Source organism: Melospiza georgiana, chromosome 5 (genome assembly GCF_028018845.1).
Source record: "Melospiza georgiana isolate bMelGeo1 chromosome 5, bMelGeo1.pri, whole genome shotgun sequence".
NCBI classification, from domain to species: domain Eukaryota; kingdom Metazoa; phylum Chordata; class Aves; order Passeriformes; family Passerellidae; genus Melospiza; species Melospiza georgiana.
Window position 1 is genome coordinate 47,614,746 of NC_080434.1, and position 121,896 is coordinate 47,736,641.

General features: G+C 40.6%; 2 protein-coding genes across 4 annotated transcripts; one reads left to right on the forward strand and one right to left on the reverse strand.

Annotated features, from left to right (window-relative positions):
• The first annotated feature begins 22,610 nt into the window (after positions 1-22,610).
• On the forward strand, positions 22,611-83,222 carry LNX1 (ligand of numb-protein X 1). 2 transcript variants are annotated; one of them, XM_058023974.1, is made up of 10 exons: positions 22,611-23,099; positions 50,302-50,543; positions 52,091-52,246; positions 60,903-61,105; positions 62,686-63,057; positions 68,053-68,184; positions 73,423-73,600; positions 75,467-75,695; positions 81,349-81,507; positions 82,525-83,222. In XM_058023974.1, the coding sequence occupies exons 1-10, from the start codon at positions 23,008-23,010 to the stop codon at positions 82,658-82,660; spliced, it is 1,899 nt and encodes a 632-aa protein (XP_057879957.1). In that variant the 5' UTR covers positions 22,611-23,007; the 3' UTR covers positions 82,661-83,222. The 2 variants fall into 2 exon arrangements, with proteins under 2 accessions (XP_057879957.1, XP_057879958.1); XM_058023975.1 differs by lacking the exon at positions 68,053-68,184.
• An 881-nt stretch (positions 83,223-84,103) lies between these two features.
• Positions 84,104-121,630, reverse strand: FIP1L1 (factor interacting with PAPOLA and CPSF1). 2 transcript variants are annotated; one of them, XM_058023976.1, is made up of 17 exons: positions 121,516-121,630; positions 120,784-120,823; positions 118,397-118,454; positions 115,696-115,799; positions 113,382-113,443; positions 113,069-113,176; positions 111,777-111,907; positions 111,433-111,501; positions 109,074-109,183; positions 103,307-103,400; positions 102,183-102,336; positions 96,553-96,579; positions 95,943-95,997; positions 95,024-95,079; positions 89,537-89,762; positions 85,165-85,302; positions 84,104-84,431 (listed from the first exon to the last, which is right to left on the reverse strand). In XM_058023976.1, the coding sequence occupies exons 1-17, from the start codon at positions 121,595-121,597 to the stop codon at positions 84,284-84,286; spliced, it is 1,662 nt and encodes a 553-aa protein (XP_057879959.1). In that variant the 5' UTR covers positions 121,598-121,630; the 3' UTR covers positions 84,104-84,283. The 2 variants fall into 2 exon arrangements, with proteins under 2 accessions (XP_057879959.1, XP_057879961.1); XM_058023978.1 differs by lacking the exon at positions 111,433-111,501.
• Positions 121,631-121,896: the final 266 nt, after the last annotated feature.

A 121,896-nucleotide genomic window follows, 5' to 3' on the forward strand; every position in this document is an offset into this window, starting at 1 on the left:
GTAAGGTTACCCAGTTGGTTAAAAAAGTAACTATAAACCTAATGGAAACTAAAAGTCTTCAGATTGTTATCTACCATAATTTGATCAAAAATGTAGCATTTTGCATTCTTGTTTAAGAACATGTCAGGTGGCTAAGGGCTGGTGGATGAAAGGAATTGTTGCAAAATCACTCTAAAAAGAAATTTTTTAGTGAGATTCCATAGCCAGATCCAGACCTCTTCTGGCAATGTTCACTACTTAGTCTTGCAGGAAAAACTCTGAATTACTCACTGATTATGCATGGCACTAAAGAAAAGGGAATCTGAGTGGTCTCAAAAGTGGACTTCAAACTGAAAAAAGTGTGCCTTAACATAGTCAAGTGTAAAATTATAAACCTGGAAACTGAGAACATGAATCATATGGGGGAAACAGTTTCAGAAAAAAAATAGAGACCTTGGAAAGACTTTGTAGACCTCAATGGAGAGCCTTAGAATGTAATCATAGCTCAATGGGAGGGCAAACTATCTGGTGTGTTCCTTGAGTACATGTGCAAAGGCCTGATTTTGTCTGTGTTTATTGTATGTATGCATATGGACAGGCTCATGGAATAACATCAGTCCCATCACAGGCAGCATTTTAAAACAGGATTTTAAATTGGATGAGAATGCAAAAATCTTACATGAGGGCTAGCTAGTACACCTGCTATATTGGCAGGTGTCTACCACAGCTTTTTGTTCCATGTGAAAAATAGATGAGGATGTTAGTACAAATACAACACATGTAGAGGTGCAAAATACAGATACCAGCTCCTTCATCTTCCCAGGAAATGCATAACATTATTGCCAATTGATGGCAATAATCTGAGGTAATGTCATCAAATTAGCAATAAATTATCCACATGTTTTTACATGTATGCACAATTAATTCCCAGAATAAGATACCAAAGAGACCAGTGGACTCACCACCTTTTGGTTCTTCTCACCAAAGTAGACTGCCTTCCTAGAAAGATTCCTTATAGGATTAAACCCAGGCAGTGGGTTCCACAAAGGGATAGAGCAGGGTATGTGCAGCTGGTGACATGCAAGGAGTCAGATAAGATGACCTCCATCTCTCAACAAATATTGAACTCTTCAGGTATAAACCTGGAAAATTAATTCAAGAGTGGACTGAGCACACTGTGTATTTGCACATGCTTAAAGTACAGAAATTTCACTCCACCTTAAAACATTTCCTTTACTGGGTCTAACAAAGTATGGGAGAGTTCGTGAGATGCTCTTTATTCCAGAGACTTTGATAATTAGGAGCAAGTCACTTAATTTCTGTGCCTTGATTTGCCCACTTCTAGAGAATGAATCCCAGCTTTCCTCAATTCCTCTCTTCATGCTGGAGAGACCTCTGGGAGGAACTGCATAAATGTGTTCTTCCAAAAAGGCGCAAATAATCTGAAAACTCGGGTAAGGCACCACAGGACTGATGTTTCAAATAGATCAGAGAGCTTTCACCCTGCAGAAGGTATTCATGTTACCTTGGTTAGCAATCCATCTGTACTGTGAACCTTGATGAGATAAATATAATTGTCCTCGGGTTGGTTATGTAACGAGCTTGCTTTGCAATTTAACTAATGAATGTGTTGAGAGACAAGATTAATCTTCTGACTTCAAAAATTTCTCCCAATGGGAAACATATAGCCCCTGCCTATCTGTAACATTATCCTCTCCCTACAGCCAGAGTGATTTGACCACTTAAATGCTTGTTTTGCTTATGTATGTAAAGCTCATGTGTTCACAGATTTTTTTCTGGAAGAGGTGGAAGGACCCCAAGATTCCTTGAGGTTTTACAGCTGGGTCTGTGGGCTTTCCAAGTCAAGGCCATTTGGTGGGATGATTTTAGTTGCTGGTAGGGTACAAGTTGCTGCTTTGGGATTTTTCCCAGCAGGGCCATATTTCATCCTGTGCTCCCTTAGTCTCTGAAAGCAGTTCATTTCAGAAAAATAGTAGTCTGGTACTATTGTTGGCTCATTAGTTGAGGTCAAGATATTATTTTAATCTTGATATTTTAATTTCCTCATTATGCTCTTGTTTTCCTTCACAGGAGCCATCTAGAAAATGTAAAGATACTGGATACAGAAGATCCAGTAAATGCTTATGAGAAACGAAACATGACTTCCCAGAGTAACATACATTTTGTAAGAGCTTTGCCAACTGTAAATTATACCAAGTGGGTCAATTTTGGAAGTCAGCTTCTTAGTTAAACTGTCACACAGTACAGAATTGCTATTTAATATTGGTGATTAATGACTGCAGAGTCCAGTCTAATTTCCAAGCAGACTCAGTGGCACTCAGTAATCAGCAGAGTCCAGAGTACAAGGGCTTGGAAATCCTTTTATGCTTTGGGATCCAATTCAGGTTGCTCATTTTCCACAGAGAGGAAACAAGAGAGGGAACTGATATGAAAATCCTAGCCTGAATGCTGGAGTTGTGTCTACACCTGATTATTCCCCTCCTAGGGTTTTTTCCCATTCTTCTGTATGCCTCTACAAGCTGAGGTGTAATCCCATGGGAGAACATTGGATGTGCACATGTCCTGCCATTTGGAGGTCAGGAGAGACAGTTTCATCTGGGGGACTCCAAACTCCTCCTGTCTCATCGTCCCCACCACTCTGAGGGGTGACCCACAGCTCTTGCTGCTCCTTTCCTGGCATCATTCCTTCTCACTGCTGCTCCACTGAGTCAGAGTTCCAGCCAGGTCCACCTGTCCCCTTTGTCCTGGTCCCCATCCCATGTCCATCCACGGGGGTCAGGGACAAGGGAGTATTTTACCATGGGGGGTACATCATAGAAATCCCCAAGGAATCTCTAGTGCTGTTGAGTACTTGAAAGAGACAGTGTGGCTCAGGCCCCTGCCAGAGCTGTGTGGGCAGGAGTGTAACATGCACTGGAGAAAGCTCTTTCATTTCCTTCTTTGTAAGCAGTGTGCTGCCTAGCCTGGACCAGGGACTGGGAGAGAGTGGTCAGTGGCAGGCAAAGAGCTGACCTGACCCCTGCCTCTTCTGCCCTGGTTTCATGGGGCTCCACAGGAGGATGCACAGGCCTGTGTGTCTGCAGGACACAGTGATCTTTTCAACCCAACACAGATGGCATCATTTACAATATTATCAAATAGCATTGATTACTACAGTTTTCCCTAATGTGACATGACTAATCTTCTAATGTAGCTTGCGCTTGCACACTGTGTACTGCCAATACTTTCAATGTATGCTGAAATCATTTAGTTGAAGTAAATAAATAAGTCTAATGCAATAGAGTTTATGGCATATTGTCCTCCTGGAAATAATTTCAGTGGTAGTGAAGTATGGAATATCTTCAACTTGAAATGTCTGTCCTTATCCCTGTATCTGCACAGCTTGAGATACGTGTACAAATTTATTTTAAAATTAAACAGCTAAATATGTAACTTTTTCCTGTCTCCAATGTATGAATCTATACCAGGAAATTAGAAGTTTATCAAACAGGTGTCAATGCACCAGTCAGATCTATGATACCCTGTCATTTTGGTGCAAATTCATGAATTGTAGCAGGAAAGTGTTCTCACTTTTTGTGATGTTGGTGAAAAAAATCTGCTTTAGGCAAAGGAGGGAACTGATAAATAATACAGTGCACACACTGTAGTTTAAAGGAGGTTCTTCTATGCTCCTTCCCAGCAGATGAAAGACAGGTTCAGCTAGGATCTTCCATCAACAGGTACCAAAGAGCTCACCAACAATTTGGTTCAGAGCCAATAAATAACTCACCTTCTAGGAAAATAATTTGCCTGGTATATATAAAGAAGTATAAATGCCATTCCAGAGTGAAGAATTTGGACAGGAATGAGTGCCCAAGAGGGCTGTTTGTGTGAGCAGGAGAGCAGAGAGCCTTTTGTCTGAGCAGAGATGTAGAGAATTTGAGTGGAAAGGAAAACAGGAAAGCATATCATGAGATAGGAAAGGCAATTTAAGCAATTCAGTAACATTAGCGTGAGAACAAATGAGTTTGGGCTGGCCCTTAGTCTGGAAACTTAGAAAAGCCTCCCAGCAGTGGGAGGGAGGGCAAACTTGGCTAGTTGCTAGGATGGAAATTAGGTCTGTAACTGAGCATCTGATGTGGTCACTTGTGACAACAGGGCTCTGGGCTTCTAATCTGGGGCAAGCAGCCTCAGAGAGACCTCCCATGTGAGGAAGGATTTAAACACAGGCTTTGCTCTGTGGGGATGTATTTGCTAATGTTTAAGCTTCTGTAGCTTAAGCATGTTTTTAAAAGTACATTTCATATGCATAGTTCAATTTTGCAGACGGCTGACGCATGAGGCTTGCATATCTGGCCTTGTGACTGCCACAGACATCTGGTCCCGTGCGGGCTGTGTCTCTCCGTCCTGCACCCATCCTGGGGGAAGAGCAGCAGCTGCACAGTGCCCCAGATCCAGCACAGCACTGCCTGGCTTTGGAACAACTGTACACTGGCAGGCTGGCTTGGCAGGAACCCATCCCAGGTTTTCTTGAGCAACTTGGAGCTGAGGTGCTGTGCTGTCAGGGCAGAAAAGGCAAATACTACTGCAAGGAGGCATCCATCCAGCCAAGGGTATGGCTGTCACACTTGCTGGTAGGACTTGACGTGTCCCTTGATGATTTCTTAAAATAAATATTTAACGAGGGATTTTATAGTCACAAATAACAAGCATGCTTTTAAAATGTTAGAAGGGAAACAAACTTGTGTAAGAATAAATTGGAGGCCAAGACCTGGTAGCCATAGATGTTTATATTGAAGGCTGGGGATTTCCTCCTGCCTGTTTTCATGGTACACTGCAGTTGCTTGATTCAAGTCCATCTCCAAAGCTGCTTTGCTTCCTGAATAACACTTCCTTCCTTAGGAGCAAATGCTTAAGATGGCTGAAATCATTGCATTTATTAGTGATTCATATAGTTGTAAGATCAGGGTTTCTTTTCATCTATTGAAAATATTTTTTGAAAAGAAGGTCTTTTTTGCTGCTGCTGTTTTTTCATTCAGCTGTTGCATCACAGTGCAGCAGCATGACACCTCATCTTCAGTACAGCATTTTATCCCTTTCCTGGGTGCATTTTAAACTGAAAATTACTGGGTAAGAGGGTTTAATGCAGTCTTAATTTTGCAATATTCAGAAAATTAACAGAGCTTGTATTTTCAGACAGCTGATTCTGGAGTTTACAAATTCCTCTTACATGGTTCAAGTGCTCACCACCAAGTAACAGAACAGGAACAATACAGGAACAAGCTGAAGAATCAGATTCCAAACTATAGATTCTGGATTAGTACTTGTGGACCCCATCTTCCTTTTCGAAGGGGAGAGCCAACGTGAATCTTCTGTCTGGAAGCAATTTTTAGGATGGTCCACTTGTATTTGTTAGATTTGAGCCAGGTTGATTGTTAGGTTAAAAGAAGAAAAGAAATGCAAGGAAGAACCTGACTGAAAATGAACTTTGGTATATGCCGGAAAGAAAAGTAAAAGCTTCAAGTTACACTATTGTATGAGCAACCTGCACACGCTTATCTGCCTGCGGGAGACACGACCGGGAGGGTGTGGCCTTTTAAACCTTAAATTGCTCAGGTTTATGCAATTCAGCTTTTCTGTGCCTTCTGTCATGCCACAGGCCTCGCCGTGTGACGCGGGCAGCAGCGCTGTGTGCCCGCAGTGGGGGCTGAGCCCCGGCCCTGCCCAGCCATGCCAGCCCCTGCCTGCTGATTCTGCACCTGCACCTCGCCCTGCGGCGCGTGGGAGACACGGCAAGGCCACGCACGTGAGTTCACAGGCTTGCATCTTCCTTTGCCCTGCTCCTGCTTTTCCCTTTGAGCTTGCTGTGAGTTCTTCCCGAGGAGCAAAGGTGCAAAAAATGCTCTGGTAAACAATCCAGCCCTGTTTAGTGGTGGGGGAGTGGGTTCAGTCCTCAGCCTGCACACTCTAGAGTGCCATGCAGCCAGGCAGTGATAAATATCTACTGTGTCTGTCATTAATGATTCAGCTTCCCCGTAGCCTAATGTAGAGTTTGTCTTATATAACGTACCCGTAGGTTGCTGTTCTTCTTGGTAGGCACTGCTAAAATACTACTTACATACATACATGCTAATAGGCAAAACCACTGCTTAGTTTAGAGCCTTTTTGTTAGCTAGATGTGCTTGGGTTTCTGTCCTCCCCGTTGCTAAGAAGGTCAATTTCTTCAGTAAAGTGTGTTGAAATCCAAACAATTATCTGTGGAGAGGTGCCATTTGTACTGCAGCTGTTTTAGCCCATCGCTTTATTAATCCTCTGGAAACCCATTTCTTCCCCTCCCCCAGGTTAAAACCCACAAAGTCTCACTGCAGCTGTATGAGGTAAATTGAGGCTACATTCACCACTGCTGTATCTTCCAGCTTGATTTTATGCATAGAACTGCAGCTGAGGTGAGAAAAAGAAGAGAACTTGATTTCACTTTTATCTTTAGCTCATGCTCTTCACACTTAAGCTTACACTCAGTTCTTTATTCAAAACATCTTGTAATTCAGTACCAGTATATGCAGCAGTTGCAAACCTGTGAATATATATGAATAGGCATAACTTCTCATAAGTTTTATTTCTATCCATAAGACTGATTGTTCATGTGAGAACATGTAAATTCACAGTGCCAACTCAGAACCCAGAACAGCAATGCAGATGTGTGGACACCCTCACTCAGCAGAATGTATTCTAGAGTTCTCACATGTTTAAACTTCCTAATGCTTTGGGTTGTTTTCAATGATCAGGGATGGACTGCTTGCATCAAGCTCTTAGCCACTTTTATATCTGCCAAAGAAAAACACAAAAACCAGAAAAGGTGCATATTAGACTTGTATGTCACGTTCTTCTATGATGCCTGATAACTAGGAAAGGGTTCCTTCAACAGCAGGAAAAACAGGATAACCTTAGGTGACTGTACTGGGCACCATGCAAGGCACTTGCTTACCCACAAACTTTTGCAGAAATGGAGCTCCCACTGCCCAAAATAATTTTCATTTGCTCATTCAGGTTCACAAAGAACAACATCAAGGCAGTTCCATCACTTCATTGAAACAGCAGTGTCTCTTATCTGCTGTTGTTGGAAAAGCACAAATGCTGATCTGCAAATAAAAGCCAGAAATCACTGTCAGGAATTTGGAAAGCTGCTGATGTGTGAGGAGTTGTATCCTCAATACTCCCATCTACTTTCCTAAGACTGAAAATTCTTCCTAAGGAAGTGATCTGTTACTAATTTGCTATTTTATTCTTCCACCCCAAACCTCAGAGCCTACGTGTATTTTCCAAAGATATAAATTGATTCAGTCTGGGAAATCTTGTCTCATTGTTGTCTTATCCTTGCCCCCTGAAAATACTTTCCCACTGCTAATTTCTCTTCCTTGTTTGTGGTCCTGTAGAAGTGTCCTCCCCTTTGCTTACATGGGCTCTGCTTTTGTAAGGGTGTTCCAAGCCCATGTGTTTGAACATTAACTGCACCAGGACTTTGTTGTAGCCTAGAGTTGGAAAGAGGAATGTTCCTGGCTCTGAGTTGTGATCATCTACTAGAAAAGAAAATTGAATTGTCTTTTGGAAGAGGTTTGAATGTGCTGGCATCTTCCCTAGCATAGCTTTTCTGTAGTAAAATGGAAATAAATTTTGCACGCAGGATGAGATGATAGATTAGCTCCATTTCACTGCAAACCAGGAAATCAAGCAGCATTGTTTCCAGAAGGAAAGTAAATTAATACAGGCTTTCAAATGTAGAGAGTTTCCTCAAGGCTGGCTGCTGGAGGGAAGCAGTCTGGTGTTTCTGGAGATGTCAGCCTTGTCTGCAGGGCTGGGTGCTGCCACCTGGCTCCTCTCTCTGTCGGGACACAGGGAGGCCTGTGGCTGATTTGGAGGGACTCTGTGGCCAGAGCCTTTTGAGGGGGTAATGAGACCCCACTCCTGTTAAAGGGGGACGCTGGCGTCCTGCAATGCAGTCTGACTGAGCACTTGTTTGCAGTTCTTTCACAGAAATTAGAAGCTGGGATGGACATATATGCAGTTGATCTTTCCAAGGCTTTCCCTAAAGGCTCAACGTGAATCTGCAAAAGCAATCATTATCTGAATCATGGGATTCAAAAAGATTCAGCACAGAAGACAAACTTTCACCTTCAATACATGTCCAGGGAATGGTCAGTTGGCAGTTCCTTTTGTGTACAACTGCTTTCCACTGTGCACTGTTCTCATCCCACTGAGTAAAAATCAATTCCTTCTTTATAAGGAGCTAAATACTCAGACTTCCTACCTGTCTAGCTGCTCATGGAATCCTCTCATTGGTCCTCCAGTTTGACTTTAATACACCCACAACATTCTTACTGAAACAAAGATTCTTAATAAAATAAATGGGTTTTATCTGCCAGAAATTTCTTATTAAGGAATGCTTCCTATTTCTTTGTCTGGATTGGTATATCTTTCAGAAAATGGCTTGATTGAAAGCAGATAAATTTTGATTGATTTTAGATATAATTCCTGGCAACTTTTTGCTCGTCTTTTCCCTAATCTTTTGCTTTCCATGCTTACAGCTACATGGTATAGATTGTGTTGAAATGCTGATGTTAGAAAAAGTATAGGTGATGCTATTATCTTATTTTGTTTCCTACTACAAAGCTGATTTTGTACTATATATTTCGTAGTATCAGTTCTCACAGGACTTTACAGGTAGAACCCAGTGCTGGAAAGTGTAGCTTTGGGTTCTCATAGTTTCTGAGAACTCATCTAATCACACTACTGCTATTTAAAAGAATATCTCAGTTTAGATCCAGTCAAAAAGGGTCTGAGGCACTGAAATAAATATGACTTGTAGGAGGAATTTCAAAGAATTAAAAAGTCCCCTTGCCTGCCTGCACACAGCAGATAACATCTGATTGTGAGAAAGGATACAGGAAGCAGGACAATTTGAGCATGTAATTCCTAATTGGTTTCTCATCACGGGACTAGACAGCACACAATTGGTCTCCATACCCACAGAACCGGTTCTGGAAGCAGATATTAACTCAGCCACAGACCTAACTATCTTTCCCAGGCTGGTGTCACTCGTGTGTCCTGGCTGACAAAACCTTAGTAAGCCTCTTGTTGTTAAGGGGAATATTACAAGGCCATCAGCAACACATGCATGTTAATTAGCAATGGGCTTTGGGGGAGTTCCCATGAGGCCCCAATTAAAGCAGTGATTAATCAAGTCCAGTGAGTAGTACCACACTCAGGGATGTTGTTTCCCAGCACTGAGCAGATGAAGACAGAACCAGGCTTTACAGGATGTGTTTTGGTGGCTGAGGGTTTGGTCACTAAAATAAACAAAATTTACTTGCTGAGACTTTTGTTGGGCAGGGAGCTTAGTCATTATCCTGCTACAAAAAAAAAAAAAAAAAAAAAAAAACAAAAAAAAAAAAAAAAAAAAAAAAAACGATGCCCTGGAACAGAAACTATTGCACAGCTTCATCTAGAGAGATCTGCTTCCACTCCTGCTTGAATACTTTAGGTTTCCCCAGTCTTTTCCATTTCAAACAGAGCTATAAGCTGTACTGCACACCTGACTCCCAAATGAGCAATAGGGACTACCAGCAGATATAATGGGCACTGTCAGCATACTTTGTAAGAGAGGTCTGTTCAAGAGCCAAAACGTAATTTGTGTCAGCCCCAGAAAACTGACAGTCAGACCACAGTAACTGGGCTGCTGGGTTCAGCCTCTTCAGTGTCCAGTTTATCTCCCCCTTCCCAAGAGTACATTTTTCTTAAATGTGATATTCAGTACTCAGCAGTGTACAAAATTGTGAGGTCATCAAAGTTTCTTTCCCTTGTCCACCAAAATTTCTATTTATGGCTTCATACCATGTGTTTTCCCATCTTTTTGAAGGCTTCCCCTAGGCTGTACCACTCCCCTAAGTTGTTCAAGTTTACCTGCTGACCTCCTTACCAGGGCTTGTGCCCTCCTTTATCCAGGGTCCTGGGTGGGACTGGGCCCCAGCAGTTGTGACCCTGGGACTGAGTGGCAAGGAATGCTTTCAGATTGTGCTGTTTTAAACAGCAGAGTGTCACTGGGCCATGCAGTTCTTCAATAGGGACCGTTTTTTCTGCTTAAGATTTGTTTATTTAGTCATTTTTGTCGACCCAAGTAGCAGGAGGAAGAAAGAATAAGATACATGTATAATTTAAGTTATAGACATTTACAGACCTATAATTTTAATTGTATATATTGTATAATATTTAACAATAATTTTCATTATTTAATAATGTATAATATAATAATTACATCTAAATCATAGTACAGGAGTTAGGTGAAACATAAATAAACTTGAGATACAGATGATTAAATCCTTGTTCCACTGAATTTGCCTAATTTTTCCTTTGAGTGCAACGAGCCAGAGGTTTTAACCCAGGCATTTGCTTCTATTATTTAGACAAGTTACTCTGGGGAGCCAACTGCTGCAAGTTTCTGCTGTCTCCCCTGCAGGTGCATGTCTATAAAGCAGAGAACGCAATCCTAGAAGTCAGGAGTTTGTGGGGGCTTTCCCTCAGATCAGGTCTAAGAGCATCTCTGTGGCCACCTTGCTGCACAAGGATTCCTGTGACAGAATCTGGGCACTGGCCCCACTGGCATGGGGGCAGCCAACTCCCCTTCCCCTGCTCACCTACCCAAGTAGGTGCTTCTAACCATGTGGGTTGCTTCTAAAAAAAGGTCCCCACAGGGTGTTGTGAGAACTCATTAAGCAGTTTGCCAAGTATTAAGAAACTCCTGGATCAGAGAAGCAGTTGTAAAGGCACAGTGTAATTAAAGCACAGTTTACTTTATTATGTGTTATTAGCAGGGTTATCCATCACATGCTCCGTGCTTTGTAGTTATTAAATGTTATCTCGTGGTCACATGTGAGGAGATGCTGTGTGGTCTGAGGGTGGCAGGTACCATGGCGTGGGAGCCAGGCTGAGCTGTAAGGTTTCAGTGTCCTGAGGGGAAGAAGTCTTCCACTTCTCTTTTGCTCCCTCTTCATCTGCTCCCTCTTCCCTCCCCTCTCTGGGAGGGTGGTAGCATCACCCACCTTCCTTGCTGACCCACTTGGGGCCCTGGGAGAGGATTGCGAAAACAGATTAAGATTTACTGTGAAGCTGTATTAAGTTAAGATTTTCACAATCCCATGCAATTTACTCTGCCTATTGTATTTTTATTTTAAAGTTAAGTAGGGCAGCCTGCACAGAGCACACGTGGTCTGCGGTGCCCATCACAGAGACACAGCAGACACACCTGCAGCAGGGACCAGGGATGCTCTCCCTCATGCAGCTTGCATGCTGTACCTCTTCCTGGCTTACCAGCATCTTAGAAGGCAGTTGGGACACCTGGTTGTCCAGCCACAAAAATACAGTTCTGTCATCTGCTCAAATGGCTGAAAGTAGCTTGAGGTATTTGTGAGGCTGCCAGTGTTGGCAAAGCCAGCCAGAGCAATCAGCCAAATCGGAGTGGAGGTGCACCTTTTGTTACATAACTAGCCATGTCATTTTGTAATTCACTATGTGAAATGCCAGTGGCATTTATTATGTCAATTAGAATGAGCATATGTTTAGGAAGCCCTTGAGGAGTCAATCATAATTGCTCACATAGCCTTGCTTCCACCACATGATTGACTTCCTCTGAGCAGGTAGACTGTGTGCCTTTGGGAAGCAGTTACCCACAGCCTGCCCATTTTGCTACAACTCATCCTCGCACTTGGAGTCTGAGCTTTTAGTTCTGGCATAAGTCTGGGTTTACTGAGCTTTGAAAAGAGCAAGAAACAGAAGTTACTGCCTTAACCATCAGTATTTGACAACTAGAGGCATGCCAGCAACAAGTCTTCTTGGAAGTACCGCTTTCTACTGAGGTGAGTTCATTCCTAGGACATTTTCCTTATACTAAGGAATACTTAACCTGACAGATATGTACTGTCTTACTCAGATCTTCTCTTCACTCAGATCTTGTCCAGCTGTTCCTAATATTGTCAGTACTTCTGGGCTGCTTTTTTTTTTTTTTTCATTTTAACATGCTGAGTAAAATTTTGTATCCCTGAAATCACCAGAAAGAGCAATCCAGGTTTGCGTGGGCATGTGAGAGACAGACAAAACAGCCAAATATATTTCCATACATTCCTAACAGGCATTTCAGCTACATAATTCCACAACAAAAAACTTTTTCCAACATTGGTTAATTCTGTAAATTCCAGCATGAGCCACAGAGAAGAAAATTCTTTTCAAACAGTCTGGTTCTGGTTTTAGAAGTTACTTTGCGTGCAGGCACAGTATGACATTGCTGTTGGGTCTCACAGCTTGAGCTACAACTTAAAAAGCTGGGGTTATTCACCTACTGTACTGTAGCAATGGACTTTTCTATTCAGATGGAAATGCCTTTCATCACTAAAGGCTCTGCAAAGTACTTTGATTGTTATAAGCTCTGAGAAAGACTTTTTGACTATTAATAACTTTGGAAGAACAGCTGTCTTAAAACTGGGGCCAGGCAGAGGAGAGGTTTTGGAGCTCCTGTTTGTTGTCTCAGACACATTCTGTACTGATGTGCTGAACTTTTAAATACAATTCTTTTCCTCTAAGAGCCAGTTATAACAGTCTTTCCTATCATCTTAAAAGTCAAGATGAATTCTTACCTGCTAAAATGACATCTCCAGGATTCACAACTCTCCTCCAGCTACTGGCTTTTTACCTGAAGGTATGTGTCTTGCCTCTGCCTGTAACAAATCTCCATCTAATTACACATCAGGCAGAAAAAAATGTTGTGATTCTTCTTTAGTTGGACTAGATTTAAAAATAAGTGGAAAACCGGCGGAAAAAGAGAGAGTAGACTATACATAGAAGGAATTCTGGTCAGAAGGCATGATGATAAGATTTTGCGCACCTTAATGTTTTATAAACTTCCTTCAAATAAGGTTTCAAGTCTAGGCAAACTGATTCACCCCTTTGGCCTTTAGTGCAGTTATGCCAAGATTGGTGTAAATTATTCCATGATATTTTATAACCAGGTATTTGAAATGTGAATAATCACTGTCTTTTTTAATCTAAAATACTGTATAATAAATATAATTGAAGTGTGGATCACTCTATGATGTTTTCCACAACTGTTGTATAGTACCACCTTGAAAATTAAAGTCAATGTAATCTATAAAAAACTTCAGTTTGAACAAAGCAGTTGGTACAAGCCATGGTAATGGGAAACCTGGGAGGCTGTTACAAGGGAAGACACTTTGATGAAAGGTAGGAAGTCAAAACAGTTCCCATTTTACTAATGGCAAAGAGTTTTCTAGAAGCATTCAACCTCATACTTCATTATAAAACCCTGAATATTAAATAAGTGGTGTGATCTGGCAACCCAGATTCTGGCAGGAGCAGGAAGGTCACAGCTAACCCTGCATAACTGGAGGACTGTTGTGCTTTTGCTTGGGAGGGTGAGGAAGAACCTCTGCTCTGCTCCCTCCTAGCCATGAGCCACTCCCCTCCCCAGTGAGGGCGGGCCACTAGATGGGGACAATGCCCACATCTAACCTGCCCACATCTCGCCAGTGGCAGCTGGGCTGAGGCTTCATTAAAGAGCTAATTCTGTAACTGTGAGAGCTGTTCAGCCTCCTAGCAATTTGATGTGCATATTTTTTAACACGGACAAGATGGCAGTCTCCAAGCCTTCTGTCAAGGAAGGCAGGCATTGCTGCAGCATGCTCACAGCTAGTGTGGTGAAAGGAAGGCCAGGTAAAAGCATCTCTGGAAGAATAAGGAGCTCCTACCCTTACCTGGCAGCTGTGAATGCTGCTGTGGCAGGGTGGTTTCCTTACATGTCTGTGGGCCAGCCCCTTTGGCCATGCACTGCCTTACTGACCCACATAAATGTATGGCTGTGAGTCACTCAGAGATACCCATTTGTAGGAGATAAGAGCCCATGCTGGGACTGGGGGAAGGATGCAGAATGACTTTGCTATCATAATTTAGCTAAGAAGAGCACAACAGCTCTGTCAGTAGAGCCTCCATCTCCCACGGGTTGTACAGCAGAGAAACAGGGTGTGAAAAGTTATCTGTTTTAATCTGCAGATACAGGATTTGTTATACACATGCTCTGAGTGTGTATAAAACAGGAACATCAATAAAAGGTGTCCCTTAAACACAGAGAGAAAACGAAGCTACCAAACCAACTATTTGTCAATCTTACTCTGCTATTTAGAATCCATTTCCTTTATACATGCTGGCCACTCTTACCACTGACTGAAGATTTCATTACCACCAAGCTGTACACCTTCAGAATGAACTACTGGAGCTAAATTCCTCTTACTGCTCTGCAGCTCATCTGTTTCACTCCTCTGTTCTCCAGTGATGCCTGCTCACTGCCTTATCTTTCTCCATTTGTGATTTAAGCCGGTAGCTGCTCCTCCAGGCTGCATGTCACTGTTTCTCTGACCTTAAGGCACCTGTTTTGTTCTTTCTATGATAGCCATTTTCACAACATCTTTCATCACTTAACTGCTTTTCCCTTAGCTTTTGTTACTCATTTTTTGCTACCTGAAGTTTCTCCCATTTTGTGCCATGCTACTTCCAAGTTCAGCCTCCTGACCAGCTGGGTTAATATTTGACAGTGGCTGAGCAGAAGCAGTAGGGTTCTGCCACTCTGCTCTTGTGGCAAGCCCTCTTCTTGCTACACTGCTGCCAGTGTAGCTGTGGTGGTAAGTCAGAATTCAGCTTAAGATTGGTTAAATGCTTCACTGGGATGGGATAACTATGGATTTGTTATTGCAAAGAGATGAAAGGCATTCTCTCTACCTACTCTTTGTGTTTACTGTCCAGGCTTTTTGTGTGGGTTTGTTCTGTCATTCTCATGATTGCTTCTGGTGGCTGCAAATTCCTAAGCAGTGAAGACAAGTAAGATGCAAACTTCTTCAAATCATTACAGCCTGTGGGGTAACTTTTTAAAAAATATGTTATCATGACAGTGCTTTTCACTGTGCTCACGGCCCTGGGGTTATTTTATGCCCTGATGTGACCATTGTCATTACAGCTTGTGGCTGAAAACTTGGCAATATGGATATCCAGATAACAATGTTCTTCCTTCATCATTTGCACTGTATTCTTGTGCTTCAGGTCTCTGCCTTGGACTGAAGCTTGGTTCACCACAGTGTCACAGCACTGTGACATTCTTAGAAATCAGTACTTGATTTTCTTTATCCAAGCCAATCTGTGCTAGGTGCTGTAAAACTGTGCTAAATCTGGGACCTGAGTTGTTGAAAGCTTCCTGCACAGCAGGGAAGTGGCAAATGCTGGTGATGCCTGCTTAGGCATGGGCCCACACCGCCTCTAAAAGCCTCTCCTGCCAATGATCCTTGCAAGAACCACCCTCTGTCAGTATGGCTCTGACTGCAGGAAGCATGAGGTGACATCCATGTTCCACTGAGGCTGCCAGTGGTGGCTGACACCAACTCAAAGGAGCATAGGATTCCTTCCCTCTGGTTTCCCATCTCTTCCTCCCTCAAGGACAGGGCTTGAAGAATAGAGGTTCAGCCAGGAAATTATTACATTTCCTGTTTCACTGTAGTTTACCATCTACCTATGCAGGTTTTCTTGCTCAAAGTGTATTTTTGTTTTTTATTCATAGGTACTGGAAGAAGTAGAAAGATGCGCTAGCAACCAATAGCTCGAATTTAAATCCCTTCTCCCCTCTCTTCTACAATACTCAGGAGGAATTAAGACTTTAAGCTTCCTAAAAGGACGTGATACTAATTATGTAGCTATTATATGACAGCACATAAATGTTATAAATACAAGTGACTGCAAACATTGCAAAGAGCCTCTGACTGAATCTGTGTGACAGTTCCATCACATGCCCTCCATGCTAGCACTTTTGGTGGGATCACTTTTGGTGGGAATCACTTCCCAAAGACAGCAATCATTCCATTGCTTGATATGTCCAGCAGTTTATGAAGGTTCATGGGTGACTGTGGACCAAGTTAGCCAGAGTTTATGTAGTATGTAGTCAAAATTTTCTAAATAATAGACCTCATTGACTTGAATTTCATGTTCTAAAAACTCAGTGCCTGTTACTAATAAATGTGGATAGTTTTGTGTTTCCCTGTGCTGTAGCAAGTATTTGTAATTTATGTAAACATTGTAAAATTCAGGTACAACTCCTCATACCTGCCCTTTTCCACTAGCATTGTATTATTAGTATGTCAGATTGATAAAGTATATCTGTAATGTGGCCAGGACAGTCAGACTGACTCCTCTGGGGTTTCTCTCATCATTTTTGCTGCAGCAGAACATGACCTTAGGGCAGTGGTGCCTCTCTTTCTCTGTTGTCATTGCAAAAAATAATTGCAGTAGCTTTGGAACTGTAGTACTGTTTCCAGAGGTAGCTAATTGCTGTGTTGGACATGTGGAAGTGGAGGAGAGGTACTTCCAGGGTTAGGGCATGAGGCTGGGAAGGGGTGGCTCAGATGTTGCTGGGGGCTGCTCCTTCCTCAGAGCAGGGCTTTGGCTTTAGCTTTCAGGTTACCTGATGGGAGATGTGTGCTGGGTCTCCTGCCAGCAAGCAGCAAGAATTCTGTCCTTGAAAACATCCACGAGGCAAAAAATGCTGGAGTTTGCTGTATTCTGGTGTGTGGGGCATAGGGCAGGCCACACACCTGGTGTGTGATGGCGCAAGAGGACAGGACATGGTGGGGGAGTGGAGAAACAGCATGATGATGCTCACAGCACTGCTTGCCCCAGGTGCAAGGCATTCTGAAAATGTAAAAGATAACAAAGCTTATAGCCCAGTGCTATTTTTGTCATGCTTTATTGGTTTCTAATTCATTTTACATCTATTTTAAGAATCATGCAAGTTCCCAAGCCACGTGTTGCCATTCTTACAAGCAGTCCTGTTGACTTGAGATGGCTCCCTCCATGAATGAGGAATGTGGAGAGCATGGCCACCCACCACAGCCACCCCACTCCACCTAGAAGTAATCCAAGAGCTTCCTACAGAAGCCACTTACAGTGCCCAGATAATCTCCACCCCAGCCCCTGATAATTTTTTATCTCATTTTATTTTGCTGTGTGTCACCTTAGTAGAGTTAGATAATAATTCTTATATTAAGATAACAGGTGGAGCTGCTACCTGCACTATGGAAAGATGTTTGTTTCTTTACAAATAGCTTTTTGTAAAGCTCTGGTGAATATTTTTACAAAAGGAAACATTTGACCCAGTTTGGCGTATTTTAAATATTTGCAAGGGTTCTACCAGGCAATGATTTTAATTCCAGCGAAGCTACTGCTAATCAGGAGACAGAGCTTATGCAGAACTCTCTCTTGCAAGCAAAAACAGGCACTTAACATAATTGCTTCATAAGAATAAGATCTAGCAAAACATTGAAGAGAATGTTTGACGTTTAAACATCTGGTTAGTGTTAGTGGGGCTATTATTTTACCTTCATACCAGGAAAACCTGCCATGTTAAAGTTTAATTTCTCAGGTTTAGAACCCATGAGCTTTGCATAAAAATAAGGGTTTATTTATATGAAAATATGCTCTGTCATAGTCAGATTTTTCTTATTATTCTTTCCCTCATTTGCCCTCAGACATGGGTGTTTGAGGCTGACACATTGTCTCAGCAAATTAAGTCAAGCTGAAAGCAAGGGTACAGTGTTAAGGCAGAGCAGCAAGTAAGATTTACATTTTCAAGCAAGAGCAGTAATTAGGCCATTGCATATTTTATATCTTCATGTTTATTTTCGGAGTGATGTATCAAAATAAGCATAGAAGTAATGAAACATAAGTGCTCCAACAAGCAGTTGGGGTTCATCAAGTAAAAACTACAAATTACTCTTTGTTTTTACTGCCACCCACAGAGTTTACATCTTTAAAATACCAGCAGGCAGGTGTTGTGGCCAGAGCTAATTGGGTTTTTAGCTAGGGACATACTGAGTTTCTGTATGACAAATTATAAAGGGAATAGGCAATACAATACTTAGCATTGTGCTGTGGACTACAGTATACAAGATGTTAGGTTCTTTGCAGAGCGAATTAAGTTCTGAACTGATTATGCTGCTGCAGATGGTTATAACTGTTTGGCTGCAGGCAGGCAAACTTCAAATGCAGGAGTCCAGGTCCATTGCTGCTGTAGTATGAGAATGGTCTACAGGGCCCCAAGCTCTAAATTCTCATGACCCAAATTATCCTGCCTCTGGCTACAATACAGTGTTTGTATGCTTGTGTGTATTAGGTGAAGCTGCTGCTCTCCTTTGCTGTGCTGAACAGGCAATTTGGCCAGCAACCTTTATTCTTACCTGTATTTCTGCACACAGTCTTGCAGTGTTTGCCCACACACAATGCTACTTTTCTGGCAGAAGTAATGTGGCCACAAAGTCATCTGACTGGAACTGCAATTATATGCCAGTTTAAGGTTTTCAACAATTAAATGCCTGTAGTATTTCTCCCTATTTTGATATATTTCTTTACTACAAAAGTATCTGTGTAAATTAAGTTAGATTTATGAGAAAATATGTCCCTGGAGTTAATTATCTCTTTTTTTTCTGCCCCCTTCTTTGCTTCACTCTTCCATCCCAAAGACACAATCCTTTCCTAGTACCTGATATGTACTTCATATCCAGCTACATACTGCAAGTATGGTAAGGAAACACAACCCAGAGCATAACCCTTTGTCTTTCCTCCCCACAGATCTGACGGCATACCAGCCTTGCTACAGCTCTCATAAACAGAAAACGGGTTGGGTGTTCCCACTGCCCCCTTTTGAATTGCATCAATTCAGATTATGAGCCAGAAAGAAGAAGAAATGGAGGACAGCTCCCCGCCACTCTGTGTCACCTGCGGCCAAGCGCATTTACCGGAAGAAAACCACTTGTACAGCTACACCGAAGAAGTGGATGATGATCTGATATGCCACATTTGCCTGCAACCTTTGCTTCAGCCATTAGACACGCTCTGTGGTCACACCTTCTGCACAGCCTGCCTTACAAACTTCCTTGTGGAAAAAGACTTCTGTCCCATGGACCGCAAGCTTGTGATTCTCCAGACGTGCAGGAAGTCCAGCATACTAGTGAATAACCTCCTGGACAAGCTAATGGTTAGCTGCCCTTTCACAGAACACTGCTCAGAGGTCGTGCAACGTGGTCACCTTGAACAGCATTTCCAAACCCAGTAAGTTGTTGTTGATAGATGTTTTTTCACTCCTTTTATCTTGCAGGGGAAAAAAATATCTTCAATTAATACAGGTCAAAATAGACAGTTAATGTAAAGAAAGAGTTGTTTATTTCACTCCCAATGAACACAGCATCATTAATTTTGATCTGAATTTAGTCCATTTATAGTCCAAGATATAGGCTATATCTTACTCTTTTTTTAGAATGAAATGCATCAGTGCATGTAAGGTACTTCATCTATTGTTAGCAGTTCTGGGTGAATACTTTGTGGTTAGCTGCACAATGACAATGTGTATGTAGTCCAAAGAGGTCTGCATGTTTTGGGAAGCTGAACTATTATAAATATTTTAATAGCACGTTAAAGGTTTTATAATTGCCCTTTCTTCAAACATTTTTTGAATCACAAATGACCTATATGAGAAGTAGAGCAGAAAATATTCCAGTTTGGTATTGGTCTTTGAACCTGAGTGCTCCCTTTTTCCAGGTGAGCACTTACCCAGGGCACCATGGGGCTCACAGAGAGACAGAGTCTGGAAATCTGGCTGGACTCCCTCTCCAGCCTTATCCCTCCTGAGGTAGCCAGGAGCCCCTCCATCCTGCCTCTGGGAGAGACCTCCCCAGGGAGCGGTTTTGTTCCTCTGCAATGAGAGAATGGAATGATTCTCTGTTTTGCAGAGTAAAAGCATGTGCTGCTGCTTTTGTCTTGCATCTTCTGCCTTTTGTAAAGAAGGCAGAAAGGTAAAGAGGTACTTTCAGGGCTGTGATTTCTGATAGCGGACTAAGACTTTGGCATAGTCTGCGTAACAGCACCTCAGGTCTGAGGAGAGAGGGGGTCTAAGATGTGCCCTTTTCTGTGAGCTGTATCTATTACCCAAAATTAATTCCCCTGAAGTTTGTAGGTGTAAATTGCGTTGCTAGATGTGTACTTCTGCATGTGCAACATGAAGGAGGAGGCAGCACAGGGCTGCAGACTGTCCTGCACAGACATGGCAGTACTGAGGACCAGAGCATGGCTGGTGAGCAGGCTGATGAGCCAGAGGGTGGAGGTGTGCTCACACAGTGCACCCCTCACAGCCTGCAAGCCTACAACCAGAAATGGCTCTGCAGCCTGCCCTTCAACATGTCCTCATTTGCACTGGAGACCTCATTTCCTGGATTCCCACTAGGAACTTATTCACTTGAAGATACTCACTGAGTTATGGTATCCTAACCAACCAAAAATGTCATGATTTTGCAGTACTAAAACAAAAAAAAAAACTCCACAAAATTTAGCAATGGGTTTATTAATCCCTTGTGAAGGTCATGAGACCATTTTCACATGCTGGAGGTTTGGTGTTTGTGGATTTGGGTGCCCTTGTCCCCACATTTCTGGACCTGGCTTTCCCTGTGAGGGTGCTTGTGGCTCATGGTGCAAGAGGCAGTGGCAGCAGGCCCCAGCCCAGGCCAGCAGTGCTCTGGGAGTTCCACTGTGTGTGGCTAAAGGGACAAAATAACAGAGTTACTCATAATTTTATGCCTTAGGTCAGTACTTCTCTAACAGGCCTCAAATGTTCATTTCAACAGAAATGCGGGTAAGGGGACTATCAGTCTTCTGTGAGCTGCTGTCACTGAAATTATGTTTCTCTACATATTCCAGCCACAAAATCTTGAACCCCTAGTGCAAATGCCCTTTCCCTTTGCTATACCTATAGCTTAATTTAATGTGATTTAGACCTTCCTGCTTGTCTTCATTTTTTTGACATGATGATGTTGTGGCCGTAAAATGAGCAGGTCACCCATTCCCAATTTACCCCCAACCCCAATAAATAAGCAAATTGAAATATTGGGTTTTGCATGGAAGCCACACAGCTAGCACAACTTCTGATTTCTAGTGTTGATTTTCCTACGTGGATATGTGCAAGTCACTCCAGTGTCTTAGTTTCTTTTCCTTAAGGTGGTAGTAAAGGGACCATTCACTACATATCTTGCAGAATTGCATTGCTATAAACAATGATTTGGTCCTGTAAAGGCCTGGCAAATTTTATTCTAGCACTTCCTGTTGAATGTCAGTGGCTTGGCCTGGATCTTCCCCTCAGGATCCTCAAGATCCTGTGCTTCTGGCTTGCTTGGCCTGAGCCCAAGCAGAGATAGAAAGAATTGTCTCAGGAGTGTATTCCCAACATCTCTTGCAGTTGCCTCTTGCCTGTGTCAGGTTCCCTGCACCAGTCCCAGGTTTGCAAACCCCAGGAGCAGAAGGCTGGAGAGATGCAGTAGGGTCTTCCTACCCTAAGGCCTCTAATGTAGGGTAGTACAAAACATTGCTACATAGGCTGGACATTTTTTGTCTTTCTACTCATGACATGGCTTTTCTTTCCTCAGAATGGTTGGGAGTGCTGAGTTACCTTAAGGCCAAAGGGCAGAGTCAGGAGAACAGGAAACCACAGGGAACTTCTGCTGTGGGGGTTTCAGCTTTACAGGGGACAGGTACTGCAACGCCGCTAGCATTCCCACTTGAGGGAAGAAATAGGAAAGAACATTCTGAGTGATCCCTAAAGGTGGACTTCTACATCCTTGTTCTTGCAGATGCTGCACAGTACCTTTATTTTCTTTAAGCACAGCATTAATTAATTATCACCTAAGGTATGTTATGCCTCTGCCTAATTTAATTGTTGGAAATGCAGAAACCTCTCTTGCCACCCCATCTCCAATTAATGGCGAGGAGAAGAATGTTGTGCTCTGTCATGCCCAGGGACAGATTAAACAGACTGAGCTGATGCTGTTCTCTTTAACTCTTGTGAGTCAGTAGAGGGAAGGGAAAATGTGTGATTTTGCTAATTAAAAATACAATAATAATCATAAATATTTGGCGTCTGCAATAAGAACAGTTCAGAGCCCACCTGATATCTCCAGAGAACATTATTGTGTTCTCAGTGAATAAATTAAAGTAGACTCTGCTAGGGTCACCAGGGTGGTCAGCAGTCCTCACATTACTTGCATTATTCAGGTTCAGACCAGTCCTGGTTCTCAGAAAGAAAACAAAAGTTTGCCCTGATCAGAGATGAGGTCACTGATGGGACAAGGTGAGCTTGCTGTTTTATGCTTTGTAATTGATGAGAGAACTTTACCATTTTTTTAAAACACTGGTTACCATGGAGCAGTCAACTGAAAGCATCCTTATTTAAAATGTTTCCTCTTGCATCCTTCAAAAAAACCCCTGAGAAGCGACATGTCCTTGGATTATTACAAGATTTATGTTTGTACAAAAACATCTGACTGGATTTGGGGAATTCAGACTGAGATGCAAACAGCCAGCAGTTGGCTGTGATCTTTTGCAGCGTTTTACTTTAAAAAGGTGTGGTCTTCTGATATCGCCTGCTACAAAACTCCACAGGGGGCATTTTTTCCCCCTCCTTGTCAGACAGCTACACCCTTCTGTGATGCAGTTTAGCTCGTAACCCATCTGCTTGTGGGCAGTGATGTAAACATACCAGCTGCCTCTGAAGAACCACTCTGAATCCTGCAGGAGGCAGGTCTCTTCCCCGAGCATCGCTCTCCTCTGCAGCATAAGTCACTGTCTCGCCAACCACGCTGTGCTGTCCCTAAACCCTCACATCTACCCATCTGAGAGTCAGATCGAGTAATCCTCTTACAGGTCAATGATTTTTGCAGTGTAGCTTCGTTTAAGGGATTTAAGCTCGATTCATAATGTGCTACCATTGCGTTGAAATGGAAAGGCTTGCTTAGAAGGGGCTTGGCTGGCACGAAAGCTTCTCGTGGTGTGTCCCACCAGCACAGAGAGACGGTGGGAAGGAGGAAACCTAGCAGCAGTGCCAGCACTGCACTGAAAATGAAGGCTCTCCTGTTACTGGTCCTACCTTGGCTAAGTCCTGCAAACTACATAGACAATGTGGGCAACCTGCACTTCTTGTACTCTGAGCTGTGAGTACGCACAGTCGCGCTGGCATCGTGCTCTCTGTCTGTCTGTCTGACCCGAGTGGCGGGAAGGGGCTCACCATGAGTGTCAGGGGTCTGTCTGCCTGTGTGTCTGTGCCTGTGCATACGTGTGAAGAAAATCCTGCAACCTCTTGCCAACAGCTTCACACCGTGCTGCTTCCCATCCGGAGGGCTATTAATAGCAGTACATCCCCATTGCTTTCTGCCTTGGAAGCAGCTGAGACATACTGAGTGAAGCTGCTTTCTCCCTTATCAACTTGTTTTTCTGTACTGTTGTTTTAGGTGTTTGTTGGTTTGGGGTTTATTTCCATTTCCGAGTCCGTGTTTTTCCTTTATTCCTGTAAATAGCCTTGTGGGGATCTGGGTATAGGGGAGGGCATGAGGATAGACACCCCCAGTAGAGCACTGTCTGTGTACATGCATAATGTTCTGTGTGTAAAGCTGCATGCCTGTAGCAAAACGCTGAGAAGCCTTTCACCAGAAATAATTCACTTGAGACAGAAGAGAATTTTCCCGTATTTCTGTTTTTGCCTACAGCAGAATGTTATTTTTTCTGTAAAGCAAATTTAACTGTAGCAATCCGTTCATATATCTTCATGCTTTTAAAAATCCCACCTCAAACGACCCCATAGCTGGTCTTTCCAACCCATAAAACAAATATTCTATGGTATCTTCTGTAAATGTTACTACTTTAATTTGTGCTTGAATGTTATTGTACTAGTTAGTGGAGCTTTTATGACTAGAAATAGCTATTTGCTTCACTATGTTTTCATTAATTACGTGTTGTTTGTATTTTAACAAATTGTCAACTTTCAAGATTTTCATTGAGATAACGAGTGAAATGTCTAATTCTCTCAAAAATAAAAAATTACTGTATTATGCCTACAGTGGGAATATTTTAGTAACAGTTGTGATTAGTACCAAAGAGACTAATTTTCAAATTATTTTGTCTCTACTGTCAGACAAAAATAGCAGTGTTTTGCAGAAACACAAAGTCCCCTTTTGAAATCCTTGTGTGATGTGCATGGCAACTATTAATAATTTAGTCACACTGCGTACAACAGCTTAGGATTTCTGTATGCTGTAGGTGTTTTTAAACATTTAACAAATCTAGTGTTGAGGGTTGCAGCTATGTCATCATTTTAATTTACTGGCATTTTGTTTAAGAATGTTAATTTAAAAAAAAAAAAACAAAACCAAAAAACCACAAACAACAAACAAACAAAAAACAGTTAAGCCAAGCAGGCTACAGGAGCAATCAAGCTCAAAACAGGGCAGATGAACACTTATAATGGAAACAATGGCATCTGGGGCATCTAGTTTCCAGGAAAACAAACCAATGAGATTAATCAGAGCACAGGCACAGATGCAGTCTTCTTGCTTTTCTTGGGGAATTCAGGTTCACTGAGTCTCCCGGGATAAAGGGCTATGATGTACGTAGCTATTCATCTCTTATTTATTTAGCCTTCTAACCCACAGAGATGTTAGTTGTGCTGAATGTCTGCAGTTGTTCTAATGGAGTGGGTGTGGACTGGGGCTTGGACGTGCATCTTCAGTTGTCAGCAATGGGAGGTGCACATCCCCTCGCCAGCACCCAGCCCTGGATGCTATCTGGCATCCTGCTGCCAGGAGCCACTGCTCAGGGCCTGCCACACCATTCTGCCTCTGGCCAGGGCAGCAGAAAGTGGGATTTACTGGGGCTGACACAACCCAAATGGGCACCAGGCAGTTTGACCTCCTTTCAGGAATTTCTTCTCCTCCTCCACGTGTATGTAGAGGAAGAGTTATCTCATCATCTCTGGCTGCTGCTGGATGCTGTACAAGGCATTGATATACTAAGCAGTGGGATGGATTCAAGGTCCTTTCTAATAACAGCAGTTGAAAGAAAAAGAGAAATACTGTTTTCGGTCCTGTTTAATCAGTTTATACAAGTGTTATGACCTACAGGTTGCTTCTTCAGTTGGTTGGGCACTGCTCAGGCATTTTTAATGCAGTTTTATGAGTGAAACAGAAAAGCCACTGGTGTCCAGGACAGCCTGACAGTCAGGGGCATGGGTTAACTTTTGCATCCTAAACAAGCAGCTTTGTAAATTTTTCCCCACAGCTGACTGAAGAGTCCCTGCTGTGTGTACTGTGTCTGATGGCTTTCACCATGGTTACACCTGCTCGGTGTGCTGTGTCTGATGGCTTTCACCATGGTTACACCTGCTGTATGTAGTGTGTCTGATGGCTTTCACCATGGTTACACCTGCTCGGTGTGCTGTGTCTGATGGCTTGCACCATGGCTCAAAACTAGACCATAGTAGGCAGAAAGCATTTTTTTTCATTATCACACTATCTTTGGTTGCTGATGAGTACAAATGCTGGCCTCAGTCAGGACTCATTATTTTCTTGGCTGTCAGCCACCAGAAATACCAGCTGAGGAGGAAGAGTGGGATGATGGGTTTGCTAGCAACAAGGAAAGAGCTGGAGGACAGTGGGGGATGCAGTTACCATCACTGGTGCTGGCACAAGAGGAAGACTAAGAGTGCTGGGATTCACACTGCCCTCTCTCTCACACAATCCATCTCTTTCCTTCTACTCTGTTCAAAGGTTATGTTATTTGTATTGCATTGCTGAGGTTTGCTTTAGTTCTAGGGCATTTTTGTTCCTAAATGTGGAATAGGCTGCTTGGAGAATAGGGATTACAGCATAGCACAAAACCCATCTGGAGAGGCAGACCCTGGAATCCAGCTAAGAAATAAAGAGATTTTAGGAGATTTGAAGAGGAGAAATGAACTTGGGGAAAGGCTGTGCCAGACCTTTGCACTTCAGCTAGGTGCCACACAGATGGAAAAGGGAGGTGTGTGGACATGTTGTAGTGGCACTTTATGGAATAGATGTTGGGTGCCACTATTTTTAGTTTTCTGTTTGCAGTCTGATAATTACAGGTATTCACAGGAAGCAAATACATGTCCCCTGATGTTGTCACCTGCACTAAAACCACTTCCCTGGCTATTGTATGTTGTTCTTCCCTAAGCACAGATATTGACACGGATGTTGTTCCTGTCCTTGCTCTTTGCCAAATCATGAAGAGCAGCATGTGGTAAGCCAGGGTTCTCCCTTTTGAGGAGAAGCCCATGGAAACATCTGACAGAAGAACAAGAGAAACCTATGAGATCTACCTTGAGGGATCTCTGGGAGATGGGGGGATGTAGCCACACAATGTCTCGCACCATCATAAGGGTATGCTTGGGTGCTGAGGAAACCCTACCCCAGGATCCATGCCTTCTTCTTCATATACCTGTAAATACTTGGAAAGGCATCTGCTCTCTTTCTTTCTTATTTAACATATCTTTAGAGAGGAAATACTTGCCCCAGCATTCTTTTGGGTTGAGGTATGTTATTCCCTCCAGTTAAAAACATGGTGTGTGCAAGGAGAGGCAGCCTGTGGTCACTCTTAGGAGGCCTTCCTGCGTGTGATGACCTGGTGGCACTGCTCACACCATTGCTATCCCTCTCACTTCATAGGACAAGCTCTGCAGCAGGGTATTCCTCAATAGCAGGACTTTCTGCACCTTTAGCTCAAAGGGCACTTAGCAATAAAACTGACGGGAGGGAGGTTGCAAGACTGGGCAGTGAATAACCTCACCTTGTCTGCCTAAGGACATCAATGACGTGACAGCCTGGGGTGCTGTCCAGCCTTATCCCAGCTCAGTGAGTGCCCGTGTGGTGCCGGGCATTGCGTGTGCCCAGCACAAGGGGAGTCCTTGGCAGCCACTCCTGCTGGCACTCCTTCCCTCCTAGGATTAAACAGCTCCTGGCCTTGGTCCCTGCTGGTAATACATCAGCTACATCTACCCCACTAATCTCAATCAAGCCATTGTTTTTTAAAATCTTTTGTTTGTTAGGTGGAAATGCACAACCTACTCCCACGTGTGGAAAAAAGTACTTTATTTTTTTATTACCCTTCTTGAGTTTTGCATGAAACAGTCAAAGTAATCTCACCAAATTAACTGGATCCAGTTTCCCCATATAACTTATACAATAACTACTCTCTTAAATTTGAAATCAGCACTTTGGGCTGGAATAACCAGTAAAATTTAGTTTCTCTGTTTATTCAATTTAAAAAGAAGAGATGCAGGTGGCAGCTGTCTTCTAGTGCCATTGAGCACATCTTTTTTATGGTAAAAACAGTGAGATGCACTCTCCCAGCCCCCTTACAGCCCTGAACTCTGCAGCCAACTTTAATTCCTATTCAACTCAGTGGGGAAACTTGTGTCTGGCTTCAAGTCTATCCTTGTAAAATATCTTCCCCACAGAGAGGCTGGGGAACACAAGACTTGCAATACTCATGACAAAATTGATAAGCCTGGAGCACCTTTTGGGCTCATGTGTTAGTCCACTGCAATAACCACATGTTGACCTCCTTATTCTGTGCAAAGCTGTGTTTATAGAAATCTGTGTCAAAGATAAACATAAACTGAGGTTAATTAAAGCTGAAAGTGCTGGAAATCAAGGCTTGAATGGAAACATTCTTGAATAACAATATAAATGATATGTTTAGGATATCTACATTAAATAGCCAGGACAAAACACACTGAGATAAAATTCAGAGGGTCTTTTCCAAGATGTTAGAATTGGAGGTCTCTTGGAAAGCAAAGCTGAGGTGAATTAAAACCGAAAGGCACGAGTGTGTCATGGGCTACCATTAGTTCCATCCCTGTGCTACAACTTCACAAAGGGGCCAAACATAGAGTTGGTTTTCTTTCAGAATTCTGAGCTCTACCTCAAAATCTCCAGCAATGACCTATAGTGCGCCTTTCTCAGCCTAGTCCCTCACTGCAGTTAGTCTCACTCCTCTTCACCATCTCTCTCCCTTGCCCTTCTACTTCTCTCCTCTGCCTCATCCCTCTTCTGGTCCTTAGCTTTGTTTATTCCCCTCCTCTGTCTCTGCTGTGTTCCTTTGTACTTCCAGCCTTTAGATTTCCACAGGAAATCTTGAAATATTAGTGCAAATAAGGCCAGAAAGCCTCTAAGTAGAATCTCATGTAGGTGAACTGAAAATATGCTGTATTATTGTTAAAAGTACAAAAAGATTTGTAATCTAAACTCTTAGTATTGAAGTGCCCAAACAGAATTTTCTAAATACATTATGTTGCATTCAAGAGTGTTTTATGTTAGCGTAGGGGTGCAGCAGAAAGCTGTCATTTAATTGACTGTAAATATCTGGGTCTGGTCACTCTTCAGCCGAAGTGCAATTGCACCCCTTTGGCAGCACAGTGGGGTCTGGGTTCTGCCCTACCTTCTGCCACCCTCTCACAGAGATGGTACCTCTCCCCACCAGCACATCCCTCTTGGCTTCTCTGCACAGGTTAGAGAGGGCTGAGTTTTTGTATGATTAAGTGTTACTGGTTAGCATTTTTTCCCCAGCGCTGTGATTCTAGGTTCAGAAATAAATTTGTCTAAGACAGCTCCAGAAACCAAAAACCCCATTAGAGTATTAAGAATTTGTTGGTTCTGCCTGGGAATTTTGTGTATAAGGAAAATTGGCATTTTAGTTATAGACTGAGAAAGATCCTGCTTCATATCCTTCTATGCATGCAAAAAAGTTACCTTTACTCCAATCACAGCTACCTACACACACTTGAGATCAGAATTAGACCTTTTATTCCTCTGGGTTGTTTTCTCAAGGCTTCTCACACCTTTGGAAAACGCTGACGTTGGCCCGTGTCAATCTCAACAAACACATTCTGTTGCCAAAAGTAAAACCTCAGCCAGCCAAAAAACCACTAAAACCCTGCCAAGATGGAAAGGCAGTGCAACAATTATGGTTGGCAGAAAGGTTTCTTTTCATGAATGACTTATGTCTCAATTATATTTGATTTTTCTGTAAGTTGCTCAAAAAAAGGTGCTTACATGCAAAAGAAAGGTGCTTACAAGGCCCATGTAACAGGAGCACAGAGGGGTCAAACCTTTACCCCACTTGGAGGCCCCCTCACAACAGGCAATCCACTTTGGAATGGGGACCAAAGAGGGCAAAGCACTGAAGGTCTGGTGGGGAAGGAGGGAGGAATGAGGTGGTGGGAGTTGCAAGAGGCTGGTGCTCACTCACAAGCAGCAAACTCCCATTTCTTGCCCGACATTCAGCCGCACAGGCCGTATGCTGCAAGTTTGGCCGACCTCTGCATCTCTCTGACAATTAACCTAGTTTAACACTGGCACTGGCAGCATGACAAGGATATTTTTCCTTGAGCTATTTCTCTGACAAATCTGCCAGAACTGGGCTGTCCTGCAACGTGAGGATAAGCACTGCTCTTGCAGAGCTCTTATGCCTGTCGTGGCTTAAATCCTGCTCTGAATACTGGTTCTGAGATCAGCCCCAACGCAGCTTGTTACACTCTAGGGAAGCAGACTAGCAGGTCTGAGGGTCTTCTTGGATGTCTTTAACACTCTTGACCTTTTGGGGAAATCTGCCTTTAAGGTCCCCAGTCCACAGAGTAGCCAAGTGCATTTCATGACCTTCTCCATGATGGGAGCTATTTTTCAGGAACTAGAACTGATATTCTGCATCTTGGCATGTGACAGCATGTCTGAACTGCCTCCTGGAGCCATGCAGTAACTGGGTGCACAAGGATGCCAGAAGCACAGGACGCAAACCCAGAGGTTTTGTAATAACATCGCCAGCAATGTTGGACTAAGAACTGCCTGTGTTGCAGCGTGCAGGTGACTGCCTGGGGCTTCCCCTTTCAAAAGAGGGTCCAGGCTGGTCCCTCTATGTTGAGCTGGCACCTCAGTGGGGGTATCTGTTAGTCAATGACATGTCACATGTCATGACTAAACCTCCACTACCACCAAAGAATTCCTGGTTTGGATCCGAACTCTATTTTGGGATTAAGAAAGTGAATTGTTTTTACAGGGTCTTAAAAAGCTGAAGGAACCCCTTGGCCTCAGCCAAGTTGCAGCTGGTAAAGGCTGCATTTCACTAGTGAATCCTTGGGCTCTCCCTAGAACATGCTTTATCCATTCATTTAATTTATTGATTGACAACAGATTTTGAATACTGAGCAAGGCAAGTTCAGCAGCAGCCCAGTGAAACGGCTGGAAATTTCAACAGATGTACAACTTTTGCACAAAGAAAAAATTCTGTAAATCATCCATAACTTTTACATGGTGTACAATATTTCCTCCCCATATGAAAGAAAGTAGGCTGACTGTAACAGTGGACAAGTCAAGTCATACATTCAGAAAGTTTTTTTGTAATTTTGGTTGGATTTCTGCTGGCAGCATCCTCAAATTTTACTGATGAAGTCTTGTTGTTCTCAGCCGTGCAGGCAGACAACCAGATTTGTAACAATGACACATTGCCATTGGCTGTATCTGCTCCCATTCTCTCTTTTTATCAAGGCACTGGGCTTAGTGTAGAGGACACATGGGAGAGGAGTTAGAAATCACTCCTCTGTTTTAATGGAGTTGTCTTGTTCCATCAGGTTGCTGTGACACATGGTAAGAAGTAGGCTAAGACAAGATATTTGCAGTTTTTGGAGCTGTCTTAATTTTTATTTGCTCTTCTACTAACTTACAGTATGTTATTTACCTGAATAAGGTAAAATAAGTGAATAAAATGCCTTTAGAGCTATAAATTTCAGCTACAAAATTCAATCATTAGTGTGTTACTTTGTAACTTGTTTTTCTCTCCTCATCTCTCTTGAAATCATGTTGGCAGGAAGCAAGTGTTTTAGATCAGCAAGTCATTTCATGTGCATGTATTGTGAAGCTTACGCTCTGTATTACGCATTGCAGTCCCATCATTCACTAGACAGTCTACAATATATTTTTAATGTAGAATTTCAATAATTTAGCTACCTCTTAAATAGAAGGCAAGGGAAATCTGCTCCAAGGGTTGTATTCTCCTTTCTCCTCTGCAGAACTTAGTGAATGGATAAGATTAGTAGACTCATGGCCTGGGATTTTTGTGTTTTATTAAGAACAGACAGTACTAATTTTGAAAGCGTAATTCAGGTATTTTCTTTTCTTCTCCCATATGTGATAAGCATTACTGTTATATGTTATTTTTAACATCCAGTAAGTACTGGTGATATTCCACTGGTTTTAACTTTCCTTCCCATGTAAAAGGAGTAGTGGGATGGTTTCACAGAAACGTCCAGAGAGACCTCTTCACTTGTGGGTTTTAAAATTCAACAGTATCAAAGGTCAGAAAACATCCCTTGTGGAGCAGGCTTTTATGGAGAGGAGATGGGCCTGATTAACCAAATCTGTCCTGTGATCCATGGGAGACCATTGGAAGTAGAGTGTACTGTGCTGCTGCTATTATATGAGGATGTGTAGGTTGATATGGATGAGCAAGGCTGTTTCTCTTGATATGGATGAACATCTCCTGCCAAGAGACTAAATTACAGTCAAAAATAAGTGCTCTGTATGAAAAGCACATGTTGCAACTCAGCCCTTTGCCAGGCAGGTTTTGCTGTGGGAGCATAAATCCCAGGAGTTTGTTGTGGCTTGCCCTTGTCAGCTCCCAAAGGAGCATGACCTCTGGTTCTGATTTAAACAATTGGCACATCTCTCCTTCAATCATTACTTCCTGGTTTGTTTTACAGAGGGAAGATGGCACTGCTGGGGAAAGGATAAATAAGATTATTTTTCAAATGCAGTGTGTATATACTGGTGTTTCATTTTTTGTTCTTGGTGCTGCTGTGCCTGAGGTTGTCATTGGGATCTGTTGAGGCGATGCAGAATTGAAAGTGCCAGTGGCTGCTACATTGCTCCCACCCAGGCTGTGATGGAAATGTTGATACATTAGTAAATGTATTAGTAAATCAGTTTAGCTATGCTAAGAGGGTTCTGCTGTGGATGCCCATGGTATCTACTGCAGCCCATGCCCCGCTGCTGCAGCGTGGACCCTGCCATTAGATTGGCAGAATCTTGTGCATCCCACACGGCCCCCAGTGCTGGGAGCATGCTGTGTTCTCAGCAGCTGCTTTCCACCTGCATTGTGCTGTCATGGGTCACAGATATGGCCAAACAAATGTGTTTTCCATGGTGCCATGTCTGTCAATTTTCTCAGTGACCATTTTTAAGTGGCATTTAAATTTTGCATATCTTGACGAATTTTAGTTGATCGAATGTGCGCAGTTTCTAGCAAACGTGCTGCTTTCAGTTTCTTCCCTCAGAGGAGATTAAATTCCAGTACATTTTTTATTCTTCCAGGGCATGACTCTAATGAAGTTGGACAGTAATGGTTGCTGCATTTCACGTTTTTTCTGCTCTTTCCCCAGTAGCCTAAGTATCTGTAAGTTTGAAGGCACTTACAGTTATGGTTTTTGAGCTCAAAATAAATCAGAAGAGAACAGACCAAAACAGGACACAGCATCTAATAGGATATATTGTATAAATATAAACTTGCACTTAATATGTTGAGCTGAGAAAGCAAACAAATTAGCCTTGCAGATCTGCTTTTTCTATAATCTAGGTTCAAATAATAGTGAAGTGACCCAAGTGAACAAAAGAAATTCAGGAGGGGAGGCCAAGAACAAGTAACCTTCTTCTGGAGATGATGAACTGTAATCCATACCAGATACTTGAAAAAAACATTTTCTCCTGTTCTATTTACCTCACAACAAAATGTCCTGTCCTCTCGTCTCCTTTTCTCACCTCTTCTCGCCAGCAGATGCTAAGTTGAATCCTTCACATTTTTGCTAACTCAGTATTTGCAGAGAGGTTAACAGTCTCCTTCTCAGAGACAAAATGCATTTCACAGGTTTGCTTTTTTTTAAGGGCTGCTAATTGTTGCTCCGATCTTCCTGTGCTACATGTCTCCTCTGTTTTTCAAATCTCCAGCAAACAGACGTGTACTACCAACACAAAAAATACCATAGTGATATTATGCCCTGTGGTGCTTTACAGCACCAAGAAGACTCCCAGCTGACAGTAAAAAGGGTTTAGCCTGTGATGAAAGTGTTTGCATGAATTTGTTTGCATGTTGGGTAAAAATAACAGTTTACTCTTAAATAGGTGCTTATCTTTTTGCAGTACTACATAAACTCTCTGGACACTACCTGCAAAGTACAAATTGGCTGCTTCTGCCCTATTTATCTTTTAAGAAAAGATGCAGTTTTGAGCTTTAAATAGGTTCTTCTGTGGGTTCTCTTGACAAAACTTGTAAAGCTCATTTAGTCTCTGTCACCACCAGTACCAGGCTGTGTTTTGGTTTCTTTGGCCATTTTCCATGTGACCGCTCCTGGCTACACTAAATCTTTGTCTTTCTCTTGCTTCCTCTCAATTCCTATTATATTATCTTGACTCTTGCCTCTCCCACACTTCTGCCCCACTAGGCTGAACTATACCAAAGGATCAGGGAAGTGTGGCTTTGAACACTGAACAGCATGACAGCAACATGTTTCTTCTGTCTGGTAAAGGAGAATTGAACTGGTTTAAAAACATTAGATGCTCTTGGGTTGAACTGCAAATAGAGATCACCAAATGTAATTTCAAAACCTCTTGAAGTTAGTGGGTTCAATCAATCAATTGATAGACACTTCTGCTGGGGCTGCACAAGCCATGTCCTCACTGTTGTAGTGGTGGCAAGACCCTGTCTGCATCTTTCTCTCATCTGTGTAATAGTGAAAGAGTCAGTGAAAGGATGATGCACTTGAATGTCTTGTCTTGTTGAAAGAGAGGAAGAAGAAAAGAGAGAAACTGGCTGACTTGATCTGGCAAGGACCCTTGAGGTTGATTCCAGTTGTGCTGAAGACACCGAGCCATGTGCCCTCTATTACCTTGCACTGTTGCAGCACTGCGAAACTCTGACCTGATTATGTTTCTTACTTTGAATTTATGGATTAATGTATGAGTAATGTATTGTGAATTTAAGCTGTAGAACTTAACTTCAGCAAAACATGTGGAGCTGAAGGCTAAAAGCAAGGAAATCTTTATGGGTTGACCAGATTTGCTAAGACTCCTTTTATACTACTTTCACTTCAGCAGTCTTGGTGAATTCTAAACATTTGTCTGTTAGACTAAACATGGGTTAAGGCAGACCATGGAAATAGCTCAGTTGAAGAGCTGACATCTAATCAGAGTTTTATCAACTGATCCTCTGCCTAGTTAAATTACCATCTGGACTGAAGAGTTGCAAATTGTCCTACAAAACCCACTACGAATGGTGAGAATAAAACAAGCCAAAAAAAATAGGGGTCATAAGTTCTCTCCCTGTGTAATTCAATTCCTCTTGCTTAGTTGATTTTTTTAGTTCCAGAACCTTGCTCTAGTTGTTCTGTCTGCTATTCCAGTACTCAAACAGAGGATGCTATGGAAGAAGTTGCAAAAACAGCCAGATCAATGTGCTTGATTTTTGCCTCACTTAACTTAGTTCTATACAGGTATTACTCCACTGACTTCAACAAATTACTCTCTTGAATTTAATTTTAATTAATTTGGAAGAAGACAGGGGTTTTCATACACAGGAAAACTTCTGCTTTTCACACCTATAGAGCAGAGAGATAGAATAGTAGAGATCCAAAGAAATATTTTTGAGAAAGGAATGTCTAACTGCACTAATTTACACCGCGTGGTTTTTAGCAGAAACGGTAATTTAAAAAAACAGAACATCCCTTGAGGGCATGTGGGTGAATGAGTTGAAACAATATGAATAAAATGTCATGGACTCCAGCTTCTGCAATCTTTTTGACAACCTCTTCCTCCCTCAAAAAATACACACCCCTGTGTGGGAGATTTGTAAAACCTCAGACTTCACTTCTCCTGTCCCTTGTGACAATGGTAGTTGTATGACAACAGATCTTATAAAACAGTGACTTTTCTCATGGGTTTTTTGGGGTTTTTTTGGGGTTTTTTTTTTGCTTGTTTGTTTGTTTATTTTTTGGTGGTTTTTTAAATGAAATTTATCTCCCTGCATTGGCAAATGCAAATTCCATTACTTTAACACTGACCAGAAAGTCCCTTTGGAGAACATGTTTTCAGGAGAGTAGCAGGACTCAGGATAAAACAGTGACCCACTGCTGAATAGTCAGATCTGCTGCCGAAGGGCCATGGTACAGAAAGGTCCCTGTTTGTCTCCAGCTCCGAAGTCTGTTAGTCCTTGTAAGGCCCATGCATGCCACCACAGAAGGCTTCTAAGTGTTCAGGGGTGGACAGGCTCGCTGCCTGTCCTACAAATTACTGAGGAAGCTGTATGGCATAGCTATAGACTAAGGTTTAATCCTGGTCCCCTCTCACCACCTCTCATTGACCACAGTGATGGGGATGAAGTAGGAATCAGTTTGACACATCCATTTCACCTCAGTGTGCCAGACATAAGGAAGCAGAGAGTTCAGGTTTGGTGTTCTTTTTCTGTTGACTGAAGGGAAAGTCTGGGTTTATGGTTTCTTCGTTCAGAATCTTCTGTGTGATTTTTTTCCTGATCTCCTGGCGGTGTCTGAGGGTGAGGTGAGTGTGGTACCACATGGCACACCTTCCTCTGTCTGTCCTCCCTCCTGGGCAGGCTGTGGACACAAAGGAGGGCAGGAGACAGCTCATGTCCATCTGAGACCTGCTTTGGCTTGCTGCATGGGCATACACTGGCAGTACTTCAAAGCAACCTTGAGATCGTGTTTTGCCTCTGAAGGTGTGTGACTTCCTGCAGAACCCAGGAATAAACAGAATTTTGCTGCTTTCTCTGGGACAGCTGGCCCAAGGGGGCAGACACAAGAAGAGAGATAGAGTCATGGGTATTACCTGAAATCCTCCTGGGACATTCTGTATATTAGGACATGACTGAGCAGGAGAGGGCTCATATAGGGTTATCTCAGCTGCAGCATCTACACTGAGACACAGCTGTGCTCTCCTTTCTCTGAGAGAAACAGAGAAACTGGATGCTAAGTAATTTTATAATTTACGTATCTGTTTTTCAAGTAGTGTTCACTATTTGGAAAGTTAGTCAGCCTGGGCTTCCTGAGCAAAGTTTTCAAGAAAAGCTTGAAACCATGTGAACCATCATTCTGGAACCACCTATTGTGCTTTATGACAGTAACAACTCTCTTGGCACCTTTCTTCCCCCTCCCTGACATTTCCACAAAGAACAGCTGTGCTGCTTACGGTCCCCTGTGCCAGGGAAGCAGTTGCTGATGTAATCCTCCCCTCCCTTCTGGCTGCTTTGCAAAGAGTGCTTCTTCCAGGTCTTCTGAAACAGTCACATTGCAGAGAAATGTGGTCCTCACCCTTTGAAGCTGTTGCTGAGTTCTCAGGTCCAGGCCTGAGCACAGAAGTTCAGGTGACTCCTGATTCTTTAGAAACATGTGGGTGCAGTGACATATTTAGTAGCACATCTTACTAAAGTCCTGAATTCTTTTGTGCTTTTAGAAGGTAAATGGGTGTTACTCTCATCGCCCTCTCCCTTTTTTGATAGAGATGCTGAGGGGATAAAGTGCTGTTCCTACAGTTAGGACTTTGTGGCAGTGCTTTAACTCTTACTGCTTTTTGCGCTATGGTAGTTTAAAGAGACAAAGCCTGTGTTGTGGGAGACATTGAAAAAAAACCATAGTAAGCAAAAAGGACTTTTTATTACATATTAAACAAAGCAAACTTAGCAACTAGTTTTCAAGATGTGGCATACTGAGGGATAGACCCTGTCTCTCAAAGAGAGAGAGGCTTGACCAATGAGGCATTTGGTGTCCAGAAGAAAGGGTGGTGAAGAAAGGAAAGGACAACCACTTAAAAAGGTGGTTTGAACACACAGGGAAGCTAATCCCTAATAAAATTGGGTGTGAAGTGACAATACTGTTCTTATTCTAGGATAGCATCTCTGGTGAATACCCTTACTCTGGAATGGGGATTTCTCCAGGAAAGCTATTCTCAGATGTGTGTGTCTGTACATATAATATACACAGTGTGCCTCAGGTATCATTCCACAAGCACCACAGTAATCATGTACTTCCCTGTTGCAGACAGCCCCTAGGAAGCAGCACCACCCCTGTAAACTGAATGTGGTTAACCTTTGCAGAATACTTCGTGCTCCATTTTTAAGGTCATCTCAATGCCAGTATCTAAGTTCTCAGAAAACCCTGCAACATGGTGCTGTAGCATCTTCAATTAACTTTTAAAGAAAAAGAAAATAATTTGTCATGAGGCTTTTCTGTTTACAATCACTAACTGTTAGGTATTTATTTACGTTTTTTCTTCCTCCTTTTCTCTCTACATTGCATTCTTAGAAACACACACAGTGCTGAGTATCTGGCTTTGCCCTTCAGGAAGCAAACTTGCTTCAGGGCAGTTAAGGAAGTTTCTCAGAAGTTGAAGATAGGTAAACTGCCAACCACAGGTCTAAGATTGTGAAAAATTACTACAGAAACCCATGTCTCAATTTATAATATAAATATTTAAATGCACTACAAATTTTGTTTAGTCTGTCTACCCATTTTTTTTTTAAATCCACCATGTCCATATCAGGCTAAGGTGCATATTTTGTAACCATTGGGAAATTACTCATTTTATCTGCTAGACTATTCTCTATTGTATGGCTTGTCAAGCAATCTGCATTAACAGCATGCTGTGTTTATATTTACATGAAGCAAGTAGGATTTGTTTTATGTACGTCCCAGTCAGGGCTGCAAACATGTCCAATGCCCCCAGCATGGTGCTGTCCACTGGACACCAGTATGCACGTCCAGCTGCAGATCCTGTCTTTTGATGATGGTTTGGGTCACCTTGAGCGATGCCTTTGATGTGAAAATTAGCAGATGATGAGGCATGGCATAAGCATGCTGCTGGAAGTTAGATTGCCAGCTGCCTTCTGAAGGACCAGGGTCATCTCAGTCTGAAGAAGACAGATGCAATTATCCCCATCTCAGAGCTGATAATGAAATGACATCATTTCCAATGCCACCTTGGTTTTCCTTCAGGGAGTCCATCATTACTGCTAACAAGACCCAAGTCTACTTAAATTGTGACGTTAACAAAATCACAGCCTGGGCTGGAACAGCCTCAGGCACAGAGGCTGTCTGAGTCATCCAGATGCCACAAACTGTCACACAGAATTCACAGTTTGAATTCATTTCAGGACAGGCTGTCGCACAGCAGCCCCAACCCCTTTTGTGGGAGCAGCAAGGTCAGGCAGGATGTTCCTTCTAGGACAGCAAGAGCAAGGCCACTGCCCTGTATTACCCAGGAAAATGTAATTTTTGCCCATGCTCAAGATTCAGTACTCCAAACCTGCTGCTCAGGTTTTCCCACCATGTTCTAGGTGCCCAGCTGTATGATGTTTATATTTTAAAATTGAAAGCAAGATTCGTCATTAGAGCTTGACTATTGAAATTTCCAAGGCTGCAGAGTTGTAAAAAGGAAAGGAAACTGCAGCTTCCTGAAGAATATTTTGTATTTTTTTTATTCTGTTTCCAGTACTTTAGTTGGATGAATACAAAAGTTAATGTGTTTTGTAATAGGACAGGAGGAAGTGACTGCCTTTTATCCTGAAGAGGCTTTTCTAAAAATTCAATAATTAAGGAAAAAAAAGCAGAGAGAAAACATCCAGTATCTGAATGGAGCCTACAGGGAAGCCAGAGAGGGACTCTGCCAGGGCCTCTTGTAATAGGACAAGGAGTAATGGGTACAAACTGAAAGAAGGAAAACTTAGGTTAGGTATAAGGAAAGAATTCTTTACTGTGAGGATGGTGAGATACTGGAACATCTTGCCCAGGGAAGTTGTGGATGCTAGCAGCGTTCAAGGACAGGTTGGATAAGGCCTTGAGCAACCTGGTCTAGAAATGTGTCCTCGTCCATGGAAGGTGGGGCTGGGACTAGATGGTCTTTTAGGTTCATTCTAACCTAAACCATTTTATGATCTTCTCTTATTTATACAATGCAAAAACAGCATGAAATCTGAGCAATTAGAGGTGACTAAGAAAACCTAAAGAAACACAAAACATCTGTAAACTAAGGAATATGAAGGAGCAACAGCATGAAAAAATTTGGTTTAAAGGAAGATACAGGGTAAAACTTGTTTACTTCTCCTACTTTTTTTTCACAGTGAGTACAATTGTTCACTGGAACAACATCACCAGGGATGTGGTAGAGATCCCATCACTTAAAGTTTTCAAGATGCTTAAAGTTAATAACCTCAGATACAAGTTTTATCACTCAAAGTTTTGGAGAGGATGCTAGATAATCTCATCTAGGCTTCCTCTCTCATGAAAGGTTGGACAACAAGATCTATTAAGGTCTCTTCCAGCCTGGGCTCTTCTATGATTTTATGGTACTTTTCTTTGTCAGGGGTATGCATTTTGTGTTGGTAACATGGTACGCACTTCTGAGGGCATCTTTTGTCCCTAAGGTTGAATTCTTGCTTGCACTCTAATTTTTGTGTTTTATTCCTTGATTCACCAGTTATATCCCAGTGATCTGAGAAAACAATAAACAATTTCCCAGAGAGGTTCTCAGCCCGTATCTGAAGCCTCTAAGGCCAATTCTTCAGCTTCAGACTAAGGGGCTTGTGTGGCTTGATGGTATTGCTAATCCAGGCTGGATTTAAAGGAGAATGCCTTTGCTGTGAACCTCTCTCAAATTCAACTGAAAAGCCACATCAGGCTCTGAAGCAGGACTCAGTTTCTCCCTCCCTCTGTGCAAGTTTTTTATTTGGATGCAGCAGTGGCCTACCTCTGGCTTAACTCACTCTCAGAATAAGCTTCAGCAGGAGGAGCAGAACTCAGCCTAATCCCAACCTGAGTTTTAATGGTTAGAGACTCCTGAAAACTGAGGTGGGAGGCTGTGAGCTCCTTCAGCCTCCTCACCCTCCACTGACAGTGGTCTGCATACAACAGGAGGGAAGCCACACCACTGCTCTCTCGGGTGCTTTCCATCATATTGAGCACAGCACTGCCTGTAGGTGCCTGTCTGGGGAGAAGGGCAAGTGGACTGGGCTTTTTTCAGATTTGGGTAAAGGAATTCAGGTAAAAAGTATGCCTGATAAATCTATTATAAAAGCGTGTTCCAAAAAAAGAGAAATTTTCACAATTTTTACAGCACAAGTGAGCATTTCCTATTATGTGAGGTTTCAGGGGACTATAAACAACATTCCAGCCATGCTTGCGCTGTGGCTGGATTTGGACTTTCTGAAGCCCTTAAATGTTTTCACAGTGTGTGCTTATTTTAATGGATGGGTGAAATATCTCACTGAAATATCTCATATTCAACTGGGTGGAACCCATAGAACACAAAGAGTGAAGATTTTTGCTTGCCAAATGGGTCTGGGGGGATTTGTTCTGAAAACTGGCTTGGGTTGTCCCTCTGATCCACCCTCTTCTAATCATACAGGCAAAAGAGAAGAATGCAATCTAGTTTACTTATAGGGCTGATTTGGGCTCCTTGTTGACTATTAGACATCAGATTTTATAAGAATATGGGAAACATTTGTGACATTTCAAGAAGCTGCTTAGTTGTACTGGCAGAGATGTTTGCTGAAGACTCAGCCAGGCATCTGACAGGGCTCTCTGTGGTTTTTCAACTGCTGAGGTGTGCTGAGACCTCCTTTTTTTGTGACCTTCCTTCTGAGGAAGCACAGATGTGTTTAGAGTGTGATATGTACCAGGATGTGTTGGCTGTATAATTTAGAAATCCATGCTGACCTAGAAGGGATCTTATGTGACTTTTGGGTCACAGTGGTCAGAGACAAATGCCACCAGAGCTAGACCTGTGGATGGCTGTCCACAGCATGTTCTGTGAATAAGATTCTGTAAGGACAGCATTTGTGATTTACTGGATGTAGCTCCATTATTTCCTATAATTTCAGATTCCAGTGGAGAACACTGTAGTAAACTCAAGTCTTGGGTTGAAAACATCTTGAAACTGAACACAGTGTTCTCTTTTTATTATATCTAGAGGCTTATGGGCATGTGTTACTTCTCTTTGCCAACAGAAGCCTCACACCTGCTCTCAGTAGTGCTGGCTTGCTGAGTCTGTGACACAGCAGATATTGTAATTAGTTTTATTTTTAAAATAAATGCATGCTAAGTATGTGTAAATACAAAGTTTCTGTCTGTCAGGCTTTTCTGTCTGTAGCTGCAAGAATTTGGGTTAAGCTGATCCTGTCAACCCTGTTAAAAACCAACCCCACTTGTCCCATTGCAAACATATTTTGCTCACTGCATCATACAGTTTTTATAGCATAGGTGGGGATAGTAGGAGGGGAAGACAATGCTGAGATATTAAGTTCCAGGAGACTGGTTATACCTGTTGAAAATAATCCAGTGATCAAAAGACCGAACAATAAAAGTGAAAAACATGAGAACAATAAACATGAAAAGCATATGAGTCAACAGATTGAATGCTTATTCTTAATATTAATTATATGTGTACACACATAATTTGAAAAATGTAGTGTATTGGATTGAGAGTATTGGATTATGAGTATTGGATGAGTGTATTGGATATGAGAAAGAGCGTTGCAGCGCCTCAAGAATTCGTTTGTCTTTGCACTTGTTATTTTTGTCATAGATAACCTGATTTTAGCAGCAATTTTTGAGGCTTTGTGTATATATGCTGTGATTTTCCCTAGGGTCATTTCTTAGTTAATGTTCTAAATTACAAATATTTTTAGTGATCCTGCTGCATCTTTGTTATGTATGATCTCAATTCCTAATGTAAAAAGGTTGTATTATCATTATTTTATTAGTATGAGGCAAAATCAGTGGTCAAGATTGCTGGTTGAGTGCTAGTTTTTTGAGTGGTCTTGGATGGACTTGAAAAGCAGATATGAAACTCAGAGCTGCTCATGGCAAGTCTTGTGTTGCTTTCTAAATACCCAACTGATACACATTACTTGTGATTGCTCCCTTATCCACAACTTCTGTAGATAGAAGAATGTACAAATATTGCTAAGTACCTACATCTTTCATGAAGAAAACTCTCTTTCTAATTTTGTTTTCTCATTTTCCTTTGGAAAAATGTTCAGGTTTGACTCTTGAAGTAGTAAAAGCTGAATCTTTTAAGTATGTTTTACAGGTAATGATACAATTCTGAAAAGTGATGAAAGCTCTTGGTAAAGCTTTCATCAAGCTCCACTTCTGCTGAAGTCAAGAGGAGCTTTTAGTACTTTGGTACTTAAATACAGCACTTGGACAAGATTAGTGGGTTTAAATAACGTATAATTTGTTGAATGTTGTAAGTATTACAAGCCATCAGCAGGGTTTACAGGCTCTCACCAGCTCAAAACTGCTAGTCCCATGTGTCTTGTTTTTCACTCTTACTTTGCTCTGAATCTCCTAACCAAGTACTCACAGGTTTCTTGCTGTGTCAATACCTGGGCACCTACCAGGAATTAGAGACAGTGTGCTACTTCTGTTTTTCTTGCTTGTGTCAGCTGGTGTGAGTAGATTGCATGAGATATGTAGATCACTCTTTGGGAGCTTCAATCTTTAATTAAGCTCAGTATAAATAAATATTGCTGCTGTTTTGTATCACACAAGATCACTCTGGTACTGTATGTCTGGCCAGTATCTTCTCTGTGATGACAAATGTTTGTTTAGGAGTAACATAGGTGAATTTGTTTGTAAACCAGGAGTAAATAATGAATAAGAGGCTCACTGCAGTCTTCCACCCTGCTTAACTCCTCAGTTTTGTAGCTCCAGGTATACTTGTGCTCCCCAAGCATTACGTTTGAAGGCAGTATTGGAAAAGGTAGAGGCTCTAGAGGCAACTCCCGGCTATGCCTTATATGAGGAGTGGGAACAGTCTGCTGATGCCTTTGTGCATTTTCAGAGCATTTGTGACTTGAACACGGGGGGAAAGGGCACAGAAGGTGAAGCAAAAGCAATATTCACAAAGTCAATTGTGAATATTGGCTTCTCTAAAGAAGTAGTTATGTTAAGAATAAACTAGGTGTGCTAACCTGTAAAAAACAGTTGAAAAGCCTGGGTACCAATTTGCCCATCTCAGCTCTCTCTAGCAATTTACAGCTCCTTTCTCCTATATGTAGGACCGTTCAAATTTGTTGGATTGCTTTAAGACTAGAAATTGAAATTATAATCCCAACTTGAAAAAACATCAGTACAGCTGTGGTTTCAAAATCATCAGTGACAAAATAATAGCCTGAAAGAAGTGTCAGGAGAAAAAGAGAAAATGTTCTGGACCAACAATTTGTACTTAGTCCCAACAATAACTGGGATCATTGCACAATAATCCCAGCCATGATTTTTGTCTGCAATTGCAGGCAACTAGTGTTGTTTTCTGATTTCTTCCAATTCCTTTTTCCCATGATAGATGCTAATGGGCCTTTTAAAAGATTTCATAATAAAAGCTCAAGATGGTGGTTGAAATACAGCTTTCTGAGTTTTAAAGAGAAGGGGGAAAAAATCCTAAACATGACTTCATGTTAGATGATACTTTGCAAGCATGCACATGAAATTTAAGCTCTACATTATATTTAAGATTAAAAATGTGTTCCAAGTTCTTTCAACTCTACTGAAAACTAGTAGGCAATATGGAAATACCCCCTTTTTCAGTATGAGCAGTCAAATATGTAATAGGTGGTTGGTTTTTATTGAATGCTTGTTCAGTTTTTGTCTGACACCAAGTCTTTTTCCGTCGGTAGTTTTGGGAGCTGTGAGGTCTGAACTCTGAACTGCAGTTCTGTTCTTCATCAATACTTCACCAAAATACTTTTAAGGGCCACAAACATGATGATGAACCATGCTTGCTCCTCCTTCTTAGCAGATAAATGCCAGAAATGGGAGTATGTCACTATAGCTGAAGACTAAATTGGAATTATCATGAATGCTCAATATTTTTTCCTCATATTCTTAGAAAACCTTACCTTTTTAATCCATGAGAACTACAACTCCTTTTTCTACTAGTGGACCCAAATTCATACAGAGTAGCTGACATGAAAATATGAGTATACAGATACTCCTGTGCACGTTCCTTATATAATGCACAAATATATTTTGTTTGACAGCACCTTAGTGCAAAGGCGTTGTGAAAATGACAGCCCTTCCCTGGGGTCAGATCTTTACAGATAGGACAAAGCACAGTTTTAGACTTTGCTAGTAAGGTAGTTTTCCAGAATTTATTGAATTGTGATGTCTTCATTAACACAAAAATTGTGGAAAAAACCCTTAGGAAACCATAATGGGAATATGCAGAAATTAAACTGAAACAGATAAATATGTGAGAGGTTTTCCTATCTTGTGGGAAAGTATTTAAGCTAAATAACTTTAGCTTAATACAATAAATATTATGAGGACCTTTATAAATATTTAGAGACTAGTAATGCAGAAATACAGAACCATTAAATCTATGATGTGCTTTTACTATGGCAAAGGTCTCTGGCTGACAATGGAGAGCAAATAACATGAGAAAATCTCTCTGACAGCTAGACAGAGAAGCCATTTGCCTCATCTTAGTTTCTATCACAGCTATCTCTGTGCTGACACCCAGAAGAGCAGTGTTTATGGAACTGTAGGAGGGAATTGCTGATCCCCAGCCCTGCAGAGGCAGCAGGGATCGTGCCACAGGCCCGTGCTGCCCTCCCAGCCAGCCCTGATGCCCCAGGTGTCAGGAAGCTGCCTCTAAAAGGCTTTTGTTTACAGGGTTATTGGAGACAAAGAGCAGTAGCAACTGGGACAATTTCCCACTTAATTGAAAAATATGCTTTTTTTTCTCCAAACAAGATGGCAAGTCTCTGACACTGAGAGATCCTCAGGGAGAGGATACCCAGGTGCATCAATGCCAGGGTACAGAGTGCACAGAACAGCTGTGGCAAGCACCTGGAAATACTGCTGGCATTATGAAATTCAAGTGCAGGTGCAGATCAGCCTATTTCTAGTTGTCTGCTTAGATATGGGTTTTGCAGCCTGTCTTTCAGCAAATGTTCACTGGAAACTGTGATCCAGAAGTTTAGGGTTTGCTTTTTATATGGCTCATTCCCTTCTTTAACAATATTGAGTAAGGTTTCATGTAGGCAAGATCTTCTAGCCATAACTGAATACCATGATTACAGTAGCTTGAGGATTGTTCTTAACATGAGACAGTTCTTTACAAAAAGCGGAAAAGACACATGCATTTAAAAAAATCAGGCACTTATGAAGCTTCTTTCCATATGCAACATTCACGCAATAGTTAATCCTTGCAGGAACTCAGAATTACCAAGGAAAAATAATTTCTGTGAAGTGCTCTGTTTTTAGCTTATATCTGTAGCATGGGATATAGTGGGAGTTCAGGTGCCTCGCTTCTTTTTCGTAATTGACTCCATTTCTTGGTGCACTGTTGGCAAAAGTGAGATCAGAAGAGTTGGTGTTAATCCTGTCTGAAGAACTGATCCAGTCACTTCACTCCCTTGTGATGGAGTTTGAGAAAACTTCAGAGTTTAAGTGTGTGGCCTGAAATCCACGTGGTTGGGCTTTGGGTTGTGTTTGGACTACTGTCACTGCTAATGCACACACAGTGTGAATGGTTGCTGTGGGGCAGGAATTGTCAACACCTTCTTGTGAGTCAACCTCTCCAATTAAACCCCATGCCTCCTTTATTCCCAGGCACAGCAGGAACCTCTCACCAGGGTGTCACAAGCGAGGTTATCAGCACCAGGTTATCCAGGATGCTCCTGGTTGATCAGCTTTGTTTTTTCCATCATCTTTTCCACTGGATTAGTTTATGGATGCTAGAGCACTCAGGGAGTTTGTGGAACAGAGGTATGGTACACATTGTTGATGCTTTGGACCCCAGCTTGTTTGGACCCCCAAATTACACAGGGATGAGGCTTCTTGCAGTGAGACCATAGCTGAAACACACTTGTCTACCCTGATCAGGGTTTAGCTGTGGAACAGCATTGACAGCCCATTATGCAGTATTTTCTTTGGATGGGCAATCTTATGTGCTTTGTATACAATATTCTTAGTTGCATTCTGACAATGTGTCTGCTGCTTCTGCACTAAAGAAAAGCAGTTCAAAATATGAGGGGTGCTGGAAGTGAGGTTGAGAAAACACTACTGGAACTGGGCAGGGGAGGGGTCCTGCTCTGTTTATTTGTGTCGGGCCTGGGTCACAACCACTGTGACTCTTCAGATTCACTTTTTATCCCCCTGTTTCATGCCCAAACAGAGACTGTGAAGTGACACAGAAGGCAGGGCATTTTTAAGAACACATGCATGATAAATCATAGGATCATAGAATGGTTTGTGTTGGAAGGAACCATGAAGATCATCTAGTTACAGTCCCCCTACCATGGGCAAACATATACATTTTTTTTAACCTGTGGAATTGTTCTATTTAGATCACTAGAAATGAGGTGAAAAAATCCATGCAGTTGTCCTTGCTTATGCTTCGGTTTTACATTCTTTCCCTATGTCAGCCTGGGTAATTGAAATCCTTGAGGTCAATCTTACTTTCAATTCCTCCTTTGCTGTGCAAGTCAGGGATGCTCAAGGAGAACTCTCTTTTCAAACCACGGTTTTAATTTGAATTTCAAATGACGTGGATATGTTTCTGTTGGCCCTGAGTTTAACTGAAGGCTGTTTTTACACATGGTAGGACCAAGTTAAGGCTGCCACAGGGTTTTGGATCTCCTTGCTCTGGCTCTTGGGATGTGCTGCTCCTGAAGCCTGGAGTGCAGAGTGTCCCTCAAGTGTGGAACAGGGTGCTGGGCACAGATTGCCCTGTGGCTGCCAGTGTTGATACCAGCCAGAATTGCAGCCCTGGGTGAAATTTCAGCAGCCACCACTGCTCTCATACGGCCCAGTGGTTAGCTCATACCAGAATATCAGACAGTAGATATCTGCTTCATAAAAGAGGCTGTGCAAACAGAAGAAACTATTTTCTCTGTTTCCTGTGCACCTAGTGACACTAATGTCACGAACAGTACAACACACATTATTCATGTCTGTTTATCTCTCTGGGGTTTGGCCTTCAAATTGTTTCAGTATTGCACGGCTGCAGAGATGTACTCACTGTCCAGCACAACTGGGAAGGAACATAAATCTGTGGTTCACCTTGGCCTGCAGACAGTGCTGAGTTCACTTTCTGACTGGCTATGTTAATCAGGTATCCCACTCTTCCAGCTGCAAATCAGGCATTGTGATTAATACTCACAATGAGAGAGCTAATTACTGCTGGCATGTAGCTGTTTTATGTTTCTCTCTTTTCTGGGAGCCAAATCCAACCATATGGAAAAATGTAGCTTAAACACTGTAAATATGATTCCACTTAGACCGTCATTTCTTCTGTTTTCTGTTATCACAGCAGTGTCAGCACAAGCAAAACAATGAAAGTGAAGAGATGCTGTTGCAAATTTTATTACAAGTTTGAGGTATTGGGACTTATTTTCCCCTTCTTCAAGGACACTGTGTTAATCTGAAGAAAGAGGTCTTGATTTGTGTTCATTTATGCCTGCCACAATTATTTAAGAAATAGCTTCAGTGATCATACTTGAAGAGCTCTGGTTCTTCTTTAACCATTTCTGGCAGCGCTAGAAAGATATGCTTTGTGCTTTGTATCATGACAACTTGTCTTCTCCAATAAGCCACATCTTAAACTGTGTCAGTCCTCTCCACATTCAAAGTAGCTGTCTTCTGTTCATTGCTGTTGGAATGAAGCTGTTGACTGTGTGTCTGCAGTGCAGCCAGCAGCAGCAAGTGAGGATTTCCACAGAGAGGGAAGGCTGTAGCAGTGAGCTGCAGATGGGCACCAGGCAGTGATTGAATCCAAATAGCTGGGAATCTTTGGGCAGAGCCACTTCTGATCTTCATATTGATCTTCATAGAGCTTTCCAAATAAAAAAAACATCTGCATCTGAGAACCCATTCACAAGGCTGATGTTCTAGTATCAGCCACTGAAACTTTACTGACATGGGAAAAACACAGGCAAATTAAATAAAATAAACAGGAGTAGGAATATCTCTTATCATATTCTGAATCTTTGCAAGATTGTTATAAAGTAGAGACTGTCTTCTGAGAACAGCCAACAGTTCTCCCCAAAGCCACTTCTTTGAGTTGAGATTTTAGACTATTTCTAAACTATTTTGTCAAGCATTCATAGGCTGGATTAGCAGATGTGACTTTACTAAAAGAGGCAGATGTCAAGGATGGGTTTCCAAAACACTGTGATGAAGATGTTTAAGTGAGTAGCAAGAGGAAAAGGCCTTTGTGCTTCTGCTTCCCATGAAATCTAAAGGAGAGCATCCTGCCATAGTTTAGGGTTCTGGGGGAAGTGCAAAATTCTGGAAGGAAACAGAAAAATACCTGCTGCAAAGGAGGCAGGAGAGTTCTTCCTTTCTTTACATGACTATTGTTGCAGTTTTGCCTTGCAATGGGTGCCTCAAATTGGTCTTTTGAAGTAGTTGACCAATCTTCTCTTCCATAAGAGTACTTTCCTCTGAGATGCCTCATTCTGCTTGTGAAAAGTTTGAGAAATAACTTCTGTTACAGCCATTCCTATCCAAGCCTTAAAGCACATACATAATCCTTACACAGTGGCATCAATATGACAGATTTTGGTTTGGGTATATTTTCCTTCTTTAAGATAAAAGTTGTCAGAAGCAGGATGAAGTAAATGATGGTAAACCATAATCTAGTGCCAAAAAAAGGTTCTAACTAATTGTCTTATCAAAAGTCAGTACCATGATAGAAATTAAACTGCTACTCTGAAGCTGATAGACAGCTCAATGATATCCTCATATCATCTTTCTATCTCAGGAGGTGCTTCCATAATCACTTCTCTTCCAAGTCTTCTGTTCAGTGTACTACTTCTTTTTGTGACACTTAACCCACTAGCGTTGTGTACTGTATGTATTATGCATTGCTTTTTGAGCATGCCATATATTACGAAGAGCTTTCTATCCCTAAGGGTTTCTGCAGCTATTTCTGTGAGTTTGTCCTACAGGGCACTTTCATGAAAGTCATCAGTTAGCCTTCACCATGAAGAAAGGGATAATAGTAACTGAAAGTAGGCCAAGCTCATTAGATTATGATTAAAAGGCAGATTTTTATTTTTTAAATGCACTGAATGTGGTTCTAGTGGGTGGGCACTGGGCAGAAGTGGTGCTGATGAAGTCACAGGTGCCGTGTCCTTGGTCACTCTGTCTTTTCAGTTATTTTATAGCTTTAATTGAATACTGACTCATGAAGACTACAGTGACCTTTAATTTTATTCAAGTGACTTTCTTTCATGAGTCTTAAAAAAGAAATGCCATGCACGGTCCTGCCTTTGCGGTCTAGGGTGAATCTAGAGCAGGTAGTTGGAAGCATAACTACATGTGTTTCAAAGCAGGTTTGTAACTTGCCCTTATAATGCTGTATCTTCAGCTCTTTTGGCAACATGTGTTGCTCCACTAGAAACAGAGGGGTTTCCCCCAGAAGTAGTTTAGAACCTGCCTTGAGGTCCCCGAGCTGGTGAAGTCCCAGGCTGGCCCAAGGACCTTGGCATGAGGCCCCAGCCCCTTGGTGGGAGCTCTGCAGTCCCCCCTTGACCCTGGTGAGGCTGCAGGGTCAGCGGGACCCCCTACCCCCACCTGCACCTCTTTCTCTGCCAAGGCAATGACTTGCCTGTTTTAGTGTCTCAGCTGAGCTGGAATAGCAGAGTTGGCAACTTCACCTCTGTGGCTGAATTGAAAACAATTCATCAGACTCAGTTCGAGTCGTAAATGGTACAGGCACCATTTGGGGCCTGGATTCCTGCAGCCCCCGGCCCTCCCACCTGCAGCCCTCCCTTCATGGGTTGCTCGGGTCTCTACAGACACAGTGCCATGCTCTACATGTGACCATGTTGGTAACTGGGAGGGTTTTTCAGCAGGCAGGACTGGGTAAGGTGCCTTTTATTTTACTAGCAGACCCAGAGAAGGGTCAGGCCTCACCCTGCTCTCCTTCATCAATCACAGGCAAGTAGGAAATTACAGATTGTAGCCTCTGGTCTTATTAACCACCTGCTATTCTTGTCCTCTTGCATCCACAGTAACAATTTATACACATAAGAATATACACAAGGCTGAGGCTCTCTATTTTTCCTTGACCAGCGGTGCTCTTCCCATGTGAGGTAGTAACTCACCTCCTTTGAAGCACACACTGGCATTTTCCCTCTTGTTCCATCTATATTTCACTGGTCACCATGATCATCACAGGTTGTACTCCAAGCGCTTCCTTGGAACCAGAGAGTGTCCATAAGTATGCAGCATTTAAACACAACTTGCTATCATGTCTCTCTTTCCCCCCTTCTCCTCAGGTGTAAAGGAGCATCCCACTATGGCCTTACCAAGGAACGGAAGAGGCGTTCCCAGGACTGCTCTCCAGACCGTGGCTCCAGCTTGGCAGTGGCTGCCCTGGGCCCTGAGCTCTCAGCAGCTGCAGCCATCGCCTTAATGACAGACGAGCCAGGGCTGGTGAACCCGGCCTTCAGCCCCACCTCAGAGGACAGCCAGCTGGGCAGCAGCCCCGGGGACCTGCACCGCAGCAACCGCAACCGGAGTAAGGGCCAAAAATGGCAGCTTCAGGGCCTGCTAGCCCCTTGCAACATCCATTTTTATGTTAAATATGTGTCACTGGAAGATTAAAAAAATAAAAAAAAAAAAAGAAAAAGGGGTGGGGGAAGTGAAACCCAATAGATTTGAGGTGAAAAAAAAATGGCTTGGCCAGGGGCGGGATCAAGCTGAAAACGGACTAGCTGTACACATGTAAACTGCAAATCTTTAGAAAGATTATTTAGGTAATTCAGCTCAGTTAAAAGATTAAATGTTATGTGTGATGGGCTGGGGAGATGGTGTAGCTGGGTAATGTGTCTCCACTAAATCTTGGTGGCCCAAGTAATGCCCACAGACATGGGCACCTACCCAAAATCCTATTGGGAACTGTGTTTCCCACTTGCCAAGTATTTTCAGGAAAACATACCCTTAGGAGCCTGGGAAACATCTGCCAGCTTCTTGGGAAGGTGCAGTTTGGAGGAGCTGGTCCTGCTGAAATAACAACAGTCAGGGACAAGCTGCATCAGGATACTTTGCCTTGATCTTTCACCTTGTGACACTTCACCTGTCTCTGGTGAGTGTCATGCTTGAAAAACAGGGCCTGGCCAAAGCAGAGTCAGAAGTGTTAATGGTGAGTTCAAAGCATGTGTTTGAGGATTCTGAAGCTAAAATGGAAAAAGCCCACCTTGTGTGCTGCCAGTTGCATATGGGGAAAATGGATGAAGGGATGAAGAAAGACTAGGAAATGAGAAGCATTATCCATTTGTTGTGCCAGGGTTTGGAGAGGTGAGGAAAGGAAGGGTGCAAGAAGAGAGCACCAGAATCTCAATAAATTCTGTCAGTTTTATTGAGTGTAGAGGCCACAATCTGGTTTGAGGGAATGTTGTATTATTAGATTACAATATTTGGCTAGCATGCAGAGCTGGAACAGACAGAACAGCCACAGCTATGAAGATATCTTTAGCAGGATGGAAAAGAGTGACATGTTTTGAAAGTATTATGACTTTTCTTTTGTATTGCTGTATCCGAGTCAGAATATGTGAGGTTTTGATCCCTCCCACCTGATGATAATATTTGAATTTTTTTACATGAAACAGTTGGCAATCATCGGTGGCTTTAGAAGCATTGCAAGGTTTTGAGACAGAAGTAGTAGTGGGGATTTTGTCAAGAGTTTTTAATGACTTCCAGCTTTTTTTGGTCAAACATGTATAGCTGAGAAAATATGTATTTTTCACAGAATTTCTCCTAATTCTGTCTTGATGGAGGATTATTCTTTCCAAAACTACCACACTCACAGGAGATTTCTCCATGTGATTAGCAAAACAGACAGGAAGGAGGCAATTCGAGGGTGTGGGACTGAGGTAGGGTGATTGTACCCAGATTCAGGTGGGTGCAGCCTTGAAGTACCAGCAGGACTCGGGGGCAAAGGTGAAGTACAGGCAGCATATGATGTTGGTGTTACATCCCATCATATGCCAGGGGCTTCAGAAATGCTGTGGTTCTAGAGCAGAACTGCTGAACTGTACTGATTTGGTTTTTTTCCTGCTGTTGCAGCTCGACACTTTGAACGTTCCACTATAAGAAGCAGATCTTTTAAAAAAATAAACAAAGCGTTCAGCGTTCTTCGAAGGACAAAAAGTGGAAGTGCTGTTTCCAACCAGACTGACCGGGAAAGGGAGACTGTTGGAAACTCTGCTGCTGGAGAGGAAGGTAATGTTTTGTTCATCTTGTGGTATCACTCAAAAGGGGGTAGGGGGCCCTGTCCATGTGGGAGCTGGATATCCATGACTGACGTGCCTTTCATGTGGTGGGCTGTGCGTGATTAAAACAAACAAACCAGAAAACACAATCTTTCCTTATTTTCTTCTTTCAGAAGATGTTACTGACTGGCAGGCAAGAATATTGTTGGGGTGTGTGGGACCTCACGTAGGGCTGTTCTGGTAACAGCCTGCATGCTATAGCCAGCCCAGGACCTAGCCCACGGGATGTGGGATCTGGGCATCTGGGATCTGTTACTAGACCTGTCATTGATTTGCTCTGTAATTTTGTGCAAGTCTCTCCATCGGCATGTGCCTGTCCCTCTAAAGCAAATGGATTACAATAATCATACTTGAGAAGAACTTAATGAGTTTTGGCTAATGCTTATGAAGCACTGGAAATTCCCAGTGGGAGGATGGTATGGAAGTGCGAAGTACTGTAATTATTCTGCATTTCTGTGGGCTCCTTTATTACCTCAGCCAGGCAGGTGATGAGGTAAGAATGCTCTGCTCTTAAACAGCAGGGAGAGGCAAGTTTGTCTGAGGTATGTCAGGGATGAGGGGTCTGGCAGGTAATAACACTTAACATTTGGCATTCTCAAAGCAATAAGCAAATGTTACTAATCAGTTTGGACCATAATTATGAAACCAACAATGGCATTCATTCATCAAGAGGAAGTGATGATAGAGTGGGAATCAATGTCCTAATCAAGGTCTCCACTCACCTTATTATTCCTTTGCTTGATGCCTCAGCACCTCAAGTCTCTTCCCAGATCAAATGTTCAGAATGCAGGCTTTAAGAATACAAAATACCCAGCTTCCTTTTGCTCTCTATTCAAGTTCTCATTGAAACACACACAAAATAAGCACAAAAGGCTGCCAAATGCTAGTTTCAAGCATCATTGTGATGCCATTGTGAATAGTGGTGAATTGGAGAACCATGTTCAATATTCTGCTTTATTTGCTCATTCTTTCAGGAGAGTTTCACTATGTTACTGTGGTACTTACTCTCCTACTTCACATACTCGCTGACAGAGCCACAATAAAACCTGGTAATTCAAAAGTGTGAACCTTCTCCATAAAAGGGATGGGAATATACTCCTTGACCTGGAAACATCATGAATAACTTTACTATATTTTAAAATAATTTTAAATTATTTTTATTATTAAAAATATTCTTTTTTTTCCCAAGCAACATTTTACAAGTTGTTTATACCTCTGTTTGAGCAGGCAGATAGATTTCTTGTTCCATAGTAACACTTCAATTCACTGTGAGCAAAAGCTTGCCTTTTTTTTAGGAGTGAAATTCTCCATGCCTCAAGTTCATATTTTTCAAAAGACATCCCTTCAGGATGATATACAGACCACTTTCTACCTAGACATATAGCTGACATTAGTAATAGCTCCACTGAATTCTTGGTTTCATGTCCAGCGTGTGCAAATAATCTGGATGTCAGCAGCACCTATCCAGTAGCCCAGTGCAGTCCAGATGCTAGCAGAAGTTAGCAGAAATGTGTGAAGATGTCACTGGCCTTTACATTCCCAGCAAGTGGAAAGCATTGCTGTCTCTGTAAGGGATGTGTAATGGCAATCACTCCAGGGCCCCACTGACAGTGGCAGGATTGTCAGTCTCTCCTTGGCTCTGCTTGTGGTTTCATTCCTCTGCACCCAGCACGCCTGTAAACTTCCAAATGTATTCTGCTGCACTGGAAAAACCAGGTAGGCATATAATTACTTAATAAGCAGTTACTCTTAAGTATGAGATCACAGAAGCTGGGTACCTAAATTACTTTATTAATTACATTTGCAAAGAATGCCTTTTGATTACACAGTTCTGGAAATTGATCTTTAAAAAATGCAGCAAGTAACTTGAAGAAATACAAATACAACTTGAACAAAGATTGCAATTCAGTCCTTTGCAACAGGTGCTTTGTGTAATGGCATCTCAAAGGCTTTCTCTGTTTCTTCTTAGAGGAGGAAATGAATGTACTTCTTTCTGTAGCAGTTATCATCATCCTGCCAGCTGGGGGCTGGTTTTCTTCTACAGTTCTGTATGTTTTCTTCTTTTATTTATTTTTTTTAAACCTCAGCTGCTCTAAGCACTCTGCAGCTAGACTTCTGATCAGAGCTGTTGGTCAGCCTTCAGGGATAGCTGCTGTATGCTCTGCCCTGTGCTCACTGAGAGTCACACCTATTGAAGAAAAGGGAGCCCTGTGTATCTGTCTCACCATTGCCACGCCACTCTCCTGGCAGTGGGGGTGCTCCTGTGGGGGTCAATGAGGTGGTTCCTCACTTCAGAGGTCCCCACAGCCAGTGGGAAAGGTGCTGCTGCCTTTCCCAAAGTTTATGTCTGGGATCATCTGAGAAAAGAACTGAGCCATGACTCATTGTCCCAGGAGATCAGGCAGCGCTTCACCAACTCTCTGGTGACCACTTTCCTCACCAGGTTTAGTCAGTCCATGAGCAGAATAAAGCTGAGACTATGCCAGCCTCACAGAGTGAATAAGCACCTTCTTGCTGATAACCTCTTCTTGATAAAGAAAAGATCATCAGGCAAAGCTCAATGTATAATTCATCTGACTCCAGTTTTCAGAATACCCCCATCTCAATTCACATGTGTCTGTTTAATGTGTTTTGCCTGTATTTTGGTCAAAGGAGCTCTGGGAATGAACACCACAACAAGTAGCCATGTATTAGCCCTCAGCAACCCTTCATTAAGGGTGTGTGGGTGCATTTAATCTGAAGCTGCTATGTTGGTTGAGCCAGTGCTCAGTTGCAATATGACTGTGAGGGTACAAGACAAAATAATGGTTTCTGATGAGGGAGAAAAAGCATTCAAATTCTTCTTAACTTGAAACTGAATCTAGAACAGGTTTTGGGAAAAACTGACACCCAGGGACATTGCATAATATGGTGTATAATATCAAATGTGTTTCTGTTATAATTACAGCAAAGAAATAGTTACAGTCTAATGCTATCTTATACCTGGAGCTGGTAGCCATCCTGAACTGCAGAGATTACTTCATGATTTATGTTTATATCCTGTGGTTTCATTTGTTTAAACAATGCTATATGTGTTCATTTTTGATTTAAATGATTTGGGCTTTCTTTGTTTCTGTGTTTTTGTGGCATTTTCAGTAGAGAGTTGTTAAATGTCTAAACCAAAGAAAATGTTAGAGGTGAATGAAAAGTACAAACACTAATGAGAAAATATTTAAGGGGAAGGAACTGTTAAGATCTTCCTATTTTTAATACTTTGTTATTTGTAAAATCCCATGCCAAGAAATATTTGTCTGCAGGCAGCACCCAAGCTTGTGATATTTATCTGAGAGCAATTTCATTAACAGCATTTACAGTTACAAATAGCTTTCCAGGTCTGAAGTAGAAGTTTAGAAAGTTTAAAAGAAATAATTTCACACTGAGATGTGAGGGAAGGTGACAGGGACATGCTTAAGGCACGGATGCATTTAAGATGTAGTATCTTCTGACTAGATCTACTAGTGTAAATAACCTTGACAATCTACTTAAGTGATAAAATATCTCCAAACAAAGAGTGTTCCAGCTTTGCTATGGTTGTTTGTATCACTGTGCTCTTAGTTTGGCTTCACACCTTAAATTCAGTTCCAAGAAGGTCTATAGATATATATGTACTCTTTACTCAAACTGATCTACAAATACAAGTTGTGAACCAGCAAATGTTTTAGGAGCAAAGAATTTACAGATACAATTTATAAACTTCTTTACAGTTTTAGAGTAAGAGAGCTCTGCTTTTGACTTCCAAAAACGTTCATTGATTTCATTTTGCAGTCAAGCCATTGTGAAAGAAATTTGATTTAGGATTCCTTGAGGATGGCAAATGTTTTTCAAAGTCAAACTCAGTCTCATAGTGGATGCAGTTCTACCATCTGGGATTGCTTTGCAGCAGTCAAGACCAGGGCAGCCCCAGCAGGCACTGGCAGAACCACAGAACACAGAACAGGCTTCCCTCTTGCACTGTTCAGTGTGAACCCTGTTATATTTTTGAGAGATATAAATATGCATACATATATATGATAGATAGATAGATAGATAGATAGATAGATAGATAGATAGATAGATAGATAGATAGATAGATAGATAGACAGATAATATAAATACTTCAGTGTTTGGAAAAGTACGTGAAGAAAAAGAAGGTAAGTGAAACACAGATGGTATTTCATTTCATGGCATTAAGGCTGCCTGTATGCAGAAAAAAGTGGTTTATTCAGCCCCAGGACAAGACAGTGCAGCCCAACCTCTGTCTCAGGAAGGCTGCACCCCACAGAAATCCCACACTATTCCTATTTTTCTCAGATTTGATTCAGCTGCCATTCTGATTTCCCAAAGCAGCTGTTACAGAGCTGGTTCAAAGGACTCTGCTCTGGAATGATGAGCCAGGCAATTTCCCGAAGAAACATTGTCTCTGTAGCACTTCCTCTACTGCAGACTGATGAATTTCCCTGCTGTGTTTGAGAGTCACAACTCTTTAGATGCACAGTCAACTCCGCAACAGTTTCATTTTAGTTCTTTTGGGACTCCTTTGGTGAGAGGAACGTCCAGAAGCAAGAAGAGAGATTAGAACTGGCATCACCTTCTACCTGCTCCTCCATTGGAGAAGCATCACTGGAGAATTTATGGAAGGCATTAAATCAAAATGATGGCAAACCTTTGGAAGGATGGCATGATAAATGAAAATCTATTGGGAAGGAAAATTTGCAGAATAAAGTTCCCCACCAGCACAAGGGCATGTGATACTTACAGACACATTAATTTTCCAAGACTAGGTTACACAAGCCTAATTTAAATTCTGGTGTCCAGATGCTGGGAAGGATGAATGTGTGCTGCTGCAGATGGTCCTGTTTGTGGGGGTGAGCTGGCACATTACTCAGGCTGCCTGATCTAAATGAGCACTTGCAACCACAGATACAAGTTTTGTTTACAGTGACCTTTGATTATTCTGGCCCCAAGAGTCACAGCAAACATTGTCACACTGAGTCCTGGGAATGAAGGCAGAAGCAACCCTCGTGGCAGCACTGTTGGAAGGAGCATGATGTGCACAGAAGTCAGCAGAAACCTGAGCACTGGAAGAATGCTACCATTAAATATTATAAACTGTGGGGAAAAATAGTATGCTTACTTAAAATTTTGTAATTCTCTGTCATGGCCATGAAGTAACAAATGCTCAGTTATATTGCTTATATTAACAGATTCAGAATGCTCCATACAACCCCCTGTGACAAAACCACAACATTCTGTGGGAAAACCTGGAAGAATCACCAAAAACAAGACAGAAAGTTTCCTTCTTTCTAGATTCAGCAGCTCTTCGATATTTAAGGACTGGAAATATAAAATGGTAAAGAAAGGTATGCAATACTCCTGGGTTTTCCTGCTCTGGAAAACCTGACCAAAGAAAATGGAGAATTTTAAATAAGAGTGTAAGGGCTGGAAAATGGAGTCTGTAAAAACTGATACTCCAGCCTCACAACAGAATGTATATATGTCTGAAAGGTACAAGCTCTCAACTCAGTTGGAGTTCCTTCAGTTGGGTTCCTAAGCCCCCAGTCATTGTATGCAACCGTGTTCTAAACCAGGGTCCACCTTTTCTGGGTACGGTCTATGCATTAATAATTCGATTTGAAGACATTGCTTTCTAGACATGGCATCATCATGAAATATGCATGGTAAGTTTTCATCAAACTGCACACAATGTATGCAGACTTTTTGGTGAAAAAGCAATTATGAATTTTCTTATTCATATTATTTTTTAAAAGTGTATTTTATATATGTGTACTTTATATATTTAGATTGCCTCACTTACTGTTAGTTTATCAAAATAGGCATTAGGTAAATAGGTTAGTTTATCAAAATTGGCCTTTTACTTATGACATTCTAGGTTGTTGAGAATACAAATGTCTGGGATGAAAAGAACAGGCAAGTCTTCAATTAAGAGAGCAGAAATTAATGGTTCATAAAGGAATTGTTTTGGTTGCTTAGCTTATCTGAGGAGAAAATATTTCTGTTTAATATGTATATTTGATAAAGAACACAAGTCAAATAAAGACAGGAAGTGAGGCAGTACAGCCTGCTAACTATGAAAGGGTGGCATTAGAGACTTGCAGACTGGCAAAAGAAAAATGTCTTGGAAAGATTTGGGTTGTTGTAGACTGCACATTTCAGAAGGAAATTAGACATCAAAAATTCCTCTTAAAAATCTGCATAAAGCCATATTGAAAGTCAGCCAAGTACCAGTGCAAGACTTAACAAACCAGATAAGGCATTGTTCAAAATGCCAAGAAACCTATACATATGTAAAGATGTAGGTAAGTCTTGTACAAGAGTAGAGACTTGTTCACTGCCACATTGCCCTGATTTTGGTCTGGGATAATTGCAGGTTGAAATAACATGAGAGTGTCAATAGCTTGCTCAGTCTACAATTCTCCATGGACAAGAAACACAACTGAATAATTCCTTTAGAAGGGTTTTCAGAATGAGCTATGGGAAAATGAACATCAGTGTCAAAAAGCATAGTTTGTTAGGATGTGAACTGAGTCATCATAATAGGTTTATTATAGCACTGTTTTGTTATCTTTAATATATACATGTATATTAATTTATTTGCATGCAGGGAAGATCTAGGTGTCTGGATTTTCATCTGTATTTTTGCACATAACCTTACACATAACCCTGAACACATAACCATTATAGCCACATGAAATGTGCATGCAGGGGTCAGGCCATTGGTGATTTTTGAGGAGTATTTGTGTTGTCTGACTTTAAGCACCCCACTGAGATGCCAGAGTTAATTGCCTCTTTTCTTACACAGCAGTGGAGATTTGGCACCTCCAGGGGTGATTTAGCATGGGAATATATCTCTTTGGGTGCCTGTGCACTGCAAAGGAAGTCAGAGCAAGTAGATCACCAAACTGTGCATTTGAGGCCTGGATTTAGATCATGTGAATCCACCCTTCAGGCTAGAGAGAACTGAGCAAATTACAAGCTGAGCAAATAGCATTTACAAAATAGAGGAGCGAGGGGGAAATGAAGCACCTTCCATTCCTGAAATGTTAAAGTTGCCTGCAAAACTGAAGTAAACCTGTATTAGCACAGAAACTGCTATTGAATGAATAAATGGTTGAGTATTAGGTTGGTGAAGGCTGTGTAGTTATCTAGACAGACTTTTATTGCCTGTCAAGTCTGTGTAAAACCACGAAGTCGAAGTCTGTGCTACTGGTAGGTGCTTTTTACAGACGTGGAGGAGGACAGCTTCCCACCCTGAAGAGCATATGATCAAAGAAGTGGTAAGGGATGCAACATGGTGTTTTTCAATATATTTTTCTTGTTCTTTTTTTCCCCTTGTGCTCTCTCAAAAGGTTTTGGTGCCTTGCTGGTTTGGTGCCTTGCCTGCTAATTCTGTAGTAGCAAATATTAATTCTATCTCAGATTCTGGTCTATAAAGTTTCATTTTTCACTTAACTGCTATTTATTAACACTCATACTTTCATTTCTAAAATAAGTTATTGAAAAAAATATTAGCAGGTAATTTTTTGACTTACAGGTTTGTCATATAACCACTGGATTGGATTCACATGCAAAAAGTTTAAATGCTTTCTCTCAGCTTTGGGGAATTCAAAATAATTGAAGGCTGCTATGCCTGTGCTGGAAAATTCACTGCTGCTTTTACCTCAACTTTGCTCACTGCTGAATATGGATTAAAATTTTGAATTTACCTAGAAGAAAACAAAGTATTGGTAACATGCTGTGAAATCAGACATGCCAGTTGAAAAGTAGGGTTTGGAAGATGATACTCTAATCCAGTGCCTTTTAAATACAAAATGGACCCACCATTAGTCCCTCCTCCCCCCAGCCAGATTGCCAGGGCCAGCAGAGATCTTTCCCTCCAGGTACTTTGAGCATACTGTGATTTTAATTGACACATCACAGTAAGAGTCGCTCATTCCTACTTCCTAGGGTTCAGGCAGTGATGAATGGAGAGTGGTCTGGTAGGAAAACTACTGTGTGCTTTGGTTTGTCCAAACCTTTGGTTTGTTGCCTTTCTGGTAGCTAAAGATAAATTAAAGGCTTCCTTGGATGTCACAAGACAAGAGCCCTGTCCTCCACTGTGACACCAAAAATGGAGAAAACAGGGCAGCCTGGGATGCTACCAGTGAGATAGGGTTTACAGCCAGCACAGCAGGGATGGATGTTTGCTGAGGTGCCCATGCCCATCTGTTCTAGGGCCAGCAAAAAACCGTGGCCTGGTTTTGAGGTGTCTCTGGTGACCAAAAATGTATTTGATTTTCTTAAAATATTGTTGTGTATAACTGTAAGTACATTTCATCTGTCTGGATTACATCAGAGGTTTAAGGCTGTATTTTGTGGGGGAAAGAGGAAGTTTGAATATATTAACTGTAGAAAGTTCCCTTCAAGTCCATTCAGCAGGCTTATCTATCCTTTTCTTCCCACTTGGTATGAATCATATACATGCATAAAACCTAGCTTGACTAACTGGCAGGTACTTGAGGTTGTGCAGTGCATGTTTCAACAAAGCAAAGCTGTGTTGTCAGATAAATACCTTACAAATGCATTTCCAGGTTTCCCCAGGCTGTACCACCTGATTCCAGATGGGGAGATTACCTGCATTAAGATCAGCCGCAGCGATCCCCATGAAAGTCTGGCCATCAGGATCGTGGGGGGCAGTGAGACCCCTTTGGTTCACATTATTATACAGCACATTTATCGAGATGGGGTGATTGCCAGAGATGGAAGATTGCTGCCTGGAGACATGATACTAAAGGTACAGTACTGTGGAGGTAGGAGATAAAAATATCCTGACAAAGAATGAGATGGTTGAAGTCGATCACGATGAGATTTGCAAAGTTGCATGCAGAAAGCTGTTCTAAAGTTCAGAGCACCACCTATAAGGCACTATGATCTCAAAGCTTTTGCTGACCCCACTGGTAGCTGAGGACACTTGAGGCATGCCGAAGTTGTGCCATGCTTTCTGCTTTATGTCGGACAGACTTGGCCAAAGGGATTTCCCTTTGGAAAGGGATCACAATGTGGGCATACTTCACTCTAGCAGTGAACAAAAATGCTTCTGGATGGTGGTTCCCAGCAGCAGCTGCATAGCATGAACACCCAGCTATGTGTTTCAGGGAGCCTTTTTGTCCTGGTGCCAGCACAGAGCAGCATAGTTAATGGCACCACTAAGACAAAGCTGTTCCTGCAGGGCACATCCAAACTGCACAATGAAGCTGTGACTGTGGCACGGATGGGCCCAGCCTGGCTCTTCCCTGCCATGGCTGACTGCCCAGGATTTACCAAGGATTCCTGTGAATTTCAGCCCCATCCTGGTGCAGCTCATGCTGTTTGTGGTACCCAAGGTAGCAACTTAAAGCCAGTAGAGCTGTCTCTCTGGGTGCAGTCCTCCTCACCAGACTGCAGCAGAACAGTTCCATTGTTCCCACATAGGAAATCTGCAAAAGCAAACACCAGCCAAATGCCTTTGTCTGTGCTGGGGATTATTTCTCTTACATTTTGGAGATGTTTCTTAATACTTAAGTGGTTCAGCTTGTGCAATGTAAAGCTACATGGAAATATCTTGTCTGATTCAGGTTTTCTAGCCAGCGATGAAATACAATCTTGCAACTGGTTTTCATTTAGCAATATAAAGTGCAATGCCTAGTCACTCTTACACATATGAACATGATGGGATTGACTGGGAACTCTTTTTTCATCTTTCTTTTCCTCATTCAGGTTTAAAAAGTGGTAGTTATACAGTTTTATTCTCATCTGAATTACATCTTACCTGGAAAACACTGAGGGAAAAGAAGGAAAGTCTGATTCTCTAGTGTGGTAAATCAGCATAATTGTTAGTAAATATCCAAGGCATTAAAACTTCTACTTGAGGCTCTTTCCTTCTTTGTAGTTAGAGATTCATTAGTGAAGATTTTTTTTTTACTGTACCTAGAACAGCTGGGAGATAAAGAAGAAAAGAAACAGCGGGAAAACAGTGGGAGTGAAAGGAAAGGCTGGGAAGGCAATTTGAAATCAGAAGCCTGTGGAATAAAACTAAGATATATGAAAGGATATTGGAGCTTGGGAAAGAGCAATAAGAAAGATGAGAACTAGCATGTATGTCTGGAGACTATCAGGGAGCGAGGAGAAGAAAAAGGACAGAAACTGTCTGTGCAGCGCATCCTTTCCTTGCGGGGAAGATTGTTCTGCACCACAAACTTGGCCTCGTGCGTGACACAGTTAGAAATAGCACATGTCACTTCATATGAAGACATCTGTGTATCTAGATCTGCCCTCCTCAGTGCCAACTCAGAACAGACCGTCTTTCTGCTGCTGATTTACACTTCTCTATTCCAGGTAAACGGCATGGACATCAAAAATGTGCCTCACAACTACGCGCTGTCAATCCTGAAGCAGCCGTGCCACGTGCTGCGCCTGACGGTGCTGCGAGAGCAGAGGTACCGGTGCCGCAACAGCGGCCTTTCCCTCGATGCTCACTGCAACAGGGACGACAGCTTCCACGTCGTGCTGAACAAGAGCAGTCCGGATGAGCAGCTGGGGATAAAGCTGGTCCGCAAGGCCGACGAGCCGGGCGTGTTCATCTTCAACCTGCTGGAGGGCGGCATGGCGGCGCGGGACGGGCAGCTGCAGGAGAACGACCGCGTGCTGGCCATCAACGGGCACGACCACCGCTACGGCAGCCCCGAGAGCGCCGCACAGCTCATACAGGTCTGTCCTCCCCGCCCTGAACCACGGCGTTTGAGCTGGGCAAAAAGCAAGCAGCGGTTTTTCACCATCCACTGCAAAGCAAACAAACACTGAGCCTGTGTATCTGGAAGAGGGAAGGAGTCAAGATTGGAGGGGAATTTACTCCTGTGAAAGCTCCTTGGTTTTACTGTGGGGATGAGTGTGAGCATGAGCATGGACTCCCACAGAGGCACCTGCTACCAGCAGGGTTTGGAAAATATAGATCAGTGCAAAATCTGCATACTCTGATCATCACCAGAGTGCTGCCAGCTGCCAGTAGGCGTGCCAGCCTCCACCCTGGCAGCAGAATCCTGACTCCTCTGGCTCAGGAGTCACTGTGCTCTCTGGTACAGCCCTGGACCAAACCAGAGTAGCCTAAGGCTGTGGACTACCACTACAAGGTAGTCCACACCTTGTAGGTATTTCTTACCTAAATCCAGTATATTTTGGAAAAATGGATCTGTAATTATTCACCTCTGTTTAGACTCACATGGAGTACTAAATGGGTGCTAGCTAACACAGAACTGTCAGATGAAAAAAACTCATGCCTTTCTCAGGTGCAAAATTGGTCAGATTCTGCCTAATTTTCCCTCCAGAACCAATTTGGGTTTTTTGTTTACAGACTATGTTTTTATAAAACTTCAGCATAAAAAGCAAAGCCAAGAATATTTTGTTGCTTTCATCTCATATTTATAGCTGTTTTTATACTTGTGCAATTTTGAATTTTATTTCGAGGCATGTAGATTGTTCACATTTTGAAGAAATTCATGGGCTTCAGTAACAAGATGTCAAATCAGGCCCGCTTCTTCTTCTTTCTGACCGGTATAATGAGGGTAATATCAGTCAAACTGAAGCAAACAGTCAAATCCATGCATTTTGTGGAAAGGATTTCTGTGTTAGCATAGATTCACCGTTTGTTGTAGACAGCTTTTATTGTGAAGTTTATAGCATAGGTGAAGAAAAATATCATCCCCTTACATAATGCCAGTTGTTGAAATTCTGGTCCAGCTTCTTTCTGGATTACCTTATGTAGCTCAGTAACTGGGAACAGAAGGCAGAAGGGGGAAGTTTTAAATTCTCTAAGGGCAACAAGTCTGGAATGACAAATTTTCTAAAAAACTTTTATTCTTGGAACAGTTCTTTATGGCTACAAAACAAGGCATCAGTGCTTCATAAGCAAAAAACGCATGAGATGAAATGGAAAAAATTACTAACAAGAGTATTCACATACAAGTGTTTAAAAGTGCAACCAAAGCCCTTATTGGTCTCCAAAGAGTGGATGATAATTATAATAATGCTTGAAACGCACACCAATCCTTGGGAATTTAAACAAGCCCATCAAAGGGGAAATTCAGGTTTCCAAACAGCCAGGATTTTATTGCATTGATGTGAGCTCTACAAATCACATTTATCTAATGCAAAATTCCTGGAACCTGTGTCTTTTTTGTTGTTTTTCATCAATTATCGTTTGCCTTTCCTGTTTCCATGTTATGCCAGAGAAAAACCTTTATACTGAAGCCACAGGTGTTTTGCATTTGCTTCTTACACGAAGGGCTATTTCACTGTGTCCTCTGATTTCTCAACAGCATCCTTCCTGCCTGTTGAGAGCTCAGCATGCTGCTTGCAGTGCATTGAGGTCTTCTAATTTATGGTGGTGAAAGCTGCAAATACATCATCAGTTTCTTTAAAAACAGAACATTCACTAAAAGGTGCAGTGGCTTGTTAAACCAAGCACAGCAGGAAGACAGTCAGATTTCTGTGTAATCTGATTATTTTTGACTTTTAAATAATGAATAATTGAGACAATTGAGACCTATAGAAACTATACAATAGCATATGTGAAGCAATTGCTAATCTGTAGATTAAGTGTCTGGCTGTTTATAAGCTCTAAGCTCTGTCACAAGAACTGAAATGAAGAAAATGTATAAGTGCTAATTAGGAATGTGCACACATCATAACACTTGGGTATTTGCTGCCTCCTGTTTGCCACATCATCTTAAGCCATGGCCTCGTGTCAGAAGTGGCACTTTGAATCTAAGTAACAAGACATTCCACATCTGTTTTCCATGAAAGTGACAAGAAAAGTGCAAGGTAACAGATACGGGGTGCCCGTGTGAGCACATCGGGCCAAGCGACATGGGCTGAGTCAGACTTCACTGAGCCCAGATGTTCACCCTCCTCCTCACCTCCTTCCCCCACAGTTCAGAGCAGCTGCTAGGGACAGAGGAGCAGCTCTTCTACCCAACACTGCCTCTGACAAGCAGGTTGTGATGTGGAGCATATCCGTGCTCCATCATCCCAGTGAGACATGGGGCAGCTTCTGCCAGGAGCAGCCCTGCTGCCTCTGTCTAAGGTGCAATTACCCACTAGATGCTCAGAAGTTTCCCTTGTGTCTCTGCCTTCCTGCTTGATTTGCCTTGGCTCTAACAGATTTTAATTCTAGCAGAGTGTTTCAGCTCTTACTTGCACTTGGCATCAAAGCTCACCTCCTCTCTTTAATTTTCACTTCAGCATGAAATACAGAGAAAGAATTGTGGGAAAAGCCACTGGTAAGAGGGAGGGAAGAGATCAGAATGAATCAGCAATAAATAATCTGATCAGTAGAAACATTAGTGGGTTTTCATATGTATGTAAATACAAAAGCTGTTCTTGTTGTTTGGATAACTTTCTAAACCACTCTGACTTCTGAGAAACTACTCAGCTTGACTGGCCCGTAGACAAATGTGCCATTGCAACAGAGACTCTTGTTGAACTTTTGCTAGTTGTTCTATGAGAATTAATCATGTTTTACAACCTTTCTCTAAATAACCAGCTTTGAGGCTTACCATGTGGCAGCAGATAAATTTCAAAAAGAAGTTGTGTTAAGTTGAAACTGTTCATTTTAGAGAAAACAGTATTTTCATAGGGCCACGTGCCCTTGGGAGGTGTTATCTCGTGTTGTTCAGTTCCACCTCAGTCATTAAACAAACTAGGGACCAGGGTGGTTTCCTTTCTCCCAATATACAGAATTCTACTTTTGGGTTCCAGTTGAGTCCAGAGTCCATGAATTAATATTCCATAAAACCAGATCTGTTAAAAATGCCTAGAAAGTTATTTTGAAATATGTGTGTATGCACTAAATTGTATATTATGAAGCTATGAAGATTTGAGTTTCTAGTAAAAAAAAAATAGCATTCCCCAAGATATTGGGAAAGTAACAAAGACATGCACATTTTTTACTTCACTGAAAATAGCGTGGCTTGAACATGTATATTTTGAACTTGAAGTTGGAGGTTTAGGAGAGTTAGGTTGCTTTTTCTTAACTAAAATGACATTTTTCCAAAGCTTTTTTAAACTCTCAGCTACAGCTATTGAATTCAACTCCAGAAAGGACAAACAAAGCTATAAAAACAAAATTCCCAGAAGCTTCCTCTGGCTTCTGTTAATTGTCTGTGGGAGATTTGATTTCAATAGTGCAACTGGATCTGTGTTTGATTTTCAGCTGCTTTTTCAATGCCAGCTTTCCCTGGAGCTTCTCCCCAGTGAGCAGTGCTAGCAAGCGAGCCAGGAGGTCTGCAGCCCCAGGGCTGTGGTGCCACCAAGCATTGCAGCTGCAGCCCCAGGGCTGTGGTGCCACCAAGCATTGCAGCTGCAGCCCCAGGGCATCAGGCTGTGGTGCCACCAAGCATTGCAGCTGCAGCCCCAGGAGCAGCAGGCTCCAGATATGTTTGTGGGGCCTTCACATTGGATACTGAGCAGTTCCTCTGGTATAAGCTGAGAGCTAGCAGGCAGGAGTGCCTCTGCAGACTGGTCATTAAGAGCCCCTCCTTCCTGGCAAAACAGCAAGGTCTTTGGCCTAGAGAGAAGAAGATTAGAGGATTAATTTTTACATCTTCTGAGTATGCCTCTATAGCACTGAGGTTATTGCTACACTGTTCTTCATTTTAGTTTAGTATATTTGTTTGTGGCAGGCATCTATGATTTATCTGGGTAAATTCCACTCCCTTTCAGATTTATCTTTGCATCACTGTTGTCTTGAACAGATTCATATGAGCCTCAGTGAGGGGCAAATGAAGCCATTTGCTTCTAGGGAAACAGTGATGGTTCAATAAGATAGAAAAAACCCCCACCTGTACACAGAATTAACACTAATATCAGGCAAACACACACAGAGCCCCTTAAATATAACAAACAAACATAATCTCAGAAGTATCATTGCAGCAATCTCTCAGGCACACAAGTATTCTGACTGCATTATGAAAAAAGGCCTAGAAGTTCTTTGAGCTTGGGTTATTTGCTTTGAAACTGCTCTTCCTAGATTGAGAGTTTGTGAGCTGCTTTCCCATCCTAAACTTCATTACCCTGTGTGCTTGCTTATGCCCACCCTCTTTCTCTGTGCTCTGCTGCTGTAGGATTTTATTTCGCTAAAGAAAATTCCTTTTCTTCCTTTCTTTAAGCTTCCTTACATTTGTCATGCTCATTGCATGCCGGTGGACTTAATGACATTGTTTATTCCCCACTTCCACTGGGCAAGGCCTAAGCACATCCCTGGTTTCAGGGTTAATTGTAGCTTTTTCAGCTTTTCCATCCATTGGGCAGCAACAGCTCTGGTAGTTTGCCTGTCTCTTGACCATGGCAGGAGAATTGCAATGGTATAAACCTGTGTATACCATTGCTTTGCAGTGGTATACACAGGTGCAGAAGAGAGCTGACCAGAATGCACTGTGGTGGATCACTGCTTTCAGCCAAATTTGGGGCAGGTAGGAAGGATTTTTTAGAGTTATCACCAAATTTTCAAGAGAAATAATAAGTAGCAGACAGTAAACTTTAATGAACTTCACTGACCTGAACTGACGCACTGCTTTATGTCACAGCAACCTCATTAATGGGAAATCCAACCAACGTTTAAGTGGTTCCTGCGTTTCCCAGGCACTGTGGGGCTGAGGTGCGGGGTTGGCAGCGCTGGGGCCGTGGGACTCACAGTGTGCTCCCCCGCAGGCCAGCGAGAAGCAGGTTCACCTGGTGGTGTCGCGGCAGAGCCGGCAGCAGCCCCCGGACCTGCTGCAGGAGGCGGGCTGGGCTGCCGGGGGCTCCCAGCCCTGCCCCGCCGAGAGGAGCGGCCCCGGCAAGGTGAGGGCTCCTGCGGGGGTGTCTGCCATCCCTGGGGCGGCGGAACGGGAGGGCAGGGAGTGTTGCGTGTCTGAGGGTGTTTGCTCTGGCTTCTGCCGCCAGAAAAAGCACGTCTCGCTTGGCAGAGCTTGCATGGTGTGGGGTCTGCAAGGGCTGGTTGTGCGCAGCACCCAGCCCAGGGACACAGCGCAGAGCAGCCATCTCACCCAGATCAGGCTGTGATTGCCACACTGTGCCCCAGCTGTCCCTGTGTACCTGGCCAGAGTGTGTGTTCCGTGCATCTACACTCACAATATTCTCTTTGCCTGAGGCAGAGAGATGCTGATCTTCAAACATAGGAGGTTTTAAGTATGAACCAATGCAGTTAGAGTTTTGAAAATATGTTTTCTGAGCTTGCTCAATGTTATTGTTTCCACTTTAGACAGAACAAGGCATGTCCTTGGAGGAACTGATTTTTTTTTTTTTTTATTTCACTAAATTTGAAGCCCCATGTCTGGCTAATTTACATTAATCACCCTGAGTGTCACCACTTATGCAAACCCATGCAAGCTTGATCCTGGCCACGGGTGCCAGGGGTGTATCAGGGAGGTGTGCAGGCAGGGCTTAAGTTCATCCTGCTTGATGGATAGCCAGTTGTGTCCTTAAAGGGACCTTTGGATCAAATATCTGGTGCACAGCTGTCAGCCAGGAGACATGTCTAGCTCTGGATTTTACAAATGTTAAAATATACCCATTTTTGCTGGTCTTTTAAAACTACATTATTCAGTGTTTTTATGTGTTAAAAACTCTAGTGTATATTTACGTATTTTTAGTTTTCCTTTCCCACAAAGTCGCAATCACAGCTCTTGTTAGGTGGGACCAAATTAGCAGGAGTTAAAACAGCAAGCAAGCAGTGTTCAGTAGCTACTAGCAAGTAGCAAGTAGTGCCCAACAAATGATGCATCTGCCGGGCACGACCTTCTACTGAAGCAATGATTTCCTTAGGAAGGTATGTGTAGGACAGCTATTAGCTTGTGTTGGTACTTCATTCTTCCTAGGGAAGATCCAAGCACCTGCTAACTCTGCCATGTTGGTCTGAGTAATTAATTGTTACCACACGGGATTATTTGGGAACAGAGCTTGTCTCTCTCTGCCCTGAGATCCTCAATTCTCTTCCTGTACCAAGAGATGTTGGATGGGAGTTCTTGGTAAGTCCCACAATATTTTGGGTAGCTGTGAGATTGAAGGCACAATGAACAGTCCTCTAATGAGCAAGTGCTATAAAGATTAAGGAATCATCTCTTGTTGCATAGGCCACAGCTTTTAGGGGGATTTCCAGTTTTCCACAAGAGATGAGTACTGCATAAGCACATGAGTGGGTGTACTGCTGTGGGCTTCTGTGCAATGCCACCATTTGGGCACATTCCAGGGAAGATCACAGGCCAAAAAAGAGAACTCTGAACAGTTCCTACCTCCCTTTAGCTTTGTGTGTAGGTAGCAGAGGTCTTCTATCAGAGAAAATGCTCTGGCAGTAGATCAGCAGATCAGTACAGCCAGCAGACACAATGAGCTTCAGGCACTGTGGATTTTTGGTCTAATATAAACATTACTGGAGTGTTAGTTGCCCTTTTATAGGGCATGACTGTGTCAGTTTAAATATTTCATGATATTTTGCTGAAGGTTTAACTGAACATAATTTGCAATTCAAGATTTTTAAACTGGCTTTGAAAGATTAAAAAAAATGTTATTTATTTTAAGCAGGCATTACTGCAGGAGCAATTCTTGCAAACCTAGGGCCTGTACAGGACATGCTCCTGCCCAAAAACCAAGCTAGTGCTTGTTGGTTGAGCCTCACTGTCAGGGGAGTCTCCCATGTGTGTGTGGTCTGATGGGTCTGCTGCCTACTGCTATCAGTGGGATTGCTTTATTACATGTGATTAATAGAGGATTGCTAGCTGCCTTGATTTCTGGCTAATTTGAAGGCATTTTTTGTCCCCTGAGCTTACTGAGAAAAGTGATATTAGACAGTCAGGAATGCTCTCTTTGAGTGAAACTGCTCTCACTGTGCAGCAGGTATGTGTACATGGGCTGAAATCTGCTCTCAGCCTGTGGCTGTATTCAGCATCAGGAATGAACTCTAGCTTCCATCAAGAATAAACCCTAGCTTCCAGCAGCCACCTGGCTCATGCAGTGGCTCAGGAGCCACTTTGGGCTGAGCTCTTGGCCTCAGGACAGCCAGCCTCCATCTGTACACCATGGAGAGGTGACAGGGAGGTGCCTCTCCTTCAGGCCAGTGGTGACCTGCCGTGTTGCCCACAAGGCTCTGGGTAAGAAGAGGATGATCCCTTGTGACCATGTCCTTCTCTGGTGGTGTATGCCAGGTGTATGGTGTGCCAAGAGATTGGTCCTGCCCAGGGTCTCATGGATCTGTTTTCCCCTGTACAAAGATTGGGGAAGCACAGCCCAAACTGTTCTGGCTGCTGCCTGGACTCAGAGAAGAGATGTCACAAACACTTTCTTGTGCAGCTGAGGCTGTGAAGCCAGGCTGTAACACATAAACAGGCCTGATTCAATTCCTTTGAAGTCACTGGGAGCTTTGCCATTAATTATATAGCACTTGTTTTTAATTGGAACTGTTTTCTTATTTCTTTCAAATTAATTGTCTAGTACTTAGGGCAAAGAAAATGTTGCTGGAGCAGGCAATGTTTCCTGACCAAATGAGCAGGTTAACCTTCAGGTAAAGTACATTTTCCAAACAGACACAGCGATGGTTTTTGCCTGCAAGACACGTGTCATGGCTTTGATGTTGTGATAATCTGCTGTAAATATTTATTTTCTAGTAAATATACAGAAAAGGAGGAAAAAATAAAAAGAGGAGGAGATGAACTGTTATGTTTTTCTTCTCCTGACCTCCAAGGTCGCTTCAAAATGACGGAGAAGGACAATTGTTTAGAAGAGAATGCACTGAAATGCAGTCACTGATAAACACTGCCTTTTAACTGCTTTACTTGCTATCGATTGTACCTCCAAGCAAGTTCTACGTGTGTTTACTAAAAAAGGCTTTACTTTCCTTTCATCACTGCCTTCCTCTCAGTCAAGTCACCCCAAGTCCTTTCTGTCTGCAGCCATATAAAAAATGACATGGGAAAGAGTAGTTTCAAAAGAGAATTGGTTCTTTGTGGTTCAGCATACAAGTAATGGTACTTCTATAATTCTTCACTGATATGTAGCAGGGCAATTTGTTCCCAAGCAGTACTATGAAATCATTCCTCTCTGTGCTGATTCCTCAAAAAATAGTGATAAGCTGGCTAATGCTCTTATGTTTTAATTGTCTGAGATGTATGCTGCATAAGTAACAGGACTGCTCTCTCACTCAGAGCCAAAAATAGAATCCCAATTTCATGTGTTTCTGCAAAATTTCAAATTGCAATTTTGGGGAAATTAGTAGGCCCCTCTCCCACATGTTTCAAAAAGTGGCCTTTTCCTGATGGAAAGCCATTCATTTTCAAGGGAAAAAGGATATTTTTGCAAAACATGGATGAAACATTAAGTTTAATTTGCATAAAGATAGAACTACTATGTTTAAAATATTTACACCTTAAAGACAAAGGTGAAAGGTTAAAAATTATCTGGATCAGAACATGAAATTTATCAGAAAGAGAACATTTTCTGAAGGTTTTAAAATCTTCAGAAATTGATAGGTTTGTTTGCAAGCCCTAAGCCAAATTCCTGTGACATAGTGCCTATGTTCTGCATGGACCATGTCTAATATGTCCAAACAACTGTGTGTGGTTTTCTCTCAGAGACTGAGAGAATTCTTCTTTCCACCAAGCTCTTTGCCTTTTTGTTCTGGAGCTCTGTGGCAGCTACTGTTCATCTGCTCAAGCATGGAGGAGTCCTTTGCTAAGTTTTAGGAGGTCCTGTGTTCTGTTGTTAACATTGCATCACAGAAATCTTGATGTGGAGTTAGTTCCACCAAACATACCTTTAAAAGAAAGCACAAATCAAAGACATGGTCTGCCCTGCTCCCATAAAAAAATTCTTGCCATAATCTTCCTTTGTCCTATCATTGTCACTTAGGGAGGCATTGTGGATTCATCTGCTCCACTTTCCATGCTGCTGGCCCAGGAATCAATGTAAAATGTCTTTGTGAGATGTCAGATTACTAAGAGATTAATGTGGCTTTAAATGAGTTTTATAGATTATTTTTGCATATTACGAATGTGAGGTCACATTTGTGAATGAGAAGAGTCTTTTAAATATGCATTTGAAATGTATTTAGAAGCATGCTATTATATATGAGCCTGGAGTGGATAATGCTGCTCCTGCAAGAAGGGCTGGGATTGTCAGGAGTTGATGTCAGGAGCACTGCTTAGGAAATACTTAAGGAGAGCAAAGCAATTAACATTTAAATCCAGATTTATTTGCCTTTCAAACTCTTCTGCAAGAACTGAGTGCATGGTAAACATGGCATTCAGTTCAGAGGTTTTGTTGGAGCTTGCACTGCAGTGGTTCTCCATCCTGAGGGCACCTCAGGTTTGTTGCACCCTCACTCATGCACCAGTTATTGCATGACCAGCTGTGTGTATTTAACTTTTCCTGCTCAGAGGCAGAAATATATGGGATGGCTGTCCCGAATTGACCCTTCAAGCAGAAGCACTAAGAGCACCCTGGAAACTGCCCTCTCTCCACTGTAAATGTTCTTCTCTTTTCCTGAACAGAAACACTTATTCTTCAAGTCTATTTCCACCCATAACTTACATAGAAACACAGACATCTGGAAGATCAAATGAAATATGTGTCTTCTAGTATGTCCCAAATGGTTTCATTCCTCAAATCCAAGAGGACTATTTCTCACTAACTACAGATGATGCTCAGACTGCAAGCAGCAAGATACAAAGCACAACCTGATAGTAAAAGATATGATGACCAGTTGTGGTATTATTATCAAGAATTTTTTTTCTTTTAAAATCAAATTCCTTATTTATTTGTCAAGGACCTGATTCTATTAGCCTTAGGACTAAAATAACTCTGGTTTTCATGGGAGCAGTGCCTGACTTTAACTTTTAAAGCAGTTATCTTGGTGGTAGCTCTGACTGCAGATGCTCACGCCCCTGAGGGAGTCCTGCCGGCCATCAGGCTGGGAAGTGTCTTGGTGTTACTTCCATGAATATTTGTTTTGATAGAAAATGCCAAAACTGTCAGGGAGGTCACCATGCCCACAAACTGTGTTTGTTGTTGCTATTTTCTCCATCACAGAGCACCCTTCACACTGTCACCTGTCACGAGAAGGTGGTGGCTGTCCGGAAAGATCACACGGAATCGCTGGGAATGACTGTGGCAGGTGGAGCATCTAACCGGGAATGGGATCTGCCTATCTATGTGATAAGTGTGGAACCTGGAGGAGTGATCAGCAGAGACAGCAGGATAAAAACAGGTAACAAGGGGGGATTTTGAAAGCCTGCCTTAAATCAAGACCTTCTTTTGAAAACTGTGGGATAGTGAAAGAGCTTCACACTCTGACATCTTCAGCAATCCTATCAATTTTGGGATGTGTCAGATTAGAGGATCTCAACTCAGCTACCAGAAAAGGCATAATGTGCAGCAGTAATCATCTCTGTGAAGTAGGACATAGGAATATTCTGGTAGGGAAAAAAAGATAAATAGCTTTACACTGGAAAATTATCTTAACTCTTGATGCATTCATTGTGCAACCTTCATGTGTTTTCAAAGTAATTTTTTTTGCTTATTTGTCATTGCATTCATTAATTTGAATTAAATATAAGGATCAAAATTCCCATTGTATATGAAGCCATATTAATGCCTTGTGGCTCAGCCTCATGTCTGAAAATACTGGCTTCCTAACGCCATTTAGCTACTGATGTAACAGGATGATAAGGCTAATAGTTTCTCCCCTTCTGCGTGAATAAGCTTTTAGAGCCAGATGAGGACCATATTTTATCAGTTGGTTTTGTGGGAATAGCTGGGCAGCAGAGGAAAGATGAAACTCTCAGGTTTCAGGATGTTACATCCTCAAGAGCCAGATCCCTCAGTAGCCTGCATCCAGCAATGGCACAGCTCACCTACCCTTCATCCCCTATATTCTCCCTCAGTCCAGTCTCTGCCTGGAAGTTGGACAGAAATCCTGAGTTTAAGGGAAGTGAAGGCACCCAAAAATGGGGCAGAATAGCTGCAACCCAGTCAGACCCCAGGAGCCTGGGTCTCAGTGCCCAGCATTGGCACACGTGGGAACTCCCTCTTTGTGCCTACTCAATGAAACCCATGTGAGAACACAGCAACAGGAGCAAAATAGCAGATTTCCCCTTTTCTTCTGCTGGGACATGACTGCCTGTCAATGGAATACACTTTCCAAAATATATTCATCATGAGGCAGTATGGAAAACTCAGCCTAGTTAATTTGATAAAATTAGAAACAAATGAATATGTGATGTTATAGTAGCACCATAGGTCTCTGATGTAGAGCAGCTCTTAGGCTGTTGTCCTGCTTACTGGGGACAGACAACAAGAAGAGATTAATGCTCATTTGCAGTGCCTGGCCTGCCAGTGATAAATCTCTGCCTGGAGAAGCATCCAGGCCAAGTATAGAGGGCACCCAGGAAAGCCCTGGCATGACAGCCTGCTCTGAAGGGTTGCTGAGCACTTGGCATTGAGGCTGCTTGCATGACATTAGTGATGTCTTTATTGTTCTTCCTGTAGTAATTGAGGTCATCTTTGCATTTTTCTCTGTGGCTGCTGTGCCTATATTATAAATAAGGCATACAGAAAAATGGTTTGGCTTGCAGTCATTCAAACAGGCATTAATATGAAAATAATAACATGCTATTCCACAAAGCAAACTAGGAAGAGCCAGTTGGAGTGGCAGTCCTCTGCTAAGGGAGAGCTGGGAGAAAAAACATCACTGAGCTGTGGGGTTTCAAGCTTAGGCTGAGTACAAATGTTGTTAGCTGGAAGTGGACTCCAGAGACCCAGAGCAGTACTAGGTACCAGTACCAAAGCTTGCAGGTACAGCAGGACCCCAGCTGTTTGTTCAGCTCCAGATGCAGGAGATGACGTGGAAAGAAACCAGGAAAAATCCTCTGTCCAGCCACGCAAGGTTTCTGTGTGCAGGAATCTCCCCTCATGCCTGTGGCATGTTTACTAGCATATGCTTTGTTAAATGATAGGAATAACAAAAAACCTCATCAGGCTGCCGGTTCTTGGCCATGGATTTGACTCACTTGTTTGTGGAGGGGATCCTGGAAACACTTGCAGGGTTTTTTATCATCTGCTTTATTGGTCTCAGGTGACATCCTGCTGAACGTGAATGGCATTGATCTAACGGGAGTCAGCCGGAGCGAGGCCGTAGCCCTGCTGAAGAACACCAACTCCTCAGTGGTGCTCAAAGCCCTGGAGATGAGAGCATGTGAAGCCCAGGAGGAGCAGGGTCACCTCCCATCCCCTGAGGACACACAAGTGACTGCTGAGAGCAGCGAGTGGTCGCCGTCCTGGGTTATGTGGCTGGGGCTGCCACGGTAAGTGCACAGATTGCAACCTCTGGCTGAGGGGGAGTGGGAGGAAAGATTTGTATTTTCTGGCAATACTTTATTTTGGCTTGATTCATTGCACTGACATCTTAATTAAATCCAGGCTCTGTCACTGACTTGACTCTAAATACCTCCCTTTTGTAAATGGGTATGTGTACATGGCAAAATAGACATGCAGTTCCCCCATGAGGGAGGATAGGATGCTGAATTGTTTCAATCTTGTAAACATATCTGGCACTTAGGGAGTGAAAGGAAAATCTTACAGGGATACAGGAGCTTGCTGAACCGGAGTTTAGGCTCAACCACCCTGCAGAAGGCAGATACCCCTCCTGCAACACTCAAGCTGCACAGCCCTTCTCCTTTGCCAAATCCAGCTGAATTGTTTGACTTTACCCAGATGTTGCAAAGTTCATGCAGTTGGCCAGTGTCTCCAAATCACCTCTTTTAACCCCACCCCCGCCTGAAAGAAGTCCATTTGTCACACACAGGAAGCAGCTGTGTTGTCGTTTCAGCAAGGATAGCTGGAGCCACATCGGCTGTCGCTGAGCTCTCAGTGTGCACGGTGTAATACCTACAGCTTCCAGGACATTCCAGACAGAATTAAATGAGGACACATTGTCAGTCTGTGAATATGCAAAGCTGGGATCACAGACTTGAAACTGACACTTAGTTTTAAGGAATTAAGGATTTATCCTATAAGTTCTTCTTGAGTATACTCCTAACTCTGGCAGCAGTTCAGTGTCTCTCTTTTACAGGAGGGCAGGAAAAGATGGTCTGCAGAACAGGTGGGCTTTTCTCTAGGCACAGTTTCAGGACTCCTCTTCATTTCCTACTCTTGCATAACAGGTTTCCCTCTTTCTAGCTGGAGCCATTTTGACCTCATTCACCTTGCAGCAAGGTCTGCTGTGAGGGCCAGATGTTTTTTGAGGCTTGGTCTGATGCTAATGACTGTATAACATGTGCTGAAGCACTGCAAGAGCAGGAGGCAGGCTGTGTGTCTGTAACCCACAGGCACAATGTTCCTCCTCCACTGGGGAGGACTACATCTTTATACCTGTGAAAGAAAAGCAATAAAAAGAAAATGCAGTAAATGGATACCCCAGGCAATGGTAAATTCTCCTCACTCAGTGTCTGAGGACAGGCAGGCCCAAGGAGATCCTCATTCCTGCTAACTTCTACTCTCCTGAGCTTGAGCAGCACCACGGTGAAGGTACTAGAGCATGGGTAATGCTCTCAGTGAAGAGACAGCAACAGACCAGAGGCCTTATAGATGCTGCAATCTGCAGTGCTGAGTCTTGCCTTCTATCACCATCCATTGCTAGATGGACTGAAACAATCACACCCTGCCTATGCCACCTTCACTGGGCTGTGTAGAAAACCTGAGCTGCCTGGTCATCATCTTCTACTCACAGCTGCCTGAAGTTCCCAGTACCTCAGCATGGTAGAGGACATGAAGGACATAGCTCCACAGTACTGCAGGCTTGCACTCAGAGTTCACATCAGTAAGTTCCACTTCACAGTTTGGCAATAAAATGGGTTTTCCTGTTTTAGAAACAGTTTCTGAGCTCACTTTAGCCTTCTTCCTCTGAAGGCTGCATGTGTGAAGGCATTCCAACTCTTTTCGTCTGAAGGGAAATCAGCCCCAGTGTCAGCAAGGCTAAAGACAAGAGCTCATTGTAACTCCATCCCCAGCTGTGAGGCCGTGCACAGAGCCCAGCATGGCCCTTCTCCTTCAAAGAGACATGGGGACATTGGTATGCTGAGTGGGGACGCTGCTCTGAACATCAGAATAGCGCCTGGGACAGGGACCAATGCACATTAGATGTGACAGTAACAAAGGTGCTCTGTTTTCTTATTGGCAGCTGATTGGCTGAGTAGGGGCACAAGAGGATCAGGTTTGGGATTGCTCACTAGGTATTAGCAGACCCTTCAGTCTTCCCCTGCATAATTGTGCTCACTCACTTAGTGTTCTGATTCTCCAGGGCCCACATCAGATGTCTCAAAGTCCTTCAACAAGTTCTCTTATGAGGATGTGTATCATGTTAACTCATTTTTCTCCAGGTTGAGCATTTAACCTTTCTCTGGCTTTCAGTTTGCTTTTGGCAAGGATCATGTCTCACTAGGTCCCAAGATGTTGTCAGCAGTCTCATGACATTTTCCAGGCTGTTAGAGAAAATTATGCTCTGTCTAAATAGATGTCTGATAGGTCCACCTTGAAAAAAGTGCCTGAAGTGCAGTTATGGGGTAAAATGTTGAAGAATCACCTACTTTAATTAAAACAATTTACTAGAAGGACTGTTCCAAGATGTGTGAGTCTAAGAATGTTTGGTACAGCTAATGGAAAAGTAGAAATGTCAAAATCATTATTATGCAGGATCATGCAAAGTACTTGGGAAGATGGGCCAGAAGGGGCAACCCTACATAAGACAAATTGAGCAAATAGAAAAGGAAGTAAAACTGGTAGGTCAGGAACAGGCATGGTTTAAAAAAGAGGTAGCTGGATAGTAGATTATTTAAATTATTTTGAGAAGGGAATGATGTGGCTCAAGACAAGCCATGGCAGTGCTGTGTGTGTATTTGTTCAGCAAGCAAGCAAGGTGGGGTGTTCAGAGGCAGCTTGACCTCACAATTTCGAGTGGGATGTTCAGGCTTAAGAAACTGAGGGGGCGGGAGAGTCTTTCCTTCTTTGTCCAAATCCACGGAATTTTGAGGAAAATCCCGTGAATGGTACCATAAAATGTGCTGAGTTGAACTAAACACTAGAGCATGCCTACAAACTTCTGCCCATGTCCAATGAAGTAGAAAACAGGCTAGTATTAATAATAGTTACAAGATTCAAAGTAGATAACTAAATGCCTGATTTTCAATACTAGAACAGAACTCTTCATTTCCCAGGGACTGCATGCATATTACAGAGATGGGTACAGTCAAGAGACACAAATATTGAGAATTAGGGAATGATATAATTTTTCTGGATGAAGTTGGTATCAGCAGAATCAGATAAGTTATCTGATCCCTTGCACCAAAACTCAGACTTGGAAAAGCCATCTTGCTAATTTAGCATTTATGGATCTCACTTATTTTGTCCTTTTCTTGTGAGTTCTCCCACTTTTGTATGGCTTAATAATACATAAACAGCTCCTCTGTTCTTTCTGTAGTACGATCCAATATGTGGTGGTTATAAAATACGTGCACATGTGCATCTGACATCTGTCAAAACTTGGCCTGCACGCAAGCGGAGGGGCTGCGGGCAGGGCGGCGGGAGGAAACAGTGATGCAGGACCTTAAGCATTCTCGCCTCAAGACTTATTTCAGGGTAGCTAATTTAATTGTTTGTTGTTTAGGAAGACAGAACTCCTTTATTGGTAGAGGGACTTGTTGTTGTGAAGCATGCACAAAGGAAATAACAGGGAACAGCTGGCGAAGAGCATTTCCCCAGCTCTGTGGTGCTGCTTCTACCCTTGCTTGTTTTCCTGCTCTCCTTTCTTTGCTCTCCTCACATTTCCTTCCCTCAGCTAGTACTCAGAATACTTTTTAGATCATCTTGTCATAACATTTACAAACATTAGTACTTCACACAAGTGCTTTTCTTCATCTGTAAAGTGAGATGAGAAAGAGACAAGGTGGCCAAAGTCATTCTGCAAACCTGGGGTACAACAAGATGTAAAACATGAAATTAGGACAGAAACACCTCCAAAGTAACTCAATCTGGCCTGTAGGACACTGGTGGAAACAATTCTCAAATATTACTTACTTGGCTGCCATTTGTGTACTGTAATGGGAAGGGAGGAGGGAGTTACCCTTTTCATAGCTGTTGGTGCTGAAATCTTCCTGTAATTGGGCTGGTTTTCATTCCTAGAGCATAAGGCTACTTGTGCTTTATGAAAATCAGCCAGGAATTGTACATTTAACTGCTTGAAAACAGGCACTGTAAATTCCTCACGCATCAGTAACCGATGCTTTGTTGTAGTATTGCCCAGGATAGGACCCTGTGGCTAGATATTATATATCCCCAAATCTTGAATCTGAGGCAGGTTCACACATAAATTACTCCTTATCCTCATCTTCTGGAGTATTTAGTGGTAAAGGCTGAAGACTATGAGCTGCTGTCTTCCAAGGAGATGGTTCTCCTTAGACCAGCTGCAATTTAGTGAGTGTAGCCCTGGGCAGCAGAGACCTCTGCCCCAAAATCAACACTGAATTATAGCACTAATGGCTGAATCCTGGCACTGCTTGGTCATGACCTTGATAAGTACCATTAAACATAGAGGGTTTAAGTGATTTTGCACATTGAAGAAGTCCACAGATGGTAAAGTAATAATGCCTGGCTGCTCAGGAAGAAGCAAGTGTCACCTGTTTCTTACATTAGCGACCAGTGAATTCTTGTGCAAATATTGCATACCTACCATCCTGGCAGCAGGTGAATATTTGTAGGCCCTGGGGGACTAATCTAGTATTATGCTGTGAAAGACAGCAAATGCACTATTTAAAACACAATTTTTAAAACACTAGGCATATCAGTCCTTAAGATAAAGGCTATGTATCTTCCTATAGAAGTGTCAGGTGCTTCTTAGAAACGTAAAATGTCCCTGAATAGAGCTTGTAACAGTTGCCTGCTGTAGGTCAGCCTATATTTTGAGATTTGGAGTAGCAAATATATTTTTAGACATTCAGAAATTTCAATCATTCCTGGGGACACCACTAATGATAAGATGGTAAAGTACTATGGACAGAAAGTTTTATCAGTCATTCTCTAACAAATGGAATTAATTTGGTTAAAAAAAAGGAAGCAAATTAATGTACTCAGAGCATTAGGGAACATTTAAGAGTCTAATAACACTATTCTTAGTTTTCCCCTATTCCTACTTTTGGAACCTCAGCTTTGATGAACATAACATACAGTATCATAAAATACGTTCAAAAGACAAATGGAGGGAGAAGCAGATTTCAGTTCTCTTACAACAAAATCTTGTGTTAATCATTACAGTAAAGACAAGCTATCTTCTTGAGAGCAGACTCAGAACTAAAAGCACTGACTCATATGGTTGAGTTTCTCTCATCTTCCATGCTTTGACTTATCAGATTACTCAACAAGAAAAGCTCAGGATCCCTAATTCTACCAATACCTGTCTTTGTGTAATCTGTTATTTTTGTAGTTCATTCCATTGGTCTTAAAATGATTTCACTTTGACATGCACCACAAAAGTGTCTGAGCACTTTGACCTAATTAATCACATACGGGCTCATATCTGGAAGATAAACAAGTCATTGGGGTGTACAAGGTAGAAGAAATACAGCATTTTGAATTGCTGATTTACAAACATTAAATCCAGGCTTAAGTGCTTTTCTCCATCACAGCAACCAGAGCATTTGCATAGATTCCTACCCTATAAAAAAAAACTAATTTAATACTTAAGACCAAGACTAATTTTACTTTTGGGATAACTGCTTATCTGGTTGTAACAGGAAAGCAGTACTACAGGAACAGAAGAGAAGTGTAGGTGCTTAATACAGTGGAAATATGGCACTACTTTAACTCTTAAGAACAGTGTATGGGTCCATGAAAAGGCAGATTCATTATTAGTGGTTCATCAGAATCTCAAGTTAACTATAAACATTTAATTAAACTGGTTTATTTCAGATATTTGTACAGCTGCAAAGAAATTGTATTACGAAGAAATACATCTGGAAGTCTTGGCTTCAGCATCGTAGGAGGTTATGAAGAACATACTGGGAACAAACCATTCTTTATCAAATCCATTGTTGGGGGAACACCAGCATATAATGATGGCAGAATTAGGTAATGATTAATATCTTAAAAAAGTAGCATTTATGTAAGTTCTTCTGGTTAACCTGTGGGAGTTTTTAAAAAACATGTTTTCATTAAGGCAGTGGCAGGGATGGGGGAAGGACTCACTGATACAGAAGTAACTCTGGGAGATAAGGAAACAGGACACAAGTATCCTGAAGTTTAACAGATCTGCTTTCATAGCAGAATGTTTTCAGATGTCTAGCAATCTACTAGTATGTAAGTTAAAAGAAGAGTCAATTTGATCTCTGGGGTGGTACAAAGCATGCCAGCACAGACATTTCCCACATCCCCAGTTCTAAACACCCCAACCAAACACCTTCCCTGCAAACACCAATACACTTGAAGAGAGTAAATGCACAATCGTGGCACAAACTTACATCAATTAACAAGGCTTAAAAGGTACAGTTGTTCAGAACACAGATCATTCTAGTACCTAAAGAGGGCCTACAAGAAAGCTGGAAAGGGACTTTTTACAAGGGTATGCAGTGCTAGGACAAGGGACAATGGCTTTAAACTGAAATACAGTAGTTTTAGACAGATATTAAAAAGAAATTATTTAATGTGAGGGTGGTGAGGCACTGGAACAGGTTGCCCAGAGTTGTGGATGCCTCCTCCTGATTCAGTGACAGGCTGGCTGGGCCTTTGAGCAACCTGGTCTAGTAAAAGGTGCCCCTGGCCAGAGCAAGGATTGGAACTGGATTATCTTTGAATTCCCTTCAACTGAAGCCCTTTTATGATTCTGTGATGATGAATTACCAGAATGAGTGTCAGAAGAACTATATCAAATAGTTTTCTTTCAAATATGTTGAATTAATTATAAATTTGTAAGAAACCCAAACAAGTGAAATATTTTCACCTGCTTTATCCCCTTAGTCATGAACAGCAGTTAGCTAGAGAAGGAGCCATAATACTAATTTCTACCTCTTCCCCCAGCTTGAGGATGTTCTTTGGCATTTGAAAACATTTAAGATTTAATTGTTGTCTTGTCATCTTGTATTTTTTCAGATGCGGTGACATCCTCCTTGCTGTCAATGGCAGGAACACATCAGGAATGATGCATGCCTGCTTGGCAAGGATGCTCAAAGAACTAAAAGGAAAAATTACTCTCACAATTGTGTCCTGGCCTGGCACATTTTTATAAAACAAGTCTTCATGGAGAGTGTGACAAGTATCTTAACATGGGGAAAACATTTAAAAAAAAGGAACACCAGTCTTTGCTTTTTTGGGGAGTAAAGTATGTATTTATAAAGAAAAGGTTTGTGAAATTTCAACCTGCATGTCAAGAAAGGCAAAGCAGTGACACCTGTCAGAAAATCACTTCAGAGTGATCCAAGCTACAGACTAAAGTCCTTCCTTCCCTGTGTTCTTAAGGGGTTTTGTTGTTTTTTTATACATACCTATATATCTATTTAATGCATTATAATAATAATAATGGAATTTAAGGAGCAGCAGCTTCTGCTCACCCACTTTATTTTGATTTACAAAAAGAAAACCTTGATAACTAATGGAAATATTTCTTGCAATTTTTCTAGTTGCAATAATCAGGTGAAGGTTTTTATCCAACACATTAATAGCACTTTGATTATGTGTACCTTTTCATGGTCAGCATGAAGCTGGTATTTTCAAGACTTTCAAGTACTGTTTGTTAGTCTGTAAAACTGTGAATGAAATTTCTAAAATAATTAAAAATAATTGTAACTGTGTACTTGTACAGACATTATTTTCATCCAAAACCAAATTACCTCGTTTCCCTGGTTTGTTCTGATTAATTCTATTAAATCTGGGATTTTTATATAGACTATTACTTTTAAGGAAATACACTGCAGCCTGCTAATGCCATCATGTAAGTCTTTTGAATAGCAGTAAAATTTTTGTGGGACTGCCTTATCAATCACACTTGATACTGTTCTGCATGAAGTAAATCTGAAAGTGATGAGGGTCCTATATGTCGTTTAAAATAGTCCTTTGTCTTTCTCTGCAAATTACTCATGTTCCACAGCCTTGTTTTTATCTCACAAGCCTACACTGGGAAGAGGATATGTTTGTTAATCTTTATCATGTTAAGGGCAGCTGTTCCCCTAGAACAAAGACTAAAATGAACTCTCTCTTAAGCCACTGAAAGGCAGCAGGGACGATTATCCAGCTTAATTCATCCTTATGCACCCACACAAACCAGACATAATTACCACGTGTATCATCACCATGCTCAGTGTTCCATTCAACTAAGAACAATCGGCACCTTTCCCACTTTCCCTGGGTTTTATTTTTTGCTTCACGTTATTACAAGGCTTTTGAAGAGCCTGCAGTTCCTGTGTGTCCCTGTAGTAAAGGATGACCTTTCCAAATAAGTCTCCAAAAGCTATGCTAAACCCACACTGTTCCAGATGTTGGGTATATAATAAAATGAATGCACACTGTTTCTAAAGTCAGTAAAAGAATGACCTTCCCGTTGGCTTATGAAAAAAGGAGACAATTTAATACAAAGAATTTAAGCCCTACTTATATTGTAAGAGCATAAGCCTCTAGATGTAAGATGTTTTCTCACTGTTACTGTTTCTTAAAAGACAAAGTCAGTCCAAGAATCTTAACATGAAAAATTCGTTCTTTTATTTTCAAAAAAAAAAACCAAAGTAACCTTTGATTTCAAACTAACAGAACAAGATTAAGAGCAAATTATTATAATTCCCAGAAAAATAACAAGATTTATAGTAATCTATTTCTGGCACTAATATATATGCAAGTAGGCAAAAAAAATCACACAAGCCTATTCCACAGGGGCAGCTTCAGTGTTTTCCTGTTCAGGAGCAGGTTCACCACTGGCTTCTTTTCCTTCTTTGCTTCTTTTGGACTTCTTGTGTTTGTGCCTTCTGTGGCTATCCCCTTCTTCACTGTCATGACGACGTCGGCTGTTACTAAATAGAGAGAAAACATGCCTCAAACACTTGACACTTCAGGCCCTATTTCATTACAAAGTACCAAAAAAACAGCTTCTGCATTCATATTTGAAAACTGGCATCTGCTCCCAACTCAGAGTTTTTGGATGTCAGTGCAGAACTGAATTTTTCCTGGAATGGAACATACATCTATCCATCCTGTACTTTTTTGGGGGAAAATAGAATTATTTTCCCCATTTTAACCCATATTCCAATAGCAAGACTTTTAACAACATCATGCACCTACTGGCATTCCTTAATAATTTGACATTCTTGTTGGCCCTATTTTCTGGACTTAACTTTTATTTTTAACTTAAAATGGGTCAGGTAGAACAATTTCTCTCAAGTGACTGCGAGGATTAATTTACTTACTGAGAATGACTATTGAGTTGTTCTGTTCATGCTGCTGAATGTCAGCTTCATTCCACCCCCTTCTGACTCACCATTTTTACCCTTCTTTCCCCAGTGTCCTACTTTTTGTTCACACACTGACTGTCACTCAATACAAGGTTACCCAGGGTCAGTATTGCTTCTTGTCTGTCCATGTTTCACACGGCAGACTTGTTCCAAGTAGCACATTCAAGTGTTTACAGTCTTTCCACAAAACTCCTGTTTGTTTGGGGTTCTTTTAGAAGTTTACTTCTTTTTTTTTTCCTTTTTTTTTTAAACTGGGCAAGTCTTTCATATCCTATTAAAAAAAGAGAAATCAAACCTTCGAGATGACTTGTGTCGAGTCTCTTCTTTCTCTCTGTGCCTCCTGTCTCTGTGTCTGTCTTCTTTCTCTCTGCTTGTCCTATGGCGGTCGTAGCCCCTCTCTGCATAGTCTCTGTATCTGTAGCGTTCTTCATCACTGATTCAGAAAGAAGAGATTTTCAGGACAGTAAGACCAAGGAGTATAACAATAACAAGCTAAATCAAGAAAAAATCTTTATATTGGAAAATCTTAATATTGCTTCTGGCTGTGTCTACATGAGTTCAGTGCTTAAAGGACAATAAAGTTCTTCATGTTATACACTAGACTTGTGCAGTTAATGCAGTTTTGAAAGGAAATTTTTCATTAAAAATGAAAGAAAAAAGAATACAACAGTGCCCCACTAAGTTTATACAGGAGTTATCAAGCTGTTAGCTTGAACCTGTATCTAACTGTGAAGGAAATACAATCCTACATTAACTTCAGTAATTTTTTTGGATCAGTGTTTGAAACATTCAACACTTATCAGCACACTTTTGGACTATTATACAATTTGGGTAAATTAAAATTAGATTTTGGTACAGTTATCTACTTCCTTACACTCACTTCAAGAAAAGGAAACACTAAGCACAAAGAGTAAAGTATACTAAATGTTTGGGTTGCTTTTGAAATTAATTTTTCACTAGTGCTGTCTCTAGTTCTCTCTAGGATTGCCATGAAATGCTGCCCTGCCACAATGTTGGTAAAAACCCCGAAATATTACAGGTTAGACAAGAATTCAAAGGCTTTACTTAAAAACATATTTTCATATTCTGACTTGATGAAAAGGACAGTTCTAAGAGTTTATTGAAATCTAAAAAAAACCCAAAAAACCAAGAAAACTCCAAAGTCCATTGTTAGCCAACACAACTCAAATGGCACATTAGCATAGCTTAAAAAGGCATGATCATTTCATCATTTCTGTAAGAAAATCTTACCCAGCATCATTTAAGAGTGTAACTTCAATACAAATAACCTCAGTGTAATTATTTATACATCACATGAAGTCTTCTCTAACCATAGTTTGGGAGATCCCCACCAAGTCCTAAAGAAATGCACAATGTAACCAGTCTTTCAAAAGCAGTAAAATCAGTAACAATTTAGATACTGTTGACCTAACAACAGGCAAGTGTTTCTGTCTCTGCCAACACTGACCATGAAAGAAATTATCTTCCTGAGGTCCCTGCAGCAGCAGAAGGGATCAGACAGATCACACAGGGAGAACAGCTCAAGCCTACAGAGATTTCTTGTGTCCTGGAGCAGTGAGAAGTGAGATCTACCCCATTTTATCTGCCATAACTTGGATCCCCTGGCCATTTCCCAAGTGAGGACATTACATTAATGATTATTACAGCTATGCATGAAAACTCAGTGAGAAGAGGGAACACCTGAAGCAACAGCACTAGTCTTTTTTATGAAAACTTGTATGATTACATCATTAAGCAAATGTCAGAAATTAGTAATTTAAGACACTGTAGAGAAACACTAGCCACTCAATAGAAAATTCTGCTTTTTTGAGGGACATGAAAAATAGTCACACATCAAAACAAGGAAAACTACAGCTACAACTACTGAACTCAAAATTATGATTTGCCACTGAGTAATACAACTTCATTGACTTTATACTGCATTTATAACCTCAGATCAGAGAGTAATCGGATCGAATTGTGAAAAGCACATTTGTGCTCAAATGGTACAAAACCTGAAGTTGGAAGGCATGAGGAGAGGTCATCAGGACCAAACCCCAGCTAAAGCAGGGCCATGAGGACCAGCTGACCAGTACCATGTCCAGACAGCTTCAGGCTATCTCCATGGATGGAGACTCCCCAGCCTCTCTGTGCAACTGCAGCTTCCTCCCATATCTCATATTGCTTCACAAAACTAATATTTCAATGATCAGTATCTAATTAAAAAGTTAAAATCTGAATGCCTACCACTAACTTCTGATAAGCTTCCCATGAGAAATAGGATTGCTACTTGTAGACTTACAGCCTGGTTTCAAAGAGATCCAAAGCCCTTAATGGTAACTCACACTCTGCATTTGTTCCATTACCCAGTTATTTTAAAACACTCTAGAAAAGGTTAAAAATATTACTGACACTCCCTTTTAAACCTTATTTTGGCAAACTACTAAAGAACCATGACAGTTTGTAAGTGTGTCTGATGAAAATAAACAACTTCTCTAAGTAAAGCAAAAATTCAGTTTGCCAAGACCAGTGCATTGGGAGCTTTCAGGAACACTCTAATACTGCTCAATGCTTTTGACCTTTATTGCACACTGATCGTGGAGTCTTGTTCAGTTTGTTGACCACCAGGACACCAAACCCTGTAAAGCTGCAATCCAGCCAGGCAGACCCTCATCTGCTCTTCTCCATGAGATTATTAAGTTCCAGGACTTTAGAAACACAGTTGCTGGGGTTTTTCTGTTTTGTTTTTTTTTTTAATTTTTCAAATTGCTGAGGAAGAACCACGATACAGTAACAGATCAATCAAATTCCAATGTCTATATTTTTAGTGTTAACTAATTGACTTGAAACTACCAAAATAAAAACAAAAAAAAAAAAACCAAACAAACAAAGTCCCAACCTTTGCAGGAGGGAAACAGTCCAAAAATAATGGCATCTTCTCAAGGGGGCAGAGTGAGATGCATTGTAAAAATGCACACTTTTTTTTGAGGATAGCAGGGTAAAAGCAGAACAGAATATAAAGACAGCTGAAAGTTCATTTTTAAACCTCCTTTTGGTTATAATAGAATAAAAATAATCCTGTTTTCCAATAATTTTAAGAAATGTTGTATACAAAACCACACACTATTCGTCTGGAAAATAACTGCTAAAAGCATTGAAAGCCGTAATTTCTGAGCAGTAAAATGATAAACCTGATGCTTACTACAAACTTCACCAAAATACCACTTGATCAAAGTTTAAACAAAGGCAATATAAATAAAGGATATAAATTTGTTCAGTCTTTAAAATAGTTCACATTCTCTTCCTCACAGTTCCATTCATTTTATTTTCATAAGTGCACAGAATTGAAAATAAACCTTCTTAAGAAATATTATATCTGCATGTTCTTTCTTAAGCCTCTCACACCTCTTCTGTGATTCCCAAACCAACTTATCCCAGTTAAGGGCCTCCCATTTTCTTATACAGCCATGTGGCAACAGCTTTGCTACAGATGGTGGATAATTTAGTCACATAAAAAAGTCGAGGCCTGCTCTTCCCCCTCCTTTACAGATAACTCTGGCAGCAGCACAGAGATTTCTTGAGGCCTGGAAGCTATTAAGGTTCATTTCAAGCACCCTTGAATGACCAGGGCTCTTTCTGGCCTTCAATCAAGCTGTCTGAGAAACAGATGTTTAGATAGGTCTTCAGCCCTCAGAAACTGACCCTGGAACGAAGCACATGCCCACAGGAGAGGACATCACCACACCAGCATACACGGAAAATTCCCCAGCCTGCACCCAGTTTGGTCTTCAGCTGACAGTCATCATGCAAAAATGTCATCTCTCAACCGCAGAAATGTTGACTCTCAGTGCTCTCCCTTTGGCTTAAAACCATTAGTAAAAACAATCTGCCTAATAGCTAACATATATATTCTGCAAAAATTTAAACTTAACAATGAACACTGAGAAAAAAGCGTCAGACATTTACCCCAAAAAGCTTAGCAGATAACAAGCAGAGGAAATTTAGAAAAATATGGCTAACCAATAGACCTCTGTTCTATGGAGCCATAGTGAGCTCAACATTAAATGCTTTGTGCCTGAGCACATGAACCACAGAACAGTTGCAGCTTTTTTTAAAAAGCAATTAGAAAGCTGAATAAATTTATCTGACGTGATTTTCATAATCTAAATCAAATTAAAGTTCTTGACCTTGAAATAATAGTTTTAAATAAGGAGAGATTATTATCCAGCCATTTTTAACAATCATATTAATCATTTTAGCAGTATTTATTACCATTAATTAAGGTCAAATGTTGCAACACATTGCTCTTAGTACCAAACTCGCAACGAAAATTCATTTAGTACTTCTGTAGATTTTTCTGTAGATTTTTTCTAAACCTACTGATGTCAAAAAGAGATTAATATTTCAGATATTCTCAAGACTTAAATCACCTTTAACCTGTAAAGCACTATGACCAATTTGGATGTATACTGTCCTTTTTTTCCTGCTTCTGTTTTACATGTGGAAATTTAGAATTACAGTTTCCAAAAGGGCAAAGGTGAGGAAGCCACACCACCCAGCTCTTTGGAGCATGCAGCAGAACACTAAAGTTGAATGTTGAAGTACCCTGCTTAACAGAGACAAGGGCTTTGAGCGGAGTTCCAGCACGTTGAGGACACTGCACTGACCTGTTGAACGCACTTGAAGACGGACTGTGATCTCGGTCCCTCTCCCTGTCTCTGGTACGGTCCCGATCTCTGTCTCGGTCCCGGTCCCGGTCGCGATCCCGATCTCGGGATCTCTCTCTCTCACGTTCCCTATCCTTCTCTCTTCGTGCATAGTAATCCCACTGTTTGCTGGTGTCCAGAAGACTGGACCATGAGGGTGCAGAACCTGCAGGGTGTGGAAAAGTGACTAAAGAAAGAGATGTAGTTATTAGAAAGAGTAAAATCAAATATCATATGGAAACTAATGCAAGAAAATGCATTTGTCAGTTTCCTCCAATTATATTTTTTAATCTTCCCCTTTCACTTAATGCTAAGCAAACACTGCATTTTTTCCATGATTATTACAAAAGCTCTGGCACTCATTTAAAGACTTCTTATGAGGATGTACAAAGCCATACCCCAAAGACTGTCTAAACACTTTTGGGGAAAAAAAATTGTGCAAATACTTGCTCAAAGAATCTGATTCTAAGTGGTCAAATGGCTTTATTTTTGGGGAACAACAAAACAAAAACAATTGGAAAACAAAACTGCCTTTGAAACTCAAGTGCTCTGAAAATATAGTTCAGAAAAAGGACACTTCCAGCCTTGTAGTTAAATGCTATTATTTTTATCTCTTGTACTTTAAAATCATTGTATTTAAAATACAATGTTAGCTATGAAGTTGTCGTTCAGTAATTTATATTCTATACTATGCTTTGTCATACTTTTCTGATTACGGATGTAAAAGGAGCTTAAGAAATAAATTCACTCTGGGAAGAAGAAATAATGCTCCCACTTGTGCTCTGTAAGATAACATTTATGAATACTCAGCACAAACTCTAATACCACTAAAATGTAACAGTTTAAGAAAATCAAGCATAGTCTTAATCTAGAAGTGACATGTTAAGATGTTAAGAAGGAAGTCTTAACACTGTCTCCCAACCTTTTTTACATAGCTAGCAATGGGGAGAAGGAATGCTTCTCCACTGCTTTTTGCCAACTTCAGTGTAATACAGAACTGCTGTATTTAATGCCCCAATTGTTCTGTCCTGCCCTCCCTCGCCAGAAGGCCCGTGAACGCACCCTGTAAAGGAAAAACAAGGGCTGAGTATTTAGCTGGAAACAGCACTCTCTAGCGGACTTACAGTACTGAGGACTTCTCCCTTTCTGCTTATCTGCCTTGCTAGCTTTCCTAACTTTCAATAAATCGTTTGTTTTGAGCTCCACTTCATCATCTATAACACGAGAACAATATTTACTTGACTTCATGGTGTCACAAAGAGATTAACAGTACAATTAACATAAATATCTACTGAACAATGCAAAGTGTGTTACTGGTGCTGTATTTAATACTGTTGGGTTATAAAACCAGTGTCTTCAGCTGACAGCTAAGTTCAGACTGCCTTGCCTGTAATGTTTGGGTATGCCTGCCCCAGAAAGCTTTGGCAGAAGTTTAACCAAGCGTCTGTTTGCCAAGCGTCCAGAGGAGGAATACAAAAGACCTTTAGAGCAGGCAGCGTAGCACAAAAAAACCACTTCATTGCTAAAATACATTTGTAATTAAAAGTATTACAATTCCTTTAAAAAAGCATTTATACAAGGTTTTGCCTCTAATAAAATGCTTGACACTGTTTAACTTCAGGTCTAAAAGCAAAATGAAGGGTTAACAGATAAATATGTCCTAATACAATATTATGCTGCTCATTATGCTGCCAAGACCTGAAATTCGTCGAAGGAAAGCAGCCAGAAATAGCAAAAAAACCAGCTGCACTTAAAAGACTGCTAATTTCCTTGACTTGCCACTATGTCAACAACACACGTTTGGTACGAGACACTGGCTGTCAGTGTATTCTGATCTAAAATTTAAACTTAAACTTAACTTTAAATGTATACTACAAACCAATTATTAATGGTAGCACAAACTTATACAATAAATTTTGGGATACTCCATCACATTTTGAGTAACTCTCATCAGACAGAAGTGTTTCTCCCCAGTACCATCAGATAAAACAGTAATTTGACACATTACACATTTTTATATCTAGATTTTCACCAGGAATTATTCACAACACACAAGAAGCTTACTTTCTAGTATGAACTGGTGTTCTGCTTTTACTACATTGAATGAAATAATTTGTCACTTCTGTTATTTCTACACGGATTATTCCAATAATTTCTACAAGAAGGAAGACACTTCAAAAACTCTGATTTTAACTCTGATTTTATTTTTAAAACAGAAGGAGAGCTTTGAATAATTACTAGTTTTGGAGACATGAGCCCAGTTTTGGAGCTACTTAAAAAACTTAAAGCTTCACAGCATAAAGCAAACTATTTAATACTTCTTGCTTATGCCTCAAAAAATACTGACTCTTAAACTGTTTCTGTAATGCTAAATGTCTTGCAAGTTCTAAGATTTAAAAAACATTTAGAGCACAGATCAGAGATCTACTTGAGGAAAAAGCAAACAAGCATATGATAGAGGGCACTTCAGTGGCTGATCAAAGGCAGCTCAAGCAAAGCCAAAGATATGATGGCAGACGTAGCACTGAATTGTGAAAGGATTTAAGTGCAAGTGGACTAAACCACACTGATGTGGTGGAAGAGCACAAGAACAAAACAGACATTCTTGAAGTTATAAGTTATTACTTTACCATGTAACCTTCCTAAAGGGTCTGCAATGGGAAACCCAACTGACAGCAAGACATCAAATACATCAAAGCATGAGCTGAGGAATGTGGATAGGCAGAAGAAGGGCTAGTACCTTAATCAAGACTGCTACTTTTTGCAATGTGTTCCATTTGCACATCCTCCCCTGCAATTTTGACAAAGCTAGGAAATGCACAGACTGTCAAAGAAGACAACAGGTTGGAGATTCACTGCTATCATCCAAAGCAACTATTAAATAAACATACCTAGTGATTGTAAATTGCAGTGAGATCTGCACCCAGCTGCGCTGTGGAGCTTCAATGTCCCCAGGTTCTGATTCACAGAGAGCACTGCTGAACACTCACCAGTGATCACACTGCACTACAGGGACTGTGACAGTATGATGTGACTAGGAAAACATTTCTCACTAAGTGATGAGCAACAGTGATAAAATGCCACAGAGTCTCTACAGATTCAAAAATCCCTATGACACAGACAGCTTTGAGACAGGTAATTGCTTTGTGCAGCAAATATGAAAGCTTTTGCTGCAACAGGGATACAAGATACACTGGAAGCACACTGGGAAGATAGCAGTGGACTGTGCTCCTTGGTCTCCATAATCATATAAAAGAAAACAATATTTTAATCCTGTTGATGAAGTTAAAATTCAATGTTGGCAAGATCAAGGTAACAGTCATCCTTTAGGACTGGTGCTGCAACAACACAGGCATGCCATCAGCTCTGAAGGTCAACATGAAACTTGGAAATATTCTTATGTCCCTGACAATATTTGACAGAATAGAAAATTCTAACAGAAGAGACACCAAAGTGAAAAACACTCTACACTGGAGACTATGTAATAGATGCCACATACATACATTAGTATGTGTTAGTAAGACTGCTTTATTTATGATACTCTGTATGGCTTTAGTTGTACATCTCAGGTTTTACCTTTTTGCTAAAACACGATTAAATTACTGCTAAAAAAGAAGTCTGTGTAAAGCCGATGTTTATGAATTCTTTTCCAAGAATTCCTGAAAACACAACAAGCTTCCAATGCATGAAAGCAAACATTTGGTAACTGATGAGGATCCTTACAATGTCAAAAGTACTGCTTGTTACTCCATGAACTGCTACAACTTCAAGAAATTGTGAGCCATTACAAAATGTCATTTTGTATATCCACGCTTAAAACTTGAGAACATTTGGGAAAGAGATTTGCTGAATATTTTATCTGTGCTGAACATCACAGATCCCAGAAACAGACAAAACTTCCCCTACAGTTTCTCCTCTCACCAGCTAAGGTTCAAAGGAACAAGGAGCAAGGCAACAGAATTCAGCTGAAAGAAAAGGCACCAGGCATGGGGCAGGATGGCAGATGTACTGAAGGCAGAGGCAGTGACTGTCAACATGCAAGGTCCTGCATTAGGGCGAGGGCAGTCCTCAATGTCGGTACAAACTGGCGATGAACTGATTCAAAGCAGTCCTGCAGAGAAGGGCCTGGGCATACTGGTGGGCAAAAATTAAACACGAGCCAGCAGTGTGAGTTTGCAGCCCAGGAAGCCACTTGTATCCTGGCTGCATCAAAAGGAGTGGCCAGTAGGTTGGTGGGAGATGGTTCTTTGTGTGCTCTCATGAGATTCCACCTGGAGTATTGCATCCAGCTCTTGGGACCCCAGTACAACAAAGACATGTTATAGCAGGTCCAAAGGAGGGCCATGAAGAATTATCAGAGAGCTGGAACATCTCTCCTGTGTTGTTCAGGTTGTTCATCCTGGAGGAGAAAAGGCTCTAAGCACACCTTATTGTGGCTTTTCAATACTGCAAATGGACTTACAAGAAATAAACATGGAGAGAGACCTTTTGCCAGGGCCCGTAGTGACATGACAAGGGGCTAAGGTTTTACTCTGAGAAATGGAAAGTTTAGATTGGACATAAGAGAGACATTCTTTATGATGATGGTGGTGGGGCATGGGTTGCCCAGAGAAGTTGTGGATGCCCAACCATTAGAAAGAAGTGTTCAAGGCCAGGTTGGACAGCACTTTGAGCAAACTCATCTAGTGAAAGGTATTCTTGCCCATGGCAGGGAGGCTTGAGATAGCTAATCTTTAATGATTTCTTCTAACCCAAATAATTTCATAATTCTATTTACTTTATCTTCTTATTTTCTCCTTTGAGTCAAGAAGCTAGGTAACAGCTCAAAACTCAGCATACATTCTGTAGATGCCCATTTGGTGGCACATGATGAAGCTTTCATTTTAGTTCACTCTTGTATCACTTTTATGGAAAAAAACATGAAGTCAAATCCAGCATCAGATTTTCCCCCCAATAACAGTAATTAAGAAAAAAAGACAAAAAAAAAAACAAAACAGACTTTATAATAGTATAGCTGAAGGTTATAGTGTCTTGGACAAATGGTTTTTCAAACAAGATGTACATCATCATGATTTCTGAATGATTGCTCTTAGTAATTAAAATTCTGATGATATGTCAACAGTACTTGTTCTCCTGTTTTAAAGCCTTGAAAAATTCTCCCTGATTTGCAGTCCATATTATGGTATATAATGCTTCAAAATCACAGTTCTGCAAAAGCAGCAGGAAAAGATAACCAGCATATAAATTAATAAGCAAAACAATAGTATTTACCAATAGTAGTTCAATTTGCAACAGCATGTATCTATTTACAATGGTCAGTAATGAGGTTTCATAATGAAATAGTGATAGGACATGTTTAGTTGTCTAGCTAAAATCCTCATAAGTGTATCAAACAATTTGGTATCACACTGGTCAAAATTTCCAAAGCCAGCAAGCTTGCTTACTTACCACTGCCATATGAAAATGCACGAACAGGACGACCATCATAGCCAGAAGAATGCCCACTGTGGAATGTATGTGCAAAACCAGTTTCAACACGTCAAAGATACATGTTAAACCTCAGCTTTAGCAACAAAGCTACCTCCTTCAATAAACAGCTACATACATATTAATACATATATTATTACATATATTATATACAATATATACAATCACAAGCATCACTCATCCACAGCAACTGTCAGTACAAAGTAATAAATTTACTTAAATGCACATATGATGTATTAAGTTAGGATTTTTTCTCAATTAAATAATACAAAGATTTTCTCAGAGATTTTCCATCATCCTCCTGTATCATGCATTTTAACAGAATTTTCAACTTCAAAGGAACAGATATGTGCATATAAATGCATTTAAATATGGTATTGAAAAATTCCTAGCCTAACAGGTTAGGCCTGTTATAACTGAACACTTAGATCAGAATATAAATACAAATTTGGATTCTGTGGAACTCTGGCATTTCTTATAGTTTATGAGGGCCTAAACCTGTGCTCAATTTTTTGTGTACGTCTACAAAAAAGGATATGATAGCTGAAAAGTATACAGATCACATAAACAAGCCTTCAGACTATTAAAGAATACTTTATTTATCATTCCCTTAGGTCTTGGCATTGATTTACAATCAAAACTGTAACTAATTTGGTAATTTGATACTGTGTCATCACTAAACTAATAAGTGGCCAAGTAACCTACTCAGAATATGCTGAGTGGTGAGACTAGTAACATTTCTGTAAAATTACTGTAAAAATCTGAAGCTGTCTCCCTTTCCCAGACATAAATCCATAAAACAATGGGCAATGCAAGAGTATTATTTATTTATTTCAGAATACTGACAGATTGCTTAGTAAGGATTCAAAGAGATAATCACCTGTCTATTGTGGGTATGAGGGAAGGTGGAGGACCGCCAGGTGGTGGTGGAAAACCTGTAACAATAAATTGGATAAGGAGGGGAAAAAGTAAAAATCTATCACCCATAAACACATAAAAGAACTAGGCTAAGCATACCATGGCAAACAAATCCCAGAGAGAACAAGGAAAAATTGTTTCCACGTTTTATTTTGTAAGACTAAGAACTACTTTTCAGCTTGACAAAGGCAAAATATGAAACATATATTATCAGTGCTTCAAGTTAAAACTTTATCATTCTTAAAAATACGGTGATATAAAAGCATGGGCAAATTCTAACAACACTTAATAAACAAAAATCCAAACTATTTACTGCATGGCTGAGAAAAAAATATTTTAAAGAAAAGAAGGAAATGTACATCTAGAAAACTGGCTGATTAGGTCCACTAGTCAACAGCATTTTCATACAATTTCTCTTCTGCCCAGCATCAAAATAACTGAGCCTAAATATGCACATATAATTTAGTATGCATAACTCTTTATCTATAAAGTTGAACAAAGCTGGTAAGTTGCACATCAGTTAAGTTTTCATCTCTTAACCAAACGTGGAAAAAAAATCTAAGCAAATTTACCTGGTGGTGGCACTGTTATTGGTATACCTAAAAAGACAACAAATATCAGTTATAGTAATAGTTTCTTATCTGTAGATCTGAAACCAGACTGAGCTTTCACTGCATACATGATCAAGAAGAATGACAACATATTTTCTGTGTCCTCAGGTCAAGATGTCACATTAATACTGATAAAATTTTGTACAAGCCTTGTGAAATCCAGCTTTTGGTTTAAATTCCTGTTCTTTAAGATCTTTTTTATTTAGAGGCAAAACCAGTGTAGAGTGACTCTGGGCCTCAAGGTTAAAATTAAATTAATAATTCTAAAAAGCTTAATATATAGAAGGAAAGCAACATCCCATAGACTACATTTGCTTTGTTTTACATTCCATGGAAGGAAATGCAATTGGCCTCTGACCTTCAATAGCTTGGCTCAGGAAACAGTAGGTCCACATGAACAAAGAATTCAGGCAGCAGTAAGCAATACAGATGTCTGAGTCAATGCTATGACACTGCAGTTCATCATTCATTTGCTACGTGGAGGGAAAAAGACTGGGTTTTTTCTCTATTTTCTTGTAGCTATCTGAGAAGGGAGTAGCCTTTAACAGAAACATGTGCAAGAATTACTCTAACCTGATTTTCAGATCTAGCTAAGCTGTTATGAATCTAACTAAAAGCTGAGAAAATTGTTCCCAACTAAATTAGCTGACCTAACAAAATAAACTGCATCAACACCTAACCATACCTTACTGATTATGAAAGGAATGATTACAAGGTAAAAATAATTTGTAACTTCAAAGGTTCTTATCTTCCCATGCTTTGCAAAGAACTAGCTTTACCCTGAACTAAACACATTACACTGCTATATAATAAACTGGGCTAAAACAATACTGGCAGAAAATAGACTACTTCACCAGGTATAAAGCACTTCCAGTTATCAACAATTCTGCTTCCATCAAAAAGTTTGTATGTTCAATCTAACAGCTCATGGCAAAACTTTGGGAAGGGAGAGAACAGAAAACTCTGGCAAGTGCTTTCATCAGCGCTGACATAACTGATAAACATTCACACAGAATAGTAGTGGCCACATGACAAAATTTACACATATCTCATTAAAGTTAAAAGATTATTGTATGGCAGCAACATTTTACTAAATCTATGTACTTATTATGTCTAGAAATGCCAACTGCTCCCAGATTGACTTGACAGAAGCACAGAATGAAGGAATATGCAAGCAGAGGAACAGGGATCAATATCAAAGTTCACTAATTGTTGGCAATTTCTCTGACAGTAATTACTAACAGCATTAATCCTATAGGATTAAACACATGGTGGAATATAATTGAGGCTTCTGTCCAATCTGGAAGATTTAAAATCAGATCTCTTAGCCAAAATGCAAATCAGTGAACTCCAACAGCCAAATTTCTGAACTGCATGAGCCATTTTCTCTCCACCAGCATGCAAGCTTTCCAATGTGCACTACAGTTGTTAAGAACACTGGGTACAACACCACAAAATTTTTGACAGTGTAACATTTAAAAGACCAAACAGTCCTGGTGAAAATTCCTGAAAGAAAGTCAAGATTACGAACTCAAACTGTTGCCAAACTGTTTACTATTAATCTTCTTTGGTTAATTGTTCTAATTAATGGATCCTTCATAAGCCTAACACATAGAAAAAAAATATATAATAAATAAATGTTAAGCATGTACATATTATATAACACATAATAATATATAATTGCTATAAGAACATAAGCTAGAAAAATACCAGAAATTCTGTCAAAGTGACTTATTAGCTATACCAGAAATTCTGTCAAAGTGACTTATTAGCTCCACCTTACACCACAAAAGATTTCAACTGCTGCCCTAAAACCAGTATATTGTTAGCACTGCAAATAGCACTCGGCACTACCCAGAGAACTGCCTGGAAATCCATCAGCTAACTCCTCTCTATTGTCGCAGACATTTCTCCACAGAAATCCTTTCTTTTGGATTTCTGCGTCTTCGGGAGGCCAGAGGCCCCCGAAGAGAAGGTAAACAATTATTATCAGCTGCTGTGGAATGCAACAGGGACACCTTGATTGGTTCATTTCCTATGTTTATAATTAAGGGCCAATCACCAGTACAAGCTAGGGGACTGAGTCCCACAGCTTTGTTTGGGATTTCTTTTCTATCTATTCTTAGCTTAGCTAGCAGCTCTGCAAACCTCTCTCTATGTTCTATTTAGTATAGTCATAATGTATTATATATCATATCTTAATAAATAAGCCTTCTGATCAAGATACAAAATTCACCGTCTCTCTATCACCAGCCGCGCCCACTCAGGTCGCTGTAATACTCTACAAAAAGGAAAAAGTTTGTATTAAACAATTAATGTATTCCTCACTTACAAGAATGTTATCTTGTACAGAATTAAAAGTAAAAATATCACAAGACTAAAGGACAAATGAAAAATCTCACTTAACAAGCATTCCAACAAAATTAAGACAGACTGAATTCACCTAATATCCAGAGATCAAATGTCCAAATAATTTTAATGAACTGGTGAATCTAGAGTATTACACAAAAAAATCCATAAGCACACTTTCCCACAAAAACCTTTAAGAACTTTTAAAGAATCATGATTAATGCTTATATAATTTTAAAACAGAAGCTAATTTACTTGGTGGTATCAAAAAGGACAAAAGATTCTAGGTGCCAAATTGACAAAAAATCTAAAAAAAAAGATCTAAATAAGTGTTTTTCCTTGCTAATACACCAATACAACACAAAACAAGACAAAAAATCATAAGCTTCACTTAATGGAAAAGAAATAATTTCTTAACTCTTCACTCCTTGGCCTTCGAAGTGCATGAATATATACCTGCAGTGCCACCAGCCAATTACTACTTCTGAGAATAGACACTGAAATATTTTGTCATTTATTGCAATGAAGAGACTACACTGTACAAATGCAACAATGTGGCTTAGTATCAACTTTGTCATGTCCCTACAACATCATTGTGCTGCCATAAAGACACATCCAGCATAAACCTAAATACTCAGAGTTGCGTGCCAAAAGCAACTCAAATGTCATCAGCGCACCATTTTAACTACCATGCTCAAAACTGCCTTCAGAACATTGTATACCATCCTACTAGCTCAGGGCTGGTAAGTATTTACAGAAAATCATGTTTTACTAAAGGAAAGCAATGCCACACGTGCTCTGCTTGTGGAGCAAGGAATCAAACATGAACAACACAGCCAGAGTTTAACAACATACTGTAAATTAGCTGAACTGTGCACTAGCCCTCAGAAATGTAATATATCTCAACTTAGTTCTCTTGCCATAGGCTAAATTAGGTCAAATTTTCTGTATCAAAAGATTAGAAGTACACACTTAGGATGCCAAGCCTGAGCAGTCACACCAAAGGCTGGCACACATTGCAAAGTTATGCAACAGAAGTTCAGTATTTCAGAGAAAATTCTTTTTTCTTAAATCACAAATGCATGTCACATTTTTAACTACAGACAAACCAAAGCACATAAACAAACAAACTTTTAAAGCCTTGGTAACAAGCATACATGTTTGCTTTAGATGAAAATTACACCAACATAGTAATAAACCTACCAAACAGAAACTAGCACATATTTTGCCACAGTCCATCATCTCCTAGGACTATTTGAGAATTTTCTACATTTGGTGCTCTAAATTGTTCCAGCACTTGCTCCTCAAAAAAGATTTGAATCACAAGAGTGAATGAATACAGAACAAGAGACATAACTTCAAAGCAAGATCCTTTTTCAAAGGCGCTTTTGGAGGATGTTTTATATTTGGAATACTTAAATTTTCTGGCAAGTAGTCCCAGTTTAATATTGGGTAAGTGTAGTTTTTTTACTCCTACTCCAGTGAACCAAGGAGGGATGGTAGAACCTATTTTTGGAACAGCTTTGATGATAAAGAGCTGGCAACAGCACAATTAAAACACAGGCCTGAGGAAACTAAATCCACAGCTCTTAATCATTATTTTCAAATCTACTTGAAGTACTGAAGGATGTTCCAGAAGACCTTCTGAACAAGCCTGTGTCATAAACCTGCCTGTAAACCGTGAGACTAAAGCCAAACCTGCTGGCTTGATCTGCAACACATGTGGATTTCCTTCACCTTTAAAATCTCAACAGGTGAGGGGTTTCATAAGAACAGTCCAGTACCCCTGCACCAAGTGCATCTGGGGTGTCTGTGAGAGGGGTTCTCAGGTTTTTGATAATATACAACTTAGAACACCTTTTCTGAATCCAATTACAATTAAAATAATTACTTTCTTAAAAGTTGCAATGCATCACATATATTGTTTTATCATAAAGGTTTAAATGAAGGTTAAAACCAGAGCAAGTATTATTGTCACATCCATCCTCTTTCTGTTCTTCCCCCTTGCCAGTAAGGAAACAAAATCACCAGAGCATTACCATAATCTCACTTCAGAGATTGTATTTTTTATATTTATTTTAAAAAAGAAAAAAAAGGGCAGAGAATTATTTCATTTTTAAATCTTCTCAGTTTTCTATGTGCTGTGATTTTTGTGTATGACCATTATGGAGGAAAGTCAGAGCTTGCCAGGCAGAATGAGTTAAGTTTTAAAATTAGGAAGAGCAACTGAAGAAGCAACTTCTATGAGGATTTAAACCCTATAAAAGCTCATACTAGTTGCATTTAAATAATGTGACTTCTTTGCTTCTACATAAGAATATTAACAGAGAAACTTTAAAAGTATTTCCTCTGCAAGCAGAATAGCAAAGAAACTGCTCCACATGATTTTCAGAACAAGTCAAGCTAAAGAATTCAAGGACCAGGAGAAAACAAGGAAAGCAGCTCCACCTTAAATCAGTCTCTTCTGCAGACAAATGCTTCACTTTCCTACTCAAATACACCACAAAGATTCTCCATCTATTTTAATTTCTCACTGACAGTTCTTAGTTTCTCGCCAAATCCTTTTGAACTTACTGTCTTAAAATGAGAAGTACAGGTCACTGTACCACTTGTGCAAATGCCCAGTAAATTTCCATGTATGCCAAATTTCAATAAATGTTCAGTAAATATCAGTAAATTTCAAAACAGATTAACAATGGGATGAGTTCTCAAAGAGCTTTGATTCCTCTAAGATTCACAGACACAGAACACTGGAAAAAAACATCAGGGACTAACAAGACTTCTAACTGGAAGAAGAGATACGGAGCAAATGCAATACTACCAGACCTGTGGGAATTCATGCATGCTGTGAAAGAAAAGGGTAATTAGAACTTCTCTTGCTGCCTTGACCTTAGACATCAGAGAATCCAACTTGTGACACAAATTCATGGTATGCCATAATTCTAGTTCTAAAGTAGAATAATGTGTTAACATGTACCTCTCAATGGCATTAACACTTACTGAATCACAGAAAACAACTTCTCTCTTCAAACATTTTCAAGAACGCAAGAACCAGCAGTTAGTCTTTAAGTAATTATTTACTACTTGGGATTATGCTTACTGAGAAAGTAAAAACAAACGTTTCTGGATTTGCTTTGCAAATACACTTAAGAAAAGAGCAGAACATGAAATTCTGAAATTCTGCACAATGCACCTCAAGAAATCTCTCATTATCCACATCCTATATAGTGCAGGATATTTACCTGGTGGGGGAATCAGAGGTGGAGCAGTACTGACAGTTGGAGGGGGTGGGAGGAAAGGAGGTGGTGGAAGGTGAGTAGGTGGAGCTCCTGGAGGGAAAAATGGAGGTGGCTTGGTAAAACTGTCTACTTCAGGATTAGAGCGTTCTGAAAGAACCTGTAAAATATCAAACTCTAGTTACAATTGCTTTGTGAAAAGAGTGCAAGACAGGTTTCCTCTCCTTCAGTTACTAAAATAGGAAAGTATCACTTCACATCTAAAGACCCATATTCAGATGGTGTAAGTTCTACCTGCATACACCTATGTTCAGTGTCCCTTATTTGCCCCTTAAAGGTCTAAGAGCACCTTAAATTTGTATAATGGAAAACATTTAAAAATCAATCTGAAAAGCATGAAAACAACCCAAGATCATAAATTACTTAAATACTCTAAGATCAGATGGAAATCACATGGTAATGTTTTCAATATAGCACTACAATCCTTTACTATTTTCCCTGTTTAACCTCAACCCAAGTTGGCATGGAAATGCAACTGGAGCACCAAGCAACCCTGATCCTTCTCTAATTCTTCAGAAGTGTATTTTATCTGTATAGATTTAGTTGCTTTCTGAGGATAATTAAAGTCTAGACTAAAACCATAAAGACTAATCTTGCAGTTTTTGGTAAAGTACTACAATATAATTAAAAACAAGCTACTACCAACTATTTATTCCTTCACGCCTTATTTTTAAAAGACTGCATTTCTCAAACTACATACAAGGAGGCTTTCACTTCCAGCATTAGTGTCTGACAGGAATAGGGGGACAAATGGGGAGTTCAAATATTTATCTTTTCACTCCATAAACAAAACACAATCCCACACAGATCTAGCAGAGCCAATGCTGTCTCCTGGATTCTAAGTCTGCAGTATCACTCATTTCTTTTCAGTAAGAGGTATACCAAAACATTTTTGAAATCTATCAATTACTTCATCTTAATATATTTCAGTAACTGCCAAAACTTTATTTCTGGACTTAAAGTTACTTATGTGTTACTCATTCACATACAGTGGTGCTTTAGTCAGAAGCTATGGGAAAAACAAAAATGTCTTTTAGTCAAAAATAGAATGCAAAACTGCAATGTAAAACCTGTATGTTGCTGTTCTCATTAGCACGCCGTCGTCCTTCCACCCTGCTGATAGTGATGCTCTGTCCAATCACATCTATTGTGCCAGATATCCGCCTGCAACACAGGACAAACAGAATCAGAAAAGGGGGAAGAAAAAGAAAAGGTGAGAGAAAAAAGCCTTATGGACTTCTCTCATTCTAAATGGCAAAAGTTCTTCTTTCTGCTGTAGAAAACACAAAACACTATTTCTGAAGAACATTAAAGGTGATGCATTTGCTGAACTATGCAAGAGTACAGAACTAAACAATGCAGCAAAAAAGACTTTGATAAGCAAAGACAAAAGCTGACCCTACAGCAGTCTCCTTCCCCCCCATAAAAGACCGTACTTCTGCTTTGCTGTTACAAAAAAAAACCCAAACAAAAAAAAAACCCCAAACACAGATCACAAAACTTCAGTAAGAAAAGACTAAATCAAGCAGAACTTTCTCAAAAATCTAACGTAAACCAGCTATAAACTATTAATTAAAAGTAATTTCTAAATTGCATGAAACCATAATGAAGGATTCCATGGAAGATCAAAGATAAGGCAGAAGAAAAAACATTAGCATAAAACAAAACCACTAAAACTCAAAGTATAATCCATATCTCAAAATCTTCAGTAAATTAATCTTAGAGGAATACACTGACACAAATGAAGTACTCCAGGTATCAGACCAGACAATAGGACAAAATATGACAAAATATGAATGTCATCTAGTAAAACTAAAGCCTGATGTTTGTGACAACAGGAATCACTATTTTGAAGAGAGGAACAATCTTAAGTATAGTGACCATTTCTGTTTGCAGCCCTAAAATGCCAGAAACCAAGGTTTATAGAAATTGTATAACTTATATGCAGATATAACACAATCTGTCGGCATAAGAGTTATAAAAACCAGGTTGAACTAAGGCCTTGAGCAACCTGGTCTAGGGGAAGATGTCCCTGCACATGGCAGGGGAGGTTGAGCTAAATGATGCTTTAGGTCCATTCCAACCTCTTAACATTCTATGATTCTACCTGCTCTGCAGGCCACTGTTGACTTCTAAAAGAGGTTAAAAAATAGGATTCACCTGGGTCAACTTTGTTAGAAAATGAGCAATAAAATGACAGTGCTCATGGTTAAGAGAAACAAAGGTACAAAATCTGTGTCTCAGCAGTAAGGGACACAGATTTTCACTTGGGATTTCACCTATAAAGGAAACCACTGTAGATAAAGCTGATAAATTTTACCAAGAGCATGATATAGAACAGTAAAAGACTGGAAAAAACCTTCCTGAAATTTCCACAGAAAACAAATCCATAGAAAGTAAAAAGTATTTCTAGTTTCAGGAGTTCTTGTCTTTTTTGCATCTAGTGTACTACTAACCACACAAATACAAATATTAGGGAGAACAACTGTAAATTGGAATTATAGGCTCAGAGTTCTGCCAGACTGATAACTTGGACTCCAATTGCTCCGATACCTAGACTGCAATGCAACTGAAAAAGACACAGCAGACACTAGAGCATGAAGTAACAGTCAGATCTCTCAGAGATTATCTGAAGTTTCATAGCAGACTGCATACTGAGGATGATACAAATGCCTGTCCTCTGAGCTTTTTAGTATCTGGGTTTAGAGCTTCCTCCTAGATGTTAAAGTAAGCTTATTAAGCACAACAGTTTAGAGTTAAAAAAAAAAAAAAACAAACAAAATCAGTGTGATGGTATGAGAGTCCGAGAACACTCCTTCAATTAAAGAGTGTATACTCCACAGCAATATATTCTATACAACGATAACAGAAGTGTCAGAAACTCTCTGGACTTCTGATACCCCATGCTAGACGTTAGATTGTTCCCATAATCAACATCTGCTTTTCTAAACTTCCCCAGTGTTCTTACATGGCCTTCCAGCACTGCTACACTGGACTATTATTTTGCTTTAAGTAACTGAATTGAGAACATAGGTATTACAAAACAGTTATTAAACCTATGTTCTCACCATCTTAATCTTCACTGATAGTGCATTTGTTTTGAGAGTTCTAAGACACTTGTTCTCTTCCATCACTGGTATCCTCTCTTAATTCTCTAAACCATATCCTAGAAAACTCATTTTACCTAGCTTCAGTCCTTGTGTACAACAAATGACACTCCTACAGCACAAAGTCCCTGCCTGGCTCACACCACTGATTTACAGGGCTTCCACTGGGAGTGATGTACACAGCAGAATTAAGACTCTTCCTCTCTTGTCCTGTTTGCACACTGCCAGCAACTCTTAGAATCAGCACTGAAAACACACACAATACCAAAGCAAGAGTATGGGGCATTAAAGCAATATATGCCCCAATCACATTACAATAATATTAATTCTGGTTTGGGAAGCAGCCCAAACACACCACTGCAATATCAAATGAAGCAAACCCAGACTACCAATTCATTGGTTCCTATGCATCAATTTTCCTGAAATAAACAGTTTCACTTCATTTTTTTAGATTCTGAAGCATATACCTGCTGTGTTCACTCAATCTCAATGAGATTATACTTTATATTTATTATTTAAATAATGCTGTATAGTGTTATGTCCATTGTTCTTCCCAACAACTGCCAAGATATTATTTTTCATAATGATGGATTTTGCCATCATACCTTGAACTTGACAAATTCTCTATTTCCAAGATTGCAATAACAATTTCATTGAGAATTTCACTAAAAGAGTTAGAAATTGAACAGGAGAAAGCATAAATTCAGTTGCAAAGGAAGCAGCAGATGACACTTCCAACCACATGCTAAGTGACACACACATTAAGTCACAGCAAGATGGCAAAAGGAGAAACTTCTGCAACTCCCTAGACATTAAACAGAGTTGTGATAAGTAGCAGGCAAGACTCAGTTTCTGTCTCAGTGCTGTAAGCAAAGAAAAGGAAGGGCTTGGTCTGTCCCTTACGTGATCGAGGCACCTGGGATACAGATGCATTCCCAAAGGATCCTCTGAAACATAAAAAGGCAAGCCACACGTGTGGGATGCACATGAACCCACAGCAGAGTTCATACAAAGTGTAGCTTGAAAGGAACATTCCAGCAACTCTGAGTTATCTCACTCTAATTAGAGAATGGTTATTTATGAGCTATTTGCACTGAGAATACCATTTCCATGGAGATTAATTCAGAAAGATAACTCAATCTCATTTGGCAAGCTCAGCTTAGATTCTACAGAGCAAAGAGAAAGAGGGGGAAAAAAGAAGAAAAAACAAAGGCAAACCCAGTTATTTTCGAAGTTCATAGCTTCAAAAATCCCTATCCTTACCACAGATAAAATAAATAAGCTGCTTTATGGAACACCCCCATATGACTGTTCAGAATCAGACTAACTATGGGATGCCACATTTGTTCAGTAGACTTTATACATAGTACAGTCTAATATGTATGGAATTATAATATGCTTCAATATTTCTTCTCTTCTTTCTTGTTTTTCTTATGTATTTCATGGTTTATTTTCCTCCTCTTGAGGACAGCCTCAACTTTGCTGAGCTCACCACTAACTGATATGAATAAGAACCTAATAGATTTACTAAAGAAACCATTTGTATAAAACCACACTTTATACTCTTTTGAAAAACACACTATATTTTTCAAAATAACACCTGAGTTTCCATCACTTAGTCTTGCAAGGCTGAACTGGTATTTTTCATGGAAACAAAAGATCAGAAATCCATTTTCTTTAAAATATCTTTTTACAGAAAGCTATAAGCACAGATAAAGCTGATAAATAGCACACTACACTGATGAGCTAATTTCTCTGAAACTTCTCTGGAAATGCTTCCAGCAATTTCTCAACAAGACTATTGCAAATGCCACATGGCATAAAGGCAATTATTTTAAATTACTGAAGGGTTACATTGCTGAAAATTTTCTGTCTCCCTAAAATAAACTCTTAACTAAAGAAAGAAATTAGTATAACCCCATAAAACACTATCTGGTTATACAGAAGTTAATAATACAGGCACTTAGAAACAGAAAACAGTAGATGCATTATGGATAAGTCATTAAAGTAGAAATATATATAATCCAGCTAATATGTATTCTCATATACTCAATATATATTCTCATTGAGCTACTCAGACTTCTGACCATACAGTTTTCTTTCAAAATCTCTTCTGACAACTTGGTAGAAATACCTTTCCTTACAGAATAATATATTTTAAGCAAGTGTATCCATAGAAGCAGGTATTAAATAAGGGAAGATGTCAGTTTTGTCATTGTAACAACTTACAATTACAGTATTCAAAATAAATACATACAACACAACCTATTCTACCAATGGAATGCACAAGTGATACAACGGTCAAAGTGATATGCCACAAAGTGATACCTCAAAATAAATGTCAGGAAATGACACAGTCATCACACCTGCAAATTTCACACAACCAAATAATCTACACAATGCATTTTTTCTACAACTTTCAACTTAACTACATTTTAATATCCTGGTTGTCAATTACTTCCCAAAGTAGTTTAGAGCTTTTCTGTCCACCACTGAGATGAACAAAGAATTGAAATCTTGTAACAAAACCTATGCTAGATATAGATTTGGAATCCTTACCCTGCGAACAATACATTCCAGTTTGAGAACTCTGTTACAGGAATATCACACATTAAAAGCAATTCAGAAAAGAAAATTTTAAAAACAGCTACAGGGTTAGCACAAAGTTTGGGAAACTCTTCTCATTTCTTTTGACTATGAAAAACGGACAAACAGAACTAAAATCTACTAAACACAGAGCAGCATAACCTGATAGTTCAGAGAAAAATTTAGGCTACCAGAAGGAATATTCTAGAAGTGAAAGAAAAGTGCAGGCAAGGCTATGATTGACTTCCTCCTGCCCCCCAACCCACCCCCCAAGACAAATACATTTGGGTGTTGAACTGACTCTTACAGGATGGAATAACTGAACACAAGTGCCTCTAAATTAGTCAAGGTACTTATGGATGCAGTGCTAAAGATGGGTGATAGCTCCTCATCCTTAATGGCTGACAACCAAAGTCTGCAATGAACAACCTGTTCTACCTTTCTTACCCTTGTTTGTAATATGATGTAATATAAGGGCTTTTAATTTGCACAGAACCAAAACAACTAAACAGGATCACTAAATAACTCAAGTAAAGCAGAAGCATGGAGTCATCCTAAGCCAAGTGCCAGATAACAAACAGCAGTGGCTTAGATACAGAAGACAGAACTTATTAAAGCCTGGGGCTGGGAGAAGGAACACAGTAAGGAAATACTCTCTCCAATTTTCAAAGAAAGTATAATATTCAAATATGGAGAAACCAAAGCTGCCTTGCAGGAAAGAGACTAGGTTCCAGGAATTCCTCCACTTGTTAAAGTCATAGCTGTCAGATTCCATCTTGTTTAACTGAAAAAATGAGTTAGTTAAAATACTCATCAGGACCCTAACAAGAAGTATTATGATGGCAAATTTAATTACACACAGAAAACACAGTGTCATAAATCAACAAGTAGATTTTTGTAACTGTCTTGTTACTTGGTCCTGCTGTTTTTTCTCCCCTTTCCTTCTGCTTTTTCCCAAAGAGCCAAGAAGGATAGTATAGGATTCATGTATGATTATGGTAATTGTGATAAGGATATCTCTACCCTTCATTTTACCTGTTACAGAAACATATTTTCCTTTTTTTTTCTACAAAAATTGTAACCTTCAAAGACATAGAGGTAACAGTACAAAGAGTTTTTTGGTCATGAGTTACAGCCAACTGACCTGTTTGTTGGAATTCCTGATTTAAATAAGGCAGGAGGAGATGTGAAATCTGGCTTGGTCGACTGTACTGCCAACTCTTTCTCCAAATTTCCAGTTCTGCCTTGCTGTACCTTCAAAATAATGTTTCATCATTAGTTTATCCTTGCAAGTGCAGTAGCTCCAACACTCAACAAAAACATATTCAATACCAAGAAGAAAGTAGTCCAGCTTTATTCAGAATTTCAAAAACTCTCACCTCTGCACAACTAGCAAAATTATGTATCTTTTAGTGAGATATTACTTAAGTACTGTGTTTGATATATATATATAAAAATCAATATGCCAGAGAATGAATTGTTATAAAAGATTAGACAGCTTAAATATTTATTTTCCAAGCACTTCATTTGTACGTGAACAGGCCAAACTAATTTTCCTGAAGAATTTCCTGTATGAACCAAATTACATCTTGATTTTTAAAAGAAGGACACTTACTGAAAAAAAACTTTTCATAATCTTAACAAAGATATCTAACAAGCCTGCTATCCACTACCAGCAAACCATGAGATAAGAAACTTGAATGGATTCTCCATCTCCCTCACTGATTGTGAGATCTAGTAACCACTTAATTTCTTAGTCATACCAGGAAGTCACCTTGATTCTGGGTTGTGCTAACTGCAAAAGACTTTTCATTAGTTCAGACTGAATACTTCAGAAACACCCTGCTCTTGCTGAAGTACTGCAAAATTCCAGCCACTTCTTTTATTCAAGACACCATTAAAGCTATGCAAAACCTTTGGTGCAAGTACATCAAGTATTGTTTTGTTCAGCAGCAGCTACACGTGAAAGAAAAACCTGTATGGGTTAGTATTAAAGACAAATATACAGTGATTCAATTTTTAAAGTCACTCTCACTGTACCAGCTACACCACTCTATGCAGCTAGCTCACTCATGCTATAACCTTGTATAAGCTGTGATCTCACAGCTTGCAGGCAAGTGAACTATTATGTTTCTGCAGAACCTCGCTTCTAAACATGGGCACATCTTTTCCAAACCCATAAAAATGCACATAAATAGTTAAAATTCATTGAAATTAAATTAATGTTTCCTATCCAGAAATATGAGTGGAAAAGGTCGAAGTATTTATCTGAAAAAGACTTCTACAAATTAATGAGCAATTGGAAAATGTAGGAGACATTCTTGCTAGTTACAGGAGATTAATATAAAATACATGGAAATATAATGGGAATTACATGAGACTGTTTCAGAAGAGAAGGAAAAAAGTTAATGAAATGAATAATTACATGTAAACTCCTTTTAAAACATGACAAACTCTTACAACAACATTATTACCAGTACTGTTTGATCATCAGTCAGTACTGAGCTGGAAATAGGGGAAGTTTTGGGTTGGACTACTTATCCTTTTTCCTTCAGAACATTTCAGAAAAGTTTGAGATTACAGTCAGTTGCAAATTGTAACTCCTACTGTCCACTATTTCTACTGTCCCACAGTACTATTATAATGATACCTGAGAAAGGTATAATGCCCCAGAAACCTTCTGATCCATTCTTGCTAGAATAAAATCAAAATAATTTAATATCCTCAAGTAGCAAGTAAAACACTTGTCTGCAATTGACAGTTCTATATCTGCAATTGACAGGAGTACACAGGAGAAAGAAACCGTTCCAAGTCACTTCAAAGACAGTTCAAGAACAAAAATGACTAAATATTAAGAATAGGTAAAATAAATAACCTTTGTGGTATAATTTTAAGTTTAGTATCAAAGACGTAAATGAGAAACTGAGAAAATAAAAATAAAGTTCAATCCTTAGGATAAATGCTGTCGTGTCGTTCTATTCTCTGAAAACCAGGATTTCTGAATGGAAAAATTATTATACATAACTCAATTAATTGTTAGCTAACCCCAGAAGAGCAACACAAAAATATGGAAGATTGATTTTCTTATCAGAGCTGTCAAGGATAACTGTTACAAACATTGTAGTAAGAGCTACAATGCCACAGGAAAAACAAACATGCCATAATCTACAAAAGCTTCCCCATCACATCTGCACAAATCCTTTAATCCGCACAAATGAACACACTACAACTACAAATACACCATCACATCAAGAAAAATTAATTTCACTGGGAAATTAGTTAGTTCACCAGGCCACTAACTCACATGCTTGCAGAAGAGTGATGAACAAAGCAACACTTTTTAATCCACATTTTGTGACATACACAGAAAGTCACTGATGTAGGATGAGAGTATGAAATAATGGCTGCATCCATATCAGTTGTTCTTCTATCAGTCTGTGCTGGCATGGGAAGCAATACCCAAGAAAAATGAGAGCAACCAACAAAATTTTACTAAAATTCACCTTTAAAAGATGGTATCTGCCATCGAGAATCTCTGCACTTGGTCTTAGTTCCATAGCTTTGTCTTCAGCCTAAGTTAAATAACACATTGCCCATTAAGATACCACACAATTCTGAAATGATGGGCCACAGTCTCAATAAAGGTACAGATGCAATCTAGCTGTAGCTGTCTGTCACACTATCCACACAAACTGCCATTGAAGCAACACAGTAACACACAAGGTTCAGGGAAGGGAGTCAGGTGCAAACTCTAACAAATCTACTGAACTGGGCAGAACAAGCTTAAGACTCACAAGCAGCTTTACAGGGAAAAAAACATGTACAATACAAAAAAATCACTATTTACCGTGATTTTATTTGTGGTTGAGGTAACTGGCAAAATTTCAAGACCCATTCGTATTCTCTTTTGTTTTTCACAGTAAGCTTTCCAGGTATCTTCATTGAAGCCATAGTTAAAGTAATCTGAGAGATCAGCCCCTTTAAGCAGAGAAGCATAGGTTTTTTAGGACATTACAAAGTTCATCCTTCCTCCACTAAACATATATACACACCTCTACTTATAGCATCAAAACTGATTAGGTATTGATCTAAAAAGCACAACTGAAATGTACAATTCATCAATAGACAGAGTGCTCATTGCTAAGATTGTAAACCCACTAAAATTTAGTCAGAAACACGAACTTGCCTAGCATCACGAAGTGGGGACCAAGGGTAGAGAATATCATGGGATATTATAATCTCCCACATCTTTACAACAAGATAAATATAAGATCTATAGATTTGCTTTATGTTCAGTGAAGAACCACTCCCTTTTGTTTTGCTAGTTCTGTATTTGACTTCTCACTTTGTTTTGGCTCCTAGTTTCATGTGATGCCATGAAGTATTTTTAGGGTAAGAGAGAACAGTTGTAACTCAAATGCATAGAATATATTTAATACAGCTAACATTTCAAACACCAGATAATCATCAAAGGCTTCTCTATTTTCCATTTTGCAGACACTTTTTGTACTACCATAGCAATACACAAACATAAGAAAAAACCTATATGCAGCAGCATGATGTACTGGTACTAAAAAACCAAATCAACACTGGTAAAATTAGACAAGCCTAGACAAACCACTTGAGCCAACGAGACAAAACAGAGGAGACTCATGGAAAGTCTTTGCAGCAAGTCCCAGTTTCTTATTCAAAGTTCATGTCTAGGATGCCTATGCATGAACACAACATAGCACAGGAAATTACATTTCACCATTCTTCATGCTAAAACCAGCCAGAACTATTTTGCACATTTTGCTATGTCTAGTGTTCCATGGCACGGAGCAATGGCAGAAATCTCCACAGGAACACAGATTTCCAAGGAGAGCTCAGGATACACATGTATTAAAAAATGGCCTACCTCTCCTGACATGTGATGGAGATGTATACTAACAAACATGGCACACCCAAGCACTCTGTGGCACAGCAGGAAGGTAACAAGTAACATAGTTGCTTTTTCCAAATTATGCTTTGTACATAATTATGCTTTGTACACTACCTTTGAGGGATAGGTAAGATGACATCTACATGCACTCAACAGAAACAACTATTAAAATAACCTACTGAACACCTATGTATCAGTGAACATAAACCAGACATTACCTGGCTTTCTCCAAGGTTTATCTTCAAAAGAATCTAAATCTACTTCCAGAAGTGGCACACCATTAATACTCCCTGGTGCATCTAGATCCAGTCCCTTAACTTTTGCACCTGTGAAGAAAAGTTAGTTAGAGCCTTCTGTCTCTACCAAATGGAATTTTATCAGTACCATTACACTTAGAATAATAAAAAATAATTTAAAAGCTAGAAAAAAATTATCAATAAGTTTTAAAATAAACAATTATTTTCCTAATCCAAAACAATATCCAATATGTTTTGGGTTTTTTTACTAATATTACTGAGTAAATTTTCTTACCAGAAGATCCATAAGCTCGTCCTCCTGCCTTAATATTGAGATTCACAGGTGCTGCTCCATAACTTCAAGAAATTAACAAAAACCGGAATTAGACAAAGAAAAGTTTTAAACCAGAAGAAAACACAAAACAAGAGATAGCTAGATCCAGAAACATATTGGACCCAGGCTCAATCACCATCCTGAATCTCTAGCTTTCCAAGCTGGTAACTGTAAAGGTAAAGAGATCAGCCTAGGAGGAAGAGAGAGTACCTTTCTATGCTCAGTAGCAACTTCTCCAACTAATAAACAGTAGTGAAGCAAGTTCCAGTCACTCTTCCTGAGATGAAAGGATAAAGACCTTGATAGAAACAAGAATGGACAGAACCAGAAGAAGAGAGAGAAAGGAAAAATGCAGTTCATTTAGGGATACAGATGACAGTCTGGGGATTAGAGTAAAAACAAAATAAATTAAAAAAAAAGGAAGGGTTTAGATGGATCATTTTATCTTTTCATAATCATTCCATTTAATCTGTACAGAAGTGAAAAATACAAGCATTTCTCTAAAATAACTGAAGTGCTGTGTCAATGTACTTCTAGTAATCATCTATCCTTGTAAACAACAGAAAAGTATGCAATTTTTCACTTTCTAAAATACTTGAGAGCTTTCTTCAAAAAAAGCTTGGAAACCTAAGTACTGCATAGATCTAACTACCTTAGGAATTACAGAATTGTTCATTTGTAACATTAAGAGCTAGCTCTCCCTACCATTTGTGTGTAATGTAACTTATCCTCACAGGTGACCCATATATATCATGAGATTTGCATATAATTAGAAGGTCAGGGTATGGTTTACAGTATCCACTTCCATGCAGTGCTAGTTTTCTTTCAAGTGCTACAACAGCATAAAAACCAAAACAAAACATTTAACCTTCTGATCTGCCACACTGTATTTGTGCATGATTTTCTGAAACAAATCGATTAGGATTTTAAAACTGCAGTTGACTACTATATGGAAAACTGTTTAATCCTATAAAACAGACTTGTTCTACTGCAGTTGAAATGTACAATTTGCCATTTGTTTTAGATTTCTGCTCTTCTGTGAACTTTATGTCTAATTCACCCAGAAAAGAAGATTTTTGAGAAGACAGGCATTTCTATATAAAACTTTCTGCTCTAATTAGACTTAGGATCACCTGCTTATTGTTCCTGCATACACGGAAAGAGCATCAGCAAATCACTGAGAATATAAATCTAGTTTTGCTTTAGGACCACAAAGCTGGAAGCCACTGCCTAGACCACAAGAACACTGCAAGTTACTGAACGCAGAAAAATAAAGAACTGAAAGAATTGGCGCTTCTTCTATTACATTCATTTGCACATTATTTTAGAACATGAAACACTGAAAGTTTAAAAATACTATGTTTCAAACAGGAGTAAATCACCTGCATTCTAAAGTTAAAAACACTATATACATGAGTCAGACCCACCTGCAGACCTGTCATAATTTAAGAAATGGCACCCTAGTAACTCTGGTTTTAATAAGCATAAAAATATTAGCATTGCCAAGAAAAACAAGCAAACCATGTCCCTCAGCAAATTTCCATTCAATAAAAAATATTATTTCATAATTTTGGGTAAAATTAGCACTGTATGAAAGTGTTCAGTAAAAATAAGCCCTTTTGCAAGATCAGAAGGAATACGGGGCAATAAAAGTAGCAAGATCAGTATAAATGCCCAAACAATGATCTTGAGAAATAATCTCCAGAGACTCACAGTTTCATCCTAAAGTAGATTAAAATCTTATTTGAGAACATCAATTGGGATTGAAACTACAAAGGTCTAATTCGAACTGTGTCCACTACAAACAGGATGAGGGACAAACACTTCTCATGCTCTTGCCATTCTATCCTTTGCAACCAAAATGTCACTGTCACAGTAACGACCCAAAAAATGCTATATAACATAGCCATTCCCTAATAAGAAACAACCCATGCATTTACAAACTTAATACAATCATTTCTCAAATCTGAAAACACAATTTAAACTTATATAGAACTCTTCCTTGCACTCCACTGATTTCATTTCACTTGTTTTCAAGCCACTGTATCATTAAAAACATTGTTAAAGAACTAACAAAGTTCTTAATTGACAGTAATTGTGCACACAATCTGCCATTTTTGGCAAGTATTAAATGGCAAATATTTGGAAAAGAATAAAAAAATATTAAGAATATCAATATTAAAAAGGCAAATAAATTACAAGCATTAAAGAGACTGCATTTACAATTAAATATAATCTCAAATGTTTCCTCAGTTAATGTTTGCAAATAACTTACCTAAACTGTGGAGCTCCTGTCTTAATATCCCCTATGGTGACTTGAACATCATCTTCATCATCATCACTATCACTATCACTGTCATCCTCAGCCTCTGCCACCTTCTATAAAAGAAAAAGTCATTGCTTAGACAAAAAGCAGTCACTTACCTTCACAATGGAAACACAATCCAGACAAAACCATCCATTCTAGAAAGCTTTGAAAGAAGAAAATTCTCCTCTTCCTAGACATTAGAATTGAGTAGCATTAACAGCAAATTCAGGAGGTTACAAGTATCTGAAACATCTGGATCAAAATAGAGAAGTGTCCTTAATACCAGGTTCAGTTTCTCAAGCATAAAAGAGTTTCCACTATCTAATATCCTCCTTCCCTCTATCTAGCTCATACACACTGGTTCTATTCTTACATTGTCATTCAGGAAAGGACTAAAAGATATGGAAGACTAGCTTCTTGCCATCATCAATTATATACTCAGCATAACTCAAATAAATGTTTCCCCAGCTGATGATGAATATTAGAGAAATCTATCTAGTTCCTTAAGTAAGTAAGCTACATAAAATACTTGAGACATTTCAGCAAACAGACTGAAAAATCAGATGCGAGAGCACGCTGTATGCTGTACGATACACGGAGCTTTTTAGGCTCCAGACAAGCACTAAACATGTCCCTACTACACAGTAATGATCAATTCATTGCTTTATTTTTTTGTAGATCTGGTTCTTTCCTCCCAATGAACATCACTCTCCTTTCTCTATGCAGAATTCAAGAAACATATATTAACCAGTCAGTTCTTCACAGTTAGACTTCAATCTCACTATCTTGATTAACTTTGAATCATCAGAAAACTCCTAATTTCACAACTTAGCTCTTTTCCAAGTAAATACATTAAACAGCACAGATTAAGCATAAAATTCCAGGGAATTCTCTCTGGAGGTGGCTTTCCTTTACTGTGAAAATAGAACCCTGACTTCTACCCTGTGTTTTCTATCTATTACAAACCAGCTAAAATCAGTTATCCACATAGGGCTCATTCTGTAACTGCACAGTTTTTAAAAATACTTTGGTGAGGAACTTCTTCTAAATCTTTGTGGAATCCAAATGAACTTTTCAACCAAATCACTCTTATTCACATATTGGAATTCTTCAGCAAAAGACTGAACTCATGGAAGCCAAGCTGATTCTGCCCTAGCAGCCTTCAGTTATCCATGCACAGCTGGGTTCCAGCCCTTGTCTACTATACCATCTATTAAGTGGCCCTGTACATAAAGAAAATCAACAAAAATCAACAGCTCCTTAGAAAGTAAGATGTTGGAGAGCAGTTCATCCTCACTACACAACATTAATATAATTTCATTAATGATGAAGAGTCTGTTCTTGGGGTAGGGAAGGTGGGGCAAGTCTAGATCAGTATGGATATTCTGTAAATGACAGCTGAAGACAGTCTTTCAATTCCACATGGCTGAAAAGTGCAAATTCACCATTCATCAGGCAACCCACACAGATGCCACTACAAAGGCATCAAACAGGAAATAAAATTTTGTTTGGACAATGTACCTTTTCAACCAAAACCCACTTCACTTATAAGCAATGATTTTTTAGTTCCCTCTGCACAGAAATATTCACCTGCTCCTATTCCATCAACTTGAACAACATCCATTTTTCTAAGCTGCTGCTTAGAACATTCATGGACACCATTTACAATTAAGTTCTCAATTTTGTGGAGATATTCTAATGATAACCTAACAATGCCAGGCTATATATAGATTAAAAAAATTTACAACATGTAAGTAGAAGAAAATGGAGCCTGTAAGGATTTCCAGAAATACAAACACTTTTGATGCACTTTATGTAGCTTTTCAGTTTAGACAACTGAAGTAAGTTTTAAGATTTTAAAAACTTCTTCCCCAATTTTAAATAAACTGTAATGCCTTTCATAAATAAAGTGTTAGAGTTACTGTAAAAAAAGTACTTCCCTAAGAGGCCAGTCCTTGAAACTTGCACAAATATCTCAATAATGGTTTCTACATAATTTAAAGTTATTTCTTGGAGTATATAAGTCAAAAAGTCCCACTGAAGTAAAACTACAATCTTCTCATAGAACTTCTCACAGTTAAATTTTTCCCATTCACAGTAACCTGAATCCTTTAACCAACACAGCAACTGTAAATTCAATTTCTTGGTCCTTTCCATCATCATACTAACACATATCAAACATTGAAGACCACCCCAAGTAAGTGTTACACTGCCTCTGAAAGGCATGTGTAATTCATCTCTTGGTTCACACTTTCACATAGTTTTGCAAATCCTCCTTGTCTATCATATCCAAAATAAGAAAAATGCTCAGAGGACTTTATTTTCTCATCACTAAGAAAAAACAAACCATCATTTTGAAAAGCATGTCTCTGAGAAAAGAGAGGTGTCTTCAAGCACTGTCTTTCTGTCTCCCCCCAAAAAAACCTACGAGTACTATTTATTTATTTTCTGTAAATTAGATTTAAGAATTGGACTTAACTGGAAAATTGATTTCCTAATTTAGTAATTTCTACAGTTTCTGCAGCTCACAAACACATTTTAGCAAAAAATGGTGCACACTTAGGCATTAATTCATTTAAATATAAGTCCTAGTCAAATTATGGATTCCCAGAAAGTCATTACATCACAACATTTTAAAACAGTATTTCAAAAACATGTTTAAAACTACCGTTTTCACAACGCCATTTTCTGCAGCTTCCTCTTCACTTCCAGGTGGGGGTGGAACACTTAAACAAAAACAAACAGGAAAAGGTGAAACTAGGTATTTATGCACATGCTATTTCACAGGTATCAGCTAATGATGAAAAGAAGCTTTGCTTCCTCATTCCAGATGAAAAGCCAAAACTCCAGTTGTCTTCAGCATTGATTAAAAAACAAAGTTGACTTGTTAAAAAAACCAAGATGAATATAACTTTATATTAGCAATATTTTGCTATCATAAATCATACTAACTGAATGTTCATAGAATAGTTGGAAGCAATGAGGCATTACACTTGGATCTTCCTTTGAAATCAAACTGAAATACTTTGTAACTTATGAAGGGAGAATAAGCTGTTTGATTTTTTTTTTCCCTGCAGACTGACACTTTTCAAAGATATAATGGAAAAAAAGCATTTAAACATCCCCAGGTAATGTGTCACTAAACAGAATTCCCATATCAGCATTGTGAAATTTCCTTCTCCCATATGGAATAGTTACAATGCAATGACTAATTCAATTATATTGAACTGTAGACTGAGAACTGTAAAAATTTTAAAACTACTGGTCCATCTGAAAGGATGAGTACTGTGACATCCAGGCCCATGAGCTGTCTCACTGAGCCTACATAGGGCTGTTTCCTACACAGTAATATTTTAACTTCCACAGTCCCATTAGCTGTTAGGATGCTGCACCACAAATAGCAGAGTAAGTAGGGAGCCATCTAGAAATAATATTCTTTCACTGAAAAGGTATTTATGAAACAGAGCGTGCAACTGGCAATTTTTATTGAGTAGAATGAATCTAACCCCATACTCTGCTGGCAACACACCCAACACAGCCCAGCTACTGCCTCAGGGTTCAAGCTCGATCATTTCACTTCATCACCTGGTAAAATGACAGACTAGGTACAGAACCTGAATAACCCATCACAATTTCTGTATATACAAACAACGCCAAATCTGAGAGGCCAGAGACCAAAACTTTTAACAGCTGAACTGTCCCCATACTTCCACAGTTCTCAACAAAATTTTAAGATGGGTAAGTTAGTATTTGTTATGCTTTTTGTCCAAAACTGCATTGTGACAGCCAAATGCCAAGCTAGACACCATTGACCAAAAACTGGAGTACACTTTCTAAAAATCATTTTGGCCTCCATGCAAGTAATTTTCCTAAGTAACAACAGTAGTGACAAACATGCCAGGTCAAGAAAAGGTAACTGAACATAAGGAATCAACTGATATGGAATAGCTTCTAAATAAAGAGCAAATAAATAACTAGAACTCTTTGTCCTGGAAGAGACAAGATTCAAGACAAATGCAAGAGAGCTCTAAAAACCTGCTAAATGACATGGAAAAAGTCAAAGAAAACAACTCTGTTTCTTATACTTCAGAAATAATGGGAATCAAATAATCACACCTCTAGCTGCTTCACAATGATATCATTTATAGTCATGTGGTGGAGGTAATTACTGCTTTGTCACTCTGTGCTTGTCAAAGTTGACATGAGTTCAAAGGAGCAACTGAGCAAGCTTACGAACAAGCAGTCCACCAAAGCTAACCAAATGCAAGAGCTCTCGCTGAAAAAATGGAAACAACTACAGAAAATAACAATGTATGTTTTCACAAATTGATTTGCCCTTTATTTGTTTAATATACCTTGACAATCAATAATTTCCATATTTTACCAATTATGAGACTTCCTTCATTTAGCACAAGTGATTGATTCCCTTTTCCAGTCACTTCTCATTACTAATCTCCATTAACTTTTTTAGATTTCCAAGGGAGCATCTTTGTGCCCTCATATAGCTCTTTGTAACTCAAGCAGGTTCCCCTCAGATACTTCCAAAGCTTTCCTAAGTTTCTCTAAGTTTCTTTGAAATACTGTCTTACTGGTTAAAAAAAACCTAACCGTGCTAGCCCTGCAAGCCTAAGCAGACGTGATCTGTACATCAGACCACCTGGTAATCTTCCACTGCTTCCTTGTATTGCTGTTTTTGCAACTGCACTGCAAACTCTTTGGGAGACAGGATGTTTTTCCATTGCTAAATTATCCCAAACAAGTCCTGATCCATCATTAAGATCACAAAAATAAAAGACCTGTTGGCATTCTGTGAGTGGTTATTGCTGTCCATACAGTTAAACTAACTCTCATACTTAAGTGACCCAATTTCACAGGTACAGCCATTTCAAAGAAAAGCAACGTCCAAATATACTATCTTAAGGACACTTTCAAAGACACCAGAGTGGGTTCAGATCCTACCAGCTTTGAAAGTTGGTAGGAGCTGGGAAGAAGAACGTAGTGAACACAGGTTTTGTGCAGCCATGCTACAGGGCTTCCAGTTGTCAGGATACTCACCTAGATTTTTCTTCCTCTGGTCTCTCTGCTTCATTTTCATCTACCATAAGAAAAAACACAATATTTAAGAATAAAATCCCTAGGGTATCAACTGTGACAGATTGTCTTGGGATGCAGAATATTAGGCAAGTCTTTAGAGACATACTGACTATTGAGACATATGCTTAACATTTCAGTTGTGAAATCAGTCGAGCAGACCTCTAAGCAATTACAGTGCTCCGCACTGACAGGTCCACCACATGGGCAAGGTATAATTTATATGATTCATTAACATCTGAACATAAAGATAGTCCATAAAGTTTCATAAAAAGTTAATACATAAAAGGTTAAGCCTCTTTCAGTATTTCAACGCGGGGAAGTCGGGCAGGAGAGCACCAGGGAGAGCTCGGCGGCCCCAGGGGTGCCTATGGGGCAGGGACACCACGCGGGGCTCCCGCCGCTGAGGCCCAGCACGCCTCGGCCTGCGCGGCCCGGGCTGAGGGCCCGCGGCACCGGCACCGGAGACCGGGGAAGGGAAGGGGCCGGGAGCCATCGCCCCCGAGAGGCTGGCCGGGTGGAGAGAGGGGGCTGAGCAGCCACGGGGACGGCGGGACCGGGGGACCTTGTTCAGCGGCCCGGCGAGGCGGCTCACGGCGCGGCCTGCGCACCCCCGCACGGCCCCCCCGCCGCGGCGGCGCCGGGCCGGCCCGCTGGGGAGGCGGGCTGGGCACGGGGGTCGGGGAAGGTCCGTACCGCCATAGAGCCACTCCTCCTCCTCGTCCCCGGCGGCCCCATCGGCGTCCGCCGACAGCCGCTCCGCCTCGCCGGTAGACATGGCCGCCTCCCGCGGGACGCGCGGGCCCGGCCCCGGCAGCGCCTCCCTCCGCCGGCCGCCCCGCCGCGCCGCCCCCGGGCTCCCCCGGCGCCTCGGAGCGCGGCCAGGCGCTGCACGGGCGGGCGGCTGCGAACGCCCAACGCGGCCTCTCGCGGAGGATCCGCCGCCGCCGCCGCCGCCCGGCGCTTCCCCTCCCCCCGCGTGAGTGACACGCACAGGAAGCGGGCCCGGCCCGGCCCCGCGGCGCCCCGGGCACGGGCTGCGGGGGGCGGCCCGGCCGGCCCGGCCCCGGCACTGCC

Excerpts from the sequence above, each read along its gene's own strand:
- LNX1 (XM_058023974.1), top strand. The coding sequence starts at position 23,008 with ATGAAGGCTCTCCTGTTACTGGTCCTACCTTGGCTAAGTCCTGCAAAC. Across the intron at positions 73,601-75,466 it reads AGACAGCAGGATAAAAACAG|GTGACATCCTGCTGAACGTG; the intron begins GTAACAAGGGGG and ends TATTGGTCTCAG. Across the intron at positions 81,508-82,524 it reads TATAATGATGGCAGAATTAG|ATGCGGTGACATCCTCCTTG; the intron begins GTAATGATTAAT and ends GTATTTTTTCAG.
- FIP1L1 (XM_058023976.1), bottom strand. The coding sequence starts at position 121,597 with ATGTCTACCGGCGAGGCGGAGCGGCTGTCGGCGGACGCCGATGGGGCC. Across the intron at positions 115,800-118,396 it reads AAAATGGCGTTGTGAAAACG|AAGGTGGCAGAGGCTGAGGA; the intron begins GTAGTTTTAAAC and ends TTTCTTTTATAG. Across the intron at positions 95,080-95,942 it reads CTCATACCCACAATAGACAG|TGGGCATTCTTCTGGCTATG; the intron begins GTGATTATCTCT and ends TACATTCCACAG.